General features: G+C 40.6%; 1 protein-coding gene across 1 annotated transcript; it reads left to right on the plus strand.

Moving 5' to 3' along the window:
* The first annotated feature begins 13,144 nt into the window (after nt 1-13,144).
* LOC134225864 (uncharacterized) lies at nt 13,145-69,778 on the plus strand. Its single transcript, XM_062706279.1, has 4 exons — nt 13,145-13,586; nt 54,176-54,292; nt 66,241-68,625; nt 68,681-69,778. The coding sequence occupies exons 1-4, from the start codon at nt 13,572-13,574 to the stop codon at nt 68,975-68,977; spliced, it is 2,814 nt and encodes a 937-aa protein (XP_062562263.1). The 5' UTR covers nt 13,145-13,571; the 3' UTR covers nt 68,978-69,778.
* The last annotated feature ends 74,401 nt before the right edge of the window (nt 69,779-144,179 follow it).

Below are 144,179 nucleotides of genomic sequence, written 5' to 3' on the forward strand. Positions count from 1 at the left end.
CTGTGCAGACGAAATTAGCGGTTGGCAGAGCAGAGAGGCAAAGAGCGTACCAAGATCGGAGTCCATGAGCGAACGTCAAGCAGACAACCGCGGTGGATCGGCCAACCAGTTGCTCTCTACTATCGCCAAAAAAAGTTTGTATTGATCTTCCTAAGGCGAGGCTGAGATCTTCTCACATTTGTGAGCAGAATTGAAAATAGTTGTTATGGTAAAATGGGGGCAGCATGAACTATGTCCAAGGGCTTGACGACTCCTCCTTTAGCATATGCGGTATTTCGAAAAAAAATAGTTTCAAGCGGATCGAAACGAAATTCCGCGGAATTTGGCGGAATTTGAGCATGGCGAAATCTGACTTCTTGATTCCGTTTCGTTTCGTAAAATTAAAAAAAAATTCGCTGGGAAAAACTAGCTTTAAACGAAATTTAACGGAATTCCGCGGAATTTCGAAAGAAATTTAGACTTAAATCATACTGTCTCGTACGGTCGTGTATTATCAATAACAAAGATTCCTTTCCCTTGGCGCTCACGGAGATGCAAAGCATTCCATGGTCTCTTATAATAATGAGTGTCAAACTAATTTTCCTCTCCTAATCCTATTTTGACTATAACTAGGCTGACCATACGTACCGTATTTAACGGGACAGTCCCGTTTTCAAGACCTTATTGTGCTGTCCCGTCGTAATCTCAAAAATCCTCAATTTGTCCCGTTTTTTCATTGATTCTACCTAAGAGCACCAAAATATTATTCGAATTTAACGGATTTAGTAACTTGGTTGGAAAGTATATCCTGAAAATCAGGGCACGCCTCAACGTCAATAAAATGAAGCGCAGGGACAGACATTTTTATTCCCAGATTAAGTTCATTTTCGATTTTTTTTTCAAATCTTGCGAAGCAGGTAATTCTATGTTTTTCAAATTTGCTGCACCACATATTTTTCAATCCTTTGATTCTTTTCGAAACATTAAGAATCATTCAAAGTTATTCTGAATAATTCTGAATATTTCGAAATCATCCACTGTAAAAAACGTAGACATTGAAAAATAATTAATAAATCAGCTGAACGAAATCGAGTTTAAGGCAGTTTCAAACCGAGGAAAAAATTGGTCAGATTTCGGTCCTCATGTACTTGTTTACAGATCAGGAGGTGCTTGTTGAAAATTTCGCTTCCATATGTGTCTTTTAAATACAATCCGGCGGAAATCTCCGAGAGTTCAAGCTTCAAACCAGCCTATAAATTAGTCAGTCAACCATAATCATGGAAATAATTAAAATCACCTTTTATTAATGTTGTTTCCTTGTTGAGATTCTTGTTATTCTTATCCACAGTTTTTCCCTCACTTATATTCATGGAAAAGGGTTTTGGCACTGGAAATTAATAATCCCACCCTATTGCTCTTTTCGCATTTGTCTTTTGACATTTTTTTCTCAAAACTAATTTTTTCTTATCTCTCTAATCCCCAGACCGGCTTTAGAGGCTGGCTTACAGTTCGGAAAACGTGTAACGGGACTTGGTTCCCACGCATTTTGAAAAGGACGGGATTTATGGGTTTTGGGCACGAAAAACGGACCAAATCCCATGACATGTTTTCCGTAAACTGTAAATCAGCGTTTAAGCAGGGTATTTTGACTATTTTTTGTTATTTTCAATTGTTCAGAATTGAACGCGCCCCTTTAAAGAGTGAAATATTTGTAGTTCAGTATTTTTCCACAACTTACTTAATACAATAGAAGGTCAACAGAAGACAGAGGGGTCCAAAACAATGATAAAAAGAGTTCACTTCCCGAAAGAACCGATGTTGATGAATTAAACGTTTGGACAGACCCAGATTGCCAACCGCTGTTTCTCCATGCTCAGCGGATATTCATGGTGTGACAGAACTCAATTTTTGCCATACGACCAGCGAAGAATTCCAAAAGTTAGGAGATTCAGACGAATGCTACTGGAATATATGAGATCTCATTTTCTTTCATTAAACTATTATGTCCTTTCATTCTTCCTCATCTGACTCACCTGTAAACACAATTATCGACGCCGAAAATAAGTGAGTTTGCTTGGATTCGCTTCCGTACGTGGTCTTGCCAGGAGCTAATAACCTGGTCTTGCCTTGGTTGTTTCCTCTAAATCTGTTTGGGTTCTGTTGGCAAAGCGCCATTTCCTTCAGAGAAACTACCTGCTCGATGTTCGTTGAGAAATCGGCTTGCGCCGGTCGATAGCACGGAAGTTCCTAACAAGGATAGTTTATAGAGTAGATTTACGTATTAGCAAGCGAGAACACTACCTCGTGGTCTGTAATAGAGTTTGCACTAGTTTGCAGTGCTGCAGTCAGGAGAGTTTGTGATCAGAAGAAAGATGGTAGTCATTGTATTGTCGGTTATGCGTGGGGGGGCCGTTGGTAGTACAAACTTCAACCTGTTTATGTAGTGTTTATGCGATGTTATGCTCTGTGGTTCGCTGTTGGCAAGGAAGTGGAGGCGGCGTTTATGTTGAAATCTCCGACCACAAATAGCTTGTCGAACCAAAAATCAAGAAGATCAAGAAGCATCTTTACATAACATTCTCGTGAGGATTCGAGCATATAGGATTGTAAATGGTTGCCACGCCGATATTAAGGTTGTTGATCATCGCTTGGACGGCAAGGAACTCGAAACAGGAATCTCAGGGTTAAATGTTGATTTGAGTATTATAATAGGGGTAGCATTGATTCCCTTTTGTACGTACAATACAACTCCACCACACAAAATTAAGCCACCTCCTCTGTTGACAAGAGAGTGTCTGATAAAATTGTATGCTGATATGTGAATGAGGCTCAGTGAGGTCAAGAAGATGTTCTGTACTGTTGACTGGAGTATACTTCTTTTGCCCTGGATTAAAAATGAAGATGTTAATACGGACAAAGATGGAATGAACAATTTCCTTTGTTTGAGACGAAGGGCTAGATACAAAAAGAATTAATCGATAACATTTCGTTCACAGTGAATCAATATTCGAAGGCATGGACATTCTTGAGATGACATATCTTGGCTTCTTTGTGCGATTCGAAGTACCTACCGATCCTTAATATTGTTTCATCTGCTATTACACCGGCAAAACTAAATCACCATGTTCATCATCGACTTTGCGATCAAATTGTCAGCTTGCGGAATTTTGATGTCCATATAGCTATGAGGGTATCTAAATATCTAAAATAAAACAAAAATTAGTACTTTAATATAAAATTTGAAAGAATTCCATTATCAATTTTCTTATTGATGATCAACAAACAACACATTGGCTGTTATTGGTAACGAATAATATAGTTTGCTTGGATGGAAAATTCAGTTCAGTGTCGCAGTTAATGTCAAATTTTTTATAGCATCCGCCATTATGGCGAGCGTGGAAAGCTGGATAGTGGTGATTGATTCACTCTAAAAAATTTCTCTAATTTCTTACACGGAAAATGAAATTTAAGCCCATAAATTTTAAAGTTTCCACAGCTCTGATTTTTTTCCCAAGGTTTTTTTTGACATGTCCCGTTTTGCAAGTGCGTTTGTCCCGTTTTTTCACCGAAATGATCTGGTCAGCCTAACTATAACGGCTCATACTGTCCCTAGCAGCTGTTTCGTAGGGACCCCACACATGTTGTACAACTTTGACTCCGCCCCCAAGTTTGTGCGACTAATTCAGTTTGTACAACCGTCTGACGAACAGTTGGTACAACCAAAACTTCAACAAACATAATATTTAGTCATTTTCTTTCTGTATATGCTGATGTGTTTGGCGCTTTTTCACGAATACTGAATTGGAATGGAATTTGATTGGAGTGCAATTAGATTGGATTTGAATTGGAATGGTATTAGAATTAGATTGGTTGTGGAATGAATTGAATTTTATTGGAACGTGATGGCATGTTATTGGAATTTTAGTGATGATGGATTGGAATGCGATTGAAATTTGTTTAGAGTTGGAATTGTATTTGATTGTGCGATTGGATTGCAAGTTGGTTTGAATTGCATTGGAATCGGATTTTCACAGTTCATACAGGAATTCCTCCGGATGCTCCTCCCGGAATTTCTCCGGAAGTTCTGCCAAAAGTTTCTCCTAGAGTTCCTCCGGAAGTTTATTCTGGAATTCCTCCAGAAGTTCCTTCCGGAATTTGTCCGGAAGTTCCGTCAGGAAGTTCCATCCGGAATTCCTCCGGAAGTTCTTTCCATTAATTCTTCCCGGAATTTTTCCGGAAGCTTTTCCTGCATTCCTCCATAAGTTCCTCCCAGAATTTATCTGGAAGCTCCTCCTTAAGTTCCTCTCGTAATTGCTCCGGAAGTTCCTCCAGAAAATATACAGGGGTTAGACAAAAAGGTTAAGATAGGCAAAATTTTGTCGAAGTTCAAATCAGCCTAACTTTGCGTAGAATGATCCGATTTCGATGAAACCGGGACCTTCGGACGCGGAAACTCTTCTAGTATACTGTCCCCATGCAAAACCTCAGATTGGCCCTTGGCCACCGGAGATGTTCCGGGTTTTCCGAGGATATGTTAAAAATGCATTTTTTCTTCTGCTTGTCGTTTTATCTGACGTTTACTGCCATCATGTTTTATACTCTCCCTGGAAACTAGAACTAATAAGCTGACCAATGCTGGCTGCGGATCGAAAATTCGTTTGTTATACGCAAAGATATGGCCATTTTCGTAAAATCGGTACGGGATTGGCCATACACCCTGAACAAATGTCACTTTCGCAGAACATCCGGAACCTGTTACAAATTGGCCAGAGAGTCTTACAGTCATCATAATGTATCTTTAATAAAGATCCTATATTCATCGTCTTGAGAAAACATGAATTTTGACACCCATATATGCATAGTTCCAGACGGTGCCAAAACCGGCCCCTCCTGGAAGGCCCTTGGAACCTGCTATAAGCAGTATGTTCCTCCCGGAATTTCTCCTAAAGTTCATGAGAATATTCCTTCAGGAATTCCTCCGGAAGTTTCCTTACGGGTTTATTCGGAAGTTCCTCCCGGAATTCCGAAATTTCTCCAAGAATTCCGAAGTTCCTCCCGGAATTCCTCCGCAAGCTTCTTCAGCAATTCCTCCTGAGTAACATTTTTAATTTTATGATTTACTACAAGAGTATTTGAATCCTACCACAATAAAACCATAGCCAAGGCTTTTTCTTCTTCATCGCTTACATCAAAACCTTTTGAAGTGTAGTATCTGCCTAGTTGGCCCACTCTTGCAATGGTTTTGAAGGGCAAATGTAAGACGGGCTTCAAGATCGAAATATAACAAACCATGAACATTAACTCGGCACCTAAAACCTATCGAAACACATTTGTAAACCACTATAATAGAAAGTGGGCATCAATTAAAACCTTTTCTAATCCACTTGATCTCGATGCCTGCGGAGTTCTCTAGATCTAACTGACTAAATCAACTGATTAACTAAATGAAATTGTCGGCCAGATGAGTTTTGACCTTATGGTTTGACGGTCAAATGGCTTAAGGCCAAATGGCCCTACCTGTCATTTAGCCGAAAGTCATTCGGCGAAAAACCATTTATTCGAATGGCACTTGGTTAAATAACACGTTAGGCGGAATGTCCTCTAACCAAATTCCTTCTTCTTCATCTTCGTCCAAATTCCATTAGGCCTAATTAAACGTTTGTCCGAAACGGTATTAAGTCGAGAATGGTTTGACCGATGGCATTTGGCCGACATTTGGCATTTGGCCGACAAAGACAAATCGCCGGAAGTCACATTAGGCCGAACTGGTAACAGTTCATTTGGCTGAAATGGTCGTTTGGCCGAAAAAGTAATTTGACCAAATAGCCGTTTGGTAGAAATGGTCGTTTGGCAGAAAAAGCCATTTAGCTCGAAAATGTCCTTTCTGCATAACAACCATTCAGGCCAAACGGAATTTTCTGCCAAATGATCTATGACTTTTTCGGCTAAACGGCTTTTTTTCTGGCAAAATGACCTGTTCAGCCAAACGACACTTTTAACCGAATGCCAATTCGGCCAACTGTTTTTATCAGCCAAAGGATCTAATCGACCAAATGACGTTTTCGGCAAAATAATTTTAGACTAGATTGGCTTCAGCCAAATTGTTTGTTTGATCAAATGACATATTAGGCCAAACAACTTTCAGCTTTACCAACAAACAGGAGAAATTACTTCAATAGTACCTCATTTTGTTGCTGATACCATATTCTGTTATGAACTAGCCTTGCATACATAAGAGGTAAAATACCAAAAAATAATATGCAAAATACTTTAGGCATAACATGTTTAGATATTTCAATACCAAACGAATAATAATTTGTGATGCGTTTGGTATTGAAATACCTAAGCATGTTATGCCTAAAGTATTTTGCATATTAATTTTTGGTTTTATTGTTTGGTATGTTGCCTCTTATGCAAGGCTAGTTCATACTAATATTTCTAGACCAACATTTGAAAAGGGCGTAACAGCCAAAATTTATTCCTTCTGATTCTTCATCCACATATATAGCTATATATGTAGACGAAGAATCAAAAGGAATAAATTTTGGCTGTTACGCCCTTTTCAAATGTTGGTCTAGATTTGTTATCAAGGTCTATTTTTGGACTATTTTTGGTCATATAAGCGGTTTAGTCACCTCCAATGTTTGCTGGGTTCGGCCTTCGGCAAAATGGCTATCTGCCAAACGACTTTTCTCCGTTCAAAAATTCTATTTCAACAACACATTTTTTGGATTTCAAGGTACAGTCGAAGTTATTCTTAGTTTTCACGGAGAGATTTTCCAAATTTCTACGGGAAACTGCATGAAATTTTTAAGAAAATCATTGGTATTATCACGAAAAATCCTCTGTGGTTCTAACGTTATGTTCTAGGGATGAATCTTAAAAAAATATGGACAAGGAATCTTCGGAATTTTCACGGAAAATTCTACAGACTTCTTCAAATTTGAATCGGTGTGAATAATTATAGACCACCGACATAACAAATTTTAAACGGCGACGAGCTGAGACAAAAGTGGGGCGGTAGCGGCGGCGCACACATCTACCCGCAACTAGACTCCACTAAAGCGAACGTGTTTTGCTTAAGATATTTTTTTATAATCTGTGTCGCCCAAGTCTTGGGTTTAGGTGAAACATTAAACATACCAGATCAGGTGGCAGAACTGTACGCCCGCCTGAAACGTGAAGTAACAAAAGTTGGATTGGTGGTGAATGCATCGAAGACAAAGTACATGCTTGTGGGCGGAACCGAGCGGAACCACGAGCTCGCCCAGCTCTACGACGAATCCAATATCCAGAAGGTAGCTAAAGCCGGAAGGGTACGATGGGCAAGGCATGTTGTAAGAATGCCGAACAGCAACCCTGCAAAGATGGTGTTCGCTACTGATCCGGTAGGCAGAGATGCGGCCTCGAACCGTGTATTGTGGCGTCAAATTGTTGATTCAGTGTTATCTGATTAGATGTAAACTAAATAAATGAAAATGAATTAAGTTAAGGGTTGTATATCAAATTCGCCTACTATGACCAGAAAAAAGAAGCCATCCTTGCTTTCACTTATCTTTTTTTTTGACTTTAAATTCATTTATTTTAATCTTTTTGTTTTTCACAGTGAATTTTTACATTTAAAGTGTTTAGCCTTCTGGCCCTTCATCTTAGGTTATGAGTATTTCTTTTTGTATGTAATTTTTATATAATGAAACTTATTTTCTATTTTTACAGTTTAGCCTTTTGGAGGCATCGATTTGTTTGTGAAATTTGATAACCTAACTACTATGTACACTAATATTTACAATAAAAATTGGATAACCTAGATTGGAACTAGCGCCCTAAGCGCTTGTTGGTCTGAGTGCAAGCAACGGACCCTAAACTTTTCTTTACACTCACCAAAGCGTTCATGTAAGGTTTTTATTCCGGCCAGACGGTGGACCTCGGATGTTCTTGTCCTGGGAGGGGTGTTGAGGATCATCCTCAGGAATTTGTTTTGGACCCGTTGAAGTTTGAGGTGGTGGGTTTTAGCGCAGCTCTCCCAGACCGGCATGCCATATTCGATCACAGGGAGGATGATTTGCTTGTAGACAGCAAGCTTATTTTTCAGGGACAATGACGACCGGCGGTTGATCAAAGGGTACAGTAGTTTCAACAAGACGTTACACTTTGTCACCGTTTTGTCAACCTGTTGCCTGAAAATAAGCTTGCTGTCGAGGGTCAAGCTTGCAGTACTCGGCCTCATTGGCCCATTCCACAGTCGTGCCATTGAGGATGATTTTACAGTCCCCAGGCGGAACAAGTTTAGGGATTTGGAGTGGGGAAAATGATGACCTGGGTCTTCGCCGCGTTGATACAGATCTTCCAGCTGGTGAGGTACTCTGTCAGGGCATCCAGGCCTCGTTGGAGTTTTGCCACTAGCGCTCTGATCACTCTACCGTTGTAGACGATGGATGTGTCATCTGCGAACAGAGACAGAATGCCGCCTTCTGGAGGTTCTGGCATGTCGGAGGTGAACAGATTGAAAAGCAGGGCCCGAGGATACTGCCCTGGGGAACGCCTGCGACGATGTTGTGCGCATTGGAACTCGCTCCGCTGATTGAGACCCGGAATGTCCTTGCCGACAGGTAATTGTTGATGATTTTCACCAGGTAGCTGGGAAGATTGTAGCGTTGTAGTTTGTACACCAGGCCATCATGCCATACATTGTCAAATGCCTTCTCGACATCGAGTAAGGCCATGGCGGATGTTTTCGAGACAAACTTGTTCCGTCTGAGGACGTTGGTAACTCGGGTCAGTTGGTGTACAGTTGACCGACCGCGTCGGAAACCAAACTGTTCCTCGAGCAAGATGTTGAGATTTTCGGCAGACTCAAGTAACCGATGATGAATAGCTTTTTCGAATAGCTTGGATAACCCTGAGAGAAGGCTGATGGGTCGATAACTTTTGGGGGAGGAAGGATCCTTCCCAGGCTTCCGGATGGGGATGACTTTCGCTGACTTCCAGGACGATGGGAAGTAGCTTAGCCGGAGACACTGATTAAAGATCAGCGAGAGGTGCTCAAAGAATGGAGCACTCATGTGTTTGAGCTCGAGATTCAGGATGCTGTCGAAGCCTGGGGCCTTCATGTTCTTCGACGATTTGATATAGGCCGTCAATTCCTCAGCTTAGATCTCCAACTCCTCCGAGAAGTCGTTGGGAATCAAATGGATGTTGTTAGCATGCTCGTTGACGGCTGCTTCGTGTGGACTGACGATGTTCTGCCCAAGATTGTGTGAGCTGACGAAGTGACGACCTATTTCAGCGACCTTCTCTGCAGGAGTTATCAAGCGATCCTTAGAGCCATTATTGTCTAGTGGGATCAAAGGTGGAATGGGCCGAGGCTTGGATTTTAGAATTTTGGTCATTTTCCAGAACGGCTTAGCATAATCTGGGAGAGTGCGGATCTTATTCGAGAAGTCGTTATTTTGAGGTCCACCATTCTGGCCTTGATAATTTTGTGATTCGATTGCAGCGTGCCTTAAGCTCAGGCAGTCCAGTACGCTGAAACTGCCTGCGAGTGACATTCCGCAATCGAATCAAATCTTTGGTGAGTGTATCGATGTTTAAGGAGTTGCTTACCTGCCGAGCCGTCGGTACGTGTTGCTCTCGGGCCGCCGTGATCGCCTCCTCGATAGCGCACAGCTGGCGGTCGATACTTTCCGGCGTCTCCGGACGCACCTCGTAGTCGACGGTGTTATCGACGCACTGCTGGAACCGCTGCCAGTTCACTCGGTGGTAGTTCCGCCGTAACTGCTGGTGCCGATTGACCGAGGAGCCCAGTTCCGCCACCACCGGATAGTGATCCGAACTGAGCTCCTGGTACACAACCGGCTGCGAGACGTGGTCACTCAGGTTTGTAATGTAGAGGTCGAGCGTTGCGTGGGCACCGGACCGACTCAGCCGAGTGGGGGAATCCGGGCTCAGGATCGTGTAGTGGCCTTCCTCCATGTCGTTGCTCCAGATGGTGCCGTTTCGATTGCCGCGACTGTTGCCCCAGGCTTGATGTTTGGCATTCAAGTCGCCGGCAATGATATACTGGCCTTGCCTCCGCGTCAGCTTGACGATGTCCCTCCGAAGGGCAGCCGATGATCCATCGCCGGCTTTGGCTTGCGTTGAACAGTACGCCGCGATGAGCGCGATTGTGCCGACCGAAGTGGTGATTTCGACACCGATGGCCTCGATGACACTGGAGCTGGAAGCTTGGAAGCAGACGACAGTTGATGTTGTAGCGAAGAGCGATGGCCACACCACCTCCCTGGTCGGCCGGTCGAGTCGCACGATGCGGAAGTCCGGGATGTTGATGTTCACCTCCGGTTTTAGGTGCGTTTCGGTGATGAACGCCACGTCTATTTCCTTCTCCTCAAGGAAATCCTTCAGCTCGATTGTTTTGCTCTTTAGCGAGCAAGCGTTCCAGTTGACCAGGCCCACCCTAGCAGCCATTTTCAATGATGAACATGCCAAGTGTGAAGACCTGGTCGAATCGGTTTTGCAGCCGCGCAGTCGAGTGGCGAGCTGCGCGAAGATCGGCATCAGTTGCTCCGGAGTGTACAGCGGGGCAGATTCTTCCGGTGGGACGGCTTCGTTCTCCGACTGCCGACGGAACCCAGGAGGAGGAAGCGGGGGCCATTCGCTGGTGGATGGTGCCGACGATGCTGGAGCTTGGACCGATGCAGCTGCCGCTGCCAGTCGCTTGTGCGGCTGTAGCGGTGGGAGTATTGGAATCACACGACGGGGAGCCGGGATGGCTGGAAAGTTCACCTCGTTGATTACAGGAACACGGTTCTTCTTCGGAATGGTCCTGGTGGAAGCCTTCTTCTGGATTTCCAGGAACTCGGCTCGCTTTGGGCAGCCCTTTGTGGTGGCCCGATGTTTGTCGCCACAGTTGGCGCACTTGGGATCGGCCACCTCCATTTTGTCGCACTCGTCCGTCGGATGGGGTTCGCCACACTTGTTGCAGCGCGGCTTCATGCGGCAGTTCCTGGTGCCGTGCCCGAAATTGAAGCAGTTGGTGCATTGCGTGACATCGCGGTGCACTGGTCGATATCGCTCCCAGTCAACGACGGTGTAATTTATAACGCCAACCAGCTTCAGGTCCTTCCAGGTAGTGGAGCCGTGCTCCAGATGGATCAGGTAAAGCTGGTCGCGATATTTCCTCGCCTTGTCGTGACGAGCGATCTTGTGGACGGCTACTGGCTTCAGTCCGCAACTTTCAAGCTCTGCTTGGAGCTCTTCCTCCTTCATGTCGTGAAGTCCTCGCAGCAAAGCCTTGAGCGGCTTCGTGCCGGGGTGGTCATGAGTGTAGTACTCATACTTGTGGACCTCGTCTCCCATGACGGGTCCGGGAGAAAATAACGTCAACGCGACAAGCGAAAACGTAAACAGCGAACGAACGAGAAAAAACACTTCGAAAAAATGCGCGAGCAAAAAACACGTCCGTACGTGTTGCTGTCTCGAACTGGAATGCTTTCACTTATCTAATAACTTGGCAGCTTTTATTCGATATTTCCATCTTCGACAGCACCAGGAGGTAGTAGTCTGCACATAGCATATAGGCATCCTTGCCGTGGCATGTGGTCCTTGCATGATTTTAAAACGCTAGCGAACCTAGCGGTGGAAGTCAAGCTTTACTGAACCACGCGCATATAACAGAGCAGCATCGCATGCTTTGCTGTCTCTTTCTTTCGCATTGGATATATGGGAGTGCCGTTCGACGATTGTTGATACACAAAGAGCCTACTTTGAAACTTGCAGTTTGTTCTATGATGGCTATCTGTTTTGTGTAGTGTATGTTTGCAGATGACCCCTTTGTTGCTATAAGCGGAAAAGTGCAGAGCTTCTCTAAAACGCTCCAACTACCGTATGGATTCAAATTTTAGCGTCATAAAACAATATTTTTTATCGGTTTTAGATACGGAGGATTAAGATTACAAACGAATTAAATATCCTATGGAAAGAATTACGCAATTATTGTTGAAATAGTCATTTAAAAGCGAGTGTTCGGAATATGAGTCATGTTCGGAATTTGACTCAAAAATGTATGCCTGGATGTTCTGACGGGTGATTCTCCCGTTTGAAGATTTATATCAAAGCTATGAGGATTCTGGTGATCTTGTTTCCTATTTAAATTCATCGCAGACTTGTTTTAGCTACGAATGCTAAAATAACCCAAAATGGCACTGGGATGGAATGGGTCGGTGAGACTGACCGTCGATTCGACACTAGTTGGCAAGGTTATTTTCAGATGACATGTGGATAAAAATCCATATATATATCATATTTTGAATATTGTTCTTCTCTTTAGGTGTGAGAAGTGGGTTGAATGCTCGTTTGAGGCCATAAAAACGGATTCAGCATATTCAGCTACTTTTCTTTTCTTCTCTTCAAGGGGAATAACCAGAAAATTATTTTTGTTCAAATGTAGTATCATGAACATAAAAATCATCCCGGGACAGCTTGCTAGTCGTCGACTAACCACGACCCCCTCGACCACAGGTCTGGGTTCGAGCGTAATCTTCAGCTGTGCAGCTTCTAATGAAATTTTGTTTTACAAAGAAATTCGTTTAAAAGCTGAGTGTAAACTTTTGATTTTCATTACCTTAGTATTTATTGAAATCAACTAGCTATATAGGGGAACGGTTCAACACTTCATCCCATAGCTCCTATGTTCATCCCATCAAAAACAAAGCAATGAAAAGGTATTTGGTTTATTTCTTTGTTTTGCGATGAGATGAATATATGTTCAGTGAGATATGTAGAAACAGTTCCCCTATGTGGACGAAGAATCAGAAGGAATACATTTTGGCTGTTACTCCCTTTTCAAATGTTGGTTTAGAATAGCCGAAAACTTGAAAACTTTTCAAACGACTTAGATATTTTTCCGTAATGCAGCAAAAGTAAAAAGCCTCTTCAAACCGACAACCCCGGCTGAGAGAAGGCGCACACCGCGTGGTGCGCGCGTCTAGACCAAGACCAAAAGAAAGAGCACGCGAAATGTGTGACCCATCCACGCGTATGGATCTCCGTTGCACTGCATTATTGGAGCGACTGACTGGGGGGCATCTGCTTCTCCGGGAGCCTTGGAACAAGAGATAGGTTTTATAGTAAACATTTCTTTCTTTTAAAATCAGTATCGTTTTGACCGTAAGCGTGAACGGACGCGTTTCGGACATATGACTTTTCTGTTGTCGGCGAGAAGCAGCAGCAGCTGATAAAGCTGACAGGAAGCTGTTCTAGCAACTCATTTGCGAAAAAGTGAAGCGCTTGAAATGTGGAAGAAACTGTAGTGACAGGGGGTGAAGAAAATTCTACGAGGAATTTAGTTCCTGGTTATGGTGTGAAGAATTATTCAGTAACTATCAAGTATTAAAGTCGGTTGGACTGTTCTGGAAAGAGGAAGAAGTGATTTCAAAAACAGTGATCAGTTTTCTTCGTGACGTAAGAACGATAGCCCTAGGATAAGGGGATCAAACTCCAACAACTTTGCTGGATAACTCAGCTGTGCCATCAGTAATCGGATTCTTCGGTTGGAGCAACATCCATTTCACCAAGTCGCTTTACAGGGAGAGAAGATGAGGAAGTGCTATGTAAGTGATTTCAGTTGATTTTACTTAACCGCATCTCTTTGTACTCGAAGTGTGGTGCGAAGCATCAGCATACGGTATTACGAGAGACTGATCTGAAGATGCTAAGGGGAAGCAAATGTGGTGTGTAGGTGGAGAAGAAATATAGATAATCAATTTTTTTTAGACTCTGCACTATGGTGCTGTGGTATATTCACCAACCAAGAATGGCTGAGCACAGGTGTGAAGAAGTGTGATGCATGAGCAGGGGTTCGGAGAAATGCTTCGGATAATTTATGGCGGGTAGAGATTTGTTGTGATAAAGTGCGGCAAACGAATGTCGACGAAGCGGCGAAGAGATGCTGAGAATGATGATGCACTGATGTTATGGATGCATCATGTGGCTTGTCGGGTCGCTTTGTGTGCCGCTTTGTAGCGTTATAAAAGCAGACCACGCGGGTTTCATTGACATATTTGAAAACGAAATAAGCAGTTTTAATTTTCAACATACATAGCTATGAATGAAAATATAAAAATGCTTGCGCAAAACTAACCAAGGCTTGAAAGCTGTATTGAACCGAATTATCATGGGAATTGGCAATTATCTTATCTGAAATCGAGCAAACATACTGTTGATAATACAAAACCTTTGCATTAATTCGGTAAAGTATTCCAAGAAACATTACACTTGAATCCCTCTGCCCATATATTTAGTATTCGAATATAAAAATTTTCCTAATATATACTATAAATAATAACATCCCCGGAAAAGGCGAGAAGATGAATTATATCAAATTGATTATGAATGCAAAAGTAGTAACTGCATTCGTATATCATGAGGCTAACACGATGATACTTTTATGCCCAGGGAAGTCGAGACATTTTCCAAACCGAACATTGTCTAGACCGACACCGCGATTCGAACCCAGCCACCCTCAGCATGACCTTGCTTTATAGCCTCGCATCTAAGCGGTCATGTATATTCTTCAAATTTCGTACATTGTTTATTATGATTTAATGACAATCCCATTGGAGGTTTAAATAATGAAGCATAAAGGCTACCATTTCCGGCCACACCCATTTTCTCCGTTACTAGAGAAAGAGAAAGAAGGGGTGATGTGACATCTACTTAACGAGAAGTCAGTGAATCGAGGAGTTGGATGGTTAGTCGGAAACATAGTTCAGCATAGTGAACAGCGTTTTTCGTAGGGAAGTATGTTGTTGGTTTAACCGTGTTGTTGGTTTGTAATGTTGATATTAAACAACTTACATTAATGTATGTTTCTGAGTTTATTGGCACAAAATTTAACTGCAAACGCCATATAAATTATTCTCAAGGATTGTAAAGGTTTTAAACTGTTGATTTTAGGAATTATCATTCACTTCTCAGTCATTTTCAATCTCAAAGTCATATTTTCATTAGCGAAAACATCTCTCTGTTAGTCTCTCGCTTGTCTTACATAAATAATGGAGGAAACGGAAAGAAAAACATCAAGTTTTTATCCATGATATTTGGAAGATTTTGTACCACATTTATTTGGCTGCACTGGCACTGTCGACCACCTTATCAGAGCAACCGACTTAAAAAGAACAAGACAGTCTCAATTAACTTTCTGTCTGTGCTAAAAAAACACGTTGTCTGTGCCCTGGGGTCATATTGGCTCCAAATTGAAATTGCTACAACATTTTTATTGTTTGGCCAATCTCGGATTTTTTGGGCTGTTTCGAAAGAAAATTTAATCACCCAGGACGTTATCTCAGATTAACCATAAGTGGGCGTGAAAAGGGTACAAAAACGTGTGCTTTGACATGAGGCATTGATAAGTTTAAAACTTGGCAGCTAAGTGGTGGTATATATGAAATCATTATTTTAAATTTTAAGATATTCCGTTATATGGAATTTTCCTCAATATCCTTATTGCACAATTTGAAATTTGTAAAGATGATGTCTTTAGCAAAGTTCGTCTGGTGGGAATGGACTGTCTTATGATGGAAAAAATAATTAGGAATTTTTCAAATTGGCGGCGCTAGTGTGCTTGCAATATTTTAGCATGTGTGAAATATTGCTCTAGCTTGAGATCCTTCATACCTACACCCAAGTTGTATTCGGCAAAATTGTTGAGGATGTCCAGGACTACAAAGTGGTGCTCAGTACAATGAGCACTTCTTCCAAGGGTGGCGCAAGTGAGCAGTAATATTTGAGTATATTATTCCATGTGAGATCTGATGTCTTTTGGTGCGTAGTATTTCTGGCACATATGAATGTTATAGTAGAGTCTACCAAAAGTTTTATTTGAATTGAACCTGGGGTGGCATTGCGAGCAAACCATGTCAATTGTCATACGAAAGAGCTATCGAAAGGAGATGCGCAATGAGAACCTTCCAGCGATGCAAATAATAGAATGCTTTCACAAAATATGTTTTAGGTCATCCAAGAAAACTCTGGAGATGAGGCCTTTGGGTCTACATGCGTAACCAAAGATCAGTCAATTTGTTTCAAATATGGTACATGCTCTTAGTGATACCAAGATAAGAATGCGTTCACAGAATATGTTCTTTGCCATCCAAAAACCCCTGAAGGCCGTGCTTGCCTCTCCTCCCGTGAGCTTGGGTTCTATCCGTTAAAATTTAAGGCAAAAGTTGTCTGGTCACGCTTTTCCCCGATAGGAAGTTGTTTTGCAGGTCACGGCCCATGTGTTGATGGGTACGATACAGAGTCCAGCTCCGATTACATCATTTTCGTTCGTCAGCCGATGGGAGAGAGAATTATGAGAATCGCTGAGAAGATGACTGGGAGCCTTCTGCTTGAAACCATGATTCTCATTATTTTTTGATCGCAGTGAATATGCAGTATGAACATGTACTTCCCAAGAGGTAATAAGGATCCAGTTTTTCTTAATACAAGTTGGCATACAAATGGTTTCACACTTGTTCATTCACTTAATTAAAGGAATGTGATGAAATTTGCATAAAAAGTATAGTCACAAGATGAATCGAATCATTGCATTGCACAACTGTACCATGCGCCTCCATATACTTTTATGCTTAGGTATATGCTGCTGAACAGCTTCCAATATCCCAATATCCCACCAATACTATTTCCCCTGGGAGGCTCATTTTTCTCTGCAAAACAATCAATTAGGATATCTGTCCTAATTACTTAGATTATCGGAATAACTTAGTACCTATTACAACTTATAGGAACATGGAATCATGCAAAAAGCAAATAACTTCAACGCCGTTAAAGCGACGAACCTTCTTCTACGCCAGTCAACAGTCGATTTCAGAGGTCTAGAACTAGAAATGCAGCACACGAGCATCGCAAATACCAATTTACTGTCGACCAGTGTTATCGCTATCTATTATAAAGGTATAAGGTAACAAACGATAATAATAAATTTTTAACGTCTGAACGAATTGAAAGGTCATTCGATGTTGGTTCAGACTAAAGCGAAACGAGATACAGACCCCATTCGATTTTGGCAACAAAACCATTCGATTTTGGCATATGAACCGCGTAAATCTCATAACCCACATAACAAAAAATCTTTAGTTTAGGGGCCAACGTAAAAAAATCGTAAACATATTGCGTATTTTTGTTTTAAAGAAAAAACGCTTAGATTTCAAAATCCAAATCCAAATTTATTCTCTTTTCTCAAGCACGTGCTTTCTGTTGTAACTCACCGTATCGAAGTGTGTTTGTTTACCGATGATTGCTACAACGACTCAAATATAAAGCGTATGGCTATTGCGTCTAAGTACAGTACCGCTCGACTTCCCAGTCAATACAAAATCGTATATGATGTCATATAAGAATAAGAATGGAGGCGATATAGGTACTTCCCCATACAACATGTACGTATATTGCCTCCACTTTAGCATCTTATGTTATATTATATAAGATTTTGTGTTGACTGAGTTTGTCCCGCATACTCAAAGGACAATATATGACTGATCGCCGTCAGGTTCCCACCGGTAGGCAGTGGATATTTTTGTATGTTTAAAAAATATTCTATCTATCTCAAATAAAAAAAATACAACATTCATCCAAGGATTCCGATGAGAATCCTATAGTTATGCCGACGGAAATGTTCCAGGAAGTCCGACGATATTCTCCAGAGATTTCGACGGAAATCTTCCAAGCATACCGAATGGAACCTCCAGGGATTCTGAAGGCAATCCACCAGTGATTCCGACAGGAATGTTCCAGGGATTCCAAATCCTCCCGGGATGTCGACGGAAATCTTCCAGGGATTCCAATGAGAATCTTCTAGAAATCCTCCATCATCCAGAAATTTGAACAGGAATTTTCCAAAGATTCCGACGGAAATGTCTCAGAAGTTCCAACGGGAATGTTCCAGAGATTCCGTTGGAAATGCTTTATGAATTCCAACGTGAATATTTCAAGACAAAATTTTCAAAACGACTTATCTGCTTTTGTAAACAAAGATTCAAACGACGTTTTGACGAATCTGATAGATCTCCCACGCAAACCAGCACCATCAATAGGTAGGTGAAGGATTCCGCTACCTGTTGATGGTATTGGTTTGCGTGGGAGTGCTATCAGATTCGTCAAATCGTCGTTTGAATCTTTGTTTACAAAAGAAGATAAGTCGTTTTGAAAATTTTGTCTTGATTTCAGGGATTTCGTAGGAAATGTTCCAGCAAATCGTAGAAGGATTCTATTGCAATATGTCGAGGGATCCCGACGCAGATCGTCGAGAGGAAGTTCAAATTAATCCTCCAGGGATTCCAAAGGGAATCCTCCAGGGATGTTGAAGCAAATTGTTGAGGGATTCCGGGAATGCACGGACACAGTAGCGGCCGTGTCAAGTGTTTTTTTTTTTCAATATAAACGTCTGTTCTCTGTGATTTTTTTCATCAAATGCTGTGTCTGGTTGTCTAAGGTTGTCACTGCTTTTGTTTTCTGCATCTGATATAGTAAAAATGAATTGAAGTGTCAGTTATTTTATTTTTTGTGAGAATTTCCCCGCGTGCTGCGTCTGGTTGGCTAGCCTCCGGACAGACAAACAGGGTTATTATAAATATATACACTACCCGCCAAAAGTATGGAAGCGCAAAAATAAGTATTGCAACACCTGCTTTGAATATTGCAACACTCCGAAAAGTTTAGCATCACTCCGGAACTAACATATTCGTGAAGATTTATCGTCGGATCCTTTACATTTAGAATGGTGGAACCTTCTACAAAATTTAACATGGCGATAAGTGTATTGCGAAAGAGGACAATTTAGCTCTTTGGAGTGCCCTGGCCACCAGGTAGACCGCGGATTATCCGGATTCTGAACCACGTGTGAAGTCACCGCTTAATACATCTATTCATTCTAGCGACATGCCAAATGTTCATCATCTTTCGAAATCGCAATATGACAGAAAAATCAATGCTGATTGACGCTTGCTTGACCCTTGGCGTCCTCCCAGTGATCCTCCGGGAGTTTCGGAACATCCGGTAAAGTGGTTAAATTTTGAAATTCGTCACAGAAAGCTACGACTTTTTCAAAGCCGATTGTGGCAGAATTATCAGAGCAAAATCAATGCAAGCATCACTCATTGACCCCAGATGGCCTCCCAGTGGTCCTCCGCAAATTCCGGAACATCCGATGAAGTGGTCAATTTTTAAAATTCGCTCCAGGAAGCTGCGACTTTTTCTAAACGGTTTGAGGGAGCATTGCTAGAGAAAAATCAATGCAAGCATCACTAATTGATCCCAAGTGGCCTCGTATTGTTCCTCCGGAAGATCCGGGACATCCAGTGAAGTGGTCAATTCTTGAATCTCGTCCTAAAAGCTGCGACTTTTCTAAGCCGATTGTGGTAAAATTGTAGGAATTCCTCCGGAAGTCCTTCTAGGAATTCTTGCGAAAGACTTTCCAGGAATTCCTTCTGAAGACCTTCCAGGAATTCCTTCGGAAGACCTCCCAGGAATTCCAGGAATTCCTTCGGAAGTTCCTCCAGGAATTCCTTCGGAAGTTCCTCCAGGAATTCCGTCGAAGCTCCGTTCCTCCAGGAATTCCTTCGGAAGTACCTCCAGGAATTCCTTCGAAGTTCCTCCAGGAATTCCTTCGAAGTTCCTCCAGGAATTCCTTCGGAAGTTCCTCCAGGAATTCCTTCGGAAGCTCCGTTCCTCCAGGAATTCCTTCGGAAGTACCTCCAGGAATTCCTTCGGAAGTTCCTCCAGGAATTCCTTCGGAAGTTCCTCCAGGAATTCCTTCGTAAGTTCCTCCAGGAATTCCTTCGGAAGTTCCTCCAGGAATTCCTTCGGAAGTTCCTCCAGGAATTCCTTCGGAAAACCTCCCAGGAATTCCAGGAATTCATTCGGAAGTTCCTCCAGGAATTCCTTCGGAAGCTCCCAGGAATTCCTTCGGAAGTTCCTCCAGGAATTCCTTCGGAAGTTCCTCCAGGAATTCCTTCGGAAGTTCCTCCAGGAATTCCTTCGGAAGTTGATCCAGGAATTCCTTCGGAAGTTCATCCAGGAATTCCTTCGGAAGTTCCTCCAGGAATTCCTTCGGAAGTTCCTCCAGGAATTCCTTCGGAAGCTCTTCCAGAAATTCCTCAGGAAGTTCCTCCAGAAATTCATTCGGAAGTTCCTCCAGAAATTCTTTCCAGGATTTTTTCCGGAAGATTCTTCACCTTCCAGGACTGCTTCCGAAAGTTTCTCCAGGAATTCCTCAAGAAGTTCCTCTAGGAATTCCTCAAGAAGTTCCTCTAGGAATTCCTCAAGAAGTTCCTCTAGGAATTCCTCAAGAAGTTCCTCTAGGAATTCCTCAAGAAGTTCCTCTAGGAATTCCTCCAGAAGTCCCTCCGAATTCCTCCGGAAAATTCCTTAAGAAGTTCCTCCATGAACTACTCAAGTATTTCCTCCAAGAATACATCCGGGAGTTTTTCAGGAAGTGTACCGGAAGTTTCTCCAGGAATTCCTCCAAATGTTTTTCCGTCCGTCCAAGAAATCCCCTTGAAATTTTTTGCAGGAATTCCTCCGGAAATTCCACTGGAGTCCGAAAATTCCACTAGGACCTACTCCAGAAATCCCCCAAAATCTCTACATAAATTACTTTGAGAACTATACAGAAATTTCCTCTGAATTCGTTTCTAAATACACATGGAATTCTTTTAAGCCCACCTATCTCCGATCTCCGATATTTTTTCCTGAAATTTCGCATTCCGCATTCCGCCAGAAAACCGTTTGGAAATTTTTTAGAAGTTCTTTCAGGAATTCCCCAGAAATCACCCAGAAAACCGTTCACGATTTATTTTCAGGAAATACTCTTGCAATATTATAAAGAAGTTAACCTGAAAAAACTCCCAGAAATGCTCCCACTTTTTCTTCCACAAGGAGGGGCTTGTATTCCACAAGGAATTCTGCCAAAAAATGACCAGGAATTTCTGCGGAAATTACGTGGAGAATTGTTCCAGATATCCCTTTATAGATTCGTTTCGAAATTCCCCCAAAACTTTCTCAAGGTATTCTCAAGAAAAATCCAGGAATAGCTCCGGGAAATTCCCCTTCCAGAAAGATTTTACGATAGAATTTTTATGCGAATATCTGAAGGAGTTCCTAAAAGAATTCATAATGAAATTCCTGAAGGATTTTTTTAACAACGTTCTTAAGAAATTCTCGAAGATATTCCTGATTTGAATCTGAAGAAATTTTTACAAAATTGTTTGAAATAATTTTGGGTGATTCCGATTTATAAACTATATCGGAAATGAGATTATATTCTGCATCATTAGAAGTGGAAAAATGTCATATGAACATGGTGGAAAATATGTATTTCTGACAGGAGTTAGACGAAACTGGAAAACTGAACTTGACTTTACTGTTAATGCTCTTTTGGAAAAAAGTTCGAAATCCATAATCCTACTGCCTACAATAGCCATCGGCGTTGTAAAACATATTTGGACGTGGTAAATTTTCATACAATTCATTTTGATGGTGGCGGCGCACAGGTCTATTCCTGAGGACCACTCAGTGAAATTTTGCTTTCATGTTGCTACATCTAACTTACGAGGGAGGATTACTAAGACGAATTTAAAAAAAATGGACCACTTCACCGAATGTTCCAGAACTTCTAGAGGACCATCCGAGGAGAACGACTGGTTGTTATATTGAATTAGCTCTGACATTTTTACAGCAAGCGATTTTCAGAATGTTGCAGCTTTCTGAGTTGAATTACAGAAATTTACCACTTCTCCGGATATTCTAAAGCTCCCGGAGGATTACTAGGTGGCCACCAGGCGTCAATGGGAGATGCTCGCATTGATTTAACTCTGGCATTACTATTACAGTCAAACCTCTATGAGTTGATGTTCTATGACTCGATATCGACTCATGGAGGCAAAATATGCCATATTGAAAAAATATTCTGGGTTACTGTGATGGTCCTTCCAAACAGATTTTCAATGATTCTCTATTCCACGTCTCGATATTTAAACGAGTCTTCATTATCGACTCATTGAGGTTTGCCTGTACAAACGGTATAGGAAAAATCGCAGTTTTCTGGGATGCATTATAAAACCATTAAATATGACCACTTCACCGGATTATCCACTGGTCAACGAGTGGTGCTTGCATTGATTTTGCTCTCACAATGCTACCACAGACGTTTTAGAAAAACTCGCAGCTTGCTGGGACGTAATTTAAAATTGACCACTTTACCGGATGTTCCGGATCTTCCGAAGAACATTGGGAGACCGCTTAAGGTCAATTAGTGATGCTTGCTCTGATTTTTCTCTGACAATGCTTCCACAAACCGTTTAGAAAAAATCGCAGCTTTCTGGGACGAATTTAAATAATTGGCCACTTTACCGGATGTTCCGGATCTTCCGAAGGAATACTGGGAGACCACCTGGGGTCAATTAGTAATGCTTGGATTGATTTTTCTCTGACAATGCTTCCACCGACCGTTTAGAAAAAATCGCAGCGTTTTGGGACGAATTTAAATAATTGACCACTTTACCGAATAATCTGGATCTTCCGGAGGAATACTGGGAGACCACCTGGGGTCAATTAGTGATGCTTGCATTGATTTTTCTCTCACAACGCTTCCACAAACCGTTTAGAAAAAATCGCAGCTTTCTGGGACGAATATTAATAATTGACCACTTTGCCGGATGTTCCGGATCTTCCGGAGGAATACTGGGAGACCACCTGGGATCAATTAGTTATGCTTTCATTGATTTTTCCCTGACAATGCTTTCACAAACCGTTTAGAAAAAATCGCAGCGTTTTGGGACGAATTTAAATAATTGACCACTTTACCGAATATTCTGGATCTTCCGGAGGAATACTGGGAGACCACCTGGGGTCAATTAGTGATGCTTGCATTGATTTTTCTCTCACAACGCTTCCACAAACCGTTTAGAAAAAATCGCACCTTTCTGGGACGAATATTAATAATTGACCACTTTGCCGGATGTTCCGGATCTTCCGGAGGAATACTGGGAGACCACCTGGGATCAATTAGTTATGCTTTCATTGATTTTTCCCTGACAATGCTTTCACAAACCGTTTAGAAAAAATCGCAGCGTTTTGGGACGAATTTAAATAATTGACCGCTTTACCGAATATTCTGGATCTTCCGGAGGAATACTGGGAGACCACCTGGGGTCAATTAGTGATGCTTTCATTGATCTCACAATGCCTCCACAAACCGTTTAGAAAAAATCGCAGCTTTCTGGGACGAATATTAATAATTTACCACTTTACCGGATGTTCCGGAACTCCCGGAGAATCAGTGGGAGGCTACCACTAACTGGTCAAGCAAACGTCAGTCAGCATTGATTTTCCTGTCATATTGCAATTACGAAAGATGATTAAAACCGCATTTCGCTGGAATGAATGCATTTATTAAATTGTGACTTCACACGTGTTCCAGAATCCGGAGCATCCGGATGTCCACCCGGTGGCCAAGGCACCCAGGGAGCTAAATTGACGTCCGGCCTAATGCACTTATCGTCGTGAACAATTTTGTTGAAGGTCCCATTATTCTAAATGGAAAAGATCCGATGGGAATATGGGAGTTCTGAAGTGATGCTAAACTTTTTTGGGGGTGTTGCAATATTCAAAGTAGGTGTTGCAATACTTTTTTTTGCGCTTCCATACTTTTGGCGGGTAGTGTATAGTAATCTTCAAATATTCCAATGGAATTCTTCTCGAATGCTGATGAGAATTGTGGAGAAGCGGAAGTCTGTTGGAAAACTGTCACTTCAGTCCGTGATTGATGACCATATGTCTTTTACTGTTGGCAAACTACTACGATCAGGCCTTGGAAGATTAGTTCAAAAACAAACGAATGCTTCGTTTTTAGCCCGCAGTGAGATTTTAATTTCGGTGTACCGATTGATGTCCGCTCGATGACGTGCTGCTTGCTTTACTTGAAGGTTCCCCCAAATATACGTAACCCGACAATCGCGTCGCGATTCTATCGCTTTACGACTGCGATTCTGTCGCCGTTGGTATGGACGAGTAAAAGGGATTTTGTCCGCAGTGACCCAGCGATAGAATCGTGGCGATGGAATCGCTTACACTACTAAAAATCCACACATATTTATTGGCAAAAATCCATAGATTTTACTTATCAAGACAAAATTTTCAAAACGACTTATCTGCTTTTGTAAACAGAGATTCAAACGACGATTTGACGAATCTGATAGCTCTCCCACGCAAACCAACACCACCAATAGGTAGGTGAAGGTTTTAGCTATCTATTGGTGGTGCTGGTTTGCGTGGGAGAGCTATCAGATTCGTCAAATCGTTGTTTGAATCATTGTTTACAAAAGCAGATAAGTCGTTTTGAAAATTTTGTCTTGATATGATGTATATCAGCGCACACATAACCATTCTCCACACTCCACTGCTAATAAAAATTATATCCAAATAAACTTTATGTGTGGTCTCGAATTAGCAATTATTTAATTTATGTGTGGTTCCATATCGATTATATTAGGGTGGAGCTATTGCAAAAATTTATAACGGCGACACATATATCTTATATAGATATTTTTGGCAGTGTAGGTCTGGGGAAGCTATTATACATTGAAAGTGGGTAGCTTTGAACGTGGCATCTACACAAGCCGGGGTAGTGTCGAAGAGGCATCGTTCGGTAGCGCAGCGTGAGATGAGGATCACGCTAACTTCCACCTACTCAGTGACTGAGTGAAATTGTATTGCCCTCGCTTTTCTTCCCACGTAAATTTACTCAATTTACGTGGGAAGAAAAGAGACGGCAATACAATTTAACTCAGTCACTGAGTAGATGAAAGTTAGTGTGATGCTTCCTACGTTCATCGGCAGTGTTTTAGATGCAAGTGAGTGTTGTACAAATACAAAACCATATTACTCAGAGAGAGAGAGAGAGCCTGCATTATATATCTCTCTTTTACACATTCATTCCAACACAAATGTGCAACTCAGGAAAATTGAGGCAAGAGAGACAAAATATTCTCTGCAACAGCGGGTGCACCCCTTTCACTATCCAACTGTTTCGTACAACAGTCCCATATAGAGCACAAGGCGTTCTTCAATAAGCACCTTGAAACTGTTGTCTTATACTAATGACACACTGGTGGTATAAGTACCGTGGTACAAGAATCTTGAAATGAGTACCATACCAATTATTAAATAGTACCACAGGTGTGTCCTTAGTATTATGAAGCTACCTTCCTCTGGAGTATATCTGGGGCTCACGGCATACAAAAAACAGGGCAGGCTCATCACGTATATAAACGTTCAGTTTGAATGTAAACATGTGACGTCACTGCTATCTTCACACGAGCTGGACCGAGACGATGCTCTACGGTCGCAGCACGCTTACTTTTGTTCTTCAACATGTGGCGATAAAACATGCGTCACATTCGAAGTGTCATTTTTCTAACGAGCCTACCTTGTTTTCTATATACCGTGTCTGGGGCTGAAGCATCGATCCTTATCGTCATTGCTTCATTCATCCAAGCCCTGACCACGATTGCTTTGATAGATATTTTGGTGGCTCTCCGTTGTTGTTGAGCTCCACCCCACTATCCCGAATGCCAGTACCCCGAACGCCATTACCCCGAAGGCCACTACCCCGAATGGGACAGTACGCCGAAAACCATCACCCCGAATGGGACAGTACCCCGAAAGGCAATTACCCTGAAAACGTTTCAAATCTGTCATATAAGGTACCCCGGGGCAAGTGGGACCTAAAAAAACGCTAGTTCAGCAAAAATGTTAACGCATACTTAGAAAACAGGGTATTTCAGGACATTAACCAAGGATACATCATTAAATGCTTTCGTTGTTGAAGTGTAGACGTGTTGTAAGCCATTTATTCAGTTACAAAAAATATTGGTAGTGATATAAATAAATTTACCTGTGGGACCCACTTACCCCTTCAAACGGGGCAAGTGGGACCTATACTGCTTTAAACTGTCAAACGAAACTAATTTGAAGAATGTAGATATAATGTTCATGTAATTTCTGAATCGTAGTATTTCAGATCATGGATGGAGGTTTATTGCTTGTCAGACTTTTGTTTTTGCAAAAAGAAAGGCATTTCAAGGTTAGCAGATATAAAAACAAAACAACATCCGGTTTACTGTTTAATTGGTTGTTGTCTGGCTTTCCATTCGCTTACTTTCTTACCAAATGTGTTTGATAGAAAGGATAAGCAAATCTTTGTTTACTTTTCGAATGAATGTTTCTCTGTTTAGAACACAAATTATTACATAAATTAGAACTTTAAAGGGAACGTTTTTATTCAGGCTATGTGCAGTGTTGTAAACTTTTAAAAGATCGAAATGGCCAATTAATGTCTTAAGAACTTTATTTATCTGAAAATCTGTCAATCTGATGCAAAGTTTAAAAATAACAAAACACAAGACAAAACCTGTTGATCTATTGCTAAATGAGTATATTGTTTGCACTGTAAACGGAAAATTTCGCATAGTTATAGCCATTGCTATTTCCATGGGGGAGATAATTTTCAGAAAGTAAATTACACATTTGGTAAATCAACTGTATACTACTTCTTAACAACGAAACCAACGATATCAACTGCATTTGATTCAGATCCATATAATATATGAGTGTCGAAGTTATTTTTCACTAGTCAACAATCTAAAAACAGGTAAACTGGCTCAATCGAAAATGTTGTTCGAATATGTCCCACTTGCCCCATGTATATTAAAAATCAAGGGAAAGTGAAAATTGCAGATTTTGGTTTTAATCAAAACTTTTAAATCGTTTTCGATGTCACACAATTATTTAATTGCTCAAAGTATTCGCTTTCCACATCAATGATTAATTTAGAAACGACTATTTAGTTGGAAATCCATTGAATGCAAATAAAAGTAATAGCTTTTGCCGGTAGTTTAAAGTCATGATTAAACAATATCATTAGTATGGTGCCGCAAATGGTTTTGATTCCAAATATTTTTGTGTCTGGCGAATTCGTTGATAGTTCTGCTTCATCTTTCTTGAACATTGTTACCATTAAAAACGTTCACCGATTAATCGGCAGCCATAGTACCCACTTACCCCGTATTTTCACTTGCCCCGGGGTACCTTACTATGTTTAACATGTTTAACACCAACAGATATCGATGAATCGCAAAATGACAATATTTGCAAGAGATACTTAGATAAATGCATTACAGATTCTGTTTAACCAACAGTTTTGTTTTTTCTTCTAATTAACTTTAACTTTTTTTACGTCTTTATTATCGTAAAAAAAATACTTGAACTGTCATTCTTGTCATTATGACCTGGAAAAGTACTATTCTACGATATGGAGTAAGAGAGCCTTTTTTCAATAGAACGCGTTTTCCCGGTATAAGGCGAACGGAGGAGATGATGCCTTCTTTAAATGAACGAGTTTTCCCGGTATAAGGCACACAGGGGAAATAATGCCTTCTTCAAATGAACGCGTTTGCTCGCTATAAGGCACACAGAGGAAATAATGCCTTCTCTAAATGAACGCATTTGCCCGGTATAAGGCAGACAGAGAATATGATGCCTTCTGTAAATGAACGTGTTTGCCCGGTATAGGGCACACAGAAGAAAAAAATGCCTTCTCGAAATGAACGCGTTTGCTCACTACAAGGCACAAAAAAGGAAATAATACCTTCTTTAAATGAACGCGTTTGCTCGCTATAAGGCACACAGAGGAAATAATGCCTTCTCTAAATGAGTGCGTTTGCCCGGTATAGGGCACACAGAGGAAATAATGCCTTCTCGAAATGAACGCGTTTTCCTGGTATAAGGCAAAAGGAGGAGATGATGCGTTCTTTAAATGAACGCGTTTGCTCGCTATAAGGCACACAGAGGAAATAATGCCTTTTCTAAATGAACGCGTTTGCCCGGTTTGGGGCATTTACTCATTTACTCTCAATCATTCGCTCAATTTTACTCACTCACTCTTACTCGCCCACTCACTCTTAAACACTCACTCACTCACTTTTACTCATGAATCCCCTGTTACACACTTTTACTAACTCACTCCTTCCTCCTACTCACTCCCTCACTCTTACTTACCCACTCACTCTTACTCACTCACTCTTGCTCACTGGCTTACTCCTACTCACTCGCTCATTCATACCACTCACTCACTCTTACTCGCTCATTCTATCTTACTTATTCACTCAATTTTACTCATGCACTCACTTTTACTCACTTACTCATTCTCTCCCTCTTGCTCACTCACTCACTCTTATTCACTCACTCATTCTTATTCATTCATTCACCTTTATTTACTCACTCACTCTCACTAACTCACTCACTTTTACTCACTCATATATGCTCTATTACTCATTCACTCACTCGTACTCACTCAATAACTCTTACTCACTCTACTCGCTCACTCTTACTCACTCAATAACTCTTGCTCGAGTTAAAGCTCTTTCAGATTTCAAATTTTGACTTTTTCGCTACTCTACGCTTAAACGATGACATTTACTGTTTTATTAATCCTCCTAAATTTGTAGTTTGTTTGAATGTAACTAGACTGAGCACGCGCAGTGTGAAGATTGTATGAAAATTACTATGAAAACAGTCACTTTTGTGGAAAGCTCCAAAAATGTATGACTACGTGGCATTATAGAAAATTTTGCATTGAAACTGATCGTCTTTGTTGCGAAATGATTCTATTGGCAAATAAAGGTTGCACAAAGAAGAAGAAGAAGTCGAAGGATGATATTTGAAAAATTGCACGGGGAACATACGGGAAGTTTTTTAAAACTTTTTTTTTATCTTTATTATAGAGACTTGCAGCCCTAGGCTGGCTCATCTCTTAAAACCTAATAATTTTAACAATTCGATTTACATTTTTTCTTCTTCTGTTTCTTTTGTAACCAAACTATCCACTTTTCGGGATCCTCGTCATATTCCGGTTCATCTTCTGTCTCCATTTCATCACTGCTAGAAACTTCAGCCATCTCGCATAAAAACGCAATTTTTCGATTTCAAATTTTATTTCGTGATATCACCCTTGATACACAGTACAAGCAAAGTCCAACCCAGTACTGCTTTCCGTTTTTAATTAAATTGCTTCCAGAATTTTTGAGAAGAGTTTTAAAAAAATCCCGTATGCTTACCCGTGCATTTTTTTTTTCAAATATCATCCTTCGACTTCTTCTTCTTCATGCAACATTTAATCGTCAATGCTTGTAAGATAAGTTATTAGCATGGGCGTAGTCAAGATTTCGAGGAGGGGGGCCAACTTTTTTGGTCTTCTAAATCGTAGTTTTATACCTAGTAGTTTTATAAAAACACATGAATATTAACACTTAAAACCAAATCCAAACCAAATCGAAACAGTAATGATTAAAATAATGGATTTAAATATGCGTGATTTATTGCTCATCAGATATTTTTAAATAAAGTGAGAAAAATATTAACGAACTTAGTATTCAGAAAGAATATAAAATCGGCTATAACAATTATTATAAAAATCCTGCATTCTTCCATAAGTTTAAGAAAACTAGAACCATACATCGAAATTTCAAAACAAATCCTCTCTGAAATAATATTTATTATAAAATAGGTAGAAAAATCAATATGCAAGCTTTCTCCGGGAATTACTTCGACACTTGCTCCTGGCATTCTATCCGAAATTCTATCAGGGATTCTTTAGGAATGCCTCCAGCAACTTCTTCAGCAGTGTCTTCAGGAATTCCACCATAAATTGCCGGGAATAGATCCGAAAATTCTACCATTATTTACTCCAAGAAAATCTTCACGAACTTCTTTACAAGTTCTGCAGAATTCCCTGCAATAATTCAAATAATTTCGTGCTGTTTCCCATAATTTTTAAGAATAAGAATATTCTGTGAAAATTCCGCAAATTTGCCAGTAAACATTCCTGAAAATTTCACGAAAAATCTTCGAATTTCTTGTTTTTCCGAGAATTATTCCGGCAGTTCTATCGGCAGTTCCTCTGAAAATTCTTCCGGGAATTTCGGCAGAATTGGAATTTATTTAGGCTTCTTCAGGAATTTATATTGATTTTCCACCAGAAGCTCCTCCGAGAATTTCTCTGCGAGCTCCTCAGGGAATTCTCCGGGAGGTCCTCTGATGATGATGATGGTCCAGCTACAAACCCCAACAAAGGTTTCAGCTAGACGAGATTTGTCTATAAGATGAATTCTCTTGTTTCCGAGAATGCTTCTGGTAGTTTCCCCGGGGTTCCTTTGAAAATTCTCCCGGGAGTTTCTTCAGAAATTCTTCCAGAAAATTCCTTCGAGAATTCCTCCGGGAATTCCACCAGCAATTCATCCGGGAGTTTCTCCGGAAATTCCTCCGGGAGTTCCACCAGAAGCTATTCCAGGAAATTATTCAGGCTTTTTTCAGGAAATCATTTAGGCTTTCTTCAGAAATTAAGCTGGAAATTCCTCCCGAAGTTCTTCCGATAGTTTCTCTGGGAGCTCATCCGGGAGGTCCTCTAGGAATTCTTCTAGGAGTTCCTCCTGAAATTCCTCCGGGAGATCTTACGGGAGCTCCTCCGGCAGTTCCTTCGGGAATTCCTCCGGGAGATCCACCAGCAGTTTCTACGAGAATCCCTCCGGGAGTTTCACCGGCAGTTTCTCCGGGTGTTTCTCTGAAAAGGAACTCCCGGAGGAACTCCCAGAGTAATTTTCGGAGGAACTCCCGGGGAATTTTCTATAGGAATTTCCGGAGAAATTTGGAGAGGAATTCTCGGAGGAACTGCCGGTTAAACTTCTGGAGGAATTTATTGAAGAACTACAGGAAGAATTTCCGGAGGAAATTCTGAAGGAACTCTCGTAAGAATTCTAGGATGAACTCCCAAAGGAACTTTCGTAAGAATTCCAGGGGGAACTCCTGGAAGAATTCTTAAAAGAAGCTCCCGGAGGAATTCCCGTAAGAACTCCCAGAGAAATTCTCCTAGGAACTTCTGGAAGAACTTGTAGATAAATGCTTGAAGGAATGATAAATGAATTTCTGGAAGAAAGCCTCATTGAATTCCCGAAGGAACTACTGGTGGAACTTCAGAGGAACATCCGGTGGAATACCCTAGAGGAAGAGAAAAAATATTTCTGAAGGAACTTCCGAAATCCCATTTCCCGTGAAATTCCTGCCAAATATCGTTCAGGAATTCCCTGTAAAGTTCCTGGAGGTATTACCGGAGAATTTCTTGGAAAAACTCCTGGAAGAACTCCCGGAGGAACTCCCACAAGCACTTCCGGAGGAATTCACTCAAGGAAGTCCTGAAATAATTCTTAGAGAAGTTCCTAAAGGAATTTCCGAAAAAATATCTGAAGGAATTCCCAGAAAAATACCAGGAGAAATTAATGCAGAAATGAAATCCTGAAATTATTCCCAGATAAATTGCTGAAGAAAATCCCTGCAGATGGTTCATATGAATATTTAATGGGTCGCAACACGGAACGGTATTTCTGTAAGGTAGCTATTTCTTTAGTAATTTCCATGCAAACTTTAAACTGCGCGTGCTCAGTCAGTTACATCCAAATTAGCTTAAAATTTAGGAGGATTAATACAACAGCAAATGTCATCGTTGAGGCAAAGAGGAACGAAAAAGTCAAAATTTGAATCACTCTAATGGCATATACGCTTTCATACCAACAGTATGTTGGAGGAACCTTTATTCTTATCGGAACAGCTATTCAGCACAGTGATAGAAAAATTCACCAAACCATCAACAGAACACCTCACTTTTCATCGTACCATAGAAAGTCAGTTATGCATTCTAGAGAGCCCTGGTTCAATCAAAATCAACTCTGGTCAACCAGCTGTAATTACTTAGTATACAATTCTTGACTTCTGTCAAAACAACTAATCAATTTGCGTAATCTATAAACCAATTATTTACGCAATCTATTCACCTTCCAAAAAAGACGTCATATTCTGTTGCCGGAAAAAGCATGAGGTAAAACGCCTCTTAGCTAGCGGCTATTAGGGAACAATAGATCACGCTTCGGCTAATTAGCAATTCTTCCATTGAATTCCACCACTTAATTGTATCTTGACAGATACGTATTTCGACCTCAACAGTAAGGCCGTCTTCAGTGTCTCGTACTTGACACGACTATCGAGTCGAGTCAAGTACGAGACACTGAAGACGGCCTTATGGTTGAGGTCGAAATACGTATCTGTCAAGATACAATTAAGTGGTGGAATTCAATGGGATTGTACAAACTCGTCTTATGACAAGTGAAGACATTCCACTAAAAAGCATTCTTAGCAATTCTTGTAGAGACAGCGCGTGGAGGTGCGTAGTACATTGTAGAGTTCCACTTAGGACGTTTTGCCTCGCCAAAATGTTACAAGTTTCATTAAAAATTGATTGTTTTGACACTTTTTTCGTCTAACCCACATTTTTTAAATTAAGTACTTAATTAAAGTGATTTTTTTTATAATTGACAATAATCTTACAGTTTTGTATTGGCTTAATATAGTATCTGTAGAGAAAGCTTGCATTAAATGTATTAAAACCTTACAGCACTGCGTATGCCAAGATTTTATTCAAAAGTTGTAAGATTTGTTTTTTTTTGTGTAATAAAACGGTAACTCGTCATTTTCAAAATGTTATGTCCATATTGTTGTTTTGTTTTCACCACCCTTCAAAACAAACCCATTGTTTTTAATGCTAGTCCATCGTAACTTAGGGTCAATATAACGAACCATCAAATTAATGCCCTTAAATTTAACCAAGTTACGCTAAGCTCAAACCTAACAGGCTGATTGTTTTTCCACCTCATCAACTGCCACGCATAAAGCTCATAAGTAGCGCATGCGTGTATCCAGGTCCTACTTTACGGTTAACCAATGTATACCTAAATCCTATAAAATGTTTCACGAAAACATCGAGTAGAAGTCAAGAGCCGGCCGACATCATACGGCGTTGATAGGCTTTTTCACACGTGCGCTACGTGTGTTCGCAAGTACCAAAACTCTTGGTACAGATAGGCTTTGAATACTGCGGTAGCAAGATATTTGTTCAGGTATCTGCACAGCAGGCTACTATGTCTAACAATAAGGGCTCGAAATCACGACACCAGTACACTTGACGAGTGGTTCGCCGCTTTTACTCTGAGATTCGGTCGAAGTCTCTTTTGATAAACAGTTCCAAAAGCTGGACCGTTTGTTTGAAATGTTGCTCATCTGACATTTTGCTCTAAATAACATTTTTATTTTTCGAACCCTCGTCCAAAAATACTTCATATGATAAAAATCAGGAAGAATAATTTTATTTGAAGACTTTATTTGTGGCAAATGGAGTGTTGAAGTTTCTTAAATAAATAATTCAACAACCAGATCAGTGCAAATATAAAAATGACCACTTTTTCAATTATGTTTCATTATAATTTGACTTTATTGTAATCTTGTAGTGTAGCCCCTTGTCTAACTAAGGCTGAATAACGAACCAAAAAAAAATGTTGCAAGACTTAGTGTTCTTTACTGGAGCGCACTATATGGAACATGACTTCAGTAACAAAAGCGTGAACCAGTTGGAGCGCATCATAACCGAGTCGTCATCATAGCTTATTACGGTTGCGGTCGATGTCGGTTGATAGTTTATTGTGAAGTGTGTAAAATGCGGCAGCGTGCGGTTTTTCAAACAACGTCCGTACGACGACGTGCAAACTGGCGTATGCCGCAACGGGGCGGCATCGCGAGTGGCACACTCACTCGCCAGGATGATGATCATTTGCCAAAAGACTTTTTTTTTATTTTATTGTTATTAATGGTGGGTTATTTTTTGGCTATATATCATTTGAGCGGGGCGGGCTCATTTAATTTGTTTACGTTGGGTAGGCACTTGGGCGGTTGTTGGCCGTTTTCGCTTCGGGTGCGATTTATTAGTAGATGGTTTGGTACGGTGTTAGCCTGATTTGAAGATTTGGTGTTGAAAGGAAAATTGCACTCACTGGAGTTAAATCAGTTATATTGAAGGCGGGCTTCGAATTGTACCGGAGATATTGAAATGATGTTGTAATAGGGTAATAGGCTATAACAGTTAACAAGGAGTAGCCTTACGAAAGAAATAGGAATTACTGTGTTTAATGGAGCCAGGCGCTAGTACCTTCTGAATAAATATACATAGCGATTATTATTTCATTTTCTCGATTCTTTTTTTGCGATAGAAGAATGAGTGTTGCATTTTGAATTTCCTGAAATTGAACCAAGAACTTAACAAGCGATGTACCACCCTGGGGCTGAAAGTCTCGTTCTAGTTAAAGTTATATTTTTCGAGCACTTTTTGACATTGCATAATTATAAACAAGCATATCGTTGAGTTTGAGATCAATGGAGAACTTGCTATTTTAGAAGAATGTGGAATGACGTGAGTAAGTCTTCTGCTGAACTCTTTGTCACTACTAAATAAATAAAATTTGTTAAGATATACCATGTATGCATTCAATATATTATCTGCAAGACCATTTGGCTAATTAAAGGTAGATGACATTTAGCAAGGGCTGTTTACCTAGCGCTAGCACCACACCGATCCAATCGTTGCTCAGGATGGTCATCAAGTGAAAGGTATGGATAGTTGTGTCCTCTCGGTTTAAAACAGGTACCAGTAGTAGTACTGGAAAAGCATAGTGCCACCGGTGTCGATTATGCCGTTGATGATGATGATGTCCGCCAGCACTGTAGTGGTTTCAGTCTCGTCGGTTTACTGGCGGTGGTTGGAATGATCGGCTATTTGTTTATGTGCCGCCGCCGGCCGCTGGACAATGACGCTGCAGCGGCCGGCACCAACCATGTAAGCAGATACTAACCGAGAAGAACTAATCGGCCAATTAAGGAGCTATACCGCGCGCGTCATCGCTTGCGGCGAGTCTTCGAGGAAGAAAGATGAACGACTTAATTGGAGTTTTTTTTCCAAGCTTCCTCATTGGGACAGGTTGTTGCCGTCAAATGTGAGTCGGCTATCGATTGCGTAAGAGGTGTCCGATGTAGACGAAATCGTTACTCTGTGTACACTAGAGTGATTCAAATTTTGACTTTTTCGCTCTCCTATCCTTAAACGATTGTTTTTGCTATTTTATTAGTCCTCCAAAATTTTTAGCTGATTTGGATGTAATTTGGTTGTGCACGTGCCGTTTGAAGGTTATATGAAAATTACTATGAGAATTTCCACTTATGTAAAGGATCGTTTCGTGAAGCAGCCTAGAATCTATTTGAATATATTTAACGCATCGCCATCATAGACTAGATCCTAAGCTGAAAGTCAGTTGTTGTTGCGAAGCAATCTAACTTTTGTGAGCAAAATTATAAAGAAAACAGAAATGCTCATTATTGATATTGATGTTATTCTTTTACGTGTTAAATTGAATTTCCCACAATTCAGTATTTCCCCAATAACTTTTGTTGCCAGCATCAAATCGTTTAGCAACAACGACGATATTTTCCCTTGTTAAATTTTCTATGTTGCTAACGTACATTTTTTCATACATTTTTTGAGCTTGAAAATTTTCATACATTTTTAGAGCTTAATGGGCAATGATGGGGAACGGTTTTTCACAAAAGTTACTGTTTTCATAGTAATTTTCATTCAAGCTTCAAACTGCTTGTGCTCAGTCAAATTACATCCAAATTAGCTAAAAATTTAAGACGATTATTAAAATGGCAAATGCCATCGTTTAAGCATATGGGAGCAAAAATGTCAAAATTTGAATCACTCTGTGTACACAGAGATCCAGTAGTAGGTATATGAAATATTATGCAGTGCTGTTCTTTACAATCTTGGGCGAGCTTGTGGCAATTTATAAATTGCACTAGTGCGTTCTATCACTAAACCGATACATGTCAAAGGTTAGAACACCACAAAACAATGGTGGTTGATTCTCATTTTTGAAAACAAACCGTTTTTTTTAAGTTTTTTTTTATTGTCTTTATTAAATAGACTTTCAGCCCTAGGCTGGCTCGTCTCCGATCTTTTTTTAAAGTTCCTTTATTTAACAAAATATGTGTGTCCTTATTGCATAAGCTGTGTTTGCTTTATTTTTGTGTTCTTCATATTAAGAAAAACAGTTGGAGCGTTATTTCCAGCAGTTGCGCGTTGTGAACTGCCCAAAAGAAATTTCCATACGAATCCTAATTTTAGTTTTTCACGATTTATTCTATCTAACTCGTGATAAATATCATATAAACCCGTCGGAAACTATAACGAACATATCTGCTGAAGAAATGAAGAAAATCCAGCCCGCCGATTTAGAGTTATGCGGATACGAACACAGACCATTTCATTTTTATATACATAGATAGATTGTTATTGCCATAAGCCCGAAAAAGGAAGAAAATATTTGTGTCTTTTGACTTACTGACTGACTATTGTCAGCCCTGTTCATATTATTGAAGTAGAATTTTTTAATAAAAATTTGGGTTGTTTTATTTTGATTGAAAGTGTGTCAAATTCGACTCAATTTTGAGTAGTCCATTTTAATAGTGCATATGGGGGAGGTGAGATTTTGAAGGGAAAATTACTGTCAGGTTTTCAAGTATTTATACAAAATATTAATAGGATACTAATAAAATTAAGTGACGAATCAAGGATTAAAAGTATTTACTACTAAATACTTTTAATCCTTGATTCGTCACTTAATTTTATTAGTATCCTATTAATCTTTTATATATAAGTTAAATCACGGGGATTCGAACATGAGTTTTTAAAAAAAAGAACGTCTACTCTAAATCACTGTTAAACCAAGAATGATAATTATATTCAATTCTACTTAGAGCTAACCTATGCAATTGAAACTAGCTGACCTACACTTTCCGAAGCCTGTCCAAGGGTCGATCACTGTTATCGTCGTTGTCCGGATGTTATTTTGTTGATGCCGCAGTTTATCGTCAAAAGGTAAATGTGCTGTAGGCTGTTATGCGTTTGCCGGTCGCTCACGTGGTTGTTGGGGTTGATGCTTTTTGATGATTCGGGCCAAATAGTGTTTGTAGGATGTTTGGTGTTTTATCGTTGCCAACTTGATGTGACGTGGTGGGTTGGTTGGTAACTGCTCCCCTTTAAGATCGTATCGTCCCGATACGATTATTGGAATGGTTGTTGAACGTCTCCTGATAATGATGTATGAGGTAACAAGGAGCACTGAAAGGATACTAAAGTTGAAAGGCCTACACTGGTGTAGGTGTATTTGATATTCTCGTTTTCTAAGTCAGAAAGTTTCTGGCGATTATGGATATGCAACTCATGTAGCTTGTGCATGGAAATATCGTGTTCGATTTTGTGTTCTATCTGAACTCCGTCGAGTGGGATGATGTGTTGATGAGGTTTGCTGTACAGTTCCAAGTTACTGTAAGTCTTGTTATTCAGTGTTATTGTACAGTTTGAAAAATATATCAGTATTGTTCCCTTCAGAGTTCTGTTGGATAAATTGCAGTTTGTACCCATTTCAATAGATGATGTGTTCTTGATGATGATGTGGTTTTCGGTGAGTCTTTTGACTACTGTTGTATTGGAGTGTTCGGTGAAAGGGCATTTACCTGGGTATCCTCTTAGAATTTTTGAAAAGCAGTTATCTGTGGAAACATCCATGAGGTCGTTCCGGTTGCATAAAGTGTTTGTTTCGATTGCTCGACAATCCCTTTTGATGAAAACGTTGAGTTTATTCCGAATAGTGCTGATGTTGTAGGTATCTTCATCGTTCTACCGTTGATAGGTACTGGCTCTAAGAGTAGTTGGTTGAAGCTGGAAGGTTCTAGTTGGGGTATGAGTATGATGAAATATAATGTTTTGTCTTTGAAGACTGATATGATATCTAAAAGCTCGTAAACCTGATCTGTATTAATGAACTCTACGTGTTGTTCTTCTAATTTGTCCTTGATAAGTTTAAGCTCGCTCTTATCTAGAAAGTTTCTGGGAATAATTTTCAGTTTAGCAAGTTGAATAGTTTCAAATACTGATTCTAAGAAGTCCTCAATTTGATCTAAATGATATGAAATTTTGAATGTTTGCATGAGAAGGGTTAGATTGTGGTTCTCTAATCTATTATTTTTAGCTTTTACAAGTTCTTTTACAATTGCATTTTGATGTTTGTTGAAGCTTTCTGTCATCTCGTTTAGTTGCTTTTCAATCCTTTCATTGATGGCTACCTGTACGTTATTCTGTTTAATTAATGATTGGCTTTTTGATTTCAAGTTTTGAATATCATGATTTATTTCTATAAGGTCGTTTTCATCAAGATTCCCTGTAATCAATTTGATACCTGATCCTAACAAATTAAATGCACCTCTTCTAGCTCTTCTATGCGGTAAAAGGTTATAGTACAATTTTGAAACATCTTGAAATTTTCTCGTCAGTAATTCTGTTATATCGTGAAAGGACTGAAAAGTTCTTAGGCCTGAAATAATTCTTTCAACTTGTACCAATACATTACCGTATTGGGTAAGGTCGACTTCGTGGTATAGTCTGTCGTAACTATTAATGATGAGGCTTTGTCCTGTTTTTATCGTCAGTAGTCCTGGGTTGTTCGAAAGGTCCTGTATTTGTATAGTCTGCGTCTGCGTGGTCTTCATAATGGACAGTGAAATTAGGATGGTTAAGATCAGCATGGTTTTCCTAAAATAGAAATAGTAAGCGTTACTTACGAAGTCTTTTTAAATTATTTTTATGTAATTTGCGATTCGAGTTATCTATGAATGTTTTATTTCTATTCTGGATAACTTGAACCGCGTCAAATTTTTCTTGGTTTTACATTTGATTCCTTGCACTTTGTGGAACACTTTCTCGTTCTCCTGCAATTCAGGTTCCTCTTCTCTATTTTGATTGTGTTGATCTAGATCCTTTTTCTGGGTTCTTTCCAATTGCATGACAACGTCATCGTATACCTTGTTTCTATTTGCCAAAATTTGATCCATATCAAGTGGGCGTTCTTCACCATCTTTTATACCAAAGAAAATCTCTCTGGGTTTTAATTTTGTTGCCGTGTGGATTGTTCCGTTATACAGAGTGCAAGCAATCATGTAAACTTCTTTGCTACTTAAGTCATTATACTTATCCTTGATGCACCTGTAAATCTCAGCGAGAGTACTATGAAATCTTTCGACTATACCGTTAGTCTCGCTACGATTTACTGGTGTGAAATAAATTTGAATCCGTAAATCTTCTAACAGTCCCCGAACCTCAATGGATTTCATTGCTGGTTCGTTGTCTGAGATGATTAGCTGTGGCTTACCGTGGGTGCTGAAATATTTTAAAAGCGTTTTCCTGATGTCCTGGATATTCCTACTAGCTAATGGCAATATGACTGCAAATCTGGAGAATTTGTCTACTATTGATAGAAACATGTTTGGTTGGGATATGAGTATGTCTAGATGAATGATTTCTAAAGGTGCTTTTGGAATGGGCGATTCCCCATGTTTAATCTTGTATGGTTTACGCTCATATTTATTTTTGTTGCACGTTTCACAAAGTAAAATGAATTTTCTAATATTTTGCTTCATGTTAGGAAAGTAATATTTTCCTGCCAGTTCCTTAAAATTTTCCCAAATTCCTCTATGTGAAAGTTCGTGAGTTTTTCTAACCAACTCGTTTTGCTCTTCCAAAGTTTGTACGTCTTCCAGTAAAATTTGAGAAATCCTGACTTTAAGAATTTTATTCCTGCTGAAATAGTTTTTGTACACGACTTGAATGGTAGGAATGACTGACTCTGGACACATAATGCAGTTCACCTGTTTGGGGTTCATGTATTCTTTGAAGATGTTGATTAGAGTAGGTACGCCAAACGTGATTCTCGAAATTGTTCGCCTAAAAATGCGTGGAAAGATTTCTTCTACCTTATTTTCATCATGGTCACTAATACGGAGTATTATTTGATTAGAATGTACATTGAGAGGGCGTATAGTCATTGGAACGAATTCGCTATCATCTGTATCTGCCGAATGAACGGTTTCGTCATCTGACTCGTCTTCTTCGTTTAAGTTTACTTCATGCGGAATTCGAGATAAACCATCTGCGACAATATTCTGTTTGCCTGGTCTATACTTAATTTCATAATCATATTCCTCAAGTTCGAGTCTCCATTTGATAAGTTTACTATTTGGAGTTTTGAGGTTTAGTCCATACGTTAAAGGTTGATGGTCTGTGTATAACACAAATTTTCTACCAAAAGGTATGGCCTAAAGTATTGCATCCCCATCGAATAGCCAATAACTCTTTTTCGATGGTGGAATAGTTTTCTTCTGACTTTGTTAGGGTTCGTGATGCGAACGCTATTGGCTTATCATTTCCAATAGTACCTTGGGAGATTACTGCACCAATTGCGTGGTTAGAAGCATCGGTTGTTAGTATGAAATTTTTGTTGAAATCTGGGTATTGCAAGATACTACTACTAGTCAAAATGTTTTTGCATCTCTCGAATGCATTAACAAACTCAGCAGTGTGCTTAATTTTTTCACCTTTTCGTAGGTAGTTGGTGAGTGGTTTTGCAATTTTAGCAAAATCTTGAATAAATTTGCGGTAGTAACCTAGAATACCTAAGAACCCGCGAAGTTCCTTATCGGTCTTGGGTATGGGCCATGTTTTGATTGCACTAATCTTGCTTGGATTTGGTTTAACACCCTCTGGTGTTACGACATGTCCAAGAAAAGCGACTTCTTTGCGTAGGAATTCGCTTTTATCTAATTGAATCTTCATGTTATACTTTTGCAAACAAGTGAAGATCTTTGTTAAGTTTTCCAAGTGTTCTTGGAGACTAGTAGAATACACAATTATGTCGTCCATGTAAACTAGACATATTTTGCCAATGTATTCTCTAAGTATATTGTCCATTACCCTCTGAAAGGTGGATGGAGCGTTTCGCAATCCAAAGGGCATACGTAAAAATTCATAATGCCCATGTTCGACACTGAATGCTGTCTTTGCAATGTCCTCTTTTTGGACTTCAATTTGATGGAATCCAGAGGCTAAGTCGAGGGTGGTGAAGTAGAGACATTTCCTAGCTTATCTAATATATCGTTGATATTAGGAATAGGGTATCTGTCTTCAACAGTTTTCTCGTTCAGTTTTCGATAATCGATTACTAAACGCCATTTCTTTTGACCAGAGGCATCCATCTTTTTGGAACTACCCACACTGGGCTGGACCAAGGACTATTTGAATGTCTGATAATACCTTGCTCAAGCATTTTCATGATCTGCCGTTGTACCTCTTCTTTGTGACAGAAAGGATACCGGTATGATTTAGAATGTACGGGTACGTCATCTTTGGTTTTGATAGAGTGTTTAATGCCATTAGTGAACGTAAGAGTTTTATCTTCTTTGTGAAAAATATCTTCGAAATTACGAATAATCTTTAGAAGTTTTTCACGCTCTTCAGTATTGAGATGGTCTAATCGTAGTTGATTAGATAACTGTATCTCTGTCTTTTTGCTGACTAACTTAGTCCCAATGGGTTTTGTATCAAAATTATTCAATTCTCCAAACACAAGCCTGTTTGGATTTATTTTGATCACGGGGATTAAATCACGGGGATTCGATTCATGTAATTGACATGTTTGCTCATAGTAGAGGGGTCGACATCCATCGGGACGGCCCTTGGAATTGGTTTTGGGAATGGTCTTGGGGCCATCGCTGGTGGAAAAACATTTCTAGGAGGAAATCTTTGAGGCATGTAATTATTGGGATAAGGTGGTCGTTGTGGACGTGGTCCTGGTGACGGTGGGAATCTTTGAGATGAGTTGAAATGAGTATGTGTTTGATGGCGTGGAGCAAATGTTGGTTTGGCTGGGACAGGTGGTAACGGCTTGAAATTTGGTTTTGCATAATTATAATTTTGTTCCTCCAGACACAATCGAAGGGCATCCTTCATTGTATCTGGTCCGCGTGCCCTAATTATTGGACCTAAGGGTTCTTTTAACCCAGCCAAAAAGACTTTTAGCCCCATCTGTTGATAAAACTCCTTTTTCGAGGCAATAACTGCTGCATTATTTTCAATAATGTTTAAATTATTGATCAGTAATGAAATGGTGTGGGACACCTTGCTGTAAAACTCTTCGACGTTGTTTGTTTGATAAATTTTGAAAAGATCACGAGTTAGAGACACTTCGTCTCGTCGATCGCTATAATGAGTAATTAGATTTTGTTTCATCTCGTTCCAATTTAAATTGGTGCCATACAACTCGAGTATGTTGTCTGCGTCACCAATAATTTTGTGCGAACCGCTTGGATCCACACATTGTGCACGTTACTTCCCTCCGCTTCATTTAGTAAAGGCATTATGTTGTCGATTGCCCTGATAAATGAGTTTAATTTCACTGGGTTCCCATCGAAGCAGGGAAGATCCCGTATAATTTGTGGGGTTTGGAGAGATTTTAAAATGCTCTCTGTTCTCCCAATATTAGCAACGGTTGGTGCTGGGGGCACATTCGCATGTTGGTGGAGCGCTTGTTCGGCTTGAGCTCGAACGTGCGCTAGCTCTTCGTCGCGATTAGACACGTGTTGAGCTAACTCTTGGAGTTGCCGTTGCAGCTCCTCAATTTGTTGGTCTTGCAAATTTCTCGCCATATCAAAGCGATTATTACTTCTTCGGGCTATTTTCGCACTATTTTAACACTGTTAAGCACTGAATCACTTTTATCTTACACTTGTATCTTTAGGGAAATTAAAAATTCACTTACCTAAGTTTTTTATCGATGTTCCTTCGATAGTAGAGAGGACGTGTCCGATTATCCGTCGATGCTGGTCTCTCTCGGGATGTCGATATTCCTTCGACAGATTCTGGTTCCTTATGATTATCCGCGTTGGCCTTTTCTTCTCTGTGATGTGCTGCAAGTCTTCGATATTCCCTCGAAGATGTCTTTTTCGACGAACACACTCACTCGCGAACTAAGAACTCGGACGCGGATCCTACCGACTGCGCCAGTTAAATCACGGGGATTCGAACATGAGTTTTTAAAAAAAAGAACGTCTACTCTAAATCACTGTTAAACCAAGAATGATAATTATATTCAATTCTACTTAGAGCTAACCTATGCAATTGAAACTAGCTGACCTACACTTTCCGAAGCCTGTCCAAGGGTCGATCACTGTTGTCGTCGTTGTCCGGATGTTATTTTGTTGATGCCGCAGTTTATCGTCAAAAGGTAAATGTGCTGTAGGCTGTTATGCGTTTGCCGGTCGCTCACGTGGTTGTTGGGGTTGATGCTTTTGATGATTCGGGCCAAATAGTGTTTGTAGGATGTTTGGTGTTTTATCGTTGCCAACTTGATGTGACGTGGTGGGTTGGTTGGTAACTTAAATACTTGAAAACTTGACAGTAATTTTCCTTCAAAATCTCACCTCCCCATATGCACTATTAAAATGGACTACTCAGAATTGAGTCGAATTTGACACACTTTCAATCAAAATAAAACAACCCAAATTTTTATTAAAAAATTCTACTTCAATAATATGAACAGGGCTGACAATAGTCAGTCAGTAAGTCAAAAGACACAAATATTTTCTTCCTTTTTCGGGCTTATAAGATGTTTTTGCTGTTGTCATAACAGGAAAATGTTGCTAAGCAACAATCTCAATCATCTTACGACTAACTTTTGAAAAGGGTCTAATATTTTGACCCTTCATACAAAAAATATATAAATTTCTAAACGATTTTATTTTTCATTCACAAAATATCAAGAACAAATGGGGAATAAGGTTTATTATAGTACAGTCCCTTCTCGATTTTGGCAACACGACCTGATTTTTATGTTGCCAAAATGGGGATGTTGTCAAAAACAGGAAAAAAAATCAAACAAAATTTCAAGTTTTTGTGTTTGCATGATTGAAGATATATACTTAGAGCATGTACTATAAAGTATGTGGAGTATGTTAAATAGGGGAAGGGGGGGCAATATGCCCTAGCTAAGCAAACACTGCTCTATTGTCTTATTTGTAACGCTATTCATGGGTATTTTTACATTATGCATCAGTTAAACAAGATAGCTAGTTGATGCCATTCAAAAATTGTCGAAAATCTCAATCATATTGATAATATTCACATTTCAAAAAAGTGGTGATATTCTGTTGCCGGAAAACTCATGAGGCAAAACGCCTTTTAGCTGGCAGCTCCTAGGGAACAAAGTACCACGCGTCGGCGAATCAGCATTCTAGTATGCATAGTCCGTGGAGACGCAAGTACTTTGTAGGTTTTTGCCACTAGGGCGTTTTGCCTCGCCAAAATGTTAGATGTTTCTTCAAAATGTGGAAATTTTCGGTTTTTCCGACCTTCCCATGCACTAGTTTGAAACTTTCTTCGCCTATCCTACATAATTTTAGATCTAGTTTTGTTACGGACATCTTAATGACGGTAAATATGAGGGAAACCACAAAAGGCGTTTTGCATCAGGGGGCGTTTTGGGGCCTCTTCCCTAATGCATGTGCATCATAATAAATATTTTTGCAATATTATTCATAACTCCGAGATTGTAGTGCAAAACATTGGAACAAACTCAAGATCGGTAATCAAACGATAATAAGACTCATTAGCCAGTTTCATAATAAAAACTATGATAATAAATAATATTTGAAATTAACATTAACGTCGGCAACGTCCTTACAAAAAATTGATCGATTTATTTTCGTCGATGTTTTCTTTTTATTAATTGCGGATGTTTTCCGAAGATTTTATTGTATTCTTTTTCATTTATTTATTTAGTAGGCTCAGTCGTGTGTAACACTTCGCGGAGCCAACAACAAGTTTTTTTTCTGTAGTTTTACAAAATTCAATTAATTAACTATTTTTACACTTAAAATTAAACTAATCATGATAAACAACAATCCTGATCAACGACAATATTAAATGCGGCTGCTATTCAAGATTTTATTGTATGGTATGATAAAGGTTGGGGCCCTCCATAGCCGTGCGGCTACAAAGCAAGACCATGCTGAGGGTGGCTGGGTTCAATTCCTGGTGCCGTTCTAGGCAATTTTCGAAAAGGAAATTGTCTCGACTTCCTTGGGCGATTCAACGGATACCAGATGGTTAAATGCGCTACGATCAAAATGGATCGATAAGGTGGAGGACGATTTGAAGAATAAGCGATTTAGAGTAAATTCTATGCACGATTCTCGGCGACATATCACGGTTTAGCAATAATGGCCTACATCCAAGGATTATTTCAGGGCCATTAGCCCAATGTACACTTCCCTTGCACATTGCACTTCGAGCAAGGGAAGTGCTCGCTGCAGATCATTGCTCTCCAAGTTTTCAAGCGCTAAAAGTGATGCGTTGGAGGAAGTAATCAGAAGAGCAGGGACTGACACGAGTGGTACGGTTTTCACGAACTCCATTCTGCTATTTGGTTGACATTGATATTGATATGGCGTGCAGCTTTGAGAGGATAGAAGAAGCTTACATCAAGCTGAAGAGGGAAGCAAAGCGGTTGGGATTAGTCATCAACACATCGAAAACGAAGTAGATGATAGGACGAGGCGCAAAAAAGGACAAGGACAGCCATCCACCATGAGTTTGTATGAGTTTGTATAAAATCGGGGTGGCTGAAGAATTCGTGCATTTTGTTCTCACTGTATGGTATCGATCCCGATACCGGCAGAGAAATTTGAAGACGCATCATATCAGGAAATCGTACGTACTTTGGATTCCACAAGGAGCGTCTTGTACCAAACTGACTCCCTACAAAACGCTCATTAGACCGGTAGTAACGGACACGAGATTTGGACGATGCTCGTGCAAGAACAACGCGCACTTGAAGTTTTTTAAAGGAAAGTACTACGTACTATCTATGGTGGGGTGCAGATGCTGAAAGGTACGTGGAGAAGGCAAATGAACCACGAGTCGAACAATTACCCGATGAAAAATGGTTCTCAACAACGATCCGTCAGTCACAAGAAGGCGATGTGCGCAGCGAGCAAGGTGGATCGAACAGGTGGAAGATGATTTACGGACCCTCCGTAGACTGCGTGACTGGTGACTTACAGTCATGAACCGTGCTGAATGGATACGACTGTTATGTATTGCACAGACCACTTCGGCCTTAGGCTGAATGAATAATAATAAAGCCATATGTGACGTACCAGTCGCCTACCGGAGCAGTTAGAATTACTCCTGCTATCTCATGGGAGCTTTAAAGGAGGTACAGTGAACTCTCCCTTACTTGATATTGAACGGACCATCGAGTTAGGGAGGTATCGAGATAGAGAACACTTATATATTTTTCTTCCAAAATATCAAACATATGGTTTAGGGTCATTTGACAGAATGCCATTTGGCCGAATGCCGTTTGGCTAAATAGTTGATTTCTTTATTAAGTGATGTGAGGAGTAAGATGTTAGAAATGAATAGTGGAAAGTGATAATTGAGAAGTGAGAAATGAAAAATTCGAAGTCAGCACTTCTCACTTTTCTCTTCGCACTTTTCACCTTTCACGTTTCACTTCTCACCCTAACCTCACAAGAAAATATTAGAAGGAACAAATTTTCACTTCACTTTTCACTTCTCACTACTTGGTTTTCTTACTTCTCAGTTCTCACTTCACCCTTTTCTTTTTTCACTTCTCACTACTCGCTTTGCACTTCTCACTCCTCACCATTAACTTTACACTCCTCCCTTCGCACTTTTCACTTCTCATTTCGCATTTCTCACTTCGAAATTTTTCACTTCTCACTTTTCAATTCTCGCTTCTTACTTCTCACTTTTCTATTTTAATTTTTTACCTTTCACTTCTTACTTTTCACTTCTCACTTCTAACTACCGACCTCTCACTTTTCATTTGTCACTTCTCAATTCTTACTTCTCACTTCACAATTCTTTTTTCTCATTTTCACACATTTTTTCGCTTTTTGCTTTTCTTTTCTCACTTTTCCATTTTTACAACTCACTTCAAATTTGACACTTCTCACTTCTGACTTCTTACGATTCACTTCTCTTTTTCACTTTCACTTTCCACTTTCGACTTCTCACTCCACAGCTCTCACTTCTCAATTTCTTCCTTCTAACTTCTCACTTCTTCTTCTTACTTCTCACTTCTCACGTTTTACTTTTACTTTTCAATTCTTACTTCATAGTTCTAAATTTTCACTTTACACAATTTACTTTTCACTTTTTACTTCTCTCTTTTCACTTCTCTTCTCACTTGGAATTTTTTTTCGCTTCTCACGTCTTACTTCACACTTTTTACTTTTCACTTCTCATTTTTCACTTTCGCTTCTCACTTTCCACTTCTCACTTTACAGTTCTCACTTCTCAAATTTCTCACTTCTAACTTCTCACTTTTCGCTTCTCAATTCTTAGTTCTAACTTTTACAACTTTACAACATAATTTTTTTTAACTTGTCGGCTAAACAACATTCGACCAAACGGCATTCGGCCAAATGGCCTGGTGCACGTGAACTGATTCTAACAACATCGAGTTAGCGAGGTGAAAATGATTTTGGAAATTACTTCGACTTACAGAATATCGAGTAAGGGAGATATCGACTTACAGAGGTAACGCAGTATGCAGAATTCGAGGGACTTTGAATTTCATCGAGTAAGAGAAAACATCGAGTAACAGAACATCGAGTTAGAGAGGGTTCACTGTACTTCACTACTGACAGTCCGCCATCACACAAACAGAACACTCGAGAGCCTTACTGTTACATGTTACTGTTTTACTGTTACCATACATGCTGGAATCAAAAGGCTCGTTATGCAATTATGACATCAGGAAACTGGAAAAGCCAACAGTGTTTTAACATTAATCGCTAGACAGTAATGAGCAAAACGACTAGATTGCTACAATTATAGCACATTCAGATTATCGGATGTGCTAATCACTAGCTATTGATCCTTCCGGGGTTTGTTTGCTTCTTGATCACACATGCAGTATCGGCTGCATTGTGTACATCAAGCGGGCTTCACTTAATTAGTGTTGTACTATGTACAACGGTGTGATTAAGCTTGCCGACATCACAATCGGGATTGAAAATGCCAAAAAAATACGACATTTTATGGTGGGCTGGTTAGACTAGGGTAGTGTGAATAGGAACAAAGAAAACGTGAATAGGAAGAACTAGAAATTGTTTGCAATGAGCGGTGACACAAGTGGCGGTTCATTACTTCAGCGGAGCCCACAATACGCATATAAACCTCAATGGTTTTAGGTTTCACTTTTGGTTTTGTTTATCCTATTTCATAATAATGAAAAGATTTTAGCTCAATAAAGTTATAAAAAAATGTTTTCGAATTTGTTGCCAAAATCGTAAAAAATGTTGACAAAAACGGATGTTGCCAAAATCGGGATGGGATGCACACTAAGGATAAAAAGACAAAACTAGGGACAAACGCCCTTTTTCGGAGATACCTCTATTTTTCAGTGTTTTCTTCGTATTTTGATTTTTAATTTTTTTCCTTAATGATATCACGATTTTTGATAGTACGATATGAAAGCTCTTTTAATTATCTTTAAATTGCTATATATAAACCTTGGTATCGTAACAGCAAAAAAACCTTTGAAAAACTGGTATGAGTGAAGCAGGATTTTGACGAGACAAACCGCGGTTTTTACCTTTTCTCAACTTTGATAACTAATATCTCGAAATCTATAACTCGTATGGACCTGAAAATTAGGGCTTTTCTTATCTTGTGAATCTACTTTCGAAAAAAAAATCGACCGAAACGTCCGGACAGTCTGGCAAAGTTTTGTTTTCCCTTTTTTCGCCGAAAACAAATCGATGAGAATTCCCACCAGAAATTTATGAAAACAAAAAAAAATACACTTGTCATAAGGCTAGTGTACAATCCCATTTAATTCCACCACTTGATTGTACCTGGACAGATACGTATTTCGACCTTAACAGTAAGGTCGTCTTCAGTGTCTCGTACTTGACTCGACTTACTGTTGAGGTCGAAATACGTATCTGTCAAGGTACAATCAAGTGGTGGAATTAAATTAGGATTGTACAAACTCGTATTATGACAAGTGAAGACATTCCACCAAAAAACTCAAAATAATTTTCTTTTCCTAATAAACAAAATAGTGAAAAAATGATTGGTGAAAGTCGATTTTTCGATTAATGTCCGCCTAAATCCCCATAGTGGACAGTAGCAACGAGTTGAAGTATTTTCATTGCTACCCGACGCATCGTCGATAACGCGCACGACATTAGCTTCCGTCGTGTAACCGAATCGCCATGGCGACACTGGGGAATGAAGACTTCATACAGTGAAATCTCCCTCACTCGAAGAAGTGAGATGTTCGAAGTGAATAGTGAACAGCGAGAACTGAGTGGATAGTGAGAATAAAGTGGTGAGAAGTGTGATGTGATAGTTGCGAAGTGAGAAGTAGGATGTGAGTAGTGAGAAAAACAGAAGCAAGGGGTGAGAAGCAAGAGATGATATTTGGGAAGTGAGAAGCGAGATGTTGAGTATTGAGAAGTGAGTGGAGATATATGAGACAGAAAGGAGAAGGAAGACAGAAGAAAGAAGAAAAAAGAAAGAAGGGAAAAGAAAGAATCTCGTTTCTCTCTCCTCGTTCCTCGGTCCTCACTTCTCTACTCCCTTCTCACAACTCACTTCACTCTTTTCCCGCTACTCTCTTCTCTATTCTTACTTCTAACTATTAATTTCTCATTTACCCCTTCGCACATCTGATTTCTCACTTCGCACTTCTCACTTCTCATTTTCACTTCTCAATTCTCACTTATAATTTCTTATATATCACTTCTTACTTCTCATTTCTCACTTATCACTTTTCACTTCTAACTTCTAAATTTTCACTTCTCTCTTGTCCCTTTTTACTTTTCGCTTCTCAACTTCCTAAGTACCTACTACTCACTTCTCATTTTTCACTTTTCATTTCTCATTTCGGATTTCTTAGTCTCATTTTTATCTATTCATTTCTCACTATTCATTTCCCACTTCTCACTCCGCACACCTCACTTCTCACTTCGCATTTCTCACCTCTTATTCTACACTTTTAATTTCTCACTTCTCACTTACAACTTCTTATATCTCACTTCTGATTTCCCATTCCTCACTTATCACATTTCACTTCTAACTTTTCACTTCTCATATCTCACTTCCCATTTCTCATTTCTATCTACTATAAATTTTCTTGGAAAATGTTCATGAAGAAATGAAAAACCAATAAAACTGAGCATTTTTTCATAGATGACCCCTTATTCAACTCTTGCAGGCGGGGTCATTTATGACCCCAACAGAAAAACGGATGTATAAAATCGTACAAAGAATAAAAGTAAACACTTTTTTCAGCAAAATTGCTTGAAAATAACTTTGCTATTAGGGGAAAATATCAGGCATTAGTTGACCCGGCAGACGATGTCCTGCATAGTAGGAGAAAATGCGCGTTGTGTACTGCCCATGCGAAATTCCATACGTTAATTCGTAATTTTCGTATGAGAGAATAACACATAAACCCGTCGGAAAGTATAACGAACATATCTGCTGAAGAAATAAAGAAAATCCATCCAGCCGTTTTCGAGTTATGCGGATACGAACACAGACCATTTCATTTTTATTATATAGAAGATTTATACTGATAGGCGATCAAGGCTTTACGGCAACCAAAAACGTTATGAACACGGTGAAATTATGAAAAAGAAAATATTACGTAGAGTTATCGTGATATACAATAAACTATTTTTAATCTTCTTTGGACGTCCTAGGTCATCCAAACTATCCTTGAGTTCAGGACTCAATTATATCCATTGCATCTCCTGAAAGGTCAATAAATATCACAAGGTAGTCCTGGGATATTTTGAGTCATCCAAACTGTCCGGGACTTTTTTCAATATGTATTCAATTATCACCTCCTGGAAGGTCAAAGGATATCATAAGACCATTCTGGGATATTCTGGTTCGTCTAAATTGTCCTTGACTTCGAGACTTGCGATCTACAGCTGCAATAAAAAAACCCTAGTACTCAAAGCTCCTGGGAGATAAACAGATAACATAAGACTGTGTTTCGTCCAGGGTAGGACAGCCCTGCGTTGTGTTTCACTGCTGATGCATTCTTCGGGACGAATAATATGCCAGCTTGGAGATTACGATAACGAATACTCTACAACTAATATGGATTGTGAGTCACCTTTTACAGGCAAACACATTTGAATTCAAAATCTAATTAGACTTCCAACGTGCCAAGTGCTACAAACATAACGCAAGAGTTGGCGCGAAGGAAGAAAACCAAAAACGCAAATGAAAGAGGCACACACGCTGCTTTGCTTGGTTCGTTGTATCAGCAATGATGCGTGCAGATCGTGGTTGAACATATAGTTTTGGGTCATCCAAACTATCCTTGATTTCGAGACTTGAAATCTACAGCTGCGAAAGTAGCTTTTTCGTCACGTAAAGTTTCTAAATGTATTTTACGAAGCTCCTTAGGTCATTATGCATCGTAAGATAGTTTTGATATATTCTGCATCATCTAAATTTTTCAGGACTATAGCTGCTTATAAGGCTTCTTTCGTTGCTCAAAGTTTCGATATGTATCCAACAATGTGCATCACATCTCCTGTAAGACAAAAAGACATTGTAAGATAGTTTTCAAATACCCTGTGATTGTAGCGTTTTTCGCTACTCGTATATGTCGGATGAATGAGATATATTGGTCACCAAAACTGTCCTTGACTTCGGAACCTCAGATCAACTGCTACAAAAAACCTCTTTTCGATCAGCAATTGACAGTAGCTTTTTTGCTTATACCAAATTTTGATATGTGTTCAACCACATATCAAAGCTTGGAGCGACGGAAAAAAGCAGGTGTCGTGGCTGTAGGTAGACCGCAAGTTCTGTACTAAAGGACGGTATGGATGATCTAGCACAAAAAAAATTAACTTCTTCAATGTTGATCACGAAAACAAATGGTATATATCAAATTTTCTGGATAATGCCGCTTAGACAAATTTGGGCCTGAAAGGGTTAAAAGCGTTTATTGTCTATGGAAATTTTTATCATTGTTATTGTTATTTTTAGGATAACTTCAATACTTTTCTATCAGAACATAATGCTTACAAATAAAAATTACTGTATGTGAATGAATCCTTAGAATTGCCGCACAAACACTTTCACTCCAACATTGTTTACAACATGCCGTCGAAACAGGAAGTACTGTGGCGCGCATTGTACCTCCAATGGTCCTGGCCCATAATAAAGGTGAAGTTCAATTCTTAATGCACCTCTTACATTCAAAGAAATCAATCTCGACAAGGAAGCAATTTTGGCTTTGCTGCGTCGTCGCAACAAGGCTGAAATAAAAAGTTGACAATCGTCCTTTGCTTCTTTGTTGGGATTGCTTGCTCGGAAAAGGGAGGTGAAACAAGATTTGCAACTGCTTCGATGCTGTAAATTTTGACCAAAAATGCCAAAATGATTCATTCACCTGCATAGTTGGAAATTTCCAACCAATTGACCTCATTTCGTTCATAAGTTTGTTCTATGAAACTGTTAACTCGAGGATTAACAAAAATGTTGCATTACTATGAAGATCTTAGCTCATAGATAGATGGCACATCACCTTCAATAATGCACAAAAGCTCTGTCAATAGCTTAGTCTCCATTTAAGTAATCATAGCGCAACTTAACTAGAACGTCATTCTTTATACAACGGGTAGTCGAGACAGTTTCCTACCCAAAAATGTTAACCCATCCCACATTACCATGGTCTGTACTGTAACCAAGCGTGTCACCGCTGAATGATTTTTGCTACATGCCTTTCGTGTATACGTTGCTGGCTATATTGGCTGTAATGCACGCAAATAAATGAATCCTTCGTTGCCCTTAAGCACTGTTCAGAATTTTTCTTGCTTGTAAAAACATCTTAATTCAGTTTATGAAGCAAATCTCTCCCCTAACACATCGCTTGAATGGACTTGCCGAAATGTACAAAATAGTGATGACTGAAAAGCCATTCAGTGTTTTGAATCGAACCTATAATCCGGCTTCAATCCGAAAGTAGGTCGACAAAATTAAATTCTGCCCAAAACCGCTTATTTGGGACTGATATGCGTTTATAGGAGGCATAAGTCATAATTTATTTAGAATAAAAAATCATCTGATTCTTTATTGGTAAAAACTAAATTGTATTTTGTATTATCAATTGTATTAATTGGATTTGATGAACTGGATTTCGATGACAATGGATTCCGATAGTATTTTAAAATGAGTTTTTGTGATAACAATGTCTCTTGATAATTGCACAAGGGTTTAACAAAACTCGAACGAAGGTAATCAAGCAAATCATCAAAGCTAACAACCCCCTCTTCCACAAAGCAATCATCCCAATGGTGTCTCAATACGCTTTACATTCCTTCCACTGAGTCAATTACGTGATATGATTATAGTCTCTTGTCATCTGCATTTGCATACCAAACTCCTCTGTGCCATCAACTCATTTCATTCACCACTTCGTTCGCACATCTTCATTCACGTTCGCGCTCCATTGACATTGACCGTCTTAATTATTGCCAACAACATAAGTCGACTCTTGATTACTCTGCAATCGAAACCGTGTTGCTCCTACTGACTGACTGACTGCCTTACACCGGTTATTGATCCGAATTTTGATTACTGTTCATCATCGCCTCACCGAATCCAAACCAAAACCGTACGCAAAACAAAACGCTACTTCAAATCGCTTTGAATTAAAGCAAACATCGAGTGTCCTTGATTGCTACTTACTAGTAGGAGAGATTGGGGTAGTTTACATCACCATAGCTCAAGAATGATCAGATTCGAGACAATTCCATAAATTGGATTTACTCATGCAATGGAGTTCGCAATTTAGTTCGCGAAATAGAGATTTTGTTCAGCTCGAAACGGCAAATGTGGTACAACATCCCCTACTATGGGTATTTCTCCATTTCCGATCGAATACCGCTCCACTTCCGAATGCCACGTGAGCATCCGAAAATAACAGAAAAGTTAACAAAAAATGTAATTAGCTATCGAATAAGGCTTCAATTTGATCAACCGATACCGTTTGGCACTTCTTTCGTGAATGATTCTGTCTGACCATGATTCTGCAAATTATTAACGGCGCAATTGCTGTACATCGCTCAGATCATAGGCTAGGTGATACCTGCTTGATTTGTTTCCTGTTATGAAAAATAATCGCACACCATCAGTCGTAGATCATCAAATCTAATGTTCTATTATTTTTGTCTATTTCCTCCACTCCATTTACAGTTTCTTCTGCTGCTTCCGGTAGTGTTTGGGACACGCCCGCCCGCTGCTGTTTTTGAGGACGTGTTTGAACTGGGAAGACCGAATTATGCCTTTCTGGCCAGTCCGATACATCAGAATGTAAGTACAAGGGAAATTGGAAAATGAAAATTTAACGACTTTACTGAATGTTACTAAACCTCTTTTTCGAGTATTTTACTAGGACCGGTTGGATACATCCTCAGGACTTGGACTCATCTCGACTTATGAAAATAACAACAACATAAATCAACTGATATTTTGCACCAAAATTCCAGGACATTTAAATTCACAGACTCTCAAATATTTTAAAGATTTACACCAAGACTCACTTGGCATTCTGAATATAATTTGTCTGGATTTATGAACAAGAATCACCTCGAATGCTTGAGAAAGTTCTTCACAAATCCTTATCACAATTGTGATCATAAATTGGATTCGCATCAAACCCTGAGCAATACTCATATTGAATTCCGAACATACCGTTTGTAAAATTTGAAATCAGGAACCAAAACATTTTATTCTCGAGAGCAATACTCTTCGATTACTGAAAACCAAATTGTCTAAGAATGTTGAACAAAATTCGTCAAAGATCTTCAGCATATTTCGGCATCATATGTTTCAGACTTCATCGTCGATGCTTGCTCGGGCTTCGAGTCGAATCCTGCTCAAAACTTGAGGCGAATATTGCTCAAGATTGACAGCATCATAAAATTTCCATAAAAAATTAAAATTAAAATTAAAGAAATCAGGGTATGAGCAAGATAAATATAAAATTTTCATAGATTATGCAAAAGTTTAATAAACAATTAGAAATTTTCCACAAAACAATTATAAATAAGCACTTTTAAGAGCAAAAATTGCAATTATAAAAGAAAATTTTTCCATAAATAAATCAATATTAGCAGTAAACAATGGGATGCCGATTGTTTACTTTGATCAAATTTATTTGAAGTTGGCAGCAGCAGTGAAAAGTGTAGCCAACGACCTTTCATGCACCACGTTTACGGTACTCATCACTAAGTGGAAATACCACCGTTTCTATCTGTTTTGTTACACCTGCCACTCTTTGTTTTGAAATTTTTACCATGAGCTCATGGAAGAATGTTAGTTGGAAATCGATAAAATGTTAAGTAAAATTAGATATTTCACAAATTTATAGAAAATGGGGGTGTTTAACCTTTTGTCTATGCTCTGGGGTCAATATGACCCCAGGCCACTTTGAGTGGCTGCTATTTTTTTAGTTTTCAACCGATTCTCATAATGTTTGGTAGTTTGGTAAAACTCGCCGAGATCTGTCTCCTAGGTGCAAATTTGCTTGAAAAATCTTAAAAATATGCGCTACAATGTACCTTTAAAAAAAACTAACGTTGTCTATGCTCTGGGGTCAAATTGACCCCAAATTGAAATTGCTATAACTTTTTCAATGTTTGGTCAATTTTGGATTTTTGCAGCTGTTTCAAAAGATAATTTAATCATCTTTCAGGTGGTAGCCAAATATTGACTATAGGTGGGCGGGTACATCGCGGGAGGGTTTTCGTAAAAAGGGTACAAAACAGTGAATTTTCATGCTTATTTCACTTATATTTGAAAATCATACCCATTTTGAACTGCACCTTTCCAAAAAGGTTATGCAGGAAGGCGTCTGCTTTGACATGAGGCATTGATTAGTTTAGCGCTTGGTCGCTAGGTGGCGGTATATTTGAATTCATTATTTTAGACTACAGTGATCGTTCGCTAATTGGGGCACGACCTCACCCCAACTAGCGAATGCCGTTCGCTAATTGGGGCGGTTTGACAAGCGTCAATGTTGTTTACTTTTTGCATTGAACAAAAGAAAATTTTACGCGCCAGAAAATATCGATCCTGCCAAACACGGAAACAAAACGTCACGTTTTTGACATCACATTCTGACGTTTAGCTGCTTTTTAATTGGGTTTCGTCCCAATTAGCGAACCCCCAACTAAAAAACGCCCCAACTAGAAAAACCCCAATTAGCGAACGTTCACTGTACACCCAATTCTTTTTTTACACGGGGGATGCGTTCCGTGTAAAAAAAGTTTTCAGTTCAAAATTTGAAAATCCGTGTAAAATAAGTTTTATGATTTCTCGACGAATCATGAAAAATGGAGCAACTTTGCAATAATTTTGAATAGGATTTTTTTTACACGGCCGTTGAAAAAAAATCCGTGTAAAAACAGAATCAGGTGTACTCAAGTAACTCCGATATATGGAATTTTCTTCATTGTAAATATTCTTATCGCACAATTTTGAAATTTGTAAAGATGACGTCTGTAACAAAGTTCGTCTGGTGGGAATAGACTTTCATGTGATGGAATAAATAATAAGGAAATTTACAAATAGGCGGCGCTAATGTATTTGCAATATTCTTGCATATATGAAATATTGCTTTAGCTTGAGATCCCTCATACCTACACCCAAGTTGTATTCGGCAACATTATTCAGGATGTCTAGCACTACAAAGCGGTGCTCAATATAATGAGCACTTCTTCCCATTTTTAATTTGTGCGATAAGAATATTTACACTGAGGAGAATTCTATATATCGGAATATCTTGAGTAGTCTAAAATAATGAATCCAAATATACCAAAACCTGGCGGCCGAGTTCTAATCTTATCAACGCCTCATGCCAAAGCACATGCCTTCCTGCATAGCCTTTTTAAAAAGTTGCAGTTCAAAATAGATAGGATTTTCGGATATAAGTGAAATAAACATAAAAAATCACTGTTTTTGTACCCTTTTTCACGAAAACCCCTTCCTGCGATGTACCCGCCCACCTATAGTCAAACTTTGGAAACGACCTGAAAGATGATTAAATTATCTTTCGAAACAGCCCAAAAAATCCAAAATTGGCCAAACAATAAAAAAGTTATAGCAATTTCAATTTGGGGTCAATTTGACCCCAAAGCACAGACAACGTAAGTTTTTTTGAGCACAGACAGAAGGTTAAGAAGAAAGCAGTGATAAGGAATGAAGCATGAGGTGAAAAGATTATCTCCTGCACTTAATTTGCACCGATAAGTAGTTATAGTGATGAAATTTTGATTTTACCACCACTGAATCAACGCCATCTCTTGCATTGAACGTTATACCTTATTACAACCTTATTAAAATTTTCCACAAAATAATCAATAAAGAACAATAACAAAATAAGAAAATTTCTATGAAAGAATAGAAAAAAGAAATCAAATTTATCAAAATTCCTTGAACAATAAATGCCTGTTATGAAGGGGTCATCTATGCTTTTTTATATTTCTTTATGGAAATATTCACATTTTTTAAATGCTCTTATTTTTTTTTTTTTTTTTTTTTTTTTGTTTATTAAAGACTCTTTAAATATTATTCGAGTCTTGGTTGTTCAATTCACAGAGTTTGAGTAACTTAGGATCTAGAAAATGTATATTTCATTCACTGGTCTCATCCGGTCCGCTGGCAGAACATCCATCCTATTATGATAAGATTTGACGCCTTGGGGACTGGTACCTAGTTCTCGATTACGGTGGCCTGCCGATCGTCAATGTGCTTACGCTGTCTTCCTTTGATTAGAAGTATCCTATTTTCAGTGAGGTGGTTACTGGTAAAACTGGTGGAACTTGATGAACTGAATTTTTCAACACTTCTACTGTTTTATAATAGGTTTTCCGTTGGGTAGTTGTGTATCATATTTCATCTATCAGCGCGATTTCTTTGAGGAACGATAACACTTTTTTTGCTTGGCGGCTGTCGTCGGCCAATGCCTAACAATTTCGCATATGCCCAGTTCTTATACAGGTTTTGGTAGATTCTTATACAGAATTGTTAGAAAATCTTACAACCGCCGGTTGGGTGCAGTTACCAGTTCAATATTGAAGCTGAATCCGGCTCAGGATTCAAGCCTTATTCAGCTCGGGATTCGGCTCGAATCAAGTCGAGTTATGCACAGGATTCGAGCCGAATCCTGCTCAAGTCTGGAGTCGTATCCTGTTCAGAAATCGTACTGAATTCTACTATGAATCTGAGTTTTTTTTTGTTCGGTATGAGCCACTGCGGCTATTCCATTGAACTTTTTTAGTATACCCGTGTCATTTGTTTGGTGCATGCCTTTCTGCTACATTTCTTTTGAGAAAAAAAATGAAGTAGTCGTTTTTTATTCAGATATTTTTCAAACTTAATGTAAGGCCTCTTTAGATTAAGGTACCGCTATTTATACCCTTCGAGAAATGGCTTATACCAACTCTCTTAGGCGCGCCCCAGTTTCGGCTCAACAATAAGTGGGATAATACTGATTTTGACCATGCTTCGGTACTGTAGTTCAAACATATGTTTGCTTCTTCTTATGAGAACCGAATTTGTTTTTGTACAGATATCTGATTTCATTGTGTTTGAAATTTAAAAATCTTACCTTTACACAGAGCTCTAATCAGTCAGAGTGCTCAGCAGATCCATCAAATTCGTATCCGCTTCTTCCTAATTAATCAGCGCTCTGGAGCTTGGAGATTCGTGTCGTCGACTTAAAAACCAGCCTAAGATTGAGTTACGTTTCTATAATTTACTCCATTGACTTCATCCAAAGAGGCAAAAAGTGGGCCATCTAAAAGCATATTATAGTCGTTCTATACTCTACCGACCATCACTCATAAGTATTAACTAGAATAGTAAGAACTAGAGCACAGTGTGGTAGATCTTACTCCGTAATGCACCACTAAAAGGTGTCTACCCAGCATTGCATGCTCCGTAAACTGATTGGCTAATTGTTTCACCCCCAAGCCATTCATCCCCTCGGCATGGGTTGCCTGACACCTTGGGATTCAGGGTTAGGAACGTCATATTGTCAGCTTCAGTGTTGTACCGAGCCTGGCGATATAACCGGATTTACACCGTTACGCACTACTTCAGAGTATCCATATCCCAGCGCAACGGGACATGAATTTGAGTTACTTCCTACTCTTGTTTCGAGCTAAATCAAGCTCAGGAATCGTGCAGATCAAGATTCGGGCAGATTTCAGCAAGGACTTGAGATGAGTCCAGATCACGAATCAAGCTCAGGATTCGACTAGAACTTTCCACGGAGCCAAATCCAGCTCAGGACTTTATCCGTATCCTGCTTGGTAATCGCTCCGATTTCTGCTCAGGATTCGAGTAGAATATCTAGTAGAATCCAGCTGAAGATTCCATTTGAATCCTGTGCAGAAATCGGAGTGAATTCAAGACGAATTCTGCTTAGGATTCGACCAGCGTCTTCTTGATTTGAAACGAAGCCAGCTGGGCATATAAGACGACAGCTGCTCAGCATCCATGCAGATTCCTTGGGCCTTGAGTTTAATTCTGCTCCAAATTCAAAGAAATTCCAGTTAGATATCGCACCATATTTTTCTGATTCCTTGGAGTGTCTCCTGCGCAGTATTCTAGGTGAATTCTACTCTGATTTCGAAGCGAAACGGACTTGCTTCGGACTTGAGCTGAATCCAGCTTAAGATTCGTCTTAAATCCTGCTCGAATTTTGAAGTTATTCCTGTGTAGAATTCAAGGCAAATCTGCTCAGGATGTGAAGCAAATCCAGCTCAGGATTTGAGTTAAGTTCTGTACTGGATTCTCGAGCCAAGTCCAGCTTAGGTATCGCACAAAATGCTGTTAAGGATTCCAACTGAATCCTGCTCAGGATTCGCACCAAATTGTGCTCAGAAATCCGCTGAGGATATTTCAGCCGAACTCTGCTCAAGATTTGAGCTGAATCCAGCTTATGATTCGGAGTAGATTCTGCGCAGAATTCAATGCGATTTTTCCTCAAATTTTGAGACGAACCCAGCTCAGAGTTCGATCCAAATCTGCTCAGGATTCGAGAAAAGTTCAGCTAAAGATTCGAGCCGAATCTAACTCAGGAATCGAGTCGCATCCTGCTCAGAAGCTGCAATCAATTTTGCTCAGGATTCGAGCCTAATTCTGCTCAGGATCCCAACTCAAAAGTCCAGTTGAAACTTGTTGAGTGTTCGAGCCGAATCCAGCATTGGATTTGGGCTACATTTTTGTCAGAAAATAATCCTTATCTTGAATCGCATCGTATCGCATAGGATGAGAGCCGTATCTAGCTCAGGATTTGAGCTGAAAGTTCGAGTTGAATCCTACCCAGAATTTGGAGTTGATCATGTGCAGAATTAAGCCAAATCTGCTCAGGATGTGAAGAGAATTCAGCCCAGGGTTCGAGCCGATTTCTGCTCAGGATTTGAGTCGAATTCTACTCAAAACTGAAGCCAGTTCCGAAATCGAAACCAAATCCAGCTTAGGATTCGTACCGATTCCTGCCCTGGATTCCAGCCGTGTTCTGCTGAGGATTCGAACCGAATTATGCTGAAGATTCGTGCCAAATCCAGCACAGAAATCGAATCAAATCCTGCTAATCTTACACAGGACTTCAACCGTATCCGAATCACACTAAATTCTGCTCACAACTCTGCTCGGGATTCAAGCTGAATCCTGCTCAGGATTCGAGCCAAATCCTGCTCACAATTCGAGCCGAATTTTGCTGAGGATTGGAACTGAATTCTGTTAAGGATTCGCAACGAATTCTGCTCAGGATTCGAACTGTGTCGTGCTCTGGATTCGAGCCAAATTGTGCTCAGGAATCTAGTCGAATCCAGCTCAGTACTCAAGCCGTACCAAGCATCGTATCAAGAATCGATTCGAATTCAGATTGGTATTCCAGGTGAATCCCGCTCAGCATTCGAGCCGAATCCAGCACAGTATTCCAGGCGAATCGTGCTCACGGTTCGAGGCCAATCCTTTTCGAAATTTGAAGTACATTCTGCGTAGAATTTGGGGTGAATTCTGCTCAGGATTCGAACCGAACTCTTTTCAGGATTCGAGACTAATTCAGCTCCGGATTAGAGCTGAATCTGGCTCTGCAGCCGATTACAGTTGTGGTTTCGAGTTAAGGATTCGAGCCGAAAACTGATGACGATTTAAGCCGTTTCCTGCTTAGGATTCCATTAGAAATTGCAGTTTCAATCTGCTGAGGACTTTTGTCGAATCCAGCTAAGGATTCAAGTTAATTAATGCTCAGGCGAATCCAGCTCAGATTTGGAAGCAAATCATGCTTAGGATCTGAAGCGTCTTCAGCTCGGGGTTCGAGCCGAACTAAGCTCATGATTCGAAGTGAATCTTTGTTTATGATTCGATGTGCATTTTGATCAGAATTCAAAGCATTATTCACACGCGAATTCTCCTCGGGATATGAGTCGAATTCAGCTCAAGAATCCTGCAAAACTGTTCAGGATCTGTGCTGCTCTGAATTCTAGCCAATTCCTGTTCAGGTATCGTACCCAATTCTGCTGAGGATTCGGATTGAATCCTGCTTAGATGAATGCTGCTCTTATTTCGAAGCTGCTCGGAATTTGTAGTTATTCTTGAATCTGCGAATCTGCTCAGGATGTGAAGCAAATCCAGCTTATGATTTGAGCCGAATTTTGTTCTAGATTCGAACCAAGTCCAGATTAGGCATTATACCAAATTCTGATAAGAATTCCAACGGAATCCGGCTCAGAATTCGAGCCGAAATCTGTTGAGAATATTTCAGCCGAATTCTGCTCAGGATTCAAACTGAGTCCAGCTAAGGACTCGGAATAGATTCTGCGCAGGATTCAAGGCGATTTTTCCTCAAATTTCGAGACGAACTCAGCTCAAAGTTCGATCCAAATCTTACACTCAAAAGACCAGTCGAATCCTATTGACGATTCGAGCTGAATCCAGCTTAGGCTTCGAGCCGAATCCAGCATTTAGATTCGTTCTGAATTCTGCTCAGGAATCAAGCCGAATTCTGCTAAGGATAAGAGTTGTATCCAGCTCAGGATTTGAGCCGAAGATTCGAGTTGAATCCTACCCAGAATTCGGAGCTATTCCCGCGCAGATATCCGGCCAAAACTGCTCACGATGTAACGCAAATCCAGCAGGGGGCTTGGGGCGAATATTCCTCCTGGTTCGAGCCGAATTTTGCTGAGAATTTGAATCAAATCCTACTCTGAATTCGAGCCAAATCCAGTTCATAAATTGAGCCAAATCTAGCTTAGGACTCCAGTCGACCTATGCTGAGGATTCGAGCCAAATTATGCTGAAGATTCGTGCCAGGGAGCTCAACATTTTTGGTGAATCCAGTTCAGGATTCGGAGTGGATCATGCGTAGATTCCAAATTGAATCTTGCTCATATTTCGAAGCGAATCCAGCGCAAGATTTGAGCCAAATACTGCACAGGACTCCAACCTTGTCTAAATCGCAAAAAAATTCTGCTTACAATTCGAGCTGAATTCTGCTCAGGATTTGATCCAAATCCTGCTCAAGATTCGAACCGAATTTTGCTTAGGATTGGAACTTAATTCTGTTAAGGATTCGAGACAAATTTTGCTCAGGATTCGAACTGTATCGTTCTCTCGATTCGAGCCGAATTCTGTTCAGGAATCTAGTCGAATCCTGCTCAGTACTCAAGCTGTATCGTGATAAAGAAACGATCCGAATACGGATCGGTATTCGAACTGAATCCAACTCAGCATTCGAGCCGAATCCAGCTCAGTATTCCTGGTGAATCTTGCTCACGGTTCGAGGCCAATCCTTTTCAACATTCGGAGTACATCGTGCGTAGAATTTAAGGCCAAATTCTGCTTAGGTTTTAAGCTGAATCTTGCTTAGGACTCGAGCCGATTCCAGTTATGGTTTCGTGTTGAATCCAGTTCAGCATTCGAGCCGGAATCTGTTAGGATTCAAGTTGTATCCTGCTCAGGCAAATCCAGCTCAGATTTCGTAGCTAATCCTGATCAGAATCTGAAGCGTCTTCATCTCTGGGTTCCAGCCGAATTAAGCTCATGATTCGAAGTAAATTTTTTTTATGATTGTGCATCTGCTCAGGATTCAAAACGAACTTCTCAGGGTTCGCGAGCGAATTGTTCTCAGGATATGAGTCGAATCCAGCTCAGGCTTTGAGCCAAATCCGGCTTCAGACTCGTGCCAAAACCAACTCAAGATTCGAGTTAAATCCTGCTCAGAATTCATGAATCTTGCTCTGGAAGTAAAGCGAATCCAGCTCGGAATTTGAGGCGAATACTGCTCAGGATTCGAGCAATTCATGCTCCGAATTTGTGTCGAATTTTGCTAAGAATTCGAGTCATATTCAGTTTAGAAATCGAGCCAAATACAGCCATGGATTCGGGCCGAAACCCTTCGACCAAATTCTGCCAATTATGATTTCAAGCCAGGTTAGGATTCAAGTCAAATCCAGCTCTGAAATCGAATCAAATCCAGCTTAGGATTCGAGCAGAATCCTGCTTTGGATTCGATCTAAATTAGGATACGGAGTTAATCTTTCACAGAATTCAAGGCGTATCCAGCTCAGATTTGGAAGCAAATCCTGATCCGGATCTGAAGCGTCTTCAGCTCTGGGCTCGAGCCAATCTAAGCTCATGATTCGAAGTGAATCCTTTTTTATGATTCGAAGTGCATCCTGCTCAGGATTCAGAGCAAATCTCAGAAACGAATTCTGCTCAGGATTCGCGCGCGGTTTCTCTTCAGGATATATTTCGAATTCAGCTCAGGATTTGAGGCGAATCCTGCTTCGGACCCTCACCAAATCCAGCTGAAGATTTGGGTTAAATCCTCCTCAGACTTTTAAATTTGTAATTTTGTGCCGAATTCAAGGCGAATCTCGGAATTTGAAGCGAATACTGCTCAGAATGCGGGCTAAATTATTCTCAGGATTTGTGTCAAATTTTGCTAAGAATTCGAGTCAACTTAAGTCCAGAGATTGAGCCAAATCCTGCTTTGAATTCGAGCTAAATTCATCTTAGGATTCGGAATTAATCTTGCGTAGAGTTCAAGGCGAATCTTGCTAATATTTCGAAACGAACCCAGATAATAATTTGAGCCAAGTTCTGCCCAGGATTCGAGCCACCTCCAACTCAGGCTTTGAGAAGAATCCAGCTCACTCGATTCGTATCCTGTTCAGAGATCACACCAAATTCTGCTCAGGGTTTGAGCTCAGTCCCGCTCATAATTCAAGCCAAATTCTTCTCAGGATCCGAGCCAATAGCAGTATAGAATTTGATCATCCTTCAGGTTAGGATTCAAGTCAAATTTAGCTCATGATTTGAGCCGAATCCTGCTCAAGAATTACATCGAATTCTGGTCAGAACTCGAACAGAGTTCAGTATTCAATCCAAATTCTGCTCGGGATTCAAGCCAAATCCAGTTCAAAGTTCGGAAGAATCCAACTCACGATTTGAGCAGAATCTAGCTCAGGATTCGGAGTGGATCCTGCGCAGAATTCAAAGCGAATCTTGTTCAGATTTCGAAGCGAATCCAGCTCAAGATTCGAGCCAAATTCTGCACAGCACTCGAGCCGTATCTGAAGCGCACTAAATTCTGCCCAGATATCGATCTCCTGCTCAGGATTCGAACCGAATTCTACTCAGGATTCGAACTGTATCTGGATTCAAGCTGAATCCGGCTTCGGATTCGGAAAAAATCCCATGCAGTTTAAATCCTGCACATGATTCGTGCTAAATTCTGTTCATGTTTCGAGTCAAATCCTGCTCAGGGCACAAGTCGTAATCTGCTCAGGAATCGAGCCGAATCCAGCTCAGGATTCAAGATGAATCTTGCTCACGATTCGAGGCCAATCCTTTTCAAAATTCGGAGAAAAATCTGAGCAGAATTCGAGCCAAATTCTGTTGAGGTTTCGAGCTGAAACTTGCTCAGGACTAGAACCGATTCCAGCTCAGGTTTCGGCTCGTATCCTTTTCAGTCAATTCCAGCTCAAATATGAAAGCGAATCCAGGATTTTACGCAAATTTGAGCATCCGAGCCGATAGTATGTATAGAATTGAAAATGAATCCTACTCAGAATTCGAAGCAAATCCTGATCAGGATCTGATTTTTTCTCAGCTCAGTCTTCAATTCAAGCCGAATCAGGCTCAGAATCCGAGGAGAGTCTTTTTCTAAATTCGAGGCCAATTCTACTCAGGATTCGAAGCAAATTTGGTTCAGTATTCAAAGCGCAGTCTGCTCAGTGCTCAGGAATCTAAGCGCATCCTGTTGTGCATTCGAGGCGAATACTTTTCATTTGGGACGAATCCTACACTACTAAAAGTCCACACATATTTATTGGCAAAAATCCATAGATTTTACTTATGATGTATATCAGCGCACACATAACCATTCTCCACGCGAACTACTTATAAAAATATATCCAAATAAATTTTATGTGTGGTCTCGAATTAGCAATTATTTAATTTATGTGTGGTTCTACATCGATTATATTAGGGTGGAGCTATTGCAAAAATCTATAACGGCCACACATATATCTTATATAGAAATTTTTGGCAGTGTATTCAGGATTTATGTCCGGCGAATGCTGTTCTGAACCTGAAGTATGGTTATTGTAGTTTGAACTTAATTTGTCTTGAATCCTGGACAGAATACGCCCAAAAATTTTGCACAGGATTTGCCTCGAATCCTGATTAGAATTCGATTTGAGGATCCTGAATAGAATTCGCTTCTAATGTTTAAATTAAATTCACTTCGAGTTTTGCATAGGATTCGCACCAATTCCTGAGTAGGAATAATTTTGAAGATCAGAGTTCGTTTCATAGGTATGCTGAACATGATTTACTTTGTATTTAAGTAGATTTAGCTTCAAATTCTGAAAAATTAAAAATAATTTGCCCCAAATGTTGTGGAGCATTTGCCTGAATTACTGAACAGGATTTACATTGAATTAATGAAAGGAACTTGTGGTTCTTCATCATCCGTGAATATCAAACACCATTTTCTTTTATTTACCTTGTTGATTCGCTAAACAAATCTCCCTTGATTTTTGTAATCAAATTCTTTTAAAATTCTTAACCAGATCTCTGAAGGAGCATACAAAAACTGACGTGACTAGAGTGCCCGACTATATGTTTGATCATATTATATCTGATTAGGCAATGTGAAAGCATTCGAATCTAATCATAGAACTATAATAATCATTTACTTTAAAGTCATACATTAACCATTCTATGCGCAATTCCAGGGCATGCAAGCCTATCTGACAAAAAGGAACCGCCAGCTGGCGGACAACTCTCTGGCTTCGGCCGGTTCTCACTACCGTTATCAAACCGCAGCAAGCGAACGCTACCAAATCTACGAAGAGACCCAAAATGATCGCATTCGGTTGGAGAATCTGCAGAAGATTGCCAACGTGCGCACCAAGCGGCTGGATTCCATCGCCTTGCCGCGCCAATTCAGAAAGGTGGAAGTCGTTCCACGCGAGATGTTCCGCTTTACGCTGGACGATGCGATGATTAACCACAAGGATCCGGAGGGACTGACCCGTGAGTCGAAGACGGTCAAGCGAAGGGCGAAGCGTGAGGAAGGTCGAACGGGCAAGCGGATTGAGCCGGTTCCGCGAGAGGTTTTTCGGTTCGAAGCAAAGGATGCCATTACGAAGGCTCCGGAAACGGTTGCTAGCCAAGAAGTGAACGATCATCGCCGGAAGAAGCGATCGGCTGATCCCGGAGTTAACAAGGAAGGTAGAGAGACGGTATCGTTTGAGCTTCGGGACGCTAAAACGCCAGAAAGAGATGCTAAACTTTTCAGACAGCAAGTTAAGGAGGAGAATCCGAACTTGAGGATGCCTTTCATGACTTCGGACACGTTCAAGAGAGGATCAGTTTACGATGAAGTCGTTGAGCGACCGGACCATAAGAAACGGGAGACAAAGAATGATAATAGAGATGTTTCAAAGGATGGCCTAGATTTGAGCATCGAAGAGAGCAGGCGAGTTAAGGTGATGCGAGGTAACAAGAAAAAGATGACGAATTACGAAGATCTACCTTTGGGTGTTCAAAAGGCGATCGATTTAGCAATAAAAGAAAATGAGCGAATGAATGTAAAGTCAGCTGAAGACCCAACTAAACCACCAAAGTACTATTTTGGTGATAAAAAGCCTAAAACAAAGAAACCTTTCAGCTCTACAACCGCTAAAGCAACTTTCCAACCCCCAAAGGAAGCTAAGTTTACTCCGAGCCCTCCAGTTGAAACTGGATTCGTTCCAAGCAAAGCAGTGAAAAGTGATTCCAGTGAAAATTTGAAACCAGAAAAGTCCAATCCTGCAACATGGTGGGCTGCGTCAAATTTGAATCGTCCGAAGAGATTGCATCAGAAGGCGTCTTATCCTCCACTTGTTATTAGTCCTCAATATGTTAACACCTACAAGCCCACTATGGAAACCTATAAGATGAAGGAACTTTCGCCAGGTTATGATCATTCTCATGAGAACAGCTACGATTACGAAGCTCCAAAGGAAGTAGTGGTTCAAGACAAACCAAAGATTCAATACGTAATTAAAGAAGTTCCCGTCCCCGTTCGTATCAAAGAACCTCGCACCAAGATCACTGTTAAGCCAACGATCTCGATCTCCTACGACAAAGAACCTTCTGGCCCGTCAGCCCCGCAGGAGACTGGTCAGCTTGAATATAACAATCCCTATGGACCTGTTGAACTCCGCTATGAACAACCGAAAGAGCCCTTCCAAAGTCTTAAGATTATCGTTCCGGATTCCAAAGAACAGTCGCAACCCTCCTACTACGAAGGAAATCACGTAGAGCAGTCTCATGCTCCGGAATCATCGCATTCAAGCGAAAACTACGAATCAACCGGAAGCAGCATCGCCGCACTTTCTGCCCTCATCGGCAAGCGACCAACTGTGCAACTGAAAGGTCTCAACGAACTACTCCATATGCCCGTTTCAATAAGCGGCGCACAACCTCTGCAAACGATGAAAACCAGAGTACGACCACAGGACAGCACGGCCCCGATCATGTTCCCTGTGGAATCTTCCACTCCGGCGCCAACTCTTCCAAAGAAGACTACTGGCTACCGCAGTGTCAAGATCGAAAACGGACCAAAGATTGTGTACGAGGATAGTCCTAACCCCAGCACTTTGTACCACACGGTGCAGATGAATCCTCAGCTGAAGGTTCCAATGACCAAGGACTACACCCCGATCAAGGAAGTCGTTTCGGACATTTCCGACTCCGACATCGTTGGTCCAACAATTACCGCTCCTACTCATGCTACGTACATCGTCGGATCGACGGCGGCAACTCCAACCGCCGAATCCTTCGGCTATGAGAGCGAGGCGAAGAGCCACGGATCGGATAGTTACCATCAAGTGCATGCGATCCGCAGTACACCAAAAACGATCGTTGAACCGATTAGCGTTCACTATGAGCCAAAAGAATATGACCATAAGCAACACTTGCATTATCAGCCCCAACAGCAATACGACAACTCGCCTGAGGCTCCTGAACACCATCACCACGACTATGAGGAACTGGGTCAACATGTTCGAGCCGAATACCACGGATACCACGAAAATACAGACCAACACGATGAAGACAATGAAGATCACGACGTAAGTATCGTTTGATTTCCTTGCGGTGAATTCCATTTAATCGTTATCATTTTAGGAAACGGAAGGATACGCCTTTGGCTACCGGGTTCGTGACTTCCACACCGGAAACGATTTCGGTCACATCCAGAACCGTGACAACGGAGTAACCCGCGGCGAGTACCACATTCTTCTGCCGGACGGCCGAGTTCAGAACGTGCGATACACGGCCGACGACAAGGGCTTCCACGCGGAAGTAAGCTACGAAAGCATTCCAACACCACACGAATCGGCGCCGTCGCCGTCGATAGTATTACCACCGTCTTCTGCGTCGTCGTCGCCGTCATCGTCATCATCGGCGTCCAGTCACTCGTAAATAAGTCCCCCTAATAAGAGGACCGGTGTAAATAGCAGCGAGAGCAAATACGGCGTGAGAGGATCGCGATCAAAACTGGGAGGCGTAATCGACTGCGCACTAAAGAGAGCTTAAGTACATCAGCGAATTGAAGGCGAGCGAGCTTCTGCCAGCCACCACAAGATGGATGTTGAACTATATCTAGAGAAAAGCTCTCGATCTTCATTCAGCTGCTTTGAAAGCGTTTCGTCGCGGAATCCGTTTTATTTCAGATCGATCAAGACTGACCTCACATTGTCGTTCGGCGCTCTTCAGTGTTGTCGAATTGATTGCATTGATTAAGTATTCTCATTCGATTCATATTGCTGTTAAACTTATCTCGTTACACACATCATACTCCGAATTCTTCAGTTTTCCGTTAGCCCGTAACTGTTATTTAATTGTATTATTTAATTATCTTTAAGTTCTAATTCTATTTCGAATGTCTGATTAACTGACGCACCAAAATGTTGATGTGATTTAGGGACTTGTGCAATCTTTTCATTATTTTATATTTCATTTCCCAGTAAGATCGAACGGACGAATACTCAATTCATCGAAGGAATTCATTGTAGTTTGTAAGCGTAGGCGAAGTGATGAATCGAAAAGTATTATTGATAAATTTACACTGTAAAAAATAGTGAGAGAAAATGAGCACCTTATAGTGTAAATGTTATCACCGTATAGATACTAAGCAATTTAAGCCAAAAAGGACGTTGTACCTTGTTCACGGGATGAAAAATCGAAAAAGTTACAATAAAATTGTTGATTGTTATTACTGTTGAAAAATCTTTTGTTTCTCTTTTTGCCTTTCTTGTTCACTAAGTGCACTTGAAGGCTTTGTGTTTACTCGAAAAACAATATTTTAATAGGAGACCCTGCCTGTGTGTATGTATATACGTACGTCAGCCTTAAATTGGTTTGAGAGAATGGATGGTGAGCGGAATGGTTTCTCAATTGCGATTCATGAAGCAATTTCAATGTTTCTTTTCTAAAACTGGTTATGAGTTTTATTCAACTTTGTTTTTACTCGACTTTGAGTCCTGCGTCGATGAAATATAATAATTTCCGGACGACATCCTGGAAGAACTTTCAGATGAAATCCGGGAGGAACTTCAGGACGAAGACCTTGAGGAACTTTCAGACGAAGTACTGGAGGAACTTCCGGACGACGTGTCCTGTGGAAACTTTCGAACGAATTCCTGGAGGAACTTCCGGACGACATCAGGGAAGAGCTTTCGAACGAAATCCAGGGGAAGCTTCCGGACAAAATCCTGAAGGAACTTCTGGCTAACACCCTGGAAGAGTTTCCGAACGAAATCCAGGGGACACGGTGCCCCGGTAGACCGTTATTATAAAATAAAAATGTCCATCAAAACCAAGTACAGGGCTCGATTCCTGTGGTAATTCTGCACCTCTGGACCAATTTTTAAAAAAAATCCCTAGGAGGAATCTCGAGAAATCTTGATTTGAAGTTTTTAGTTAAGAAATTTCAAAAGAATCCATATAAGAATCCAAAAATATCACCAAAAACCCTGATTAATCCACCTAGATAGATATCCTTCAATTCTTCTCGAACCTGCCAGTCGGAAGTAACCACCAGCTTTGCCGGGTTATTGTCCGGCATTCTTGAAATATGCCCTGCTCGTCGTACCCTTCCAGCTTTAGCTACCTTCTGGGTACTGGGTTCGCCGTAGAGCTGGGCGAGCTCTTGTTTCAAACTTCGCCGTCACACACCATTCTCTTGCACAACGCCAAAGACGGCCCTAAGCACGCGTTGTGGTTATTAGAACCATAAATATTTACAACTGACTTATCTTACCAAACTGACTTAAGAATGTTTTTGTATGGCTAACTTGCTCGAGTTTAGTATAAGTGTTGCTTTCAATGTTTAATAGAATGAAAATTAAAAATAATTTTAATTTAGTGTTTATGTTTATAATGGAGAGAAGTAAGACCAGAGTTCGTGCAGAATAATAGTAGTAAGAAGCTGTTATACTCGATCACATCACTTATTAACCGATCTTTGCTGCCAAATCTCGTCAAAGCTCTTATCAACGGACTAGAAAAAGCATGTTTGATATGTAAGCCAAAACCTATTCCGGTACCTCTACAGAACTCAGAAACATGATAATTCAAGATATGGTACTTTGACGTGAATGGAAGCTGCGGCTTTTTCCAGCTGCTAGCAAAGCCATAAATTGCTTCCTCAAAACCATGCTCGAGTTTCAAAGAGCTGTATCTTGCGTACACTTTTTTGAAATCATTCAGAAACTGCTGATTGAAATTATAATTAGAAAATTGATAATGTTTAAACAGCGTAATGCCGTAATCCGAAAGATCGGGATTTCAGTGAACTCTATGCAATTTGTTGATGCCTCATCTGTACTAGGTTCACCCATAAATTTACTCAACATGGCGCTTCTCGAGCAATTTTAAAATCGTATTAACAATTCTGAACTAGATGTGTAGTGACGGAGATAAGCAAAGGTTCATTTTGTTTCTTTATTAAAGTGTTTTTAAAAGTTCAAAAATTTAATATTTTATCTTCGTCGTAACCGGAAACCCAAAAGAACATGCACGAAGCTTGTATTTTTTCTTTCTCTTGTGCATTTTTCCTGATGTTTTCCTTGGTTCTCGAGATCTCATTCTATATGCCGGGCTCACTCTTTAAAATCGTAGCTTTTCCTTACCGCCATCTTTGGAGTCATTACCAGTCCGATGATCCTTTTGCGGGGAAATCTCAGAATATGATAAAGCTCCGTCAATTCAATTGTTACATCATCTGACGAAGATCCAACCTGTTATAAAATGCTAAAGAACTAAACAAACAAATATTTAAGCTGTTGGTTTTTTTTATCAATTTTTTCCATACTCCAATCTTTACTTCTGATGCTCGAATACATTTGTGAATCCAATGAAAAAAATACAAACTTTAATCTGAATGGCATTCAACAAAGAATCTGCAGCCTGCACGTGAATTCATGAATGGTTCTGAACGAGAGGTAGCATTCTTGAAGATAGACGGCTTCAAGCCATACAAAAAACATATCCAAGTCAGTTTGGTGAGTTTAATCAGTTGTAAAAATTTATAATTATTATTGCCTTTATAATAAATGCAAACTGATTGAAAACAACTTGGACCACTTTTTGGACGGCTTTGACGGTATTTTGTGGGGATATCATTGAATTAAATTGCAGATTCTTTTGAAATTCCAAAACTTCAAATCAAGATTTCTCGAGACTCCTCCTGGGTTTTTTTTTAAATTAGTCCAGAGGTGTAGAATTACCACAGGAATCGAGCCCTGTACTTGATTTTGATGGACATTTTTATTTTATAATAACGGTCTACCGGGGCACCGTGGGGGAAGCTTGTCATCTCCCCGCCCGATGAAGGGGGGAGGTCGCATGAGACGATGACAAAATAGGTGGGAAGAGGATGTGATGATACTGGTCCCATTGACCCACTTATTATTTATTTATTATTTTTTATTCAGACTAAGGCCGAAGTGGCCTGTGCGGTATATAAAAATCTTCTCCATTCGGCTCGGTCCATTGCTACACGTCGCCAATCACGCAGTCTACGGAGGGTCCGTAAGTCATCTTCCACCTGATCGATCCACCTTGTCCGCTGCGCACCTCGCTTTTTTGTGCCAGACGGATCGTTGTCGAGAATTATTTTCACCGGGTTACTATCCGACATTCTGGCTACGTAACCGGCCCACCGCAGTCGTCTGATTTTCGTGGTGTGAACGATGGATGGTTCTCCCAGCAGCTCATGCAACTCGTGGTTCATTCGCCTCTTCCACGTACCGTCCGCCATCTGCACCCCACCATAGATGGTACGCAGCACTTTCCTTTCCAAAACTCCAAATACGCGTTGGTCCTCCACGAGCATCGTCCAGGTTTCGTGTCCGTCTAATGAGCGTTTTGTAGATTGTCAGCTTGGTACGGCGGCGAACTCTATTCGATCGGAGCGTCTTGCGGAGTCCAAAGTACGTACGATTTCCAGCCACTATGCGTCTCCGAATTTCTCTGCTGGTATCATTTTCGGTAGTCACCAGTGAGCCCAATTACACAAATTCGTCTACCACCTCGATTTCGTCACCACCGATGCAAACTCGAGGTGGGTGGCTCACATTATCTTCTCTTGAACCTCTTCCTATCATGTACTTCGTCTTCGGCGTGTTGATGACTAGTCCGATCCGCTTGGCTTCCCTCTTCAGTCTGATGTAGGCTACCTCCATCTTCTCAAAGTTACGTGCCATAATAGCTATGTCGTCGGCGAAGCCAAATAGCTGGACGGACTTATTGAAAATTGTAACACTCGTGTTAATCCCTGCTTTTCGTATTACTCCTTCCAAAGCGATGTTGAATAGCAGACACGAAAGACCATCACCTTGCCGTAACCCTCTGCGGGTTCCGAAGGGACTCGAGCTCCAGAATGCCCCTGAAACTGGAACTACGCACATCACCCGATCCATCGTCGCTTTGATTAACCGTGTCAGTTTATCCGGAAATCCGTGTTTGTGCATTAGCTGCCATAGCTGGTTCCGATCGATTGTATCATATGCGGCATTGAAGTCGATGAACAGATGATGTGTGGTCACGTTGTATTTGCGGCATTTCTGCAGTACTTGTCGAATGGCGAACACCTGGTCTGTGGTGAAGCATTCGCCCATAAAACCCGCCTGGTACTGCCCCACGAACTCCCTTGCAATTGGTGCTAGTCAACGGCATAAAATTTGGGAGAGTACCTTGTAGGCGGTGTTCAACAAAGTGATTGCGCGGTAGTTGCTACAATCCAGCTTATCGCCCTTTTTGTAGATGGGAAAAACGACACCATCCATCCACTTCTGCGGCAAAACTTCCTCCTCCCAAATCTTGGTAATGACCCAGTCCGCTCTAGGCAGTGCCTCACCACCGTGTTCAAATAGCTCTCCTGGTAGTTGGTCAACCCCAGGAGCTTTGTTGTTCTTCTCCTGGATTCAGTAGTGCTGCCGCCACCTTTTGATCACCTCACGCTCGTTCATAAGAAGGTTCCCGTTTATGCCCTTACACATATCAGGCTGGCACGTGGCCCTTACGTGAACGGTTCAACTATCGTGTGTTATTAGCGCGATACAGTTGTTCCGTCTCGTCACGGTCTCGATCTTCCTGTTGGCGCTTTTTCCTCCGGAAAATCGTGTTTTGTCTGTTCCACGCCCGTTCATATCGTGCCTCGTTCGCCCTCGTGCGGTGTTGCAGCGATCTCGCCCATGCTGTATTCTTCTCTTCCACTAACTGCTCACATTCGGAGACGAGCCAGCCTCGGGCTGAACAACCTCGGGCTCGGGTGTCCTCGGGCTCACATTCGCCGTCATACCAGTCGTTTCGTTGATCCGGGAACACCGTACCTAGTGCAGCGATTACGATGTTACCCATGGCGGATCCGATATCTCTCCAGTCATCTTCAAGAGAAGCTGCTCTTCCGTTGGGAGTGCCACTTCCAGCTGCTGCGCGTAGTCTTGGGCTAGTCTACCGTCTTGTAGCCGCCCAATGTGAGGCCGCGGCGTTTTACTTCGATGCGTGTTGTACACCGTCGAGAGTTTTGAGCGCAGACATACTGCAACGAGGAAGTGGTCGGATACAATATTCGCACTGCGATAAGTGCAGACGTTCGTGATGTCGGAGAAGGATTTACCGTCGATTAGAACTTGGTAATTTCGGTTTTCCGTGTCTTGGTTATGTGATCTCCATGTGGCCTTGAGGATATTTTTGCGGGGAAAGAACGTGCTTCGGACTACCATTCCACGGGAGGCTGCGAAGTTTATGCATCGTTGGCCGTTGTCACTCGATACGGTGTGCAGACTATCCGGTCCGATGACCGATCTATACATTTCCTCCCTTCCAACCTGTGCGTTCATGTGTCACCGATGACGATTTTGACGTCCCGCAGTGGGCATTCATCGTATGTCTGCTCCAGCTGTGCGAAGAACGCTTCTTTCTCGTCGTCGGGTCTCCCTTCGTGTGGACAGTGCACGTTGAGGATGCTATAGTTAAAGGAACGGCCTTTAATCCTCAGCTTGCACGTCCTTGCGTTGATTGCCTGCCACCTAATCACGCGTAGGCGCATCTTTCCCAGCACTATGGAGCCGGTTCCCAGCTCGTTGGTGGTGCCACAGCTTTGGTAGAAGGTAGCCGCTCGATGCCCGCTTTTCCATAGTTTCTGTCCTGTCCAGCAAATCTCCTGCAGCGCCACGACGTCGAAGTTGCGGGGATGTAGTTCGTCGTAGATCATCTTGTCGCAACCTGCGAAACCTAGTGACTTCCATGTTCCATGTTCCAAGCTTCCAATCGTGATCCTTCATTCCTCGCATAGGTCTTTGCCGATTATATTGAGTCGTATTATTTCTTATATTGTTCGTAATTATTGGTTTTCCAGGTGGCTTATTGGGCCTGCGCAAACCTCCTGTCTCGTTGGAGGGCCGTCGTGTCTGGGCTGTTTAGCGTCCCACCTAACACCAGGACTTGGGCTTGCGCGCTTTGAGCGGCCCACGGTCGCTTTGGTGGGGCTTACTTGCGGATTCATGCAGCTTTTTAAGAATTTAACATGGCCCACTGTCAAACCCCACCACATCCAAGGGAAGCCCCACAACTCGCAGATGACCTGGAGAGGGATGGTCAAGCCCTTGGACATAGTCCCTGCTGCCCGTAATGTAATGGATTTCATTCGTTATTCTTCATTATTAGCCGGATTTTAAAGGGTGCCCACAATTGAACCACAAAATGCCACATTTGCGAAAATGTCAATAAAATGTTTCAAATCGAAGAAAACAAACCAACTAGTAGTCAGATTGTATGTCTAGGTTTTGGGGGGTCCCGTGGCTTAATCGGCTACACGTCCGCTTTATAAGCGGATGGTCATGGGTTCGATTCCCAGCCCCCCATCAACCTCTCGTCAATCGCCAGAAGTGCAGCAGCAGTACGATGTAATGGGGATCGCGTCTGACCAACACAGCTACCTGACGGCGACTGACAAACTGACCCTCTTTTCGGAGACATATCTCCAAAGGACTCGATACATGGCAAACGGAACAAATCATTGACATGGACTCACGATATGGACGAACGAACGAATGATAGAAGTATAGACAATAGGTATCTAAAAATAGATTCTGTGTGGATTCTAAGAGACGAGAATACCACAGTAGATCTCAGCACAGTAGTGGTCGGCGAACATATAGTGCCTACTAAATACATAAAGGAATAAAAAAAATTTCTAGGTTCCCATTGGTGTAAAAGTGTAGACATAATATCAACTTGAACCAAAATCATGGACAAAATTTAAAAAGGGGACCCACAACCGAAGCTCCTCCCCTATATATTCGATATTCTGAGTATTGATTTCAAAACTTATATTCATACATATGTATGTAAAACACCATAAAACGCATCTATTTCGTTCTCACAAAGAACACGTCAAACCAGCCAAACCACAAATTGAGGTTAGCTCAAGAAACACATTTATTGTATGATATCATTTCATTACATTTCGCTTCCTGTTCTCAACTACAAAAACGGGTGTTATGTTAGTGTCAATATCAGGAACAAGTAATTCGAACTGGCGAGTCGCATGCTGATGGCTGCAATTCAACCAACTGTACCGTAATTCAGGGATACATTTTTGAACGAGGTGAAATTGATCACTGTAGTGTTGAACAACTGTATTCGCCAGCCCTAATAATTTCGCCTGCATGCTATCCTAAATATAAAACATAGCAACAGGCCAACAACCTCTCCAAAATTATTGCTGTACTGGAGTGGTGGACTTTCTCCAATTATCCTACCAATAGCTACTAACCTTAGTCTTGTGAACTTCTTGTTGAAGAAATTACATGACTCAATGCAATCGAAACATTGAATGTCTTCAGCGCACGTATCACATGCCTCCTATTCAAGTTCAATATCAACTCCCACATTAATATGCCCCGACGAGATCAAACTGTCAGCTGCCAGCTGTATTCTTTTGAAAAATGGCTCTAATAGTCTCACATAAAGTTATCCATAAATCAAAATACACAGTCGTCGAGCTTGGTCAAACCTTTGCGGAAGAATCTCCATTGCAGCGCCGCCGCCGCCGCTCGGTCGATCGATATGGGAGCCTTCCTGTCAAGTCTGAATGCGAAGAACATTTCGCCCGGGGCTTCAAACTCGATCGACCACACGCCGGCTGACGCGACTACATTGCAGGCTTTCAGCCCACCACCGCCGACCGACCGACCGACTCAAGGGGAAGACAGTTCGACTCGTTAACCTCATCAACTGCTCATCGCTAACCGGCGCATTGTCGTCGTCGTCGTCGTCGTCATCGCATGGTCCATAGTTTGCTGCAGGCCCTTATCGGAAGAGGATCTTCCACTTTAGATCAGCCCGATCAGCCAGAGTCAGGTACTTTGCGGTTCGTTCATGACGAGGGTCACTTGGCAATAAAAGATCGAAGTGTCTTGTTTTTGCGATCGAATCGGGTGCAGATCAGTTCCTGGTGTGATGCTCTCCAGCTGAGGATCAATAAGTGTGCCTCTCGTGAGCACAAACAAAAACACTCTTCACGTTTCCGCGCTGCAGCGGGAGATAGATGAGACGAATGCAATTAGTTCAACTGTTAATTAGCAGCTTTGGAGGGGTAGTTATAATTGTCTTTTGCTGATGTTATTATTCTGTTACGTCTTCTTCCACGGTTCTATGTTTCCAATGTAGATTGAATTGAGTTTCAAATTAGTATCCTTATTAGCATGTCCACAGTTATTGATTAAAGCAGAGCTCGCTGGAAAAAAGTTACGAAAAAGGGCCTGTCATTGTATGAATATGTATCTTGTGTCGCAAGGATAAGAGATGCACTATTCCAATCCCACCCATGCACGCCAATTTGTTAAAATGTCGATTTTTTTTTCAAAAATGATGCGAAATGCAATGTATTCTTGGTAACATCGGGTGCATACCATTCAGATATGCCCTAATTTTTTGATCTAGAATAATTATTATATTTGAGTTCTGTTTAATTCAAATGACCCGTTGTTGGTGATGTTTGATCTGATCAAGCGATCGAGTAGTAGTCAATTGACTCGCATAATACATCGTCCGTTGTTTATGATTGCATTGTTGAAAATCGATCAATATTCACTCCACCTTTATTTCTTCTTCTTTTCTACCTCCATTTATCCAAACCAAAAACCAAACGGTGTGGAAATGAGCCCTTGCTGGTCCCATTCTCGACAATGATTTCCTCATCAGTTGTAAAATATTTCCCAACCCGATCGTCATCGTTCCACGTTTGTGACAGATTTTCCCAGCAGCAATGTTACCATGTCGGACCACAGAACAAAAATAACCGATTTATGTATAATTGTTATGTTCATGGCATCCCTTCCACAGGAGATGAAACTCGCAAATCCATTTCAATAAAATGTTAGAATAATCTCGAGCATAAATCAATTCAATACTGCCGAAGCAATTGCAGACACGAAAGACGACAAACGTTCGCGAAATATTCCTTCAGGGCGTTTTGGCGGCCAGCCCGTAGACGACAGACACAACCAGATGACGGCCCAAGAGTGAACTATGAACGAATTTACTTCTCATTGAGTGCAATGTTTAAGGGGAGTTGCACCAACAACTTATTAAACATTGATTGCTGTTTTCGTGACAAGGAGGGATTGGTGTCCTGAAGATAGAACTTAGAAGCCGACAGATGAAGAACCAACCTATTCTCCTTATTTTATTACAATGCCGATCATGAGTGCATCAACTAAACATTTGAAACTAGATTCCTTCCGTTCGTCAAATGTCGCTCATTGATGAGTACCCGGCCCAAAAGTTTGCTCAATCAATAATATGAAGGGTTGGTGGGATACGCTAACAAGTGTTGACAGAACGGAATGTATGATTTGAAATTCGTGATTCCTTGAAGGGATGAGGAAGGGTGTAGAAGCAGCATGAACAAGAAGAACAAGATTCCATTCTCTGTCGGCATTGCGGAACTGATATTGCCTAACACGGCGGGTGGTCTTAGCCATGGAACGGATCGTGTGGGTGATATGATGCTGATGATTCTGATTGGTAATCACAGATTCTTACATAGTGCAATTCATGGATGAATTTAAATTCAAGTACTTATCATATGCCTTAAGTATCTCAAGTTTATTAAAATTGTTTAATAGTGCAAATTAGAACCTTTACGATAAAAGCAAAAAGTACATATGAGAAAGATAAAAAGATCTTCAATTATTCCAAAACTGCCCCCACTTGCATGTCAGTCCCATGCCGTTTTTTTCGCATACTGAAATAACAGCCTTTCAAGTTCCAATTCCTATCTTCCATCTAAAACTTCTAAAAAAAGGCTGGGGCAGGCGTAGGCACCGCGTCGGCAAGTCCCTCTGTGTGTTGGCGAACAGACCCTATCGCAGAGAGGTCAATTCGGGGTGCAAGCGGCATCATCATTCTTGATACCAGTCGTGCAAAGGGGAGCAGGCGCGAAGTCGACCCTTCCCACCTTCCGAGGACATAGGGCGTGGTAAGGCCACCTGGAAAGCCGGCAATGCGCTGGCACGATACCATGGTGTTCTTCTAAAAAAGCGAGTCACGATGTTCGGTGCTGCAAGGACACGCAGCTAACCTCGAGGGTGCGTTGTGCACTGGTCCCCCTTTGAAGCATTACTTTCTGGTTGTACCGAAGGGACGATGGGCTTGACGGCAATGAAAACGGTTTAGCGGGTCGGGGATGTAGTCCTGCCTCCCAGGATGTCTGTTGTGCAGATTGTGCATTTCTTAGGAAGAAAAAAAAAACACTCATACCTACAACGAAGTTGGCGAATAGAGCAGCAGCAGACAACCTTTACGGATAGCGGATGATGAGTACTCCGCCGCGGAAGTCGTGAATATATATGTAGATAATAAACGCCAGCGTCAGCTGCCTCGCGTAGTCTCAGAACGTGACGAAACGGACGGTTTCGGAGGAGCTCCCGCTTTCGGGGAACTTCTCGTCGGAGTAGGTTAGATCCGCCGTCGGGGACTATCCGAGTCGTTCGCGATCGCGACCGGAGCGGGAGTTTAACGGCTCAACGAATAAGGTGAGAGCTGAATGGCTCAAGGCAATCGAAACTCGGTTATCGGAGTAGGCTAGGCCCACCGCCGGGGGCCAGCTGAGGAAGTTATCTCCACCCGGAATCCTTGAATTTTACTCGGCACTCGTCCGGTCACTCGTCGGTAACGGGTGCTTCCGACGTCGGGGAACTCCCCGTCGGAGTAGGATTGATCCACCACCGGAGACTATCCGAGTGGTTCGCGACCATGGCGTGAGCTATATGGCTCATCGGTTAAGCAAGAAGCTAAAAGGCGCAGGGCATGGGAAATCGGTTAATCGGAGTAGGCTAAGTCCACCGCCGGGGACCAGATGAGTAGATCGTGGCAAGCGACTGCACCGGCTTCGGGTCGTCGGTGCACCACTGAACCGGAAGCAGAATCTGTGGTCTGACCTCGGTACTCGTCCGGTCACCGGACTTGAGTGGATCTATGAACATGCTAACCCGGTGAAAGAAAAGTGTTGGTAATGTAACAGCCTTCCACGGATGCGTGTCGTCGGTATCGGTGGAGCTTCCGCCGCCGGGGGACTCCCCGTCGGAGTAGGATAGATCCGCCGCCGGGGACTATCTAAGTTGCTTGCGAGTACGTTGAGAGCTAAATGGCTCTAAAAAGAAAAAGAAAATAGATGTGGTGCTGAATGGCACAAGGTAAAAATAAAGGGCTCAACGCTTTTGTGTGCTTGCTGGCACCAACAAGGGAGCCATAGGGCTCAAACGTAGAACAAAACATCGAAGAGAGGCACTGTGAAAGGTGTCGTTTTGGGAGGAGTACTTTCAGTACTGCTTCCCCCGACAGAAGTAATACTGTAAGGTAGTCCCGGGGAGGAGGGCAGGGCATTAGAAGAGAGGGTAACCCTGTATTGGAAAAAATAAGAAAAAATATACCTGACGGCATAGCCAATTCATTGAAAAAAATATTATAGATATATATTGCGCTATTTACACTTTATAAGAGTTCTGCGAGATTTTTTTTCTCACAGTCATCTTTTTCACACACTCAATACACTCAAAAAAGTTTGATTTTCCGTGTATAATATTTGAGTGTGAGTGCTCAATCTGAAAACAAATAGACGTCAAATCATGGCGCGATTCGATTTAGTGCACACGCTTACATGTGACTAACGAGTAATGGGTTATAATTGGGTAAATTTCAGTAACAAAAATCAATCAACTCGAAATGAGAGTGAGTGTGAGAAAAAGAAGCGGGCAAATCACAATCTACACATAACTCTTCAAATTGGTGAAATCGGCAATACAATATAGCATATGTAATGAAAAATAAAATGAAATATATTCATATGATGAGTATAAAATAACAGTATTAAATATTTAGGATATAATGTATTTAAAAGCTTTGCGAGGCGATCAGGATAATACATTGCCGTTGTTCAAACAAATTCGTGATTAATACTGTAACCGTTGGTTTTAACTTGTAGCAGATTGGCTCCTCCACAAGCATCCCAATGTCTCGCCCCCCACACCAGTGAGCTCCTAACGCCCTGTCCGTCTATAATTAAGGCAATAGGACAGCCTTACTGGTGGCGATCCCAGCTGTCCGAAGCAAAAAGATTCAATGCCATTCCTGTAATTTATTTAGCACCCGTTATATAAGCTCCCTCACACTTTTCCCTTCGTGGTTGAGATAGGACTCCCACCCGTTACTAACGGGAGTTGACCTAACTGTCGTTACCGTTTTGGAGTTGTTGGAAACTTTTGAGAAGAGCGAAGCTGTCAAACTTCGACTGTTCTCAAAAGGCCGAAGAAACAGCAAAAAGGGTGTTAAATCAAGGCGACGGATTGCGATCTGTCTCTTCCCTCTTGACTACCACAGAGAGTAGTAGTGCGCGACGGTTAGTTAATTTAATTTTCAAAGTGAAGTTGAAGTATATTCAGTTAGACCCTAAATAAGAAAGATTATTTGTTATACACGGAAACAAAAAACTACCCAAAAGTAAGTTCATTTGACTCATCTTCAATCTTCCGTGGGAGAAGGCAAATTTGAGTAAAAGCTAATTAACTTATTTTTGGGTAAATGCTTCGAATGGTCCAAAAGGTATTTTCATGCGACCAAGAAAAACTCAGTAGTGAGTAAAATGAACCTAGCCAAGCAGAATGAGTATCCACGATACTAGGGATCCTATAATGAGAGATATGCAAATACTTTTTCAGACGATTTAGCAACGCTGTTACTTTTGTTAGAAAACGCTTCCAGCACTTGCCGCAGCGCAAAGTGTTGAAGCTTGTATATGACTTTGCATTTGATAACAATCTGGATTATGTTTGTCTGTCCACTAACAGTGTTTAAATAAGCATTATCACTAGAATAAAAGTGGAATACAAATAGGCAAAACACGATACATAAACTAGATTACTTCTACTCGCGAAAGTAAAAAAAATGTTTATTTGAAAAAACTTTTCTTAAAATCTATCTCAATACCTCTCAACCTCGTCTCAATCTGCAACAACAACAACGTTCATTTGGCTCACGTTTTGACAGTTCTCAATGCTCGATTGGCTTACAATGGCCGCTTTCGCATATCTCTCATTATAGGATCCCTACACGATACCACATAAACAAGGGTTGTCAAAATGTCGTGGATGAGGGAAGGGGAATGTCCAAAAGTACAGTGAGTACGAACGTAAAGCTGGAGAGCGAAGGTAAAACTGTAATATACATGATTAAGATTAAATAAAAACACTAGGAGCCGTACACTTATTACGTAAGGGATTTTCAAAACCCTCTCCCCCCTCACCCTGGAAGACTTTTTTCATACAAATTATTATTTATTTGCGTAAGAAAACGACATATCCTATAAGTGCTTACGTAATATGTGTACATCCCCTGTCCAATTGCATTTACTTTTTATTTTATTTTATTATTATCACTAGTTCAATTTCAAGGTACATTGGAGATGTATATGTAAAAAAACTATATCTTAATCCACCGCAATGTTTTTGGAGAACTCTCGGTATTTCGCTGACAACATATTAACTGATGCCTCCTTCCGGCATCAAGTTTTTTTAGCCGTTCCATTCTTGAAGAGGTGATAGGCTCACTAGGGAAGGACAGGCAACGGTGGGCAGAGCAATATGACGTCAACAGCAACTAAAATGCATAACAATTCGATTTTCAAAAAATTCTTTCAGTATATTGTATAAATAATTACTTACCAATTTATCTGGCGGTACAACGGCAAAAGCGAAGCTGGTGGGGATTTACTTGGGCGATCGGCAACAGGGAAAACCAGAGTCTATTATATATAGAGTTGCGCAATGTGTGCTGCTAGGGCAAATCTACCTATTGAACTCTCAAACCGTCTACCTATCGAGCAAAGTAAACAAATGCTTGTTTGTGAGGCGGAAGTATTGTTATCGCCTAATGATTATTATGGCGAATTAAAACGCATGAATTGAAATGTATTAGATTTGCTCTAGAAACAGCTTCAAAAAACATCAATACATTCCCCAATAAAGTAGCAACAAGAAACTCACGTGTTTGCACTCTGTGGGTGACTAGGTTATCGAATTGAAAAGCTTTAGAAGTGAACGGTCCCGTGAAGTCATTAGAAGGGTTGAACAAAAGTGAAAGTTGGCAACAGAATAACAAGAGCATCATTCAGAATTCCTCTTTGCGTAACTCTATATAATAGACTCTGGGAAAAACAACTTCCAACGGGTTTAATGCGAATCGGGGAGCGGACCGCACTGGACGGAATGTTCGTGGACATTGGTCGGAATCTTCACATCTGGTTACACAAATGCAGTTTGTCGCAGGTCATCAAAACAAAAAACGACCAGAAGTCACAGTCCGATTACACTCGGTGACACTGGCTGTAATCTTCTCAGTTTACGCCGTAATATGTAAGGTGCAATGAATGCAGAGCTGATCAATTTGCCGCAATATTTACGGGGCCCTGGCCTCGACACTGGCAGGAATCAGGATAATTGGCTGGATAGATCTTGTAATTGGCCGTAATTTGCAACATGCAAGAACCGCTGGAATAGGTTAAAACTTTCACGGAGCAAAGGTTCAAGTTGATTGAAATTTACACAGTACGCAGGCCGGAATCCACTCGAGGACATTGGCCGGAACCTTCACGGGTTGAAGAAATACACGGGGACACGTATACCGTCTAGCGAGTAAAATAAAAACTGGAAAAAACTTAGCAAAAATCGCTCATCAAACACTCCCGACGACGTGAAAGGAACAAAGACGAATGACGAATGATGACAGTTTGCTTGCGCGCACTGGTGAAATTTTTCATCCAATATTAAGTTGTTTTTACCCAATGCCAACTTTGATGCCCAAAGTTAACGGTGAGTAGTTTGGACTTGGAATCTTTGTTATTCACAAGCATTGAGTCTAATGGAAACTGAATTTATAAATGATGATATCGAAAATTTAAAAACGGTATAACATTGGGAAAAACACAAGTGAACAATGTTAAAAAATCCCAACGCAATTCAACTTTCCTAAGTGTTTTTCTACCCAACGTTTGGGTAATATCCTCTGTACTCAACCGGTAAGTTAAAATGATGTATTCGAGCACTTGTATATTTACTCAATAAGGTACTATAAAGGAAATACCTAAATTTACGTTTTAAAAACCCAAAAAATAAGTACTTTCATTTTTCCGTGTAGACCAAATGCCCGGGGTTATCAAAAACGCAAGTCACCGCCGGTGAAATTGCAATCTGAAGAAAAGGTATGTGCATTGTTCTGTTTAATTGTTTAAGATTATCAATGGTGGAGTATAGGGACATAATAGAGAGAGACAATGGTGTACTAATCTATATGGAACAGGTCCGTGCTAACTCCGGACCTTTTCTTTTTCTTGTGGCCTCGGGTACAACGCCCAGAGGACCGCTTCTCGTTCTCAGCAGCTTCAACGACGACCGGCGGCTAGGAAGAAATCGCCTACGAGACTCGACGGACGACCTGAATTGTAAATCACCCGACGGAAAACCACGTGGACTGGTACGAAGCGATTACCCAAGTCGAATACAGTCGTCGATTGGTCCGTCGAGCGTGACAGAACGCCATTCAGCAAGTGGAACACGCTTCGAAACTCTCGCGCGGAACGAAAAACGTCGCCATTCCAGCCAGCATACCGCTTCCAAGGTATTCGATCGATCCGTGCAAGGTTATAACATCGTTGACCAAAACCACCGCAGTCGCCGAACGTGATAGAACGCCAGTTGAACACGCTTCGAATCTCGCTGGGAGCGAAAAGCGTCGTCGTCGTCCGCAGCCAGCCAGTCCAGTCAGCGTCCGAGGTATTCAATCGGTCCGGGAACGACCGTAACATCGTCGACCAAACCCCTGCATTCCCGGAACGTGACCTGAAGCCATCCAGCCAGTCGAAAACGGTTCGAAAAGCTCGCTCGGAGTGTAATGCTACGTACACACCAGTCAAGCAGTTCGACGAACATTGACTCCACCCCCAAGAAAACGCTTCGGTTGCTGCTTTGTTGGAACGTGTGTGAAGTTGTTCGAACAACCATTTGACAGTTGGCGGCTCGGTTGGGAAAAATTAAAACGGTTTGATTTTGGTTTGAGTTGTCGGGGGTGGAGTCAAGGTTCGCCGAACATGTTTGAGCATTTGTAGTGAAGTTGCACAAACCCCCATATATTTTTTGATGGTTGGTGCTCGAGTTGGTGCTTCGGTCGTTCGTGTGTGATATTGTTGGTCGAATAAATTGATTGTTCGTGTCGGTGTTGATAAAAATTGATGAATGTTTGAATAAACGGGAGGTGGAGTCAATGTTGGTCGAACTGCTTGACCGTGTGTACGTTCCATAAAGCGTCATCGTAAGATTGTACATTCAATCAGCCTAAGCAAAGCAAATGTGGAATAGGGTTCTAACATTGATTGTCTGATACCAAATATATTATATTAACAATATGGTTCACTTCGAGCTTTTCCATACAACGAAATGGCGAACCATTTGCCGGTGATAACAACATCATCTAGCGAGCGAAGAGGAATCTAATGTGTTTTCTTCTTGTTTATTCTAGTAAATCGTCCTGCTAATGAATCGCCTACTTTGAGCGTGCTTACAGCGGCACGCTAGGAGTTAACTTTCCGAAATCAGTATGGCGAAAGGCATCTAAGGTTCGATTTCTCAAAATTAAGCACTTTCATCGAAAAATATTTGGTAGGCGTAATAGCAGACACCTTCCTACATAACCGGTACCAAATAGTTTCTCATGAAAAGTTTCTATTTTCGAGAAAACCCGCGTTAGATGCCTTTCACCATACAAATTTCTGGCGGTTAACTCTTGCTGGCTGTTTTGCGCATATACTATAGCGCCTAGATGTGACAGCGGCGAGTAGAAAATCAGCCACTGCTAATAATTCATTTACAGTGACCACAGTGACAGTCATACTGTTGAAAAGTTTTCATACGACAGTGCAGGGATGTCCATACTTTTCTGAATAAATCGATCATCAACAGATCAATTTTTTTATTGTACACGTATTTCGATTATATAAATATTAATAATAATATTGCGCTTTTTGCACTTTATAAGAGTTCTGCGAGATTTTTTTTCTCACAGTCATCTTTTTCTCACACTCAATACACTCAAAAAAGTTTGATTTTCCGTGTATAATATTTGTGTGTGAGTGCTCAATCATGATAGACGTCAAATCATGGCGGGAATCGATTTAGTGTACACGCTTACATGCGACTGACGAGTAATGGGTTATAATTGGGTAAATCTCAGTAACAAAAATCGATCAACCCGAAATGAGAGTGAGTGTGAGAAAAAGAAGCGGGCAAATCACAATCTACACATAACTCTTCAAATTGGTGAAATCGGCAATAGATAATTGTGATCCGAAATGCTTGCGGCGCGTTAGAAAATATTGATTCAATTTCTTTCGGGTCGAAAATAATTGAAGGCATTAGTTAGTTTTTCGCAAGATTTTTTTTATCCACAGTTGCCAGCATCCAGGTGCTAGCATATATGCGCGGAAAGCAACGTTTAGTACCTAAACCACCAGAAATTTGCATGGCGAAAGCATCACACGCGGGAGCTCTCAACAGTTCGTACTTTTCTTGAAAAAAGTATTTAATGTTAGTTAAACAGGAAGGTATTCGCAACTTCACCTACCAAATATCTTTCGATAAACTTGTTTGATTTTAATAATATAATTAATATGGTTTATCGTAATATTTATTCCAGAACAAATCTCGCTTAACTTTTCAAAAGGACCTAAGGGAACGTCCACAAATTACGTAACGCTTAGAGGGGGAAGGGGGGGTTGAGTAAAGTGTGACAATCCATACAAAATTTTTAGAAGCTTCATACAAAAAGTGTGACATAGGGGGGAGGGGGGGTTGAAAAAGTCCAATTTTGGCGTTACGTAATTAATGGATCTTCCCTAAGTAACATTTTTTTCATGAATTAATTTGAATAGCGCAATCAATAGCTTTTATGTTTTTCTTATTTTTCTTATTCAAATTAATTCATGATAAAAATGTTACTTAGGTCCTTTTGAAAAGTTAAGCGAGAAATATTTCTAGTGCCTTGCATCAATATTCTTCTAAAGTTAGAAATTCATTTTTATATCTATGAGTTTGTATAACAGAGGTAATAAACTATAGAGGACGATTGTCGCTGCGGTTCCCTTTGTTATCGTTCCCAAACATGTTGGGTACCTATCTGTCAAAACGTACTGATTTATCCTTCGTTGACATTTAGTGTCCTACACACTTAAAAAGTTTCTTGTAATTTTATGTTGAATAACATGCACATAAAAGGAGCGGCTTCTATGTCATAAAATTACGTCTGGTTTTAAAATTACATGTCTAACAGAAACCAAAAAAAATACACGCCATGACGTAAAAGCCAGCTTCTGGCTGTTACATCATGGCGTGCGATTATTTTCTTGATTTTGTTGCAATGCACTAAGGTCCAGGATACAGAATTACGCGGAAAGATGCATTTTACGCCCCAACTATATTTTTTAGGAAAAAAAGTTGTTCTACTTTGTTCGGAATAGTAAGGCCATCATTATGATGCAATCAAATAGGGTGGCCCTTTATATGAAAAAATTAGAATTTTTTTTTTATTTATCGGAATATTGACATAATATGTCCTACAAAGTTGTAGCGCAGCTTATTCCAATCAACTTTTTCTGAAAAAACTTGTTCTATAGCTCTTAGGTTGGCTGATTTAGAGCAATTTTACCTAATTGGATTAGGGTGTACCTAACAAAAACAGTATTTTTGATCTACTTTTTTTGTTTTAGATTTCGTCTTCAGGTGACTTTTAGAGCTCAAAAAAATGCAACTTTTTATGGGTAAATATGCTCAATATCTTTTACCGATCAAAAGTTATAATCGTTTTTTTGTCAAAATTACATTTTTTTCATAAGTTTATATCTCCGGTTAGGGCAGACCAAAAAAATTTGTTTACACGGTATTCGAAAAAGAAATTCATATTCCTTATTATGTCAAAAAAATTGAGATATGTTATTTTTTTTATCTCAAGTTTTACCAATTTTACTAAAAACATGTTTTTTCAAATAAATTAATATAACTCGATAATGGAAGAAGATACTGACGATTTTATTATAGCAAAACACGCATTTTGGAAAGCCCCAGCTTCAGCTTCAGAAGGTGACATTTGTGAGAAATGAAAAATAAAAAATCTACAGCTTTAACACTTTTTATAAGTTTTATCATTATCATCATTATCATTGCAAAATTTATGAGAAAAGATGCATTTTCGGCCTAAAGCATACCTTTAAGAAAAAAAATTTGTTCTACAAAGTTGTTCTGGATACTCGGGCCCTTATTATAGAGTTACCGAAAAATAGAGTGGGCCATTTTATAAAAATGGGCCCGCCTGGGAAGCAGTGTTACGATAGACGGGGATACCTTCGAGGTGGTCAAGGAATTCGTCTACCTCGGATCCTTGCTAACGGCTGACAACAACGTTAGTCGTGAAATACGAAGGCGCATCATCTGTGGAAGTCGGGCCTACTATGGGCTCCAGAAGAAACTGCGGTCGAAAAGATTCGCCACCGCACCAAATGTGTCATGTACAAGACGTTAATAAGACCGGTTGTCCTCTACGGACATGAAACATGGACAATGCTCGAGGAGGACTTGCAAGCACTCGGAGTATTCGAGAGACGGGTGCTTAGGACCATCTTTGGCGGTGTGCAAGAAGACGGTGTGTGGCGGCGAAGAATGAACCATGAGTTCGCCCAACTCTACGGCGAACCCAGTATCCAGAAGGTAGCTAAAGCCGGAAGGGTACGATGGGCAGGACATGTTGCAAGAATGCCGGACAGCAACCCTGCAAAGATGGTGTTCGCTTCCGATCCGGCAGGTACGAGACGGCGTGGAGCGCAGCGAGCGAGATGGGCAGACCAGGTGCAGAACGACTTGGCGAGCGTGGGGCGTATCCGAGGATGGAGAGATGCGGCCTCGAACCGTGCATTGTGGCGTCAAATTGTTGATTCAGTGTTATCTGTTTAGATGTTAACTAAATAAAAATTTTTATAAAAATGTGAAATTTTTATTTTTTTTTATTTTGCGGAATATTGACACAAAGTTGTAGCGGCGCTTTTTCCAATCAACTTTGCTATATAAACTTTTTATGTAGCTCTTAAGCTCACTTGTTTAGAGTAATTTTACTTACCAGAATTAGGGTGTCCCCCAAAAAACAATATTTATAATCTGCTCATTTCATTTTTTATTTTTCACGGATGTCACCTTCTGAAGACTTTTGGGGCTTTCCAAAACGCGTTTTTTGCTATAAGAATATCGTCTGTATCTTCTTCCATTGTCGAGTAATATAAATTTATTTAAAAAAAACATGATTTTAGTATAATTAGTAAAACATGAGATAAAAAATAACTTATCCCCAATTTTTTGACATAATGAAGAATAATTATTTCTCTTTCAAATGCCGTGTAAACATATTTTTTTGGTCTGCCCTAACCGGAGATATCAACTTATGAAAAAAATGTAGTTTTGACAGAAAAACGATTATAACTTTTGATCGGAAAAAGATATTGAGCATATTTACCCATCAAAAGTTGCATTTTTTTGAGCTCTAAAAGTCACCTGAAGACGACTTTTTCGAGAAATCCAAACCAAAAAAATCAGAAAGGTAATGTACAAGACACAACCGCTCAACGTAAACTACGTAAGGCAGTTTTGTTCATTGAGGATTGTAGTGCCATCATACATGAATATTTTTAGGAAATTCATTTGATTACTTATGTCACTGGTTTCGAACAAAACTAGCATATCTTAAGATATGAAAATTGTTGGATACGACAATTGTTTAAATTTACTATGAAAACCCAAATTTATTCTTCAGTGGTAATGATGCCTTTCTTGGATCCGAATTGCCTACATTTGGGTTTTGAAGCATTCGATGAAATATTTCAATAGAAGAAGCCCTAGGGGAGCATCCTCTTTTCCGTTTGTGACATTTATTATTCAGAAACATTCCAATCATAGACATATCTTGTTTTTTGTGCATCACTAGAAATCAAAAAATGTCAATCATATACCAAAACCCAATTAATTTGGTTGTCATGCGCGCGAGTAGTAAACGGACGGGAAAAGAGGGAGTGTGTGTTATTACAATCTAATCCCCGCTGTATGGCAGTGTCACTATGGATAAAATATTCGTGCAACCATTTTATTATTATAATTGCAAGACTCTTGAATCAGGCAGCTAGAAGGTGACAGCTCTATTGTAACTCCTAAAGTCCGTTTCAAGAACGTATGCGTTCCGAGGCTTTAGTCGTGTACAATAAGTACCGCATGATTACACCCACGTATCATAAAAATATCTTAAGTGCATTTACACTTCCTGAATCAAAGTTAAATCCTTCTGATTCAGGCGCGCATTTAATTGGACTAAATATTATTAGGCCGATGTAAATATTTTTTTTTAATATTTCTCCTCCCTCCCCTTCGGATTTTTTTTTGCTAAAAAATAGCAATTTGAGGGGCTACAAAACAAATTTCCGTTAAATTTTGAGCACTTTCAAAACATTCTTTAACAAATCCGAGCAATTTTTTAAAAAAAATTCTATTTTAATATTTATTTTTTACTAACAGACCCGACGAACTTTGTTTCCTGTAAAATTGATTTATTTTCTGATTAGTTTTCGAGTTATGCAGACATTTTAGGTTCATTTGTATAGAAGCCCCCTTTCCAGAAGGGGGAGGCGTTGCAAACCACCACAGAAACATATCTTCCCTTCCAAAACCTCCAAATGCCATATTTGGTTCCATTTGCTTGATCTCGAGTTATGATGAAATTGGTGTTTCATTTGTATAGGAGCCAGGTTCCAAAGAGGAGAGGGGTCTCGAACCATCTTAAGAACCTTCCCCGGCCCCAAAAACCTATGCATTCAAATGTTTACGCCGCTCGATTCAGTAGAAGAAGAAGAAGCTCCTTTAGCTACCTTCTGGATACTGGGTTCGTCGTAGAGCTGAGCATACTCGTGGTTCATCCTTTGCCGCCTCACACGGTCTTCTTGCACACCGCCAAAGATGGTCGTAAGCAGCCGCCTCTTGAATACTCCGAGTGCTTGCAAGTCCTCCTGGAGCATGGTCCAAGTTTCATGTCCGTAGAGGACTACCGGTCTTATGAGCGTTTTGTACATGATACATTTGGTGCGGTGTGAATCTTTTTTGACCGCAGTTTCTTTTGGAGTTCAAAGTAGGCCCGACTTCCACAGATGATGCCTCTTTGTATTTCACGACCAACATTATTTTCAGTCGTTAGCAAGGATCCAAGGTAGACGAATTCATCGACCACCTCGAAGGTATCCACGACTATCGTTACGGTTTCGCCACCTAGCATGTAGTTTATCTTCGATGCATTCTCCACCAGACCAACTTTTGTTGCTTCACGTTTTAGGCGGGTGTACCTTTGCAATTTTTTTTTTTGACTGCATCTGTTGAAAATCGTACCCCAGCTGTTACACCCGACACTCCGCATGTCACCTTCTAGTGTAATATGCGGTCCCGGTGCGATCCGAATGAACTGGAGTTTTCGCCCGAAATCTTCTCACAGTTTTGCACACAGTCCACCATTGTTTTGATTAGTTTGATAAGCTTCCCAGGGAAGCTGTTTTTATCCATAATACTCCATAACTCTACGCGGGCTATACTGTCGTAGGGCACCTTGAATCGCTAAACAGACGGTGCGTTGGGACCTGGTATTCACGACGTTTTTGTATGATTTGCCGTACAGTGAAGATCTGATCCGTTGTCGTTAGGCCGTCAACGAAGCCGGTTTGATAACTTCCCTCCCATCCGGGCCCATCTTAATGAGCTCAGCTCCGATACCATCCGTACCAGCTGCTTACCATTCAAGTGTTCCTCGCAGTGCTGCTTCCATTTTTTGATCACCACACGTTCGTCCGTCAAAATGCTCCCATCCTTATCCCTGCACATCTCAGCTCGCGGCACGAAACCATTGCGGGATGCGTTGAGCTTCTGACAGAAGTTGCGTGAATATTGAGAACGGCATTCATGTTCCATCTCGGCGTTTCTTCTCCTGAAAAAGGCGGATCTGCAGTCTCCGCTTCCGTCTAAAGCGTCCCACGCGAACGCCTGCGCTGCGTCCTTGTCCTCCAGAATCTGTCTGCACTCTTCGTCGAATCAATCGTTCCGGCAAGTTTGTATCACATATCCGACGTTGTTCTCCGCTGCGTCGTTAATGGCTGCTTTAACTGTATTCCAGGAGTCCTCAAGAGGAGCCCCATTGAGCTCACCCTCTTCCAGCAACGCTGCCTCGAGATACTGCGCGTATGCAGTGGCGACATCAGCTAGCTTCAGTCGCTCTATATCCCGTCGGTACAGAACATTGTTGATGACGGATAGTTTTGAGCGTAATTTAACCATCACCAGATAGTGATCAGAGTCGATGTTAGCACCACGATATGTTCTGACGTCGATAACGTCGGAGAAGTGCCGTCCATCAATCAGAACGTGGTCGATTTGTGATTTTGTCTGCAGTGGTGATTTCCAGGTGTATCAATACGGAAGGCTGTGTTGACTGTTGTCGTTCGTCAGCTGGTGGGCACTGAACTTTCCAAAAGTCGGTTTAAACTTATTCCCTTGGTCAACTTAAGCGTCGTACTCACGTTCCAGCTGGCGTAGAATGGGTCCTTATCATCATCAGTTCTGCCGAAGTTCAGTTATAAAATGACTTATGAGCGTAGCCGAAGCATTTGTAGCAGACCACAAATGGTTGGTGTATGATCGTGCCTGGCGAGCACACATATAGGCTCATCATCTGCGTGCCCGCATAGCTCTTTCGTAAACGAATAGCTATGATCTGGATATCAACTCTCCACTGATCTTTCAATGTATCGACCAGTTCACCGGCTTCAGTCATTTCATCCAAACTCTTTCATTAATTCAACTGGGCATAGGGCTTCGACATGAATCCTATCAACCAGCCACTCTACAGTCAAGTTCTTGTACGCCGAGCTCTTCTGAGCAGGATCCCGAAAATCAACTCGCCCTTCTGCCCTATGGATGCAGTTGACATTTTCTACTTGACCAGAGAGTATTTGCTCTCCTCTCATGGCCTTTGGGACACCCGCGTAACTCCGTCATAATAGCATACTTCTACAAGCACCTCTTTCTTTGCCGCAGCTACCTGGGCCATTTCCCACCAGGGACGGTTGTCCTACCGATGAAATTCAGTCGGTGGGACTTCTACACTCAACGTTTTGGGGTGGCATCATGCACAACCTTACTCTCTTTAAAAGACGCACTACGAGTTTGAGAGGTCTGGAGGCCTCCCATAAAGCCTCCCATTTGGCTGCTCCCCCTCTTTACATGGTTGGTCAGCACGTTTTTAGAGATTAATCAGAGTGGCTTCGTATATTTTCGAGTCCGCGGGCACCTCCTCTGACCAACATACCATAGCCCATCTTATGTAAGGGACATCTTACTATGGTTGAGAAGAAGATCATCATAGAAAATCTTTTGGTCGCCAAAGCGTGGAAGGTTGTTCCAGCTGACTCGATTCGCAAATCTTACAATATTATTTACAATGCTCCATGAAGTCGAGAATGAGGATGATGTACCACTGTCAGTCTTAAGAGGCACACTGCGAAGCATTAATGAGAAGAAAGCATACCGACACTATGCCGGTGACAACACAAAGCAGTCAATGTCAACGCAGGAAGAAGCATCCCAGTCAACACTAGATCGTATATGATGTCACATACGATGCTAAAGAAGAGGCCACATCGGTACTTCCCCATATAATATATACGCATATCGCCTCCACTTTAGCATCGTATAATGCAGCATATACGATTTTGTGTTCACTGGGATAACAATCTGCGAGTTTTGGAAATGATAACGAATATGTAAACGAGTTATCATGGACATCGTAATTAAAAAAAACAGCACTAAAAAGACTTCAGTGCAGAAATGTTGTTTTGCGATTTCGAACTGGTTTGTGAATTGTTATGAACTTGAGTTCTACTTTCATGAATAAAGAATGATAATCTACGATTATATTAAATTTAGGTTTATTTTTATTTATAAATCATTAAACGAATTATGATTAAAGCTATAGTCTAAGATAAAAAGTAAATATGTAAAAAGTAAAACAGAAATGAAAAAAATGGTAATGAAAAAATAAAAAAAAAAAGATTGCTTATCTATGAAAAAACAGAAAATATATATTTTTTTTAAATTTGAAAAAAAAAGTTAAGTAAGAAAGGTTGGAACACCCTGCTGGATGAATAACATCGGTTTTAGGTTAAAATTTTTTTATAAAAAAAAAGATTTAAAAAAAAATTTGGGAAAAAAAATTTGCTTCGATATAACGTAACCTCGATATAACGTAACGAAAATAAAAATTCAGTTACGTTATATCGAGGTATGACTGTATCACGTTTTACTGTTAATGAGCTATTATCGTCTACCCTAAAGACACTATATACAAAGACGGGAAGTCTGATCTCTGAACAAATAAATCACCAGGCAACTCTGCGTGCGCAACACTGCTGCTGCTGGATATACTTTCCACATTGGTCTATACGAAGTTCATAATTCAAAAATATTTTATTTGTATCGTGTTCAACCACCCAATAAAAAGCCACAATTCACTATAAACATGTTTAATTGATTTTCAACCACATACCAACACTTTTTTACCTAAATCCATCAAAAAATATGCAAATAATAATAGAAACATATTTATTCGTGCTTATTCAAATGAACCCTTGAAAAATGTTGCGCGCGATATTTTGGAATGACAGGTCTCTTGCTCAATTGGGTCCTAAAGCCCTACCTCGTTTATGGTTGCAAACGGTAGTGCATCGGTCAAGAATACTTGAACCGATGTTATAAAAATTCTGGTAAAAGTCTAAATCAGTAAAAATAATATTTTTGTGTTTAATACATTTTGAGGCAAATTTTGGCCTGTGCAACATTTCAGAACGAATCAACCATCATCCCAAAACGTCAGGCCCATATATTAACTGTCAAAGGTTGAGTCAAGTGCCCTGCGGTGTTTTGCTAGTGCGATTGAATCCGTACGTCAAACAAGACTGAAAATGTCGAGGAAGCATTTTTCATCTATTTTTAAATTTCAAATTAAACAATGTTCCTTTCGATTTTTGAGTCAAAAGAAAAACTGACGCGTTCAGGATGAATAACTTCGTCGTTCCCTGAAAGAAAATCGAATATCGATTCTTCATTTTAGGACCCAATTGGAATGACACTGACAGTAAATTTGGAATTCCAATTGGAACATTTCCCGTCTTTGTTTATAGTGTCTTTAGTCTACCCGGACATGCACTACATTACGCATTTTTGTTACATTTGTTTCGACCGCGGTCACTGCTCCGGCTCCATTGTTCTACTTTTTGTGCGAAACACCGCACAAAAAGCAGAGTCCAAAAGCCAACCGCACTGAACGGCGACGGCCGAAACGAGACTCTTGCGGACAAGAAAAGAGGGTGCTGCCAAAATGATCCGATACCCTATTTCAACGTTCATAATCCAAAGTTTCAATATAACTGACAAATTGGTAGAGAATTTCTGAGTCGATTGATATATAAATCTCAAAACTCCATCGGAAGATAAAGACGCTATTAAAGCTCAAAATCTTACATGATTTCATGACGGTCTCGAATTTGGAAATTTTAATTTGTCACCCTGTATCCGAGTCTTCCCCTTAGACGTAGTTTACGTCAAAAAATAAAACGAGCTGCAGAATTAGCCCAATATAGAATGAAAACAGGCAAACAGTAAAAAAGTGTGAAAACAATGAACGAGTATAAAGCGAGATGTGAATGAAGAATATTAACTTCAACAGCAACCTCTTAGCTTTGCAAATGTTTCACCGTGTCTCATTTTCGATATGATGGTTCAACACGAGGTTCAACGTGTAAAATCAAATTTATTATAAATATTAGCAAAAACATGTCTACTACAATTTTGCTAAACATTTGATTTTCCGTTGGCATTCGATTAACTTTAATCGATTATGTGCACAAAAAAACATCAGGCATCTCTAGTTTTTTTCTGATGACATTTTGAAGTGTGTGTGTGTGTTTAATGTTCCTCATATTTTGAGTAGTTTCGTTTCAGTGTGTATCGATGCTTTTAGGCACGGATGGCGCCACATGCGGGGTCGCCAAAATTTCGTGAGAGAGAATCATATTGTTAATATAATATATTTGCTGATACTAAACCTACGAGATCCCAACAACTATTTCAGCTTTATCAGATTTTCACTTTTCATTAAATACTTGAATTATAAAAATATACAAGAACACTTAAATTTTGAGTTATTGCTAAATTTTCGCGATAGAGTATATTTCCACACCAACACTTGAATAAAGCGTAACAGCCAACATTTTCATTCTTTTCGGTTTCTCGTTCACATACATAGCTACATACATAGACAAAAAAAACTAGAAATAATTTATTTTGGGTACTACGCCCTCTTCAAATGTTGATCCAAATTTATCAAATTTCCCAAAGCTTTGTCCACTTTTCAACATTATTTACAAACAAATATGTCAGAGATAATTGATTATTATATTATTCTGATTGAATATTCTAATCACATAATATTTTATTTTACCTTTTGTATCATTGAGGTAATGTGTTTTCCTAATGGATTGGTTTTTCGCCAATAAATGCTTAATTATAATATGACGCAGGATAAATTAACCCATTACCAAACCATTACCACAAAAAAAATATTTGGACGAGTGCCACTGAACACGAAGGTTGGGAACGATCGACACAAAATAAGAAGATGGTAACCTTTTTGTGGTACCATCTTTTTGACATCTTAATTATGAAAATTAGTACACCTCAGGCAAACACCGCAAAACCCAACTTGATTCAACACACCGCTAATCATGTTACTTATAACGCTATACCCCGAAGGTATGTTTTTTGTTTATTACAGTTCCGTCAGTTTCGATTCGTTTCCTCCATTATCGTGGTGTCAGATACTTTGGTCCCCTCATGTTCCCAGCAATGCCAAGTCCTGACATTGAACGCCAACTAGCGGAGGTTCGCTGGATATCGGCAACAATTTGATACGCTCCTTTCCAATTTAATATGATGCTGCGCGAATTCTGACGCTAAGAAGCGCTGTTCCGAAAAGGTCACCCCAATTACGTCCTTGGCCGTTTAAAAGCTATTCCCATTTTCTTAGTGGTTTCCTCGGAATCTCATTACCATTACAATTAATGGCGCTGACAGATGATGCGCGTACGAGATTGTTGATAAAATGTTCAATCCTTGCAACTTGGTGGTCGGCAAGCGTCGGACTCGATGAGGGGGATTTATTTGTTTGCCCCCAAGGGTCAACAGCTTCTTAAATCTCCCGTGGTGGTGATGCTGATCATCATCTCATCATCTCGCAAAATGGAGGTACCGATTAACTCCTGCAATCCATTTATTGGTGGTCGATGATCATGGACCCTATACCGTAGCGTTTGGATTTGAACGTGCAAGACCTCGGACCAGAACCGTTCACTTTCTTGACAAACAGTGCAGACAAAACGAAAATGACTCTCAGACATCTTCATGGACCCGATCTGACATCGGTCTTTGTATACGACAAAACACTTGGAAGTGCAACCAAAATCTTCACGAATGCGCGCTGTCTAAGGCAAAGTGCAGCTGAGCAGCAAATCGTGATCAATGGTCCCAATTACTTTGAGCCGAAGCTGGGCGATTAATCATCTTTCATTTCATTTAACGTGTCCGAACAATCGCACCTCTTTTTCCTGAGCGCGAAGGCTACAAATAACTTTGTTTGGAATGCTGTCTTGATTTATTGTTCTTTTCTGAAGAGTTCGATCACAACATATTTATTCGGTGTGCACAGGATTCATAACCGATAATTTAGCGAATTCGTTCGTGCTGCTAACATGCAAGCATCACATTTTTCATGGTTCTATTTTGGCTACAAAAGACAGAATTAGCACAACCAGTAACATGACACGATCTTCTGTTGACGTGAGCATCAATGGCAATGGATCAACTGTGTCCAATGAATTGGCAACAAATCGTGGAAACGAGTAATTACTTCCTCAATTTGGGAAAATTAGTGCCAAATCGATGCAGCAGATGTTTGCTTCGCGTTTTGTGACCAGCTAGTGAATGTTTTGGCAAACGCGATTTTCATTCCGAGAAACGTAATTGGGTTCTGCATGATCTAGAGATAAGAGATAATTGTTTCACATATGTAGGAATAGCTTACCTTCACACCCCGGGACAAACATTTGAGGCCTCCTAACAAAATACACCTTTTTTGCGCATGGAGTCTTATGTTCGATTGGCTTTGTTTGGCCAGCGGTTAGAAATTTATCCATTTGGTAACAAAACAAAATGTCCATAAAAAATAGAAAATTTCCATAAAAAATAAAAATTGCTAATAAATAAATAAAAGTATAAGCAAAAGGATAATTTAAAATAGTGCAAAATTCCTATAAACAATTAAGAATTTTCCACAAAAAAAAAATTGCACTTTTAAAAGAAAACATAACCATAAAAGAAGAATTCTCCATAAAGAAATCAAAATTTTCAAAAAGAAAATTTTTATGAAAAAATAAATTGAAAAAAGCAATATTTTTTTTTTAATTTTCCATGAACTATAAACGCATTAAGGAGGGGTCATCTATGGAAAAAAAATTCAGTTTTATTGTTTTTTTTTTTATATTTCTTTCTAAATATTTCCATTTAAACGATCATAAACAAAATAACAGTTGCATTATTTTACCAAATTAAACTGGTGTGTTTTAAACATGATTTTTGTAGTATTTGTAAGTATTTTAGTAAGTATTTGGCATTTCAACAATGTTACGAATTTCGTTGAAACAACTCTTTGGTATAATAATAATAACTGCTGCGGAAAAACTCGAATGTTTTTATTGCTTTTAGCATAGCATTCAGTGTTTAGTATTGCATTCAATATTATTGATTCACCCATGAGTATATTACTGCCTAAAAGTGAATCAATTTGAACAGTATTTTGTAATGAGCATCAGAATGGAATAAGAGGATTGGCCACCTTAAAAATTGAGGTATTTCCATGCGTTTTTTTTCAGGCTACTGTCATGCTATTGTTTAGCCCATCTCCAAGTCGTAGCCAGGATGTCCCGGGCACAAATTTTTTTTCATACTACTTTTCAATGATGACAGCGGTCTATGTCTATTGATGATGATGATACCACGCTTGTCACAGGCTCGGTTTTTTGCGTATTCCTTATAATATTTTGAAATTATTATTGAATTTCATCAGTTTACCCAATTATCATTATTTGCATTACCTATGATGTTGAACAAATGATAAAGCCGCGTAAAGTACGAGGCACTGAAGACGACCTTTGTCCAAGCCAAAGTAAGCATTTATGCCAAGACAATAAGTCAGTCATAAGTGTTTCAGTCGCATTCCAATGTATATTGTATATTCATAAAATATTTATTTAATAAACAATTTCACCCTAGTTGAAACCATGCAAAAATAAAGCACTTCAAAGGTCGGATTCTTCTAACCGTGTAATTAAAATCAAATTTAGTGCCGACCCAAAGATAATTGCTCTACAGAAGCCAGAAAACCTGCACCGCGCAGTTCAATTATCGCTTCATGCCATTTATGTGGAACGACAAGCAACCATCAACTCGTAAAGATCATCCCATTCACATTCAACTTAGGGCTCAAGAGCGCCGCAATGCAGATTCACTCTCCTTTAAGCGTAGAAGTTCTCGCATATGAACCATCTTTTTTTTTGTGTGTGGATCGAAAACAATGTGCATTTGAACTGCAAACCAGTGCGCTCCATTTGTTCATCTAACGCACGATCCTCCCATCGCAATGACAACAACGGCGGCCCTACCTCACCATTTAGGAATATACGATAGGGCGATCCAAAATTTGCAGAAGAATTGGGCACGAAGCAATCGAAATTAAGATGGATTCACAGATATAACATATAACATATAACATGGCACTAACTGAACACCCCGGCCGACGATGGGAGGAAACCTGCAACAACCAGCGATATTAATCTCCTCTTCGATATTTCACGACGCCTGAATGGAGCAAGTACTAATCCGTGTATGATAGATGAAGACGCGTAATGTCAGTCACTCACCGATCCAACTGATCAGCTGAAACGTTGGCTCGACCACTTACAACAACTTCTTCAAGTTTGGACAACCTCTCCTTTTTTCGGATATAGTGAAAGTTTGACAATTCTCCGACGGTAGCAGGCAGGATTCCGTCTCGGACGGATGTGAGAATCATACTGTCACGCTTTGTCACTCCATTTCAAGAGTCGCTCCAGTCGGGCAGCCCTTACTTTGTACCGTTAAATGCACAAAAACGATCCATAAAAAATGAAGAACGATCCGTAAATTACATCTGAATGTTCCATAAAATGCTACCAAAAATCCATAAAATAGTTCAGGAGCATCCAGAAAGAATAATTTTGAGATCCATAACTAAGCTTAAATTTACCAAATAATTGGAAAATATGTACCGGCCTTCCTTATCCGTGCTGAGGGTGGATGGGTTCGATTCCCGGCGCCGGTCTAGACAATTTTCGGTTTGGAAAGTGACTCGACTTCCCTGGGCATAAAAGTATCATCGTGTTAGCCTCATGATATACGAATGCAGAAATGGTAACTTGGCTTTGAAACCTCGCAGTTAATAACTGTGGAAGTGCTTAATGAACACTAAGCTGCGAGGTGGCTCTGTCCTAGTGTGGGGATGTAATGCCAATAAGACGAAGAGGATGTATCGTTTAACATGATCTAGAAAAAACAATATCATTCCTGCTATTTTCCCATGAATATAATCCATAAATGTTTAGAAAATGATCCATAAAAAACTATATTTTGATCCACTAAAAAACAAATTTGCGCAATTTTATCGATTTTAACATAATTTCAGTGATATGATCCATAGTTTTGTTAAAATTATCAATAATTTTGGTACATTCAAAGTTAATTGCTTATATGCCGGCTATTAAGCCACCCGGAGTGGTGGTATCAGAACGTCGGATCCAGGGGCACGTTCACCTCAATTCGGGAGATTTGTGCCATCGCCTTCACAGCCTTTCTCATCACGCACCTGACGGAAAAGGAAGTGAACAAAAAGGGAAGGAATATGGAAGGGAGAAAAATGGGAAATTTGGGAAAGGTACCCTTGAAGAGGGCATACAACGTATACAACACGTACAAAAGATCATAGCTCCTTACCACAACGGGTTATGAACAACAGAATACTTTGAAGGTTCAGGTTTCTGTAGTCAATTTCACTTAGTAAGTGTTTACCAAATATTTGGAAACGCAGTTGCGCATAAACTGGGCAGTTACATATCAGATGATAAGAAGTTCCATAATCGGATTCACAACCATCACAGACAAAGGATTCAACACGTTGAATATTTGCCATGTGATAGTTGAGTCGGCAGTGACCTGTCAAGGCCTTGACTAAGACACTACAATTCTGCTTAGGCAGATTAGCTAAATAGTTTGCTATTACCGGATATGGCTCTCGGATATACGATTTTGTTTGTCGACATGAATCCAAACTACTCCAACACCGTTTGTGCTGAGTGGAATCAAACACTTCACCCTACACTAAGATATTTGAATAGCTAGCACAGGACCAATAAAGTCTTGTGACACTCCAGTGCGAGCTAACTCATCAGCCAATTCGTTTCCAGCTATGGAAGAATGGCCAGGTACCCATATAAGGTGCAATGTATTAACGGAGTTTGACATGCGATTACTAACTTCGACCTTGAGTTGGCCGAAGCGAGGGCTTTGATAGCTGCTTGACTATCTGAATAGAAGTATATTACTTTGCCCATTATGTGTTTCTGCAGTGCGGATTGCACTCCACACATAATGGCAAATATTTCCGCTTGAAAGACAGTGCAGTGTCTACCCAGTGAGTGAGACTGTTCCAATCTTAGCTCACGCGAGTAGACACCTGCACCCGCTCTACCTTCGGAGAGGGAGCCGTCAGTATAACAAACAATGCTGTCCGACATACTTCTCTCCAAATAGCCAGATGTCCACTCATCCCGCGAGGGGAATTGTGTTGAAAATGTCCTATAAGGGAAACTACTAGCGAGTGTGAGATCACTTGGAGCAAGGACTGTTCTGTCCCAATCAACCATGAGTTGTAACAACGAAGTGTGTGTAGAACTGCGGTTTACAGGATTCTCTTCCAAGAAACCGAGAACCCATAATCGGTAAGTACAAGAAAGTGCTTCTTGTTTGAGATGTATGTGTAGTGGGACAACGTCGAGAAGAACCTCGAGAGCAGCCGTGGGAGCCGAAGAGAACGCACCAGTCATTGCCATTAGGCACATCCTTTGAAGATGGACTAATTTAGACTGAATTATCCTCACTTCACCCTTTTGCCACCACACAAGACATCCTTAAGCCAAAATTGGTCGTATAACTGTTGTGTAAATCCATTCGATATATTTGGTTTAAGACCCCAAGTTTTACGAAAAGTTCGTCGGCATTGGTCGAAAGCCTTGCACGCATTTTTGACTCTGAACTCAATGTTAGGTGTCCAGGAGAGCTTGGAATCAAGTTCAAGAATTAGTCCCACATACTTTATCTGATCCGTTACATTGATTTCAGAGTCAAAAAGATGTAATGGGCGAATACCATTACGGTTACGTTTTTCCGTGAAAAGTACAATAGATGTTTTATTCGGATTAACCGAAAGGCCATATTGGCGTCACCAACTTTCGACTGCCTGAAGAGCGTTTTGCATCAGGTCGAATAAAGTAGTAATACACAAACCGACTATCAATATTAAATAGTCGTCGGCAAATCCATAGGTAGGAAAACCGCCATTATTGAGTAATCTCAATAGCGTATCTGCAACGAGGTTCCACAAAAGTGGAGATAATACTCCCCCTTGGGGGCAGCCACAGACACTTAATTTCCTAATCGCTGCTTGACGTAATGTCGAGTAGAGATGTCGGTTTTTAAGCATCTGGTGAATCCATTTGGTAATTATATTAGGTAGCCCATGACAACGTGCGGCTTCCAATATTGCATCGAAAGACACGTTGTCAAAAGCACCCTCAATATCTAAGAACGCACCCAAGCATGATTGCTTTTGAGCAAATGCTTTTTCGATGTCGTAGACAACCTTGAGTAGAAGAGTCACGGTGGACTTTCCAGATTGGTAAGCATGTTGATTAACATGAAGAGGCATGTTTGCCAAACAGTCATCACGAATGTGATGATCAATAATGCGTTCTAAGAATTTCAGAAGAAATGAGGTCAGACTGATGGGTCTAAAACTCTTTGCTTCTTCATACGAAGCACGTCCTCCTTTTGGGATAGACTTTACAGTGACATCCCGCCATGATATGGGAATATACCCAGTAGCAAAACTGCATGCTAAAAGTTTTTTCAAAACATGTTTGATATGCTCAAAACCCTTCTGAAGAAGAACGGGATAGATCCCATCTTCCCCTGGAGATTTGTAAGGAGCAAAACTATTAAGAGCTCATTGAATCGATTCAGTAGTTATGATTCTACGAGCCTGAGCCCAAGACCCATAACTACATGAAAAGACATCAGGAACATCCGAAGATGCTATGCACCAAAGCCACTTGGGATTTGCCATTTTGCATAAGTCCATAAAGATCAATCATTGCTGTTCTTTTGTGCTGAAGATTGATTTAAGCTATCCTAACTGTAGTCGTTGCGAATTACGATAATACACTCCACAACTTCAACATTTATGTGAACAGCAACGATGAAACTAAGTCGGTATCGTATCAAGAACGTCAAAGACGAAACACAGAGTACACTGTGAAAAACGCATAAAGCGAATCCATATAGGTGATAATTAGATGAAAAACTAAATAAAAACATACTCATAATCCCACCCTTATTTAACCTCAAGTTGAGATTGAATAAGAGTAGCCGATTATTCCGGAGAAGCAAAAAGTCAACTACGCCATAGCACCGGTTAGCGCAATAAGGGCTCAATACTGTGAAGGGTGCCCTGGTGCTTCACAGGCTCCGTTAGCGGTTAGGTTCTTTTTAGACCCCCCTAACCATTCATTCATAGGCACGGTAAGCATAAAGCCGCATCACACCAAGAATTAGAGGTCACCTGTATGCTGGACTTTTACCACTGGAACAGGCAATCCGTAGCGTTATTCTTAGCCAGACAACCGGCTGCCGACACCACACGGCTGTGGAGGTTGGTACTCGCGGTGGAGGTTGGTACTCGGATTCTGATGGCTTTTCCGCAAACGTGACCTTTAAGTGGTCTTGTTGTGTAGGGGTTATCACGCCTATCTAGAGAGTAGGAGGTTGAGGGTTCGATTCCCTCCAAGACACGTGGATTCTTTTTCGTAAATTTGATTTCCATTTCGAAACATGTGCTGTGCATATGCACAGCCAAGATATTTAACAAAAAAATTATCGCGCCGTTATGCAACATCTGTTATACCGCTGGTATTTGAATTCTTATTCGAATTCAATTATATATTTGATGTGTGCCTATGATAAATTTGATAATTTAACTTTAGTCATTAGAAAGAGATTTATGGAAATGGAAAATTCGAAGAATTGGAAAACGTTTCTTCCGAAGTTCAAAAGAATATCCCGTAGAAAATAAAGAAAATTTCCTTAAGAAGTTCAAAATATTTCTACGGGTTTTGTGATGAAAATTTTAATTTTTTCAGGTGGTAATTTTTGCGTAAATTTTGAAGAATGCCCGTAAAAATCTAAGAGAATTTCCTGCCGAAATTCAAGGGAATTTGATGTGAAACAAAATTATAATTTCTCGTGAAAGTTTAAGAGAAATTCCTTTTTCAAGTCAATGGATTTTCTCGTAATATTTGTGGATTTTCTTTGAAAACTAGATAAAAAAAAAACTTTCGTGAAAATTCCGATGAGAGAAAATATCTTGAAACTTCAGTTGATTTTTTCGAGCGAACGGGAAATGATGAGGCAGTATCATGCTAAAAACGCCTACGCTACCGGTTAAAACTACGACGAACGCCGTCCCTAGGTTGGATTAACCTAATCCAACTCTAGGTTGGATTAAGTAATAGAAAAAAGTCATTTCTAATAAGGGGTAATATGGTAATACGGTAGTAATTGAATTTTATTATTTATTATTTATTCAGACTAAGGCCGAAGTGGCCTGTGCGGTATATAAGAGTCTTCTCCATTCGGCTCGGTCCATGGCTACACGTCGCCAACCACGCAGTCTACGGAGGGTCCGCAAGTCATCTTCCACCTGATCGATCCACCTTGCCCGCTGCGCACCTCGCCGTCTTGTGACCGTCGAATCGTTGTCGAGAACCATTTTCACCGGGTTGCTGTCCGACTTTCTGGCTACGTGCCCGGCCCACCGCAGTCGTCCGATTTTCGCGGAGTGAACGATGGATGGTTCTCCCAGCAGCTCATGCAACTCGTGGTTCATTCGCCTCCTCCACGTACCGTCCGCCATCTGCACCCCACCATAGATGGTACGCAGCAGTTTCCTTTCGAAAACTCCAAGTGCGCGTTGGTCCTCCACGAGCATCGTCCAGGTCTCGTGTCCGTAGAGGACTACCGGTCTAATGAGCGTTTTGTAGATTGGTACGGCGGCGAACTCTATTCGATCGGAGCGTCTTGCGGAGTCAAAAGTATGTACGATTTCCAGCCATTATGCGTATACGAATTTCTCTGCTGGCGTCATTTTCGGCAGTCACCAGTGAGTCCAAGTACACAAATTCTTCTACCACCTCGATTTCGTCACCACCGATGCAAACTCGCGGTGGGTGGCTCACATTGTCTTCTCTTGAACCTCTTCCTATCATGTACTTTGTCTTCGACGTGTTGATGACTAGTCCGATCCGCTTAGCTTCCCTCTTCAGTCTGATGTAGGCTTCCTCCATCTTCTCAAAGTTACGTGCCATAATATCTATGTCGTCGGCGAAGCCAAATAGCTGGACTTATTGAAAATTGTACCACTCGTGTTAATCCCTGCTCTTCGTATTACCCCTTCCAAAGCGATGTTGAATAGCAGACACGAAAGACCATCACCTTGCCGTAACCCTCTGCAGGTTTCGAAGGGACTCGAGAATGCCCCTGAAACTCGAACTACGCACATCACCCGATCCATCGTCGCTTTGATCAACCGTGTCAGTTTATCCGGAAAACCGTGTTCGTGCATTAGCTGCCATAGCTGGTCCCGATCGATTGTATCATATGCGGCTTTGAAGTCGATGAATAGATGATGTGTGGGCACGTTGTATTCGCGGCATTTCTGCAGTACTTGGCGAATGGCGAACACCTGGTCCGTGGTGGAGCGTTCGCCCATAAAACCCGCCTGGTACTGCCCCGCGAACTCCCTTGCAATTGGTGCTAGTCGTTGGCATAAAATTTAGGAGAGTACCTTGTAGGCGGCGTTCAGCACTGTGATTGAGCGGTAGTTGCCGGATTGTGCTTATCGCTTTTTTGTAGATGGGACACACGACACCTTCCATCCATTCCTGCGGCAAAACTTCCTCCTCCCAAATCTTGGTAATGACCCAGTGCAGCGCTCTAGCCAGTGCCTCACCACCGTGTTTAAATAGCTCTCCTGGTAGTTGGTCAACCCCAGGGGCTTTGTTGTTCTTCAGCCGGTTAATCTCCTCCTGGATTTCCTGGAGATCCGGAGCCGGTAAAATTATGTCCTGCGCGCGTTCTCCTAGGTCCATCACCATACCGCCATCTTCGTCTGCCACATCGCCATTCAGGTGTTCTTCGTAGTGCTGTCGCCACCTTTGGATCACCTCACGCTCGTTCGTATGAAGATTCCCGTTTATGTCCTTGCACATATCAGGCTGTGGCACGTGGCCCTTACGTGAACGGTTTAACTTCTCATAGAGCTTTCGTGTGTTATTAGCGCGGTACAGTTGCTCCGTCTCTTCACGGTCTCGATCTTCCTGCTGGCACTGTTCCACGCCTGTTTATATCGCGCCTCATTCGCCCTCGTGCGGTGTTGCTGCAATCTCGCCCATGCTGCATTCTTCTCTTCCACTAACTGCTCACATTCGCCGTCATACCAGTCGTTTCTCTGATCCCGGGGCACCGGGCCAAGTGCAGCGGTTGCGGTGCTACCAATGGCGGATCGAATATCTCTCCAGCCATCTTAAAGAGACGCTGAGCCTAGCTGCTCTTCCATTGGGAGTGCCACTTCCAGCTGCTGCGCGTATTCTTGGGCTAGTCTACCGTCTTGTAGCCGCCCAATGTTAAGCCGCGGCGTCCGACTTCGACGCGTGTTGTACACCGTCGAGAGTTTTGAGCGCAGGCATACTGCAACGAGGTAGTGGTTGGATTCATGTTATACGCAAGTGAGACTTGGTGCGTATTAGCAGAGATCACATATGAATCACACTTAATGAATGCCACATGTACATGGGTGCTGAGAAAGAAACCAATCCTAGTGCCTTATATCCTATGTATTGTGTAACTTTGATTAGCTAAGTAATAGAGATTTATTTTAGAACTTGTTTGGAAGAATGTTTTATTTTTCATAAAACAAATGGAACTGTAACTCTCAAGAAGCAAGGTTGTTTTCAGTGTATCGCACCTTAGAGTAAGGTAAACCAAAACCTGCAACCAGACACCTGATAAGACAGATCGTGTAAAGATTGGGAAGCCGCTGGCAAGTAGCATGCCCTTCCAATAATATTAGGAACGTGAGCATGATGATATGACGTGATCCGGTTCCAATTCGACTTGTTTACTTTTTGCATCCATAAGAAGCAAGCAAAAAGTTCAAGTGATGCCAGTATTATTTTCACGATTTCATGCATTTTCATACGTTGCCATTTCGACAGTTTTTCACTCCGCCGGTCTCTGGTTATAGGGTGGCTAGCGTATCTGTCAAATGTTGTGTCAAGTGCCCAGCGGTGTTTTGCTAGTGCGTTTGAAACCATATTATACCACTTTATTCTGTATGTCAAACAAGACCGAAAATGTTGAGAAAGCATTTTTATCCATTTTTAAATTTCAAATTAAATAATGTTCCTTTCGACTTCTGAGTCGGAAAAAATCTGACGCATTCATCGCTTCCTGAAAGAAAATCGAAAATCAATTCTACATTTTAGGATCCAATTCCGAACCTTCATAAAACATTCATGTTCAGACAACATATCTCTGATTTCAAAAGCACACCTGACCACCCAACAAACATTCACTAGTTGAACTAACATCAGTATGATGATTTAATTCAGCGCTGTGTTGAATTATGTCTGTACTATTTCTTATCAGAACTTCTGTTCAAGCATTGTTCACACAATTTTGGCGAAGTTATACAACTACATCATCTCATTTTGAAAAACAACTTTATTAACTGATTCGTTAAACCTTTAATAAGCATTTTACTAAGCCTCAATTCAGCTACATGTGAATTCTTCGAAAATAATAACGCATAGAAGGTAACATCGGTAAGATCTTCAATGAACGTATTTTGAAGCAATTGCTATTTTCATATAATCATTTTAAAATTTTCCTAAATCGGGTCTCGAACTGCTGTCATTTGATCATCCGCCGGTAACGTTGTCATCCGCGCCATCCTTGATTTGTTAGATATGGCTCACTCAATGCATAACATAAATAATCTTATTGCTGAATATGAATCATAATTGGACTCTTATTCAATAGGTCGATCTGTCAAACTACAGTTTGTTAATAACTGTACAATTTTTTATTTCAACCATTGTTCAACCAGTCATAACCATCGCACACTAGGAAAAATACGTAAAAATAATGTCGATAAACGATAAAATAAAATCCGTCCCCAATGCTATTTATGAATTTATGAAAATAAAATCAATGTATATACGGCCTTCCTCAGAATCTCTTGATAATCGGTTGCGATACGATTGTCAAATGCTAAGATAATTTCAATTATTTCACCGATGTTATTCAACGGCGTTATGTCCGGCTTTTAGTAAATTTAGTTCCGCATGAATGCATGATTATTTTTATTGCTCCAGCAGTTTTGTTCGTTATTACCTCCGACAGTTTAATAAATCACGAAAATAAAAAGCATGTCTTGAAAATAAATCATTATTTTTCTATAAATCAAATTTCCCAGATCTAGAACCCAGATTTTCTCTCAAACTGAAAAAGCATGTTTTTTTCCACTGTGCGATAGATCAGATAAATTTGAAATCCAATGGTTAAGAAGGACAAAGGTTAAGAAGGATGTCTAATGCCTGCTTATTAACTTACTATTCAAACTCAATTCGACCACCCTTTCAGAGCATCACATCATAGTCGAACAGAGAACTTTAAAAATCATTAGTTCAGTACATTGTTAAACTTCCCCAATGTGCTGAAATGTGATAAAACGAAAACGTAAGTTCGACTTCAAATAAAGGTAGTAAACAAATAAATAGGCCATGTCGAATATTAGTTAGATTAAATGCTGAAATGAAATCTGTCTAGCAAATTATTCAGTATCCATTTTATTCAGCTACAAAGATCACAAATAAACAATAATTCAACCTAGATGCTTATTTGTAGCTTGTCGTTGTTTGTTGGGCATTGCCCCAGTACAACCAATTTGAGCTTCATACTTGACTCAAACAAAAGCTTATAATTCTAGCCGTACTTTAAAAATGTTGGTGTTATGGATTCAACAGTTTAGAGTCCACCAGCAAAAACTATTCCAAAATGAAAAACTAAAATTTCTACAGAAATAAGTTCCAGTATTTTTTTAATTATATAAAGTTTGTGCTGGATAGATATGAGACAAATATTCATATTCTTTGCTTTCTCAAAACATTCTTTGCTACCATTTTTCATTAAAATTCCAAATTGTCCATGCAATTATTCACATTTTGAATTTTTTTTCGTTTCCTTGTTATTTTCTTATCCCCCTCCCCCGTATTTCCCGAGAGCTGTTGGACATAAAATAAATTTTATATTTGTATCGGCCTAATTTGAACCAAATCGATCGCAGTAACCAATGCCGCTGGACAGATGCCTTGTTTTGCACCGTAGTTTTTTTTTACGTAGGACTTACGACTTTCTTTACTTTACTGGGTGCCATTTAAATTTTTGGAAATCGAAAGCGTTACGCTGAGAGGGAAGATTTCAAACGTCACTAGCGCCTTTATCTTTCGATGGATTTTGAAGATTTATATCAGGGACAGAAAAAGTCAGTTCAACTACACTCAAACAGCTGACATCCAACACACAATCAAGTTGCTAGTCCTTCCTTGTGCGAATGAATAGGACGGCATGTGCACGAACAGCAGCAAGCGTCGACTCTCGGTGTCAGCGTTGTTTTGTGCGGTGTCAAAATGAATCTTCAGCATGGCACATTGATATTCAATTTGAAATCCCAAATATGAATATCATTTCATACTGCGGTGCATGGATTCAACATTTTGAAGTCAGATTCCTAAAATATATGCATTTGTTTAGTATATGAAGTAAAATAATCATCATTTATCGGTGCAAATTAACCACAATTCAAAATATTCATTTCAGCCCCGGTAGATATTCATTTTTTGCGCTCGATTATCAATCGGCTATTGAAGATCGGGCGGAAAATTTGGTATGGAAGTTTGACAGCATGCTGCGAGATGTTCGTGCCTGCATCGCCGAGCGTCTGATCAAAACAAACACGAATCCACGACGAAGCTGCCTACTGAGCATCGATGCAACTAATAGTAAAACGAAGAATTCCATCCTTGATTTATATATCAATCGACTCGGACACTCTTCAGCAATTTGCCAATTTCATTGAAACTTAACATTATTAACGATAAATTATTGAAAATTTCAATTCTTGTCAAAGCCAGCAAAAATTTCATATGTAACCAATCCCGCGCATTCCTAACACGGACATCAGGATGCAGTAAGTCACTGGCCTTCGGCTCCACTGCAATATTTTCTTTGCATGTAAAAGAAGCAGTACCAGTCGCGTGCGAGTCATTTCAATTTGTGACAGCAGCGCGTACTGACTCCCTATTTGCTCGCGCATTTTTTCTGGTTCGTTCGCTGTGTTTACCTACACATCATGCAGTCGTCAGCGGGAGAGCTGCCGGTGGGTCTGCGACTATGCATGAAAAAAGATAAAGCATTTCATTCTGTGCTTGATGATGGTCGGGTGCATCGGTTTCGGTTGCGCCCATCGCATCGCTCGGAGTTCACGGCTAGAGGCCGATGATGGCTGAGGCTGCAATGGCATCGGTGATGAATGACTCAGAATAAAATTAGCCCAAAGAGATTTGTTCTGTTCGTCCAGGAAAATGATTGGTTTCATAATCCACATGATACCGGGATGGGTACGAGTCATGGCATATGACTATGGTACTAAGCGACGCGTACATTAAAACATGGTTTTACTATAACAGTTCTGATTCCCCAGCAAAAAAAAATCAACTACATTGATGAAAATAAAAATTTGAAAAAAAAATAATTACTTTCATTCATTCGCAATACCAGTAGTGCTGATATCCATTTTATATTAGAAAAAGTCGCCGTTTCACATGTGAATATTTTTTTTAAAGGCCGGAAAAATATTTCCAGAAGAATATTCTAATAAACATTATTTTATACTTTGGTTTTCATTTACTGCGAAATTATATCATTAAACTAGACTTAGACTCGGAATTTGGAGGCACAACATTAAATAGAACCTCCTCTATTTTGGTAGGGTTAATGCTCCTTGACTTGTTTCTTACTTTTTTGATTTTTTCAGCATTAAGCACGCATGTAGCAATAAGAAGCAACGAAATTGGTGCTTTTCTTTGTTTATCGATAAGATGAATATATGTTCAATGAGGAGAAAACCGGACAGTTGCCCTAAAATAGCACATGTTGCCCAAATCTAGATAAAAATATATAATTTTTAATCTTTAAATACTATTATCAATAAGAAATCAAAAAATGCCCTAGATATGTTTGAGAAAATAAGGGCTTAAAAGTTAGAAACAAAGTAATCTAATTATGTATTCAATTATTAGCTTTATTTCCAGATGTTGTCTTTTCCAACATCAATGCCTATTATCAATCTCCATAAATTGAAAAGTTAAATGCAAATACGTTACGTATATACAAGTCCTGCATCTACTCGCGGTTATGTTTAAAACATTACCCATTGCTCGTTTTCCTTTGAGAAACAAAAAAAATCCGAGAAGCACACATTTGCTCATTTATTAACGTATGAGCAAGTAAAATGGAATGAATTAGTTCGCCCTAATGCATGCATACAACACATGTGACATTCCAAAATTCCCGAGCATGTTGAATCCGTGTCTAAAGAGCAATCATTAGCAACACTACAATTACTTTGGGCTCAAAGAATAGCTGCTAGGAGTGCTCGATGAGTCTCATGACTTGGCAGATTAAAAGCAATTTGCACAGTTTTCGGATCGCGCCCCGCTACATAGTTAGTTCATGCAGAAAGACGGCCATCAGAATCAGCTGAACAACGACAACAATCTAGGGAAAATGGTAACACTTTTCACACGCTAGCGTGTGATGACTTGGACGACCATCTAACGATGTCGGTGACCAACAACGGATGGAAACAACAAATGTGACGTGGGTTGATCAATTTGTGCAGCTTTATGGCATAATTAGACATTCCCTGCAAAACTGTTTTGGCACTCTCTTTCGTTCCATCTTCGTGGTCCGAATTTACCAAGCTTCATTCCAATCAACGATAGAACAGTGAATTGTGGCCGATTGCGAAACATTGTTCATTGCAAACGTTACTAGAATGATGCTCCTCCACATTTGATTACGAAAATCATCTATGAACCATATTTAAATGAAGGTTCACGCCCGTCTGCTTGTGTAGCTTCCAACCCCGACCACGAACCGACAACCGATTAACCATGTAACAAATGGGAAAACCAATCGAACATGACGAAATTTGTAGCACGCTCAACTGCAGGTAGAACCATTTGACCATCATAATCATCACCGCCCTCCAGGCATCAGCTCAGCATCGAACGCTTCCTAATAGAATAGCGCCATTACACAGCCCCTACCCATCTGTGTGACGGCAAATGGTCGGGAAAATCGCTTTCCAATAAAATTCATATTAATATTTACACCTGGGCGCTTGGTGGCTGTAATCGACCGACGACGGCAATCATCAACCAGTTCAGTTCAGCGATGGGCGAATCGTGATGCAAGCCCAGCCAACCAGCCAACCATAACGGCCGGGACTGCCTTAGCTATTAACCTTTGGCGTCCCACACCGTGGTTGTCGGCGGTCCTCTCGATCGGATCGAGAGATCGAGTTCTGTCAGCCAAACCTCCCGGTAGTGTGCTGCATTCCGAGCGCAGAAATGATTTTAGAAGAGGTTTCAATGGGTGAAATAACTAGATATGATGGTCGTCGCAGCGACACGTAACCGCGGGCAGTGCATTCCATGGGGAGTGTTGGACCGCTTGCGGTGAAGATAACTCAATTTGCTGTTCTGTACTTTGTAATTGAAATTTGTTTATAAAATTGGTTGATGTCTTTATTGCATTCTGCAGTTTTATGCAAACCATTGGATTAATTTAATTTATTGTACGTTCAATGTTGGGATGTAGATATTCAGTGGGTTACATGAGTGGTTTATGACAAGAAAACAATTATAACAGCTTTTTCGTTCATTATCATGAAGTCCTGAATCTTTTAGGCTATCCAACGAGATTTTATTCTTAAATGGACAAATCATTTCTTAGCTTAGAATTATGGCGTGGGAAGTTTAATTGATAGCTGCGACTAAATTGTATTGTAGTTTAATTGTGTAGTATACAAACATGAGTATGAGCAGCATGGCCGTACAATTCGTTGTTGCTACTCCGTGATTGACTAGAACTTGCAAAATTGTACAGAGAACCAAATGAATGGTGTATGGGATAAGGTATCAATTGTCAATGTACACGTTTCGGAAGCTTAAATATTTTCAGTCACTAACGGCGCCGGCCACGTCCTTACGATCATATGGGAAGGACGGTTTATTAGTTCGACTCACGTTGCTACTAGAGACCGAGTATACCTCTGCATCTTCTCGATTGTCTTGGAATAGGATATTATGTTAGTTACAAAAGATACTTTAGCTGGATTTAGCAGATTCAAATATTCTACTCACGTTCTTTCTTATCGAACCGGCGTGCTAACCTCAAGTACGACCAAACGTGCACTAATTAATTTATTTACCGGCAGTACAAAGCAGAGTCAATATTTCCCGACGATCGAGTGATCGTTCTGCGTACTGTTTGAAAACACGAACAAACAGGCTCTACAGTTTTTCAAACATACGCAAAAGAAAAATATCTTATCGGTCATGTATGAATTCAGGAAAGCATATTCTTAAGCAAGTCTTTTCTGCTTTCTTCTTCTTTTTCCATCTTATATTATATAAAACCTGGAGCTGGAACATCGCGTTTGCTGGGTGGCGATTTATTTTTTAAATGTGTTATTTTAATTTCAGAGCCCACTTTCCATTCAAATGGCCAGAAAGCTCACTGTCAAGTATAAAATCAGGATAAGTTAAACCATTGTTAAGTGAACTCCCTAAAACCCCTTTTCATGTACACGGTTAGAAAAAAGTACCTAATTTTAGGTACTTTTTTTCTCTTGCATCTTCCTGCCTCTTCCCTTTGTTGTCATGAAGATGCAATGAAGAGCAAAACCACTCAACAAGGGCATTAAATTGTGGGAACCCAACGTTGAGTAATCTCATGTTTACAAAAGTTGAGTGAAATTTATCTATCTTTTGATTAGTTTCTATTTAAAATTAAGTACATTTTATTTAATATAAGGTAATTTTTACTAAATTTCAAACAAAAATTACTTAATTTTAGGTTCCCACACTGAACCCCCGATTTGAATGAAAAGTACCTAATATTAGCTACTTTTTTCTAACCGTGTATTGATATCTTATGAAGTGGGCGGATATCGGTGCTGTATGAATTTCGGTCCCTCACGGTATCAGTTCTTGATTCCAGGGCTAAGGGTAACCTGGCAAAAGGAGGGGGTCGAAAAGAGCGTAAAGAAGAGTGTACAAAATTTATTCTGTTTTCACAGCTGGCTTTTACCTCGCGAAAGTGAAGCAGAAAAGTTAGACATCAGTCAATGGAAACAGTTGGTTTCGTTTCCCGCGAGCAAGCTAACGATCGCTTCTGCTTGCGGTCATAGGAAACCCCACCAAGGTGGCCCAACGGAGGACTGCGTGTACTGCGGATTGCGCCTTAGTCCGGGTACGTCTGTGTTTATTTTCGACGACGACCAATAAGACATCGTTGGCATAAATAAAAAGATGTTGGATGACAGAAAACGAAAAAACTATAAGAAATGAGGTGACCGTCAGAATCGACCTTTGGGACACACCTGTTTCCTTTTGGTAGATAAACGATGCCTAGTTTCCGATAAATACTTGGATAGAAGGCCCCATGAAGAGCCAAATGACAAAATGTTGTCCAAAAACCCTCGTTCGAAAAGCTGCTAAAGTACAAAAAGCGTCTAGGTACGATATCAAAGGAGGCAATGTCGGAGTGTTTTCCCAGCTCGAAAGCGTTCTGGAGAACATCCGCTAAACTGGCGAAGTACAAACTCATTCCGTACCTGGAGCAGGGGGCGTATTTCCAGAAAGGTTTGGTCAGACCCCTAGGACACATGTTGAAAGTTGTTGCCGCTACTTATCCCAGGCATTTGAGTTGCTGCAACGCTATCAATGTGACTTGTGCTACTCGGGATATGTGACAGAATTCAGTCATAATTAAGTTGTTGCAACTAAATCTATTTAAAATGTGCTACATAGTTGGGACCAGGCTTGGTTGACCAAATCGATGAAAAGAATTTTGGCAGATGGGGGAAGGTGTTTATCATAGGAATTCCATCTGGGTCAGAGATGGAGAGAATGAAGGACAATTGGGTCCTAAAGCCCTACCTCGTTTATGGTTGCAAACGATAGTGCATCGGTCAAAAATACTTGTACCGTTGTTATAAAAATTCTGGTAAAATTCTAAATCAGTAAAAATAATATTTTTGTGTTTAAGACATTTTAAGGCAAATTTTGGGCTGTGCAACATTTCAGAACGAATGAACCATCAGCCCAAAACGTCAGCCCCATATATTAACTGTCAAAGGTTGAGTCAAGTGCCCTGCGGTGTTCTGCTAGTGCATTTGAATCCGCACGTCAAACAAGACCGAAAATGTCGAGGAAGCATTTTTCATCAATTTTTCAATTTCAAATTAAACAATGTTCTTTTCGATTTTTGAGTCTAAAGAAAAACTGACACGTTTAGAATGATTACCTTCATCGTTCCCTGAAAGAAAATCGAATATCGATTCTTCATTTTAGGACCCAATTAGAAAGTAATGAATGGTTGGTTGGTCCAGTACGTCCAATAGAACTTGAAAGTCTTCAAGCGTTGACGATCTGGCTAGAATAGCCATTTACCGACACTAAGAATGAGAATTATTCCCCGAGCGCAACTTTCAGAGGATTGAAAATGGTTCGACGGTGAGCATCAAGATTGGCACGGATTTATGGAGTCGAGAGGTCTTCCCATTGCTTCCGCTGTGAACTCTTGGGTTGCGAAGCGGCTATGTAAAGTCTTTTTGTATTATTTGTGAAGTTTGCTACACACTTACCTCTTTCGGATGACCAAAGGGAACTACTAAGGAACTACTAAGGGGACGGCTACAACCACCCGACGTATTTCGTCCGACCGCCAGTGAAGAGCTGTACGTCCCGGTCGGCTGCTAGTTTGTGGGATAGATACTCCAGCGGTATCTAAGACGTCTCGGAAAGTGATTGTATTCTCCACGACGCCCATTCCAGACAGTGCTTACTCCAAAATAAATTTGAAGCAAGGATGTTAACAATCATTCAGTTATTTGCGTTTGATCATTTAGTAGTTTGTCAATAACACATCCAGAAGCTGAATTTCAAAATATGTTGTAGGTTTTTCTACAACTTTGCCTAATGGTTGATTATTAGAATTCAACTAATAACGGAGTAAGAGCGCTAGTTGCAGTAACTTAAACTAAATGATTGTAATTTTGTAATCATTTAGTCTAAGTTACTGAAACTATAGCTATATCTCCGTTACTAGTGGAATTCAAACAACGAACCATTAGGCAGAGTTGTAGAAAAACCTTCACACTAGAAGTCCACCATTCAACATAATTTAAAATTCAGCTTCTGGAATGTGTTATTGACAAAGTACTAAATGATCGAACGCAAATTACTGAATGATCGTTAACATCCTTGATTTGAAGACACTTCCCAAGTGTAATAAACACCGGTGTACATATTTCAGAGCGCACGCTTGCATAGTTCCGGGTGCACTATTTTGACAGATCGAAATGACATTTAGAAAATTCAAACATTCTTCTATTAGCGCCTCGCAATGGAGTGGTTTTGCTGTGGAGGAATGCAAGATCCTCGCTCCGTGCCAGTGAACCCTAACCGAGGGCCTAGACTTACGCCGGTAATCGGGTGTAGAATCCGATTCCCTTGAACAAGAAGAGGGTTCCTGTGGTTAACGGTGTGCGGTCCAGTTCTGCCGAACGAGCTATCCGTCACGGGGTGTGCTGTCTTATCGCGCGTGCTACTCCGTTCGTTGTCCCACGAGGAAAGAGGCAAAGTCATGGCCTGCTATTATAACCGTACGCCGGACCGTCTTCCCCTTTTTGGGTACTCAAGTACGATGGTTTATGCGCCACTCCCGTAGGAGACCATCGACCGTGTTAAAATGTGCCCGACCGTTGAGACCCTCTAAGGACGAAGGTTCCCTTTTTCCCAATTCTAGATGGAAGACAGGTGGCTAACTTAAATTGCGCCTGTGAAGGACGCTACTAGTAACGGCTTAATAAAATAATTGCCAGTTACCTAATTACAACCGTCGGCCAGTGATGAAACTTTGGGAAAGGCTTTGTTGAAGATTCACTAATTGAAAACACTTAATGTGGCTTTTACCTTACACAAACTACCACGGCGCGAGAACACTTGGGCCACTCCTGCCTCTTCCACGGATCAGTTCGAAGTGAATCTGATCACTTCAATAATCCTCAGATTAACCGCCGAATTAATTTCGTCACCGGAAATCACGAAGGTAAATTCGCGATACCGACGGTTGCTCTCATGCTCATGACAATCATTTTCGCGCATGTTCGCGTCTCTTCACACGAACAGCCTAAGTTAGCCACCTTTCTGTCCATGTGAGAGGGACTTCGGAAAAGGTCAATAAATCTTCAAAAGGATCCCAACAGGTCGATGCACGCCGAAGCTCATATGCAAAATTTTGCGGGATCAAGCAATTTTGGGTGGCTTACGCAATTAAATCCCACGGTACGCCACCACCTGGATTGGATCTCATTAACCATTTTTCCCCAGGGGAAATGCGACTCATAAACGCGAATGACCTGATGTCGTGAATCTCTGCTCTTCAAATTATACTGGTACAACTTTTATAATTTAACTATCTGTTTCGTCCAGGGTGGGACGACCCTACGTTGTGTACTTTTAATTTGGCGATTCTCCGGGCGACGAGTAAGAAAACTACTGCTTCAACTTGACTATTGATTTATTGCCTCCGAGAGGCAGCGTGCCTGCTCGGAGGTTATTATGAACACTGTACAACAAGCATGGTTGACAGTCGCCTTTTATAAGCGACTCTTGGTACGGAAGCAATATTACATTTATTTGGGGACGTGTGCACAACATTCAAATTTTAAATCTAATTAGATTTGCAGCGCGCCAAACGCTACGTATATAACGCAAGCAGTTGGCGCGAAGCAATAGAACAAAAAGACCACACAATTGAACGGCAACTGCACGCACGCTTCTCTTCTTTTCCAAACCACGCTACGATGATGCGATGTGCGATCGAACACTATCTTTTCATTTTATTTTATTTAACCTTAACTCATGAATAGAAAGAACATTTAACAAGAATGAAACAACTAAGTAACAGTTAAAAAGGAACAATTAAGTCATAATATTTACAATAATTGTAACGACCCGAAGGTTCGTTACACTATTTACTAGTCGGTATTGGCGACCAAACCGTTATGCGATATTTGCATATCTGTCATCTCTAAAAGTCGATTGCCCAATTCCTAATATATCTCACCCTCACATTCCCCTTCTTCTCTCACTAAAAAAAAAGAAAAAAAAAACCATTGACTTAGGATTTTCATAAACAAGTAAATAGTTGTCGCATTTTTTTCTAATTTTACAATCCAGTATCCGATATCCGTACTCAATTCCTATATTCAAAAACATCCTAATTAAAATTGGAATTCAAATATTTTAATAGGATTTTCCAATCTGATACTCAAATCCAATGTATGAACCCGAAAAGCAAATCCAATATTCTCATTACATGAACAAAGTTTTAATCAAAGACCAACATTGGAACGTTTTTATAATGGAATACCAAAATCAAACATTCATATAAAATAATCAAGTTTTTTTTATTCTCTTCATCTTCCATGGCTCAGCATTGCAACTATTTCTTGGTTTACTATTTACGTGTTTTTTTTAGCATTTCCACAGTAATTAATTTAAAGTTTAATTTATGCCTGCCATTGCATGGTTATAAATAATTCGTATCAGTATTAATTTTTTTTCATATTCATATCCAATTTTCACAACTAATATTCTAATCCAACTCCATCTTTCAAATACAACCTCTAACTGTTAACCAAAAGTTGATTCTAAAATAATATTAAATATTTGCAACCAAGCCAATTCCAATTTTCAAATATAATAATCATGTTACCTCACCCATTATCAAAAATCAAATATTTCATTAAAAACCAATACCAAAAACAATCCAAATTCAATATTTCAATTCCAAGTCCACATACAAATACGTAAATGCACTAAGCAAATTAAACCAGCCTTTTTAACATTTTGAAAATATCAACTATTTCAGGTTCATGATCCTCCAGCTGTATTCCTTTTATTTATTTATTTTTTTTGCAAATATTTCCAGCATTGCAGTCCAAAACCAAAAGAATTCGATTCGGCAGACCATATCCAATACAATAAAATCAAAACAATGTCGGTAGCTCTTCAAACATACTATTTATTGACCCTTCAAGCTCAAGCCAATAAGTACGGTACTCTCACACAACACCTTAGAAATTCAAATTTGAATAGTTGTGTTCTGGTGATCTGCATTACCGTTTCTTTGACGCGAACCATTCGCCCCTCTTCTACCCAACCTTCACTATCGAAAGCTGCAGCAATCCGATACTCTTCCAGAGCACCTTCGACAACACAAGCAGAAAACCGATGGGAAAACAAATCATTTATTCCGAAAACAAATCATGTTTAGTCGAAAACCGATAAGAAAACAAATCATTCAATCTTCCACCTTCGACATTACAAGTGGAAAACGATGAGTAAACGAATAATTTGTTTCGGCGCTACTCCAGAATTCTTTAGACATTTTAACTCGTAGGTCACACCAATGAGAAAAAAATAACTTTTTTCGGCGTTCTTCCAGAACGTCTGCGAAGTCACAAGCCAAAACATTCAATCCAGCGCTCTACCACAGCAGCTGCGACATCTCTTGTCGAAAACGATGAGAAAAAAAAAATCATTTATGCTGGCGCTTTTCAGAGCGCCTTCAACTTTTGTTTTAAGTCGAAACCGTCGAGAAACAACACATTTGTCAAACCAGCTTCTTCGATATCAGAAGTCTAAACCGATGTAGATATCATTTAATCCGACGCTCTTCCAGAGCGTCTTCGACACTACAAGTCCAAACTGATGAGCAAATCATTCATTCCGACGCTTCCCACAGCGTCTTTGACATCACAAGTCGAATGCGATATACAAATCATTCAACCCGATGACTTCCAGAGCGTCTTCGACGTCACAAGTCGAAGCCGATGTGCAAATCATTTAATCCGACGCTCTTCCAGAGTGTCTTCGACATTACAAGTCGAAACCGATGTGCAAATCATTTAATCCGACGCTCTTCCAGAGCGTCTTCGACATCACAAGTCGAAACCGATGTGCAAATCATTTAATCCGACGCTCTTCCAGAGCGTCTTCGAAATCACAAGTCGAAATCGATGTACAAATCATGTAATCCGTCGCTCTTCCAGAGCGTCTTCGACACTACAAGTCGAAACCGATGAGCAAGTTGATTAATCCGACGTTCTTCCAGAGCGTCTTCGACATTACAAGTCGAAACCGATGTGCAAATCATTCAATCCGACGCTTTCCAGAGCGTCTTCGACATTACAAGTCGAAACCGATGAAAAAATGTCCCAATCACGCCCACAGGATACTTACAAAACAATTATTTCCAACCTGGCAGGATCGCCAAATGTGCGGTCCAGTCTGCCGAACGAGCTATCCGTCACGGGGTGTGCTGTCTTATCGCGCGTGCTACTCCGTTCGTTGTCCCACGAGGAAAGAGGTAAAGTCATGGCCTGCTATTTACTAGTCGGTGTTGGCGACCAAACCGTTATGCGATATTTGCATATCTGTCATCAATGCACTCTAAAAGTCGATTGCCCAATTCCTAATATATCTCACCCTCACAAACGGATGTGGAGGGAAGGAGTCCGGAGTCTATACGGAGGTATTAGTTGAAGACTGGGGAGAATATGCTAACAAGCTCCCTGCGAGCTTCACAAGTCTGCAGTCAACCAATGGTTGGCCGATGAGATACTCAGTGGCCCTGTTGTTTGTCATATGCAGTCTTGATAAGGTTTAAATAACGCTAATCTTCGATATGCAGCCGGTTTTGACCGTTTCGAAATAAGGGACGAAGGACAGCTTATCGGTGGACGAAGACTCAGAGAACCTTGACGCCAGAATACCCCTGGCAGGACCCTGGAACCTATAGGTAGTCCTTGGAGGCGGAGCTGCTTATAAAGACCCTGAAGGACCGGCGGTAGAGGATGTTGTAAACAAAAGCTATAATGTAACCAGTGGAACCCCAGTTAAGCAGCTGCTTCAACATTAGTGGTGTCCAAATGTGGTTGAACAAAACTCCCTCGACATATCCTGAAAAACTAGATCCACGTGTTTCCCTCGGTCGGTGCCGCTTTGAAGTACGTCTTTTAATCGCGAAGTACGAACTGGTCCAATTAACCGGGTGAAAGGCGAAAATCTTCCATCAACTGCAAGCTTTTCACGTAACCTACGTCTCGATAACCCTTGATACACAGGAGGTAAGCGAAATAGGCCTGTAATCAGAGGTGTCGCGAAAAGAGGCACTCTTTTTGAGGATTGGATAGACGTGGCTGAGCCAGAATATTTTTATGGTAGGGAAAGGTCAGCATCGGATACTCTATTCCATCCGTACCGGAAGATTTCCCTATGCTTCTAGAAAGAGCAAAAGAAAGCTCGGGGAGCGGAAAGGGCAGATTTATCAAACCAATGAGAAAACAAATAACTTTTTTTTCGGCGTTCTTCCAGAACGTCTGCGAAGTCACAAGCCAAAACATTCAATCTAGCGCTCTACCACAGCAGCTTCGACATCACATGTCGAAACTGATGAGAAAACGCTTTTTTTTTAGTCGAAACCGTTGAAAAACAACACGTTTGTCAATCCAGCGTCTTCGATATCAGAAGTCGAAATCGATGTAGATATCATTTAATCCGACGCTCTTCCAGAGCGTCTTCGACACTACAAGTCCAAACTGATGAGCAAATCATTCAGCAGCTGCTCGGTCTTAAGACCGATGGTACTCGAAAACTTTGCAGCGTTTGGGCCCAGGTGGCCATGAGCGAAAATCAGCTGAGTAGCCACATACCGAAGCGAGTGATACAAAATATTTCCGAAGTGTATTGGTCACCTCCGGCGGGTCGGAGATTGTTCGGCCCAGTGTTGATAAAGCAAAAACTCTTAATCTCAAAACTCATGAACAATGCAAATCAATCGCGAGTTAAGATATACATCCATTGACGTTCCCCCGTATTTCGGCGGCAGATTGGGCCGGATTGATGGAGTCAAGGAAGTTCTCCCACTGGTTCCATTTTGGCGTCGTTTATGATCGTACTACATTCTTAGTATTTTTGTTTGTATTACTTCAATGCACCTTATTCGGGTGTCCAGGGGAAGCTTTCTGAGCGCCCGGAGAGTCTTCGTTCTGGCGTCAAGGACGACCTTGGAGATTTCGGAAAGTGTTGACAGGGTGCTTCATTCTAAAGCGCATCGAATATTGCCATCAAACGATTCACAGTTAGTGGCTTCAAAACGCCCTTCTTAGTGATATCAGAGGGAGAGCCGATCACGACAAGACCGGCAAAAAGTGGGAGATTTTCGCTAATCTGGAGGACATCAAAAAAGATCTCCCGAAGGATCCTTACCGCAACTGAGTACCGAATATTTGAACCTACCTTACATATCCACTTGTATGTCCCTCCGAGGGAATCATCCAGAGAAGCGTAGGAAACATAATTGACCTCCTGGCCTCGTCATCAGTGGCGGGTTGTTCCAGAACCCGTTAATGTTCCACTCAAGGTAGAAGTTGTCCTCCAGAAGAATCGCATGAATTGAAAAAGTAGCGGGAGTTGAAACTAACGCAGGTAAGGATGATGATGTTTCAGTTGTCGGTACAAAGTGGCGTTTAGGTCCGTGGGTGAAACCATCACGAAGAGCTGGACAAAGTTGAGAAAAAGGCTGGTATTGAAAGGGCTTAGATCTCGTTTAGGAAGCTCGTTGTACACAGCGTTAATGGATCTGTCAGCTCGTCGAATATAGTTGTACTGCATATTACTGGTATATGGCTTGAATCCCATGTCGAAGAAAACAAAGCATCCCGAGAACACCAAACTAGATTCGCTTGCTTCCCCGGGATCTTCCGGAGAAACAGCGGCTTGGTACCTTGCGCTTGCAAAATGGCTTGTAAGGGATGATGCGCCTCTCTTCCATTTATCTCCCAGCACCGGGGACTTTTCCCTAGTTCCGGTGAGGGAGACACGTCCACACTTAGGTGGGGTCATGACATCCGGTCTACCAATACCCCGCATATCCAGGGCACCACAGGAGTTTTGTTCGTTCGAGGCCATTATCGACCACCAAAGTCCGTCCAAAAGCTTCGGCTGGGGTACAGCTTCCGGTCCTGAGGCACTCCGGCTACCCGTATCAGGCGACGGCACAGGGGTTGCTGTAGTGTGTTCCGTTTTTGTCATGTTTAAGGCGACAGCATGCGGATTGTGTTCGTATGGATTGAGGATTGAGGATTAGGGTTTGGTGTAAGGTCCGTCACTCTTTTTATTGATAGTACGCTGGATATTTAGGGCATTATTGGAGTTTTTGGGGTCATGTAAGGTGTTAGGATCCTTTTAGGATTGTTGGACACGCGGAAACCGACTTTAATATTAGAGGCGGAGATTTTGTCCGTGAGGAGAAACTTTCAATGGGCTGGTGTTGCGGCTTTACGAGGTCTGGGAGCGGAAGAAACAGTGGCAAGATCGCCACTCATGGTTGAGACGGTTGGAGAGGAGTCCCATTGCCATTGCCAGGTTATTCTCAATCCTTAATGTCTGAACTGTTAACGAGAAGTCTCTGAGAGGTCGGATTTGAGCGACAGAGCGGTCGATGGAAAGAGCTAGATTAAAAGTGAATTGCTGTACATGGTTAATCACCCGGTTGGTGTCCGTACGGCAGCCTGATGGAATAAAACTTCCTTCCCAAAAATTATTAACGAGAGTGTCAAAAAAGGCTTGCATCGGGAAGATCAATACGTCATGATAACGGCAGTCTGGACACACTTCGGAGAGACAGCGACTTGGTACCTCACACTTACTAAAATACTTGCAGGGGGATGAAACGTCCCTCTGCCGTCTATCCGTCTATTCTGTAGGTGCCAAAGTCGACCCGAAGTTTGCGCTTCAACTACAGGCGTTGGCTCAAGGGAGATGGTAGCGTTGTCACGGTTTTACTTAGTATTAGAATAGCCATTCTTATTCCTCTATTAACCACTAGGCTTTTGGAGCACTTTTGGGATTTTTCGGGTCGGGCATGTATTGGTTTAGCTTCTCTTCGAAGTGCATAAATTACGAAACGCTTAGAGGGGGGAGGGGGGTGTGGTTGCCCAAAGTGTGACAACCCATGCAAAAACTCAAAGGTGCAGCCCAATCGGGTTGTACACAAAAGTGACGTTGAACTACGTAGCTGTATCTGCTTTCGTTGTTTATCCTATGCTCCTGAGATTGAGTGAGCATTACGAAAACTGGTGATGTATATAATTTTTAGACCAACATTTGAAAAGGAAGATAAAAATATTTTTTTTAAATAATCGAGGATGAAAAACACTCTCAAGCGTTCACATAAATTACGTTTCAAATTACCAAATGATAAGTACTCGCTAGAGAGTAAGAATCGTTCAATAATTGTATCTCGATTCGATGCATTGGTAAATGCTACCTTTTAAGTTATTTTCCTACATAACACCAACACACAATGCCAAACATCCGATTGAACTTCATTGTTGACATTGAATTTGTGTTAGTTAGGTTTACATTTAAATGAATTAAATAAGTTGAAAAGCACAACCCTGGCTGATTCGCGAAGTCGAAGCAAAATTCTTCACACAAACAATGACAGTTCTTTATGGGTTTTTACAGTAGAGCAACAGAGAGGAGGAGATAGCGGCCATATTTCACTCAAACTCTGACAGATAGCAATGGGATTTCCCATAGGAGGGAAGAGCAGAATTTTCTTCGACTTCGCGTATAGTGTACAGCTGAAACCATCACCGACGCAAACTGCTACAGAGACTAACCACCCGTCGCTAAGTCAGTCTAAACCCCTTTTGGCTCATTACAGAAAAACCCATTGCGAAAGATGGCCTGTCAATGGCGTTATTGATAATAATTCAAGACAAACATTTTAATCGTTTGAATCTTTGTTTGCAATAGCAGATAAGTCGTTTTGAAAATTTTGTCTTTAATTATTATTCCTTCACGTGAATTGCGTCGGACTTGGCGTTTATATTACGACTTAGCGAAACTACCGTCAAACGCCCCAAGCTTTCCAAGGAAAACGCACATTTTGTGGGCTTCGTGGCCGTGCGGTTAGCGACGTCAATCGTCTAGACGCATGTGCTATGGAGTGTGGGTTCGATTCCCGCCCCGGTAAGGAGGAAACTTTTCATGATCGGAAAATTCTCCACTGGTCCATTGGGTGTTATGTGTCCTGTCCGTTGCCTCATGCTAGGTGTTAAGTGTTCAGTCTGTACGACCTCTGGTCGAAGACGGTGTTCCTGTCTTTTAAAACGCACATTTAAGTTAGCATAAACAAACTGTACCAGCTAAATTCCCTGCAACGGCAGACATAAAAAACTTTCAATTAATAACTAAAGAAATGCTAATAGATTACCAAGTTGAAAAGCAGGCCAAGTTCTAGTTGGAATGTAGTGCTATGGAAGAAGAAGCTTGCGATGCACTTACGAGATTGACTGATTCACCGAAACCGAGTGCTAAACTGTTAGCAAGTTTTTAATGGTAAATAGTATCATACACAGATATTGTAACACACTAAAGTCGGTTTTTACGCGGAGGATACGGGCCGCGTAAATTGAAACAACGTAAAAAACCGCGTAAATCCCAAAATATGTCTGAATGAACCGCGGAAATCCAGAAATTCGAGTGAAAAAAAAAATCGCGGAAAAACTATTCCTGTAAAAATAACCGCGTAACAAACGAATTCAGTTTACATTGAGTATTAAGCGTTGACTCTTCCTTAATCGAATGGTCCAAGAAAATTGAAAATCCATCGAGAAACGGCTGAAATATTGACGATCGAAGTCTATCATATTTTCGTGACGCTTTTCAATTTTTTGCAATCGCAAAGTGTACCCCAATATAGAAAAGACAGACGTAGTTCTACGTCAAAAAATCAGATGCTTCATACAAACAATGTGACATAGGGGGAAGGGGGTGTTCAAAATGACCAATTTTAGCGTTATGTAATTAATGGATCTTCCCTTAACAGCTGAAGTTAGTTGAGGTAACCTTACACTCAAAATAATTTTTACTTGGAATTTATTGGAATTGACTTGATTTGACACGGCGTTGACTAGGTTTAAGTAATAACTAATTTATTTAGTCCCAAGGGGGTTTCTTAAATATTAATTCGAACAATGTGAGTTTCATTTCTATAGTTGCAAAATGTACAAAAGGGTAGGAAACAATTAAGTTTGAATTCAAAAGGGTTTTGTGTGTACTATGCGACGACTCAGCACAAAATGTAGCGTTGCATATACATGTTGGCACGGCAAATGCTGGGTAAAGCGTACCATTGGTACTTCGCGTACCTGAAGGAATAAAATAGACCCCATCTCGCGGTCCTTAGCCTCTTACCCAGCAACTCCTATCCCTACCTACCCGCGGTGCTGGCCGGGATACGAGCAACCTTAGGGAAGATCGGGTAACCAACCCCGGTGGGAACTATGGTCGTATGCTGACAGGGAAGGGGGGGTTTGCTCCTCTCCGGAGGTGCAAATCTTATTGAGCGTCTGTTCTCCATGTCAGGATCGGCTCACAACAGCGTCTGTTCTCCATGTTAGGAGCGGCTGATCATCGTCCGAGTGCCAGCGAGGGACTCTAAGTGAAACTGTGCACCATGGTCCACCGGAAATAAGGAGGAATGGTCCTCCGGAAATTTAGGGGGTTTGGTGTCAGGCCCTGCAAGCCAGCCTTTAAAAAATCATAAGCAACGAACAATCAACAAGAGAGTACGGACCGGAACCATCGGCGAATACCACTGCGACGAAAAGGGACTAGCGATTGGAAACTCGGTTCGTGGAACTGCAAATCTCTCAACTTCATCGGGAGCACACGCATACTCGCCGATGTGCTCAAGGACCGTGGATTCGGCATCGTAGCGCTGCAGGAGGTTTGTTGGAAGGGATCAATGGTGCGAACGTTTAGAGGTAATCATACCATCTACCAGAGCTGCGGCAGCACACACGAGCTGGGAACAGCTTTCATAGTGATGGGCGACATGCAAAGGCGCGTGATCGGGTGGTGGCCGATCAACGAGAGAATGTGCAGGTTGAGGATCAAAGGCCGGTTCTTCAACTTCAGCATAATCAACGTCCATAGCCCACACTCCGGAAGCACTGATGATGATAAGGACGCATTCTACGCGCAGCTGGAACGTGAGTACGACAGCTGCCCAAGCCACGACGTCAAAATCATCATAGGAGATTTGAACGCTCAGGTTGGCCAAGAGGAGGAGTTTAGACCGACTATTGGAAAGTTCAGCGCCCACCGCACATAGGGGTATTTTCGCAATCTAGTCGGAATAAATTATTTCATCTTTCAAACTGCTATATTTCACCTTATTTTATGATACTGTGATGATAATTTAGCTGAAATATCAGTTTTCTCAATTTTCACTTTTTGACCCATGTGCTTTACCCTTTAAAATCCTGAAAAACATTGATAATTTCAATTAATTCGTTCTCGTCATCGCTTCTACCGAAATTAGCTCAACTATATGTGTTTGCAAGGGGAAACATATAGCAAAAAGATGGTGTCATGGAAATTGTTCTATGACTCTTCCTCTTTTCATAGGGATATTGAATGTATGATATAGGTCATAAATGCCTTAAATACAGTACCAAATTGAAAACATCCGCTTTCAAAATGGCGCAAATTTGCGCAAGATTTTTCTTCGGGATCCTAAAATATAGACATAAATGCGTCCTCTCTCTACTGAAATATTATCGAATATCATCGAATAAGTGTTTTATGCTTATTGAAAATATGAGGAACATTAACTAGTTTTAGCTCGAAAATGGACTTCGAATTACTCTTTTGTATTTCTGTTCAGAATCATTTATTCTTGTCAAAAACACGTTTACATGATACTATTTTGTCTACTTTTTCATGATATGTACTGATCTGTGGATTACTGTGACAAATATTTGACCACAATAAAACATACCGAACGTAATCAAATTCAACAGAGAGAACCGGTAATTTCCTCAATGAAAAACCTCCAAATTTCTTGAAGTGTAGTGGTAAATTTTTAAATCTAAATAGAAAATCTAGTACTAGGAGTGGCTCGTCTACTATTCAGAGAAGTTTGAGACATATTTAGACTGCTCTAGGACAATTTTGAAAATTTAACTTTATTCCGGCTAGAATGGCGAAATACCCCTATGTGCACCGGCTGACGAACGAAAACGGCCTACGACTAATTGATTTCGCCGCCTCCAAGAATATGGCCATTCGCAGCACCTACTTCCAACACAGCCTCCCGTATCGGTACACCTGGAGATCGCCACTGCAGACAGAATCACAAATCGACCACGTTCTGATTGATGGACGGCACTTCTCCGACATTATCGACGTCAGGACATATCGTGGCGCTAACATCGACTCTGACCACTATCTGGTGATGGTTAAACTGCGCCCAAAACTATCCGTCATCAACAATGTTCGGTACCGACGACCGCCGCGGTACGACCTAGAGCGACTGAAGCAACCTGATGTCGCCACTGCATACGCGCAGCATCTCGAGGCAGCGTTGCCGGAAGAGGGTGAGCTCGATGGGGCCCCTCTTGAGGACTGCTGGAATACAGTCAAAGCAGCCATTAACGACGCAGCGGAGAACAACGTCGGGTATATGGGTCGAAGTCGACGGAACGATTGGTTCGACGAAGAGTGCAGACAGATTCTGGAGGAGAAGGACGCAGCGCGGGCGGTCGCGCTGCAGCAAAGGTACCCGGCAGAACGTGGAACGTTATAGACGGAAGCGGAGACAGCAGACCCGCCTTTTCAGGAGAAGAAACGCCGCCTGGAAGAAGCGGAGTGCGAGGAGATGGAACAGCTGTGCCGTTCTCAAGATACACGCAAGTTCTATCAGAAGCTCAACGCATCCCGCAAAGGCTTCGTGCCGCGAGCCGAAATGTGCCGGGATAAGGATGGGAGCATCTTGACGGACGAACGTGTGGTGATCGAAAGGTGGAAGCAGCACTACGAGGAACATCTGAATGGCGCTGAGAGTACAGGCAATGAAAGTCAAGGCAGCGGAGGAGATGACTACGTCAGTTCAGCGGACGATGGAAGCCAACCAGCCCCCACCTTGAGGGAAGTTAAGGATGCCATTCAACAGCTAAAGACCAATAAAGCAGCTGGTAAGGATGGTATCGGAGCTGAGCTCATCAAGATGGGCCCGGAAAAGCTGGCCACTTGCCTGCACAAACTGATAGTCAGAATCTGGGAAAACGAACAGCTACCGGAGGAGTGGAAGGAAGGGGTTATATGCCCCATCTACAAGAAAGGCGACAAACTGGAGTGTGAGAACTTTCGAGCGATCACCATCCTTAATGCCGCCTACAAAGTGATATCCCAGATCATCTTCCGTCGTCTGTCACCATTAGTGAACGAGTTCGTGGGAAGTTATCAAGCCGGCTTCGTTGACGGCCGCTCGACAACGGACCAGATCTTTACTGTACGGCAAATCCTTCAAAAATGCCGTGTATACCAGGTCCCAACGCACCATCTGTTCGTTGATTTCAAGGCGGCATACGACAGTATAGACCGCGTAGAGCTATGGAAAATTATGGACGAGAACAGCTTCCCTGGAAAGCTTACCAGACTGATCAAAGCAACGGTGGATGGTGTGCAAAACTGTGTGAAGATCTCGGGCGAACACTCCATTTCGTTCGAATCGCGCCGGGGACTAAGACAAGGTGATGGACTTTCGTGCCTGTTGTTCAACATTGCGCTAGAAGGTGTCATGCGGAGAGCCGGGTGTAACAGCCGGGGTACGATTTTCAACAGATCCAGTCAATTTATTTGCTTCGCGGATGACATGGACATTGTCGGCCGAACATTTGCAAAGGTGGCAGAACTGTACACCCGCCTGAAACGTGAAGCAACAAAAGTTGGACTGGTGGTGAATGCGTCAAAGACAAAGTACATGCTTGTGGGTGGAACCGAGCGCGACAGGGTCCGCCTGGGAAGCAGTGTTACGATAGACGGGGATACCTTCGAGGTGGTCGAGGAATTTGTCTACCTCGGATCCTTGCTAACGGCTGACAACAACGTTAGTCGTGAAATACGAAGGCGCATCATCTGTGGAAGTCGGGCCTACTACGGGCTCCAGAAGAAACTGCGGTCGAAAAAGATTCGCCACCGCACCAAATGTGCCATGTACAAGACGTTAATAAGACCGGTAGTCCTCTACGGACATGAAACATGGACAATGCTCGAGGAGGACTTGCAAGCACTCGGAGTATTCGAGAGACGGGTGCTTAGGACCATCTTTGGCGGTGTACAAGAAGACGGTGTGTGGCGGCGAAGAATGAACCATGAGCTCGCCCAGCTCTACGGCGAACCCAGTATCCAGAAGGTAGCTAAAGCCGGAAGGGTACGATGGGCAGGGCATGTTGCAAGAATGCCGGACAGCAACCCTGCAAAGATGGTGTTCGCTTCCGATCCGGCAGGTACGAGACGACGTGGAGCGCAGCGAGCGAGATGGGCAGACCAGGTGAAGAACGACTTGGCGAGCGTGGGGCGTATTCGAGGATGGAGAGATGCGGCCTCGAACCGTGTATTGTGGCGTCAAATTGTTGATTCAGTGTTATCTGTATAGATGTAGACTAAATAAATGAAATGAAATGCATATACATGTTGCATGCAGATAGCAGATGGCGTGACGCCACAGTACTCCCCTCCAGAGCCTCCAGAGCAGGCGATGATCAATGAAAACGATGTGGAATCCTTACTTGTCGCCCTGACCGAGTGACCGTCGTTGGCTGTTGAAATATAGTAGTTGTAGCTGAACGATCACATCAAGCTTGTTCCTGGTCATCATATTTATATGCTGGTTTTAACCTATCGATTAAAACGTTCTTCCATTGATATTGATACGGTAGTGCTTGCACGTACGCCCAAGTACAGGATAGGGGCTGTCGTAGGGTGGAGATAGCGAAGGCCTAATCGAATCGTTGCGAACGAATACATTCTTGCAAGTGTGCAAATCTGGATGAACAAACACAGTAGCTTTACCGTGCCAAGCTCGCAAATTCAGATGTAGTAGTATTGCGAGTGTTTTCTCCAAAAAACTCACAAGGAATCCGAAGTGTTGTCCCATAAACCATTTCTGCCGGCGAAGCCTTTATGTCTTCTTTATGGACGGTTCTCAACCCGAGTAGTATCATCGGAAGATGATCGGTCCAGCGATCGGGATTGTTGCAGAGAATAGCAGCTTTCAACGTTCGGTGCCATCTCTCAATAATACCATTGGGTTGATGATGGTATGGTGTTGTTCGTAATTGAGTGATCCCAAACGTACGAACTAATTCCGAGAACAGCGTCGATTCGAATTGGCGTCCATGATCGGATGTAATCAACTTGGGTACGTCAAAGCGAGAAATCCATCCTTCAACTAATGCATTAGCTATAGTAGGTGCTGTCATGTCCGGTATAGCGATAGCTTCTGGCCAACGAGAAAATCTGTCGATTATTGTGAGACAATATTTGGGTTTCATTACTCGGGGGAAAGGGACCAACAATGTCAATATTAATGTGGCAAAATCTATCATCTGGTGTAGCATAGTGCTCCAAAGGCGACTTGGTGTGCTGCTGTATTCGATGCATCTACCGATAAAGATAATTCAGCATCAATTGCAGGATGGGCGAGTAAAGCTGCATTTGCGAGTTGTTGCTTGCACAGCTCAAACGCCTTCACCGATTCATCCGTCCATTTAATCGGGGATCGATCGTTGCGCTTGTTTCCCGGAGTCATGTTGAGTAGTGGTATTTGTGCTTCTATAGCATCGGGAATAAACCGCCGATAGAAGTTAATTACAGCAAGACAACTTTTGAGCTCTTCACTGTGTCGGGTCTTTTATAATTGCGAACTGCTTCTACTCGCTCTGGTAAGGGACGTATTCCGGCAGGAGAGACTGAGTGACCAACAAAAACCAGATCGCTTTTTCCGAATTCACATTTGGCTACGTTGATGGCTAGATGATGCTCTTCCAATCTGGTGAACAGTTGTCGTAGATGATCACGATGCTCCTCGGGTGACGATGATGCGATGAAGATGAGCCGCTGGAAGGTTTGAGTAGCGTTTCGAAGCCCGAACGTCATATGGGTGAACTCGAACAATCCAAACGGAGTGGTGATTGCAGTCTTCGATATGTCGTCGGGATGAAAAGGCACTTTATGGTACGCTTTTTGCAGGTCAACTTAAGAAAAAATAGTTTTACCGTGCAGAATAGTAGTGAAATCCTGCAGATAGGGAATAGGATATCTATCGGGTATTGTTTGAGAATTTAGTGCACGATAATCTCCACAAGGCCGCCATGTTCCGTCTGCTTTTTTCACCATGTGAAGTGGACTGGCCCAACTGCTAGATGATGGTCGACAGATTCCCAGCTTCGTTCTCGAAGTCTGCACGCGCTGCTAAAAGTTTATCCGGAGCTAGTCGTCTCGGTCGGGCGAACGTCGGTTGACCAGTTGTTTCGATACGATGGACAAGAGATGATTTAGTTACCGTACCGGGTGGAGCTAGTTGTGTGATAGATGGAAATTCAGCCAACAGTTCGGCATACGGTGATTTGCTACTAAACGTCTTGATGGAATACTCGTTTGTTGGCGCTAACAATGCCATTGTTTCAAGTTTTTGTCAATCAATGATGATTCCAGTCGTCACATCTGCTATGAGGAAAGTCCATAAAAACTCTCTTCGAAGGCCAAGACTTACTTTCAGTAGCGCTTCTCCGTATATCTGGATTTGAGTTCCGTTTGCAGCAAAAAGTTTTAACTTGGTTGGTTTTACTCGACATAAAGCCGAGTTTCTTGGCACCAGTATCGATGAGGAAACTTCTGTTCGTAATAGTGTCTGCTATTTTCAGGCGAAAAATTGTAGCTGCGTCGGAAGGTTTCCTAATTGCTGACGCAGAACCGTACGAATGGCGTCATTGTTGTTTAGTTTTCGGAGTCTCTCCAAAGGTACACGGTTTCCGGCATCGAAGTGCATCAGTTCCAAAAGTACGATGATACCAACACATATCATACGTTGATTTAGAGTTGTAGTGTTGACTTCTTCTGCTTTGACTGCGAGAGCGGGACCGGTCTCGTGAACTCCTTTGAGGTCGAAACATTTGGTCGAACCTCCTGGTTAATTGAGCGATTTCTCGTTGAAGTTCTTCTATACTACCCGAAGCTGGAGTCTCTGAAATATTTGCTGGAACGGTTGAGGCAGTGTAACTTATTGAGTTGACTTTACGAAAGCCCATGGCGTCGACGATGGCAACAACGATTGTTGCCTTTTCTAAAGGATCTCCTTTTGAAGCAATCAATGCAGCTTGTGCGTGCGGAGGAAGCCGGGATGCCCATAGATCAAGCAGTACGGGTACACCCAACGAGTTACCGGCTACTCGTGTCATTTCGTTGTACAGCTGACTTGGCTTCATGTCACCAAGTGGCATATCGGACAGAACTCGTTGCAATCGTTTCTGCTGACTATCAGCGAAGTGATCGATCAATTTACGTTTGATGTAGGAATACTTCTCGGAAGCAGGAGTGGCATCTATGATGGCGCGTAGCTCTGTTAGCTTCTCTGGCGGCACCTGTGCCATGACAATGTTGTATTTCTTCGAATCGTGTTGATTTCCGAGTCCCGAAGCAGCAAACCAGAATTCGAGCGAAAGGAAATACGACTCGATGTTCGATGCTGTCATCACCGCACAATGGTCACGACATAAATCGATAACTCGAAAACTATCAGTGCTAGAGTTATGACGTCTTCAGAAGAAATGATCTACAAGAAAAGATTTATTTTTGGTGTTAGTTGCCATTAGGGTGGCCCTTTTGTAATTTTTTTTGTAGATCTATTTTTTTAACCTTTTGAGTTAGAAGATCGTATTATTCTACAAAGTTATAGAGAATTTAATTCTAAGCATTTTTGCTCAATAAACATTTATTTTATCTCAATGTAATGTAATGTTTTTATCTCAAGGTAATGTTTTATGACAAAATTGGCCCCGAAAAAAATAGTTTTTAGCTTCCACTTTCACCAATTAAAAATATTTTCAAAAACTGTCTAAGCATCGCTTCACGGTCTTTGGAAAGCGCATCTTTTGGTTACATAAGATGGTTGATAGCTTCATTTTCAAGCATATTATTAGCGTTTTTCATGAAAAAGTGATATTTTTCTGAGCATTCTACTGCAGCTAGTAGCAAATATTAGCAAACATTTCAATCGTATTCTGAAAGTATACCTTTAGGCCCATTAGACCCATGATATTTCATTTGTCCATCTTTGTCCACTTTTGTTTGATGATAATATTAGTTTTGTATGAAAAATAAGGAATTTCATGTGAACACTTATACCATCTTTAGGATTTTCCCAATATTCGGTAGAATAAAAGACAGAAACACAGTCTTCGACCAGAGGTCGTATAGACTGAACACCTAGACAACGGACAGGACACATAATACTCAGTGGACCGGTGAAGAATTTTTCGATCACGAATAGTTCCCTTCTTATCGAGCGGGAATCGAACCCACGCTCCATATCACATGCGTCTAGACGATTGACGTCGCTAACCGCACGGCCACAAAGCCCACAAAGAATCGTTCTTTATCTAAAATATTTAAATCAACTCGTGTGGAAAAGTAGTCGAAAAAATCATTTTGACATTTTAACCACTGGATCGATTTTCAAGGTATATAAGGTACATAAAATAAATGCTTGAGAGCGCTACTTTTTGGCAAAAACCGAATCCATGAAATTGAAGTTGATTCGCAGAACAATTCCATTTTCGCAGTTTCTAAGTGAGGTTCTCCAATGACTACATTAATAATCGGTCTAGTAGCTCAAAAATTATGTTTTAAAAAAAATATTTTTTTTTAAATGTTGATTTTTTCGACCACTCTGGATCGAGATTAGTGTATCGGACAAAACAAAAAAAGTGAGTTTATTCATTTTCGAAAAAGAATGTTTTTACTAAATATTGCGTAAAATAGATATGGTGTATATGTGTTTTCCATGGAATAGCAGATTTTTCATACAAAAATCAATATAATTTTCAAACAAAAGTGGACAAAGATGGACAAATGAAATACCATGGATTTGATGAGCACGCGTATACTTTCAGAATACGATTGAAATGTTTGCTAATATATGCTACTAGCTGCAGCGGAATGCTCAGAAAAATATCACTTTTTCATGAAAAAACGCTTATAATATGCTTGAAAATGAAGCTATCAACCATCTTATGTAACCAAAAGATGCGCTTTCCAAAGACCGTGAAGCGATGCTTAGACAGTTTTTGAAAATATTTTGAATTGGTGAAAGTGGAAGCTAAAAACTATTTTTTTCGGAGCCACCCTATCTAAATAAAGTAATTTTGTCATAAAACATTACCTATATCATTTCTTCTGAATACGTCAAAACTCTAGCACTGATAGTTTTCGAGTTATCGATTTATGTCGTGAAATTTGACGAATCCGACCATTGTGCACCGGTGGGTTGAGTCGCGGCAGATTTATACTATCCACGTTTACTGGTTCCTGCACACCTGATACACTTGCACTGGCCGAAGGTACGTGTTTATTGTCTTCCATTTCGCGAACACGGGGTCACCAACTATGGGATCACTTTGCGGGACGAATAATTTGACACGGCGTTGACTAGGTTTAAGTAATAACTAATTTATTTAGTCCAAAGGGGGTTTCTTAAATATTAATTCGAACAATGTGAGTTTCATTTCTATAGTTGCAAAATGTACAAAAGGGTACGAAACAATTAAGTTTGAATTCAAAAGGGTTTTGTGTGTACGATACGACGACTTAGCAAAAAATGTAGCGTTGTTGTTGTAGCGTACATGTTGCATGGAGATAGCAGATGGCGTGACGCCACATAGATTTTTTCCATTTAGTTTCGTTTGTCAAACTTAAATGTTTCGTTAGTAATGTTACTCACGGCACTCGATTCACTAAAAAACTAAATAAATTTCAAGTGAAATTGTTGGGGACCAAGTATAGATAGATTTTAAGTCACTCCTGGGTAAAAATTGTGTATAATACACAGATAGAAAAATCCACTGAAATTTACGACAAAAATCATGCACATAAATGGAACACCATTATTAGCGTAATTCCACACGGGATATAGCCTAAATGTATACAATATTTGACGTGAATCGTCGATATTGCATACAAGTTGTAAGCAATCTTGTTAGGAAGAGGACCATTTCAGCGTAGAATAGCGTAAATTTCCGCATGTCAAATTTTACGCGTTGTTTACTTTTCAGTATGTTTTTCTGTGTACTTATATATTGATATTCCGACCACTTGTAAGCAGAAGGGGTTCAAAATTGGGTATTAAATATTATTTCATCTCAAAACATGTTTGCTGAAATCGTTTTCATAGCACTTCTCCATCTTACTTCATTAGCGATTGACGACAAACATACATCTTGGTCTGAGTACCCCACTCATATATTTTTCAGACATTGAATTGAAGTAGAAATCACTAGAAAAGTATATAGATATTGCTTTCCACATATTAATGTGGCTTTCACTACATTTTTTATTGACGCGCATATGAAATATCAGTAATGTCTATATAATTCCAGTAAGGCCGATAAAAGTTCCAATTATTGGAGTCTACCTGACTTTTCATAGTGGAAATTAAGTGACAACTATTTTGAGTGTTGATTATTTTTGGGGTTTCTTGTATCACCTGGTTTTACTTATGTATATACTTTTACCTTTGTGAGAAGTAAATTTTTTTTTTTGGCTTTAGGAGCTTAATCCAAAACACATGGCTATGAAAAATTATTCTTCTGGAACGTTGCGAATAAAATTTTGACTACCGTTGAGACTTGAACCCGCTCGCTTTTGTTAAGTTTACGAACGTATTACCAATTGCACAAAAGCTGCTCTGCTGTTGTGTAAATGTTCTGCCCATTTCCTAATGCTATAAGTTCAGTCTGTGCGACCTCTGGTCGAAGACGGTGATCCTGTCTCTTTTAATAAATACACAATCCCCTAACTTTGTGATTGTGTTTCACGATTTAATGTGGAAAACAAAGCCGGATTTATAATTCACTTTCACCCGTTACCCATGATCTCTGTTTTGGTGTGCGTAAGTACTACACAGTATAAAAATGTTACAGCATATATGATGTAACAAAAAGGCTCCGTTCGATTCGACTCATTTTTCCATCACTTTTTAAAATTACAGGTCGTCGTTACTATGGAGCTTGTATTCAATATTGCGTACAAGAAAAAGTTGGATGTAAAATTATAGGCTATTGAACATAAAAATATGCGTTTAAATATTTCCATGGCGTGTAATTTTCAGAATTTTTAACTGTGTATACCATCATTTGCTAAAGGCATATCGTTTTTGGATTGTTGTCATATACAATTGGTCATATATTGAATCTGAAACTGATCATGAACTTAAAATCTTATAAACATCTCATAATAATGGAGCACGACTATGCACACCAAAAAATTATGAATATTACAGGTGATGTATTTAAATAAAATGACACAAAACCACATGACGTAAACAGAATCGTATATTTTTCAATGTCAGATGATTTAAAATTACATGTCACGGAACCTAAACACAGCACCAGCTGCAACGCACCTAACGCACAAGCAGTTAATGACTTGATACAGTGAAATACTTGTTCAGTGCAAATCGTGGAACCAGTTTTACTTCGATCATCCCTCTTTCAAGAAACGGAGATAGCTGAGTGGTAGCGTGCTGGGCTCTCACTCAGCGGACTTATGTTCGATTCTCGTTCTGATCAATCTATTTTTTTGTCAATAAAGTCGTGATGTAAAGTTAAAGTACCACCTAATTTTACGTCAAAAATGACGCTCGTATATGTCGGTGTCACAGCACCTAAAATTACATTATTATTTTTAGGTGTGTGGATTTTACACGTTCTATTTAAATAAAAGCCACATAATTTACGAACATGTAGGAATCATGTTCGCCATTCAGCTTGAAAGATCATATCTTTCTTCGAGACAAATTAAATGTCTCGTTAGCATTCGTACGCAACCGAAATCTTGCAGCTCCAAATGAAAATAATGGTTATTTGCCATCGAAGCTGATAAATATCGTGCATAAATGAATAACTGATTTTTCCCTGAGGTTCGAAACCAACAACCAAGCCACCTTGCTTTGTACACCTTCATCATCTATTCCATTAGAATGTGGGCACCTTCGCAGCACACCACCAACCAGCAGCATCTTCATCATTATTGTTCAATTGATTCGCGGCTGCCGATTGCGAGCCCTTCGGCAATTCGAATTTCGATTCCATCGGGTGGATGGTCTGGTCAGAGATCGCAATCCAATAGGCAAGCTACATGCAGCGTATCAACAACGCTTCAATGAGTAGCGTAGCGAAGAGAAAAAACGAATCTCCTTCGCAAGATGCACAATAGAAATTGTTCGTTTGGTGGCAACAGAAGTTGTTTTGATTGTTTTCTTGTTGTGAACATTTTTTCGCTCTTGTCCAGTTCAATTCAATTCGTCCTACGGTGGTGCATAGTCTAATTGAATGCATCTCCAGACCCAGATCGTGATTGATCCGACCCGGTAACGTTGATCAAGATATCGTACTATGGGCCATTGATCAAACTCTACTACCAAAGTCGAAAAAAACGTGTGGGCGTTTTTTATTTATGATCCCTAGTTTAAATCGGTTCAACATAGTGAAGTACAATTTTAAGCTGATTCTGGACAGAATTTTATCCAAAAATTTCCATGTGCAGCCCAGTATGATGAATCGAATTCTCTTGAACTGGATTTGATCAAGAAAAACACATCTCGGACAAGTAACAAACTCATCAAAGCAAGACCACTTGGTTTCACAATTAGTGACTCAATTACGCTTCCATTCAGTTGGACTCAGCCGCGGTACCGTGGAAAATGCCAATCTACATTAGATGGTACCAACCGAACCTAGTTCGCTGCTTCACACGTTTAACTCTAGTGTGCAGGACAAAAAAATAAAATAAAAACTAGCGAAGGGGGTCCTCATCGCACCGGATCTATTTGAGAAGACGAGTCACTGTGAAGGTTGTTCAATTTCGAACTCAATTCAATTCTAGGATATAAAAGAGCACTAATTTGATTTGTTACGTATGGTAATTGGTACACTAGATATGCGCTTAAGCAAAAACAGGTGCTAGAATTGGCTATTTTTTAAATGCGACAAGAAGCTGATGACCAGAAGTTTAATTGATATAAACCACTTCTAAGTTGGAACTAACCTACAACTTATTTGCAGGCTTACTGTTAGGTAAAAAAATTGGCTGTATGCCATTTGCTCGCTTAAAAGAAAAAAAACTCTCATTGTTCACAGCATATGTGAGAGAGGAAAAAAGGGAAGCAAAAAAAATTAAAAAATTCGTGGAAATGTAGAAGAATTTTCCTTTTTATCGTCGAGCTATTGCACGTGGAAGTTTCGCTCCAATCATCTATAGGATCTGTAGTCGTAGGTCACATGCCTTCTTTACGGTTTTACAGTACGGCTTGAATGTGAGAGTTCGGTCCAGAGTGATCGCCCTGATCCTTGCGGGTTGTTTTCGGATCATGAGTGTGATCAATGATGATCTCTTAGGGCGGATCTCGACGCTCCCCTATGCTTGAACGATAACATTTGCTATTTTAATGAACCTCCTAGATTTATAACTGAATTGCTTGTAATTTGACCAGAGCATAAAATATTCATCTTCATGAAGCAACTTCGGTCCGAATTTTGACAAACATCGCATGAATATTCAAAACATAGAATGACATAGTCAGACGACTACTCCACGAACTCATTCATTCGACTGTCACTGAGTGTGTTTACTTTGTGCAGAAAAAACATAATTAGCATTGTTTATGTTGATGTTTACCGTTGAAAGTGCCTTGCGGATGAAAATCGGATTCAGTCCTGTGTGATAAATCACTTTACTCATTTGAAACGTGTTCAGATTTCAGATAATTTATCAATTTGTAAAATGTGCTAGTATTCAACTGAATATTGACTGTCCAGAGGCGACTATGAATGTGTCGGAAGTGAACTGACAAATGAAGAAAAATGGACTTCACCAAAAAATTTCGATTATTTTACACTCTGAATTTGACTGAGCACGAGTAGTTTGATACTTGAATGGAAATCACTATAGGAATCGCCCCGTATGTAAAAGACCGTTTCGTGAGGCAGCCTAACTATTTAAATATAGCCCACCCAAAGACTTCATAGAATATTTCCTAATATCTAAGACAGTTATTGTTGTGAAGCGATCGGATTGTTGCTCATTATTGATATTTATGTTATTCTTTTACGTGTTGAATTGAATTTCCCACGATTAGGTATTTCGCGAATATGTTCTGCACCGATCGCGCACCAATTACAGTCGGCTCTCTACATCTCGATGTTCTATATCTCGATATACAGTCACTCTCAAAATTGAGCGTACAGCAAGGATTAGATGAATATATTCGAAAATTCCAAAGGAAATTTAATTGTTGGCTCGGTTGTTTTTAATGCATTTCAATATTCATCCCTTCCTTCAATGTATGCGCACATAAAATGGTTGAAATTTTTTCTCTAAAGTTCATTTATTTGAAAATAATCTCAAAATACGCCTATTAGATGTGACAAAATTGAGCGTACAGCAAATGTTTTCCTATAAAATTTCTTATTATAAAAGCAATTAATATCATTTAATGTTATTTTTTCATGATTATATTTATAATAATAAATATCCGCTACTTAAACATTCAATGTTTTTAAATTAAACCATATTTTGGTAAAAATGGCGAACAAGTAAGATGTATAAATAATGCTATTTGCCAATTTAGTTGCTGCTGGGCAAAATAGATGGTTTAAGATATGGATTTCACCGGCATCGTGTCTTATATATGATAGATAATCGAGATCGAGCGAAACACACAATAATTTTATATTTGAAGGCTCAGTAACCGTAGGAACAAATTTGGTTGAATCATTTAAATTCACCAAGATATCATTAAATAAGCTGCCGAACTCTTAAAAAAGTTTATTTTTACTCGCTACATGGAAATCATCCAATTGTATCCCTTATGGTAACAGATCGTGGAGTTTAATCCATAATTAATTATGAAATTACGATTTTAAGCTATATTTTTAATATTCAATTAGAAGTGCTCTACGGGGTTAAAAAGCTGATTTTACGTTCGGTACCTTTACATGCACCTTGTACTTTTAGAATTCGACTGCGAATGATTGGATTCAATAATACTACTCTTAATGATAGACCTGAGACAATAATCGAGCTTTAAAACAAATTTAAGTTAAAGACATACTAAATTTGAAATATGTCATTCCTAACATTTGTCGTTTTCTCTGTATGTTTACATCTGTTTTCATCATTTACCGACTGAATTTTCCCAAAATAAACGTATGTCTTGCTCGATTTCGATTTTCTATCATATATAAGATACGATGCCGGTGAAACATACAAATTAAAGCATCTATTTTGCCCAGCAGCATTGAATTGTTAAAAAGCAATGTTCTTACCTCTCACTTGTTCGCCATTTTGGTTAAAACATGGTTTAATTTAAAAACATTGTATGTTTAAGTAGCGGATATTTATTATTATAAATATTATCATGAAAAAATAACATTAAATGACATTAATTGCTTTTATAATAAGAAATTTTATAGAAAAACATTCGCTGTACGCTCAAATTTGTCACATCTAATAGGCGTATTTTGAGATTATTTTCAAATAAATGAACTTTAGAGAAAAAATTTCAACCATTTTATGTGCGCATACATTGAAGGAAGGGATGAATATTGAAATGCATTAAAAACAATCGAGCCAACAATTAAATTTCCTTTGGTATTTTCGAGTATATTCATCTAATCCTTGTATACGCTCAATTTTGAGAGTGACTGTATCTCCCTATGTTGTAGTTTTCTCGGTCCCTACGAAATACATACATTTTTGCTTTCTAAATCTCCTTAACCTCCCTATCTCGGTATCTCTCTATCTCGATGTGTTCTGATCATGTTTTGTTTAGGATTCATTTCTCTCTATGTCGATATATTCAAATTTCTAGGCTACTAGACCATCTTTGAACAATAACAAGCATATCAACAACAAGAAATGGCATTTGTTTTGTTGTCGTTTTTCATAGCAACGAACTTTTTTGATCTAGTACCCATTTCAATTTTCTTTCCATTCCTCGATCTCTCCTTATCTCGATGGTCCCTTCAATATCAACCGCACACAACAGAACTAAATAACGCGAGTCTCGAGACTATTCTGCTCATCCTTTTATTTCGAGCTTTTAGTGGAATGTTTTCACTTGTCATACGACAGTTCGTACTACAGCCGCCTCTCCACAACTCGATATTGAAGGGGCTATTGAGATAGGGAGAGATCGAGGAATGGAAGGAAAAATTAAATGGGTAGGTATCTACTAGATCAAAAAAGCTCGTTACTATGAAAAAACGACAACAAAACAAATGTCATTTCTTATTGTTGATATGTTTGTTATTGCCCAAAGATGGTCTAGTAGCCTAAAAATTTTAACCTATC

This window comes from Armigeres subalbatus, chromosome 3 (assembly GCF_024139115.2).
Source record: "Armigeres subalbatus isolate Guangzhou_Male chromosome 3, GZ_Asu_2, whole genome shotgun sequence".
Classification (NCBI taxonomy): domain Eukaryota; kingdom Metazoa; phylum Arthropoda; class Insecta; order Diptera; family Culicidae; genus Armigeres; species Armigeres subalbatus.

What these genes read in the sequence shown, in the direction of transcription:
- LOC134225864 (XM_062706279.1), top strand. An exon ending in CCAGTCCGATACATCAGAAT is followed by an intron (nt 54,293 to 66,240) that starts GTAAGTACAAGG and finishes GCGCAATTCCAG; the next exon opens with GGCATGCAAGCCTATCTGAC. An exon ending in AAGACAATGAAGATCACGAC is followed by an intron (nt 68,626 to 68,680) that starts GTAAGTATCGTT and finishes TTATCATTTTAG; the next exon opens with GAAACGGAAGGATACGCCTT.